Source organism: Meriones unguiculatus, chromosome 8, assembly GCF_030254825.1.
Source record: "Meriones unguiculatus strain TT.TT164.6M chromosome 8, Bangor_MerUng_6.1, whole genome shotgun sequence".
Taxonomy (NCBI): domain Eukaryota; kingdom Metazoa; phylum Chordata; class Mammalia; order Rodentia; family Muridae; genus Meriones; species Meriones unguiculatus.
The window spans coordinates 26,031,140-26,173,684 of NC_083356.1; the positions used below are offsets into that span (position 1 = coordinate 26,031,140).

At 50.4% G+C, this 142,545-nt stretch overlaps 1 protein-coding gene across 1 annotated transcript; it reads left to right on the forward strand.

Annotated features, from left to right (window-relative positions):
* Nucleotides 1-17,428: 17,428 nt before the first annotated feature.
* On the forward strand, nucleotides 17,429-105,489 carry Tsnare1 (t-SNARE domain containing 1). The gene is given in 18 exon segments (XM_060390505.1): nucleotides 17,429-17,541; nucleotides 22,444-22,565; nucleotides 22,568-22,585; nucleotides 23,647-23,728; nucleotides 23,730-23,824; nucleotides 23,827-24,146; nucleotides 29,968-30,086; nucleotides 43,340-43,411; nucleotides 44,429-44,548; nucleotides 44,550-44,568; nucleotides 45,030-45,086; nucleotides 50,777-50,899; nucleotides 85,321-85,383; nucleotides 86,968-87,214; nucleotides 87,366-87,491; nucleotides 93,859-94,010; nucleotides 102,078-102,223; nucleotides 103,476-105,489. Coding segments are annotated over 14 exon segments (1,335 nt in total). The 3' UTR covers nucleotides 86,980-87,214; nucleotides 87,366-87,491; nucleotides 93,859-94,010; nucleotides 102,078-102,223; nucleotides 103,476-105,489.
* Nucleotides 105,490-142,545: the final 37,056 nt, after the last annotated feature.

A 142,545-nucleotide genomic window follows, 5' to 3' on the forward strand; every position in this document is an offset into this window, starting at 1 on the left:
CCAGGAGCAGAACTGGGGTGGGAAGCCATCAGAAGAGAGGGGAAGGTAGGCCTGAGCGTTGCTGCATGTGTGTGTGGCTCTTTGCAGCAGCAGCAGCAGCAGCAGCAGCAGCAGCAACAGCAGTAGCAGCAGCAGCAGCAGCAGCAGCAGCAGCAGCCATCATCTCTGCCAGTATGTTTCCCTCTCCACCTGAATCAGCATGGCAGTTTAGCTGAGGCCATGTGGAAGTCTGCTGGGAGTGTGGTCAGCTGGAGTAGGGCAGGCCTTTCCGATTGGCGTCTGAGTCAGGCGCCTGCAGGGCTGGGTACCATGCCACTGGCCGCAGTGACATCTGCATCTCTACACGGTAGAGGCAGAGAGAAGCGAGCTATCTGGTACCCAAAGGGTGCCCATCCCATCTTGGCAACATTCTCCAGATCCAGTCACATCTCAGGGCTCCTCTTACCATTGCCCTGGGAGTTGATTTCAGCATGTGAATTTGGGGCCAGAGCTACCGGGCACTGTGTTGCCCTCTGAGTTCCGGTTGCCCTTGAGGGGAATAGGAAACAAGGTACCTGTGTTCCATTTGTGGAAGGTGTCCCTGCCTTCTTCCGTGCACTCGAAAGGGTGGGCTTTGTGTGTGGGGTGACCAGGAAATGTGAGGGGACTTTTTAAAGGTCACCTGCTTGTCAAGTCTACATCCAGATGATATTGCAGTGTTGGGGGTCTGGGGGCGTGGTCACTTCAGAGAGCAGAGCTAGTTTCTTTGCTATTGGCACAGTGTGTGGTCATGACCTCATATGCCAGGCCACTGCTAGGAGGGCACCCTAGCATCTGCCTGCCTCCTGCTCTCAGGGCGCCCACTAGTCCATCCTGTGCTCATGCTGTGTCTGGGCCCGTGTAGCAGCTTCAGTCAGGAGACCAGGGAGGCCTGTGGTGAGTAGTAGGTAGGAGTCCCTGGAAAAGAGCAGCCATCTCCTCCTAGTGGTCTGCCCAGTGCTTTTAGAGCCTGGGTCCTGGCTTCCTGAGCCATGGTGGAGGTCGATGGCACATTGAGAATGTCTGCCTTACCACTTCCCTCCTAGTGGATGAGGCCCAGCTGGGCTAGGTTATGGTCTCAGGAGCCTTTATGACCATCCCAGCTGTCCTTTGAAGGTGGCCAGGCCCAAGCCAGCTCCCATGGCCTCCGCCCAGGTCTGTGCCCTGTGGTGTCTTCAAAGACCAGACGGTTTGCTTCCCAAGGGATTGGGGCTCTCACTGGGCTAGAATCATGTGCTCATTGGCCAATCCTGGGAGCTGCTCCACTCTTCCCAAGTCCAAGAGAATCTTTGGGGGCAGGGCGCAGAGGCAGCCTGATAGGGGAGGGTCAAGAGGGAAGGCAAGACATAGACAGGACCAGAAAGGAGCCCAGAGGCCTCGGAGGGTGTCCCGCTGTCCTCTTGGCTTTCCTTTTCTCTCTCCTGAAACTTAACCACTGTTTTTCTTATCCACCCAACAAACAGTTGCAGGGAACCCCCAGCTCTGGCACCAGGTGCTCAGTGCCAACAGTTAAGGCTTGCAGTGAGCCACTGCCGAACTTCCTCCTGGCCACCTGCTGCCCCTTCTGCCCGGCATCTGTGCTCTGGAGGCCCTGCTGGCACCCAGCCTTCAGAGTGTCTGTCAGTGTGGACTGAGCCCTGGGTCCCAGCTCTGCATTTCCAGTGAAGTGGTTTCCTGGCCTTTGCGGTTACCCCATCCTGCATCCATCCTTCATCCCACAGCCTTTGTCCTCCCCGCCGCTCCCCTTTCAGCTCTGTGACTGAACCCTGTGCCTTGTGCAGGATGAGCACTCTACCACTGAACTACATCCACGGCCCGCCCTTGTCCTCTTAATGGTAGCATTGCCAGTGAGGAGACCGCAGCGCCTGTGTGCCGTCACAGATAAGGCGTTGACATGAAATAGGCACAGAGAAATCTCTCTTCTAAGTGTTCGGGGACTGTGAGATTTATCGTCTGGCAGGACAGGACTGTTGCCCTCCTGTTCTTGGGTAGGCCTGACCCAGTGTCTTACAACGGATTTGTTGACTTTGTCTAAGCTGCTGGTCTCACAGGCATAATCATAGCTGGAGTGTTTGTGATTACTAGTTAACACTGTCACTTCATCCTTTGGGTATCCCTAGATCCTGACAGTGATGTCCCGGAGTGCTTGCTGGGAGCAACATTCCACTGTGGCTCCATCTTGTGCTTGACACTTGCAGTGAGAACACTTTCCTGGGAGTGCTTAGTCAACACTTTCGTTCCGCCTGGCTTCTTCAGAGTGTTGTCAGTAGATGGAATAGGGTTCCGGCCTGGCATCCTTATCTCGCCTCCTTAGATAGGCCACTGCATTGGCTAACCGAGTTCCTGAGAGAGACGTCTGTTGTTCTCTCACTGTTTTCCTGGTACAAGGTCACGAGGAATTCTTCTCTGTCAACTTCTAGGCCTTTATAATTTTTGACTTTTAAAAAAAAACATTTATTAACTGTCTAATTATTATTTCTTGCTTGGTTATCTCTTTCCTTGCATCTGTTACTCTTGTAAGTGTTATTGAGGTCCCTGTGGTCTGAGAGCTCTAGCATCTGTCTGCCTGGTCACCTTCTCTTTGTCCATGTGCTTCCCTGTGGGGGAATCCAGCACCTTGTCTCCTGGCTGTGTCGACTGCTGACCAGATCCTCACAGGCACCCGTCATTTCTGCTGTTGGTGTTTATTACTTCTGGCATTCGTGATTCTCAGAGTTCTTACCTCTTTGTAGAGTTTTCCATGGTTCCAGCCTGTGGTCTGCTCCCTTGGAGCCCGTGATGTGTCACAGTCGTTTTAGGGTCTTAGTCTGAGATCGAGACCTGGCTGGCGTCATGCTCTCAAATACCTCGTGGGGGTTGTGGACTCCTGGGATGTCAGAGGTCAGCAGCATTCATGTCCAGAGATAGATGCATCCTGCTTGCTTGGTGTATTGTGTGGGACTGAGTCCTACCTGTGGTGAGGATTGCTTTGCCTTCGTGCTGCAGTGGCTATCCTCAGCCTCCCTCGCATGTGGTCGCCTGTGTTTGGGTTGGGCATGTTGGTGATAACTTTTCTGGGGACCTCAGGCTCAGAGGTGGGTAGTCTCTTTCCACCCTCGTGGCCTCTTTCTGCTCTCTGCTCTGCCTGGCTATCCCTGCTCAAGTTCCTGGTTCCCATTGCAGCTTCAGTTATGGCAGGCATGGTCCAGGAATGGGCTTTCTAGGAACCCTTGCCCCTGCGGCTGTCCAGTTTTGCTATGGCTCTTGCTGGCGTTATGAAGCGATTTTTTCCCACCACCCATGAAGAACTCCTGCTTTCTTTCCAGAGGCAGAGGGTGTTTTATTGCTCTTGTTGTCTGGTGTCTGTGGATATCCTGCTTGTCCAGGGATCAGCTAATGATGCTTTCAGACCTCTAGCTTGGCCTTGGTGCTGTAGGGAAGAGGGGACTCCCACCCCAACAGAGCTACCACAGTCCTTGTCCCTGCACCCTAGGGGTCCTGTCCCATCTGCTTATGGAGAGGAGGGTGGAGTCACTGTGGTACCCAGGCTGTTCCACTGTCTGAGAACAGGTTCTGGTGATGCTCAGAAAATGACTGTGTGGCTCATTACGCCTGGTCTGTGCTTGCTTTTTATTTTGTGGGCTGTCCCATTTTTCCTCTGGTGGCTTCTTCCCTAGCAAACTTCCCCTTTCCCACAGGAATATTTTCTTTTTGTGCTTGCACATTCGTGTTTCGCCTTTTACAGTGACAGCCATGATCTGTTGGAAGATACTCCTTTTCATTATGTGAGGCATGAATCGATTTTTATTTTTCCACATGGCTGGCCAGATGTCCCAGAACCACTTAGGGAAAACTCGTCTTTGATCCTGGGTGCTTCGTTTATCTCACACCGCATTTCCATAGTTGCTGGGGCCTATTTTTAGACCCCCCCTCCCTATTCCCTGGTCTGTTTGTGTTTTCATGCACAGCATTTTAATTATAGGGGCTTTCTAGCATTTTTAATAACAGCTCTGTTGTCATGTCATCCAGATACCAAAGGCTCACCCCTTTCAAATGTACAATTCAGTGGGTTTGGCCTGTTCATAGAGTGGTGTTCCTGTGCTACCACTGAAATCTAGAACATTCTCCACCCTGGTTAGCAGCTTCTCCCTGGCCCCCTCCAGCTCCCTGCTGTGTCTTGGGTTTGCACACCGTGGCCATTTCATGCAGGCAGAACGAGGCTGTTGGTGCCTGGCTGTGGAACGCATTCAGGATCCACCCACGCTGTGGCATGTGCCAGTACTCTGCTCTAGGATCTGCTTGAGTCTGCCAGTTCTAGGCCTTTCTGTTTGTTTGGTGTCTTCCTGTATGTTCTCATACATTTGTTTTCCCACATGAACTTCCCTGTCAATTTGTCTAGCTCCATAAAGATGCTGTTGGCGCACTCCCTCCGTGTGGTGGGAGAATGAGTGTCTTTGAGAAACAGAGCTGTTGCATCCAGAGACTGGAACACGTCTCGACAGAGCTATGTTTGGGGCTCCCTCTTAGGCCCTTTTCCAGTCTCGTGCTTCACTTCCTCTCAAGTCCACTGCTGTGTTGCTGCTGGAGCTGGGATTTCTCCATTCTCTCCTCAGCCTGGCAATTTGTGTGAGAAGGCTGTTGATGTCTTCTTCTTTAAGACGTTTTATTTTTACTTATGCATATGCCTGTGTATCTGTGAGTATAGACAGGTGCTGATGGGGGCCAGAAGAAGGTTTTTAATTCCAAGGCGCTGGATTATTGGATGGTTGTGAGATGTGCAAGGTGGGGCTGGGAGCTGAACCCCAGTCAAATGTTAACCACTGAGTCATCTCTCCTGTCCCAGCTGTTGGTTTCTGCATATTAATATTTCATCCCCATGTTTGGATGTTCACTTGAATCTCTAGGGTCTCATGCAGACCGTGGTGCTACTTGCAGAGACAGAGTTTCAGGTTGGCTATGTGACTTCTTTCTTCCTCATTTCAGTGGCTCTAGCTGGCCCGCCCAGAAGATGTTGGATCCTACAGAGAAAATCCATAAATCTTCCCAAGCTTTGCAGGCAGTTCGTGGTGTCTCCTTGTTAAGTAAGACGCTTGGTTTAAGGGTAGACAGGTATTTATCACCAAAGATGTCTTCTTCTTGAGCCATTTACTAGCAACAGGTGTTGAGTTTTGTGCGTATATTTGTAGCATCCGTGGAGAACCCCACGAGCACTCTCTTGTTGGTCCATTAATAAAGGATGCCATGTTGAACCAGCTGTGCTTCCCTAGCAGGGAAAAATTCATCCAACAAGGCCTTGAATCTTGTTTGTTAATGTTAAACTTACTGTTTTCCAGTTGACATTTACACTGATTTGTGGTTTTCTTTTGGTTTCAGACTGTGTATCGGGTTTAAGCATCACTGTTACATGCATGTCATAAAAACAGCTAGAACCAGGGCCAGTGAGATGGTTCAGTAGGCACTTGCTTCCCACCTTGCATTTGATCCCTGGGACAGAACCGGTGCTTGCAAGTTATCTTCTATATCCTACTCTCCTACCCCTTCCCTCAAACATGCAAAAGCAAACAAAGAAAAAAAAAACATTTCATAGAATTAAAAAAAATAGTTAACAAATTCCCGAATAATCAGACTTTTTTTCATGTTTCTGGTGGTCTGGATCCATTTTCAGAGCAGGGAGAAGCTGTCTTGTGTTCCTGCAGCATTGTCTCGGAGCTCCTCGGGGCAAGTTTTGATCCTTTTCCTATCCTTTCCCTAGCAAAAGCTTTGTTCTTCCGTAGGTCCCAAGGTAAACATCCTTGTCTGGGTGCATTTCCATTTCCTGTGAACCTTGTTTGCTCAAGTTTAGAGGTGGGAGGGCTGCTGAGTCCATATTCTGCGCTGGGTTCTTTTTCAGCTTCTATGTGGCCCTGCTTGTGTTTCTGTCCATTTTCTTTTCATTTAGAAACAAGGCCTCATGTAGCCCAGGCTGGCCTTGAACTTACTGCATAGCTAAAGGAGCTCTTGAACTCCTAATTCTTCTGCCTTTGTCTCCTGAGTTCTGGGACTGAAGGACTGAAGGCGTGGGCTATTGAACCCAGTTTAACATAGTGCTAGGGGTCAAACCCGGGGCCTGTGCACACTAAGCAAGCTTGCTACTGAGTGAGCCACATCCTAGCCCCTCCCAGTTTTCTTGATTAAGTTGGTTGTTGGATGTCTATCTGTTAATTTTTTTTCAGAAACAGCATTTTGATTTATTAATTAGGTTTCATGTTTTCTATTTTCTGCCTCATTGGTTTTTGCTTTTATTTGCATTATTTCTTTCCTTGTGGCTATTTTTGAATTATTTTGTTGTTGTTGTTCTTTTTTTTTTTTTTTAACCTTTTGAGCTAAAAACTAGTTCATCTGTTCTCAGTTTTTCACGAAATGTTGTTTAGACTTAGCCATTCCCTCCTATTCCTTCTTTAAAGGTGTCTGACTGATTTCTAAATGTAGTACTTTTCTTATCAGTGTGTTAGCTTCTTCCCTTCTGTTCATCTTGTGGAGGGGTATCTCCTGCCCCTCCTCCCACAAAGGCTGTTTACTGATCCCCTTTCCAGAGGCTCAGGGGTCCTTCTCTGTTCTCCCTCACATCTGTGGGTACCCTGCACGTCTCAGGCCATGCACGGGTCAGTGGTTACCCTTAACCACCTGCTTGACCTTGGTGCCTTAGGGAGAGGGGCACCTGTCTTTCTCTTTCTCTGTTTATATTTTTCCTTTTCCCCCCAAGGGTTGTTTATTAGATGATTTTTGTGTGGAAAGGGCTTCTTGGTTTGGCAAATACCCGAGTGCACATCCGTTTAATTTTGTTCCTGTCTCTGAGGTAGGTGGGATCTTCAAAGCCCTACCCTGACTGGGATGGAGTCTTGCCATGGAGGCCAGACCTAGCAAACTTCCTGCCTCAGCCTCTCAAGTCTGATTGTTAACCTAAAGTTTTAAAGAAAAGACAGCTTGTCGAATGGACTTGGAGAACTTTTAAGTATCCTGTTTATTAGCCTTTCTCTCACTGGCTGTAGTGCTCAGGGGACATTATTCTTCCCAAGTCAGGTCTCCTCATGATAGCTGTGGCTCTGCCTTCCTCTACTTGGGGGAAGTCATCTCGGTTCTCTTCTGAGTCTGGGGCAGTGAGTTACACTTCTTTTCCCCTGTCTGTGCCCAACTCACAAGTTAGAATTCTTTTTAAAAGACTTATTGATTTACTTATTGTTTGTTTGTTTATTATGTAGGCAGTGTAGTTAGCATTCTGCCTGTGTGTACACCTGTATACCAGAAGAGGACACCAGATCTCATTAGAGATGGTTGTGAGTTACCATGTGGTTGGTGGGAATTGAACTCCTGACCTTTGGAAGAGCAGCCAGTGCCCTTACACTCTGAGCCATCTCTCCAGCTCCCTCAAGTTAGAATTCTAGCTGGGTGCAGTGGGTTAATGTTGCCAGCAGAAGACTCCATAGATGGATCCGTACTTGTATGGCATTATTAGGAGGTAGGACACTCGGAAGTGGAGCTTGGTTCCTGGGTACACTGGAAGGATGTATTACAACCCCAGCTTCTTTCTCTGTCTTCTTTCTACCTCCACTGTGAGGTGAGCAGCTTTGCTCCTGTATATCCTCCTTTCCAGAAATAACAGCACCGAGCGACTGTGTCCTGACTCCTCGCAAACCATGAGTGGAAAGGAATCCTGTGTTCTTTAGTTCGTTTCTCCTAGGCATTTTGTCAGAGTTGTGGAAAGCCACTATTTCACCGTCACCTATTTTAACGCTACCTGTCCTGGCTGATTGTGTCCTCATGTCCTCCCAAGATGCCCTGATCTTGTCTGAGCCTCCTTTCCATGCTCCTGTGTGGGAAGCATGGGACTTGTCTTTCTCCTTTCCCTGGGGATAGCCGCTCCTCTCGGGAGCCTCAGTTCCTCTTATTCCTTTATGGAAGAACAGTGTTTAGAAGCTAAGATGGATGTGCTGGTTAAAGCCTCAGAAGCGGCAGTGTTGACACAGCTTAATCAGAGAGTGTGCAGACATGTGCAGGGGGCTATGCAATTCCCACAGCCTATGCCCGTGTTTCTCTGTGCATATTAAAAATGATGAATACATGCCAGTTCCTCTAGATGCTGAGCTCCTCAAAGGTAAATGGGGAAGGGATTGGCCAGAGAGATGGGGCAAGGGAGAGGGTGCTGCCCTCTTTCTCTGTAGCTTCTGGGCCAGATGGAAGGCCAGACCTTCATGTCTGGTGTCGAGAGCACTGAAATGAGCCGCATGGAGTGGAGGAGACACTGCAGCCTGTGCCACTGTGTGGTACACTTGGACCTTGTTCCAGGTCTCTTCCTTCTTTGTTTCTCTGCCCTTTTCTCTCCTAGATCCGCTCTGCTTACCCGAAATACTGGGCTTTGAACTGCTTTGGCAGATCTCTAGCATGGGTACCTCTGCTTCTGCACTAGGCCCACGGGGCATATCTGCTGTCACTCAAGACCCCCTTTGAGTTTAGAGCAGACATTTTCTCCACATTTACAGTGCAGTCTCGGGAGTAAGCATGTGTGGATTCAAGGTTTGGCCTTTGGTTGAGTTAGGGCTGACAGTGGCAGGTCACCAAGACTTGTGTGAGGTTGTGGCCTTTTTATAAAGTCTGTTTGTGTGGCTTTATGTCCCAAAGATGTATTCATGTGGCCAAGGAGGCAGTGGCCAGTGGAGGATGGCGGAGGTCCAGATGGCATTAGTCAAAGCTTGGAGGCTCTGGTATGGGCTGACTCATGACATCCTGCCTGGCTTGGGAGATCATCGTCACCTGGACCATCCTAGGAGGAGCCAGGCAGCCATGCCTCCCAACACTGCCTTCACTGGGGGAAGCGGCGCAGCCTGGGGCCTCATGCCTCTCTTCCTGCACTATAGCATGCCAGGGTGGAACACAGTGCAGGAGAGCCCCCCTCCCCCCAACAAGTAGAGAGCTGTGCCAGTGAGCCTTGGTGTGGCTGTCTGTGGAGATGCCCTGAACAGCCAGCCTCTGAGCTACAGATTTGGGGGCTCTGACAAACCTCATTAAGTTTTTCTTCTTTATCTTTTAGTTTTGTTTTGCCTAGAAAATAATTTTTCCTGCCAGGGCAGGCTTTGGGAGAAGGATTTTCCAGGGCTTGGGTCCAGTGTGTGTCTCCTCTGTGTGTAAGGCAGGACCTGGGGGTGCAGGCCATGTGCTGTAGTGGTGGCATTAATCCAGCTACTGACCATGGCTTTGATGCTAATCCTAGTCCCACTCCTTGCACTTCCCTCATCTGTCTTGGAAATGTCTTTGGAACTCCTAAGGTACAGGTGTGTCCCTGTAGGCTAGACAAGCTGAGATTCTGGGAGACTGAATTCTAACCTAGGCCACCATTAATGCCTGAAATACAAGGGGAGGACAGGTACCAGAAAGGCCATAAAGCTGGCCTGCCTACCTTGTGACAGGGATGTCATGTTGAAGGAAAGGGACATACACAGACCCTTTGGAAAGTCTAAAGTCATATCCATAGAGCAGTGGTATGGAATTAATGTGGGGTCCTCCCAGGGTTCACCTAATGATCCATGGCTTGAATTCTCAGGATTCTGTGTCCTTACCTATGTGGTGTTTTCTGTTAGCAGCAACCCATCTATTCCCCATCTGTGTGACAACTGTGGCACCATTCTCTGCTTGTCCCTGAGTAAGAGAGTCCACCAAGGGGAGGGCATGCCTGGCTGACCTTTTCTTCTGTGTGTGATTCCTTCCTCCAGTCCTAGGAGGGAGGCCGCTACTCAATGATGAGTGACAAAGCCTGGGACAGGGGATGTGGCATCCCCTGTAGGGATGTGGCAAGCCTCATTTACTAGGGAGCCCCTCAACTCACGGAAGAGGAGAGCCCCATCCTAGGGATTATGATTTCTTATCAGCTGCTGAGCAGGGTGGCCCCAGCTTGGGGGTTCTCCATGGGAATGGGTTCTGGAAGGGCTGGAAGCCAGGACATGGAAATTGAAGTCAGAGCCTGGCCTAGGGTCCAGGCCCTGGGACCCTAGCCTGGTACCGTAGATGGGAGTGCTGGCAGGTGGCAGTCAGTTGGCTGGGGTCTTCCTGTCCTGGGTCTGGGTGCTTTGTCTTGGATTAGGGCTTAGCTACTGGGGCAGCAGCAGGCCTGAGGTAGGCGTTCCCTGGCACCCCCACTTCCTCTGGCACCCTGTAAACAGGATCTGGACAGTGCAAGGACAGATGGCTCCCTTCAGGCTGGCAGGGGCTTGGGGTCCCTGGGAAGAGGTGGCGCCAGCCTGGAGAGCCCAAGGCCGGAGGGGCTGGTAGCTGGCCTTGGCAGCAGTCACGGAAGCTGCATGGTTGGAGGCCTCCTTGGGAGCAAGTGAACATTGTCTCAGTGGTTTCTCTTTAGCCTCAGTGGGTCAGCCTCAGGGTTTGGGCCATTCTTGGGCACAACAGCCTAGCAGCTTCCGCCCACCCCTCTGGCCAGGCCCTGCTGGCAGCTTCCGCCTGCCTGGGCTGTGAACCTGGCCTCTGTTTAGCTTCTCTAGCTCATCGTTGCCCACTCCAACCTTACCACACCCCCTAGGGCCTCCTGGATTCCCACATGCCTGGCCCATCCCTTCCTGCCTTAACCTGTAGCCCTTGTCCTCCACTCTTGGCTCCTGCTAGATCCTCTTGCCTACCTCCCCTGTAGTCCCCAGTTCTGGCCTGCCTCCCTCTGGAGGCCTTAGGCACATTACAAGGTCCTGGACCGCAAGCACTCTGAGCCACCAAATGGACCATGACACTTCAGGAAAAGAGACAGGCCTCAGTGAGATCCAGACCCAGCCCTGAGGCCTGGTTCCTTCCCTTCCTTAGCTGAGTAGTGCCTGTGGTTTCCCTATCACCTTCTGCCTCCTGGTGCTTATGCCTCTGTGCTTCACGTCACTCAGTGTGGCTTCGGGAGGCTCTTATGTCTCAAGTCCTGTTGGAGCTCGCAGGAGCAGGGGCTGCAAACTCATCCTGCTGGTGGCCATGGTGTCTGTGACGGGCAGTGTGCTTGCTTGGAAAAAAGCTGTGTAGTTCAGTGACACAGCCTCCTGCTGTGTCCCAAACTCTGCTGACTCGGCAGCTGACCTTGGACAAATTGAGCCTTTAGCCTCCCTTTCTTCAAGTAGAGCTTGCAAGGGAGCTGTGAGAATTAAGATCTCTGATACAGGTGAGGTGGATTTGACCTCCAGCCCCCTCTCCTGAGGTGTGGAGCCAGGTGTGTCTTATCTGCCTCTTGGCTCTCCTGGTTCCTGTGTAAATAGAACTCATTCGAGCATTGGCCTTGTGGAATTGGAGGGTGCCCTGTGACATGAGCTGTGCTCAGTCCCTGAGGTCACCTTGTTTCCATGCCCCTACTCCCCTCAGTAAAGGATCAGGGATGAGTCTGTGGTGGTCAAGTACTGGAATATCTGTGAACTGCAGCAGACGTGGTCCCCAGTTCACACAGGGTGGTTGGCTGAGGCACTTGAATGGGGCTGGCTCTGGGAAGGGTGACTCCACATGGCACCCAGTTTCCCCAAGGAGGGCCGTGTTTCCTTCAGCAGCGGGAATCAAACTTTGGAATTCAGGGATTCCTGGTAGATGAGGGCCCACGTGGGATTCTGAGGTCAGGCGTGGCAGGAGAAGTGGGATAGGAGCTGGTTGCAGGATATGGGCAGAGACAGAGAGGAAGTTGGGGACATAGTGTGGGCAAAGGCACTGGGGTGGAAGATAGCCTTGGTGCTGACGAGTGGGATCCCAGACAACAGGCTAGAGCGGAGGAAACACTGGGGCTGAAGTGGCCCTGGGAAGGCCAGGGAGGGCACTAATGCCTGCAGACCATCAGAAGTCCTGGGCCAGTCAGGACGATAGACTTGGTCCACATTGGTTAACTTTGGGAGGGGCCTTGTGGTAGAGGGCTCAAGTTTTGTCCCCAGGCTTTAACATGCCTGTGATTTCGCTTGGTGCAGCAGAGTGCCTGTGGGTCTTGCGGTCTCCCAGAGACGGGCATGCGTCTGCTGGATCCTAGCATCCACCCAGAGCCCAGAAGGGCTGGCTAGGAGGCAGGGGATGCACACTGCTATTTCCTGTTCTTAGGCCTCAGCTCTCTGTGTTTCTATAAACGGCCTGCCTTCCTCTCAGCGTCTGAGCAAACACATTCAGCATGCAGCAAAATGAGATCTCAGGTCTGAGCAGGGGATCTGTCACGGCCTGTGCCTGTGTGTATGCCTTAGCCTGCCACCACCGGAGACAGACCTTGCTTGTCCAAGGTCCTGGGCTGCTTTCCCCAGTCCTTTTCCAGACATCCCACCTGTATTCAGGCCCTAGCTTTGGCAAAGAAAGCCTGTCAGAGGCTCAAACACCTTCCCACCTCCCTGCAAAGGGTCATCTGCTTTTCAGGGACCCTTGTCAGCTCACTTTACCTTTTCAGGAACCTGTCAGACTGACCAGCCCTCTGCAGTCCTACACAGTGACTATTCCTGCTCCTCTGGGCTTTTCCTGTTTGGACCTGGCTTGGTCTATTACTCTCCCCTGTAGCATCTCCTTTAGGTGGTGACTTTGACCGTCCCCACTCTGTGTTCAGTCAGCTGTCCTCCCTGTGCGCATGGCTGTTTACTTTCTGGTGTGAGGAGGTCACAGTACTGGCTACCTGCTTTCTCAGTAAGAGTCTATGACTGGTCCTCTACTCTTCCTGCTGACAGCCAGTTCCCTGGGTTCCCTCTACTCTTCCAGCCCTTGGCCCGGCTCTCTCTGAGGCTAGGGAACATTACATTATTAGCATGGTTCCTGGATGTGTTGGGCTAGTGTAGGGGATGGGTCCACACAGGCACCCAGAGCAGGGGACATTTCTTAAGAACCTGGGGCCCTGGTCTCCCTCCTGGCTGCCTACCTGGCTTCTGTCTGCTTAGGTTCCTGTAGCTTCCGCTGTTTACAGACCTATTTGTCTGACTGATGTTTTGTTGGAGTCTTGCGCACGCAGCTTAATACTTTAAAGTTATACATGCAGAGAGTTTAGGGAGTAAACGAGCTCTACAAGATTAATTAAGAACAGCGTAATCCCCAGTGCCTTTCTACTGCCTCCCCAGAGGAGCTCCTTTCAGGAGATTCCTTTGATATTTATCTTTTCTCTAAATGATGTGCTGTATTGCTGCTTGATTTAAAAAAATCATTTAGGCATTATTTATTGACTTGCAAGATGAGAACTGCAGTTTTTATGCCTCTCACCGGCATGCCCACTCCCACACCCACTCCTTCACAGGCATGTTCTCATGCAGTGCACGTGTGCACGCACGCGTGCGCGCACACACACACGTAACATACAGCATGCAGAGACACACCTGCCTGCCATTCTCCAGCTTCTGTCTCACTTGTGGTCTTCCCCAGAGTTTGTAATGGCCTCTGTGTGTGCAGATTTTATGTTCTTCTCAGGGACTTAATGGAGTCCTTCCTCCAGTTCTTTCTGACTCATGTTCTTGCCCCTCAAGGGTCTGGTCCTCCTTTCATCTTCCTGAAATCCCTCCAGAAGCTTCTGCAGGACCTGTTCAGGAAGAGTCCACCTTGCTTAGACACTCGTTCCCCTGGTTTCCCTTCATCTGAGCCAGCCTTTTGTTAGCCACTGGATGAAACCTGCCACCAAGTCTCACGGGGTTAAAGGGCCCTGGTACATTTCTCTGGGGCTGAACACAATAGGACTACGTACAGCAGACAAAGCCCCTGGACCTGGCCATTTCTCTGGTGTGACATAATAGGTCTGGTGGCAGGGCCAGAGTGTCTGAACCCAAAACCTTTCTCTGCCGGCTTCCAGCTGTGCGACGTTATCCCTCCTCTGTGCACATCTGCCTGGTCAGAGCTGAGAGGCTGAGCCTGTGAGCGGCCAACTCAGAGGCCTGCATGTACACTGTGTACTGACTCCCTCCTGCCACCATTCCTGCTTTCTCTAGTGAGCTGGTCTCTGCTCCACTTCTGGCACACACACCTCCCCCACCACCCCATGTCAGGGGTCTCTCCCAATGCAGTCCTGCCATAGGGACCACTCTGTGCCTTACTTCTCGACTGACACTTAGAGTTGCTGGGCTGTCTGGTCCCTTGTCCCTCACACCAACAGACCTATCACCGTTTTCCATTGAGGTTGTTTTCTGTCACTTCTCCAGAAACATTTAGAAAGCAAAGTTGGGGAGAAAACAAAAGATGGAGGCAGCCACTGGCACCTGCCTCAGAGCTCTGAGGAGCCTGAGAGACCCAGGGAGGCTCCAGAGGATGATGTGGCGACCGAAGAGGAGTCCGCAGAGCCTGCAGTAGTCCCAGAACAACAACAAAAAACAAAAATACTAGGACAAGTCTTATGGGAGGATGCTCTTCAAAAGTGGACTCGCAAAAGATGTTGGATCTCTTCCTTTCACTGCTGCATCTCAGCCAGTGGCCTTCAGGGTCAGAGGTCATGCCGATGAGCCGTGGGGCAGCCAGTGCTGATGACAAGGAGATGTGCATTGGCCTGGAGCTCCTGCAGAAACAGGTTGATACCGAATAGAATAGGCCTGCTGGCTGTCCCCCAGCATGGAGCTGTTGTAGATGCAGCCTGCCTGCTGCCTACAAGCACAGAAGTTGAGCCCGGCAAGCCTGGGGTGGCAGACATCGAGGGTGGAGAGGTATGTGGCAGCTAGAAACTCATATAGAACCTGCCCCCAGATGTCCTCCCTAGCTGCGGCATCACGCTGACTCCCAGCAGCAGCAGAATGTCCGAGACCCTGCAGTAATCCAGGATGTATGTACTTCGGAAACCAGAACCCTTAAACCAGACCAACGGTTCATTACAATGACTATTTGCATGTAAAGCTGTTGGAGAATTAAAAAAAAAAAAAGCAAAAAAAAAAAAAAAAAAAAACCTGTGTGACACACTGCAGTTTCCAAAGCCTCTGCAAGGAATGGATATGCGATGGAGAGGTGAGAAAGATGGAGGAACAGAGCCGTGAGTGTGTGGTAGAGAGAGGTGGAGCTAGAGACTCGACAGCAGTGACAGGTGTGAGAGAAGATGCAAGTGGACGGGGGCGGGGTGATCATGTTGTTGCTGAGTAGGACTGACAGGGTGGTTGTGCAGCAGCCCGGAGCTTGCGCTCACTCAGCCCCCAAAAGCCTGTCAGACTGCAAGCTCGCCCTGATTCTGAGCAACGACAGGATGTTCTACATGAACAATGGTTCATTTTCTGGATTGGACCTCCTCAGAAGACCTCTGTGGTCTGTGCTGTCTCTGGAGACCATGTTGATATCCGTGGTCCCCTGTTACATTGGAGCCTAAGGTTCTTGTGAATGCCTGTGGTCTGGGCTGCCACCGGAGGCCATGTTGGTATGACTGGCCTGTGCTTCCATCTGAGGCGATGTTGATGTCCATGATCTGTGCTGCTGCAGTTGGCCAGGTCTGGGTCCATGGTCCTGCCACAGTTGGGGGTTGGGTCGATGTCATGTGCCACTGCCTAGAGCCATGCTAATGTCCATGAGGTGGGCTGCCTCCAGGGACTGTGCTATTATGTCCCGCATTGAGCCAGAAGCCATGATGGTGCCTATGGCCTGTGCTGCAGGAGAGATCTGTGTTGATGTACGTGGTCTGTACTGCCACCAGAGACCATGCTGTGGCACATGCTGATGTCAGAGACCATGTGGATGATTGTGATCCCTACTGTCACCAGAAATGATGTGGAAGTTCATGATCCATGTTCCCGCTGGAATAGACGTTTATAGTGATATAGTGATATCAATGACTGTGGACTCACAGTTGAGAAAAAGGGACATAGAAGGCCTTAACCCCCTTTACCCCTCATCTCCCCAAAAGTAACAGCCTAGACAAGGAACCATTGAAGAGAACTTTTAGAAACTGTGATAAAAATGCTGAAGTATAGCTCTCCACAGTTGATGGCTTTTTGTGAGGGTATGGGTGGGAAGGACTCAGTTTTCTTTAAGGGGCTGGCCACTGGAAGTTTGACCATGCTTTAGTGAGTATATGGGCAACAAAAATTGGACTTCTTCTTTTCCCTCTCCATTCTCCTCTACCACCTCTTCCTCCTCTTCCTTTTCTTTCTTCCAGGAGTGAGTCCTCAAGGATAGAGGGCACACCTGGGAGGACTCCGTGAGTGTGATGGGGTGCATGATGTGAAATTTCCAGATAATCAATAAAAATGTTGTGTGGGGAACAAAAAAAGAAAGTAGAGGGAGACCTTATGACAACCTCACGTAGGTCTCAGGATACAAGGCCTAAGGGGCCTATAGGGAGAGAGGAGTCCTGAGTGTTCTCGGGGGTCCTCAGCCCTTCCTCTGCCAACTGCCTCCCACCGTGGGGCTGTCTTTCTTCCTGGGCTGCAGGCAGAGCCATGCAGCCTGCCCCGGGAGCAGATGGGAGTGCCTGTATATCCCGCTACTGTTGTCACGAGGTGCTGTAGGGTGATGTTAACGGTGATAGGCTTATTGTTGTTTACTTCAAAATAAACTAACGTGCAGTTGAAAAGAAGCCTGTTTTAGTTTTGAACAGGGTAAATTCTGTTGATAGAATTCTGTAAGCCAGAGCTTTCAGGGTTTCTGATTCTCAGCACTGTCGTGGGCCCCAGAAGCTGAAACGGTTGGAGCTTCTGCTGTGTACTTGCCTTGCTAGGCTGAGCCCAGGCCCGTGTATGTGGTGGATATAATGGGGAAGCCTGTGGAGACCCGGCAATCCAAAGTCTGACTTGAGAGGGCCTGCATGGGTAAGGAACAAGGAGAGCAGGGATCCCAGTGTGGGTAATGTGTATATATGCTTGCATTTATTTATTTTGTATAGAGGAAGAGGGGCCGTGAGCCACAGAATTCACGTGGAAGTTAGAGGAGAGCTTGCAGGAGTTGGTTCTTTCCTCCTCCTAAGTCTATGCCGACGTTTTAAATTACGAGCGTACGTGTTTGTGCATGCAGTGCAGGACGGACCCGTGCAGGACAGAAGAGGGCGTTGGGTCCCACGGAGCTGTTGTTACCGACAGCCGTGAGCCGCCTGATGTGAGCGCTGGGTACTGGGGTTGAGTCCTTTGGAAGAGTAGCAAGTCAGCTTAGCTGCTGAACCATCTCTCCAGCCCCTTCTACTCTGTCATCTTTGTAGAGGTAGCCAGAGAGCTTCTTCCCAGAGTCCTTGAGAGAGAAAACGGCATACCCTCACCTTGGCCCCGTTTCACTGTTCCCATATGTTCACAGGTAGAACAAATAGCCACCTACAGTGACCATTTGGTGAACGTCAGAGCTCTGGGGTTGTTGAGAAGCCTGAGATGGCCCCGGGAATGGGTACAGAGGAGCCAGGTGGGCCTGAATGGACCCGAGTGGGCCTGTGTTCCGAACCTGAACTCTTCCTTCCTTTCCTCTTTCCTCTTCCCATCTCTCTGCTATTTTGTGTTTTCCCAGTTTAGCAAGGAGGCTTCCTGCCTGCCCTGCCCATCAGAAGATGTCCTCCAAGTCCATCGCAAGCAGAGGTGGCTTGGGGAGCCATGGCTCTTTTAAGGGACCCTCATGAAAAGGCTGCCAGGCCCTAGGTAATGGCACAGCAGACACCCAGAGGTGGGAAGGTGGTCTCAGTGTATGGTCTCCATCAGGTCACACTCCTCAGAAGAGTGACAGACACCAGTGACTACTGAGGCCAAGGTAGGTACTCTTGGACAGAAGGATAAAGGCTGCTCTGTGTGGGTGCACCGAAGAGTTGTCATTTCTATGAGGCATGGTACAGGTGTCCACTGTCACACTCCTAGAATGTTCAAGGTGTTTGGGGGTATGACTGAGTGACGGATGGTTTTGGCTGGACCTCCTGACAGCAGTGGAGCAAGCTGTGATTTGCACGGCGTAGACCTAGGGACACTGTGGCCCTTGCGTGATAGGCTGTTCTCAGGGGTTGCGTACTTGCAAAGCTAGGATCTCCTTGTAGATATCTGAGTTTGTGATTCATAGAGTCCCATGCCTTTTCTGCCATCTTCCCCCTGCTGTGGGGCTGGCCTGGAAGTTGCCCTGCTCCATTTGGGTCTATATGAGGTTGTGTTATGGCTGCCTCATCTGGCAGAGTTCCCTCATCTGGCCCAGCCTCTGATTAGGGGGAGCTTCCTGTCTTGGAGTAGGAAGGACAATGAATTTGGGGTCTGCTTGGGCTCAGCTTAGTGGCTGCTTCAAGTTAGGGGTCCTGTGTCTATGTTGGGCCTGGCTCCATTGAGCTCAGGGTCTTTCTGGATTAGCATCTCCCCTCAGCATTCCCTAGCATCTCTGCAGCTAAGTGAGGACCCCCGCCCCACTGGACTATTCTACTTCCTTCTTTGTGCCTCCCTAGCTAAGGGTACCTGGTATCTACCTTGACCGTGCGCACTGTGTCAGGGAGGACAATGGTTGCACGCACTCTCTTCATGGTGCTACTACCATTTAGGGCCCCCTCAACTGGGATGAAGTGTTGTCTGTCCACCGGCCACCCCAGGCTTTCCTTCCCACAACATTACGGGGTACTTGGTCTCCTCCCATCTGGATGCCTTCTCTTTTTCTCTGCTAGGTTTGTCTGTATTCCAGGCTGGTCTCTAGGTGTTGGGTCCTGAATAGAGGAAGCAGGTGAACCCCGGACCTAGGGGCTGTGTTGGTGGGTGGCTTTCTGAGATGTCATCACATGCATGTTGAGACCAGAGACAAAGACTGAGCTGCCTGGGTGGGAGGGGTCAGAAATGTGGAGGGAACGGCCATGGGGAGACTTGAATGGAAAGGCACAGGGCCAGCGCTGAGTCCCATGCTTTCCTCCATGTGGCCAGGCAGCAGGTGAGAGCTTAAGTGGGATGCAGGAGAGCTGGATCTCAGGGGTGTTAGGTTACTGTGGTCTTGGGATGCTGAATGTCTAAAGGGGACATGCATATACGCAGTATGTGCTCATTGGATGCTCACAGTTCACTTTCGTGGTTTTAAAGATGGGTGAGCTGCACACCCTATCACTTGCCTTTTCCAGCCCAGCTCCTGCGTCCCTAGTCCTGAATCCTGTTTCGCCCTGCTTGCTTTTTTTTCTTAGTTTGACTTCCTATGTTTGTTTCCGTAATGGTGCCTGGCTGGATTTGGCATGCTTTACCGAAATGGGCTTGGCTACCACAAGGGTCTGATTTGCTGCCTTCATTCTTGTTTTGATGCCTGTTGGTATGATGTGGAGCCTTCACGCTTTAGCTCTCTCTGTCCTCTGTTTGGCTGTGGGCATACTAGGGCCACTCTGCTCATTCCACACGCCGGGGACATTAGGTGGCTTTCTGTTCCCTGCCACTTCAGCCCCTATTGCTGAGCCCACAAAGGTGAGAAGGGGTGCCCCTTGAAGTCTCCTCAGGCCATTGGTGGTTGGCTTGGGATTGTATGTCCACTGGGTGAACACGGGGGAAATCAATGTTCTTGTCATCCTGTCTTCAGTCTTTGTATTGTCAGTCTTTTGTCAGGTCCTTCAATAAAGCCCTGTGCAGTGTTCCATAAAGATCTTATACATCATTTCTTAATTTAAAAATTCATAACAGCGTGGTTTTTTTTGTTTTTTGTTTATTTTTTTTGCTTTTTTTTTGCTGTTATTAGTGGGAGGGTTCTGCATATCAAGTTTTTTCAAGTGTTTGTTGCTGGTATGCACACATATTTAGATTTTTTGTGTGTGTGAAAAGCAAAATCTGGAGTTCTTTCTTAATTTAATGTTTTGTTTCTTAACTTTATAAATATGGTAACTCTCACATATACAAAAGATTTACAGGGATGTAGCAACCCCCGAGCGCCCTCCCCCCCCTTGTCCCTTGTTACTGCCATCTACTCCTGATTACTTGGTCAGGTCTCATTTTCTCTCCTTCATCTCATCTGCCAACATCTCCGCATGTCTTTATGAGGTCAGTGCCAGCCATCTCTGCTCAAAAGCCACTTGCTGAGGCAGGCACTGAGCTCCCAGGATTGCTGTGGGAGGCAGGCTCGTCAGACCACACATCTTGAGCTCTGGGTGTTCTTCCACATCTCCACGCTCGCCTCCATCTTTTTTTTTTTCCTTTTGCCCTTGACGTTTATTTGTTGAAGGAACCAGCTTTTCCTGTGGAGTGTAATTGAGTTCATACCCAGCCATTCTGCTGAAGTCTTTTTTATGAATTGCAGTAATTTGTCTGTGAGATCTTTTGAGTTTGCTCTGAAGATGTTTGTGAACGGTGCGGTTTTCTCTTCCCTCCCAGCAGTTTCACCTGCTAATGCTTTCCTCTCTTCCTGAGCTGGCTGGGGACTGTTTTAGGATGCTGGACTGACATGGGGACCTCACATGCCCCTGGATAAGCCAATACGACACAGTGAGTGGACAGCGGTTGGTCTTGTTGAGCCTTGCCGTGTAGCTGGCGGTGTTCCGAGTCCTCCCTGGACGGCAGGTAGTGGGTAGGCTGTCTAATGCAGTTCCAGCTATCCTCTGCACACATAGCTTGTGTAGACACAGGATATGCAAAGTTAATAGATGTTGGCCCTGCCAGTTCCCCTGGTGTGGCATCTGGGATCCACCCAGTGTGTGCTACCAGGGGGTTGTGCCGCACATTACCAGCCCAGAAAAGGTCACCATTCAAAATCCCAGGTGCATGAGGAAATGCTCTACCATGAATCCGTGTTTCAGCTGTGATGCCAGGCCGCCACGAGACACGTCACTATTGTAGCATAAACTCCTGCTGAGGACTGATTCTCCTCAGAATTCATGGAGGAAGGGTATGTGTTCCTTGAATCTTCCTGAGATTTTGCTCCATAACTGTTTGCATATAGAAGCATTTGACTTCAGTCAGTCTTCCGAGCTGTGAAAAGCCATTCACGTGTTTTTGTTCCTTCTTGGGGCAGTTTCAAAATGTGTCTGTTTCACCCAGACATTGAGATTTATTGAAGTAAAAGTGTACACTGCGCCTCTCCTTGCCAGTGACGAGAGGACAGCCCTGCGGACAGCAAGTGCAGAGCCTTGACACACCTTGCTCAGATCCCAGTTCCTCTGTTGTGCCTCTTTGCAGCTTGGTTTCACCTAAAGACCCCTTCCCTGAGGCCTTGTAGGGCTTGGATGAATTGCGCCCCTCCAAGCAACAGCAGCCAGGGCTGCAGAGAATAGGTTCATTCTCTGTTGGAACATGGTCCTCGCAGGGTTTCAGCCTCTTTCCTCCCACCATTGAGACAGTGCGCTTGCTTGCTGTGTGTTGGCTTCCAAGGTCACTGTTTCCCCCAGCTTCCTTCATGAGTCAGAGTTGAAGTTTTGTTGGTCTCTGCTTATGTTTCTTAGTTTCCCTCCTCCTGTCTGTTGCTTTTTTGACTCCCAGATTGGATGTTTACCTTATACCTATTCAATGCTTGGCTTTTATTCTTCGCTAATAAAAGCATTTAAAGTTATAAATTTTCAAAGACTCGCTACTTTAGTTGAATACCACACGTTTTAAAAACATGTACCATTTTACATCTTTGTTTGGTAATAAATACTTCCTGATTCTTATTGTGATTTTTTTTCTTTGACCCAGGAATTATTTTGAAGTGGATTTCATCAAATCTAAGAGTAATTTGTCTTCTCAGCCATCTTAAAAAAAAATGATTTTTAAGGCAACTGACATGGTTGTGATTCCTTCAGCAAGGGGCTGCCATGTGCCATGTAGAGGAATTGTCATTTCCTCGTGTGTGTGTGTGTGTGTGTGTGTGTGTGTGTAAGGGGGGTGTTGTTGGGATGTTTGGCACACCGGGATCCACATTCATGTATGGCCTTCTGTCCTGGGCGGCCTAGGTAGGACCCCTGTAAGGCTGGCCCTAGATCTGGGGGAGGCCTTCCAGGTAGGAACAAATACATGGATGGGAGAACAGCTCCAGTCACTGCTGACACTGCAGCCCCTTCAGGCCCAGGTAATTACCTCAGAGTTCTCTCTCCGTGTCCTCCCCCTCCCCCTACTTCTCGTGTGGAGCACCCTCAGACAGCAGGCTACAGACAGGTGCTTGTAGTCTCCACTAAGCAGCTTTATTCCAGAGCACATCACCCTGTCAGCTGTGGTGAGCTGAAAGGCAGGTCTCTGGTTTAGAGAAGCTAAATGTAGACATACACCAGGACCCAAGAGAGCTGGTGCCTGTGTCCAAAAATGCTGTTATCAGTAAAGTAAACTGAAGACACATCCTCTATATGGTCTGCGTCTGTGTTGGGGTGATGTTGGCTGCCATTAGATAGACTTCTCAGTTTTTGTGCTTTTGTCAGACTGGCAACACCCTGTCCCTGTCCTACCTGAGGGTCTTGATCAAAGGTTTTGTTTCGCTCGGAGCCAACTTTTAGAAGAACTGTGGTTGAGAGACTGGTTTGGAGCATATGGTATTCGGAACTCAGTGCTAGCTTTGAGCCCAGTGAGGATGGGAGGCAGGGTGCCAGGGACAGCTTCCTGTAGGAGGAGGACCTAAGTGGAGCCACTTGTACCGACAGGCCAGAAGTAACCATGGCTGTCCCTTGTCATCCAGCGTGGGCTCGATGTTGGACCGAGTAGGGAATTGGTCATTTTTTTTCTACCTGCTCCTCCCATGGAAGGCCTGTGCAGGGAAGGATGGGGAAGGCAATCTGGGGCCTCGAGCATGCCCTGAAGTGTGAGGGCCAGGGAGCCAGGTACTTCCACTCAGATTCCGGCTGTGGAATGGTCTTGGGAAGGCTTCCAGAGATGCGATCAGAGGAGGGAGGCCCCCACTGTCAGGGCCAAGTCAGCTTTGGCATCATTAGTCATGTGTAGGAGACTAGGGAAAGGACTGTGACCCATCTGCCTTCACCCAAGATCATCAGGTACTGGGACAGGATTGAGCTTAAATCTGTATGATGGCTGTCAGGGTCCAGGGTAAGGACTAAGAGAGAAGGGTGCCTCTTCCTAGATGCTTAGGCTAGTGTCCCAGCTCTTTGACTCCACAGTGAGGGCTGTTGGTGTGTGATTGGGGAGGCACAGGTGCAGTGAGCCCTGTAGAGGTAGTCTGGGCGGGCATCCCTCCTACTGGAGATCCACTCTTGGTGCCCCAGGGAGATTGGCACACAGGAAGGGCAGTCTTGAATGCTTCTTCTCAGTAGGGCTCCAAGGTGCCTCTGCTGTACTCAAGGTCTTTCAGCGTTGGGTATGGGAGGGCTCTGGCCCTGACTTTGGGAAATCTTTGCCCCTTCTGAGCCATCCCTTGGTAACAGATTCCCTGCCTCCGGGAAGACATGGTGAGGTTAGGGAGGAAGCAACTGTGGGGGTGACAGGGAGCCCAGCTGGACCCTTGTTCTGTGAGTGGGCAGGGTATGGGTTCTGGGTGGCAGTGAGCTGTGCTGTGCTTCTAAACACATTGCCTCTCAGCTGTCTGCCCTGCTCCCAAGAGCCAGAGAGGAGCCACAGCATTGCCCGCCAGACACTTGACATACAGCTGGCAGGCCTGTCAGGACAGCAGGCCTGTCTCTGCCAGTCTACTCTGATGGTAACTATAAAGGGCAGGCTGGGACAGTATAAAGCTTTATAAACTATAAAGCGCCGTGGCTGGGAAGTAAAGTGTCTTGCTGTCACCTAGCTAGAAGGTCTCTAGACAGGGGTGGGGAGGAGTGATGAGCAGGAGTGGGCAGCTGTGTACTGACCTGGAAGCTACCAAAGAGGTTTTCCAGGAATTCCCACTGCTCACGCCACAAACACCCACCGTTTGGTGCCTTTCCAGGGTCAGGGGTCTCCTCTGAAGGTAGCCAGACATCAGAGTCCACCTTGCCTTCCATGGGCCCAAGGAAAGACTCTGCCAGTGGACTCCGTGGCTGGTGGTAGCACCACTTGTGCAAAAAGGAGGAAACTCAACTTTCGCCTTCAGGAGACTGAGGTGTCGGTGTCCAAGGTCAGCAAGCACCCCAGCTGCTGTTTGACTTGGAGCTGCTGGAGGCTGAGCCCACCCACAGGCACCACGTGTGGAACCTGATCCTACGGGTGAATGCCCTGGGCCACTGCCACCAAGATGCGGTGGAACCCGAAGCACAAGCGGCTGGACCTGTGTGCCATTCTGTGTCAAAAGCGAGCTCCAGCAGGTGCCTCTTGGAGTGGGCTCTGGCCTCAGCTCCGGCTTTCACAAGCCGCAGGCCCTGGTGCTCACACCCATGGAGCAGGCGGTGCCCGAGATGTTCTGACGCCGGGCCCTGCTCCCCGACGGATCCCACCTGTCGCTGCCCACAGGTGAGTCCCCGGGCAGCGCTCCTGCTGGGCCACCACTCTGGCCTCTAGATGGGAGGTGCCACCTTAGCTGCCTAGCTTGTACCTCCCTTCTGGGTGACTTGTTCTTGCTTTTTCTCCTTATTGCCCTCACTACCACTGTGGCCATTCTCTGCTCCACTCATTTACCTCCTCACGTGTCCATCTGCTCATGATACTTTCAAGATCTATGACACTTCATGAGTATACTGCCTGGCTAGCTTTTATCTCTTCCGTACCCAGTCCTGGACAGAGCTGAGTTGAGACAGAGTTCCGTCCCTAGGGTCATCAGCCAATCTCTTGGGCTATGGTACAAGATATTGTATTGGCACAATTGTGAGACACACTTCCTTCAAACAGTGCTCGCTCATTCTAGCTCCTTCTCAGGTGCCGATGCTGTCCTGAGCTGTCCTTGCATACAGACTGCTCAACATCTTGCTGATTTGTCCTCCTGACCTGGCCTCAGAGCTATGGGGCGAAACGTGTGCCGTGACTTACTTTTTTTTTTTTTTAAGAGATGGAGCCTCACAGTGTGCCGCAGGCTAGCTCAAGTTCCTGGGCTCAGGTGACCCTCTCTCTGCAGCCATCCAGGAGTGGGAGGAACGGGTATGAGAAATGCTGTTCTGGCTCTGCTTGCTTTTTATCCCCAGCAGAGATGTTCTTCCTGGCAGGTCCAGCACTAGAGCATTGGGTAAGTGCAAGTTGGGACCTGGAAGGGAGAGTGTCCTTAGGGCCAGTCTTATATCTTTTAGGCTGGGGGCTCTCTTGGCATCTGACAGGTTGATGAGGTCAACAGAGGTGCAGACTCAAGGCCCTGGGGCCCAGGCACTGGGGAGTCAGGCTGATGTGTGGACATAGATAGTCCCAGGGCTGTGGCAGCAGCAGGTGAGCTGGACAGAAGGTCCCTGTGTGGGATTCTGGAAGCAGGGGGGAAGGCGATGATGGTAGTGTGGCAGCTGTCCAGACAGGTCGCAGCACTGGGAATTCAGGTTCCCAGAATTCAGGGCTAGCTTGGGATGCCTGCTCAGACTATCCTCCCACCCCCTGCCCAAGTGAGAGCACAGAGAGGAGGGAGATATCCCGTGCTGTTGGTTGCAGCAAAACTGGCAGTACTTGGAAGAGGGTCTGGTTAGAGCTTGAGCCTGACCCCTTTGCAGGTACTGTAGCAGTCTATTTTATTGTTTGTTTTTTTTTTCTCTCTTTCTGACTCTCCCTCTGTCTTTCCCCCTCCTCTCTCCCCCTTCCTCCCTGCCTCTCTCTATTTCTCCTGTATGTATATTTATTCAAGTGTGTGTGTGTGTGTGTGTGTGTGTGTGTGTGTGTGTTCATGTGCATGTGGAGGTCTGAGATTAACCTAGGATGTCATTCTTCAGGAGCCAACCACCTTATTGTTTTTTTTTTTTTTTTGAGACAAGGTTTCTCATTTGTTCCGGAGCTTGCTGGTTAGGCAGGTTGGCCACTGGTCAGTGAACTCAAGGACCCATCTGTCTCTACTTCCCCAGTGCTGGGATCACAAGTGCCCCACAATTACTGGCTTTTTATGCGGGTTTTGGGAATGGAGCTCAGATCCCTTGTGCTTGCACAGTAAGAGCTTTGCCCACTGAGCTGTCTCTCTTGCCTTTTGTACCATTTCTTTGTTGCGATAATATGCATGTACTGAAACTCTCCACTCTACCCCTCCCTCCTACACTTTTCTTCCCTCCCGGCCTGTGAACGCCAGGCAAGTGCTGTAGCCCTGAGCTGCACCTCCAGCCCTTCCCCACCCCCTTTCCAAATCCAAGTTCTGTGGTTTTCAGTGTTTTCTTTCTTTTGTGTCTCTGTGACCCCTTCTAGCTCCAGTGCATCACTGTCACCCCTTTGGTCGCTGGTGGTAGTCCCTTCCTCTGCTCCAGCCCCCTGACAGCCTGTGGTTTGTCTACTGTCTTGTCTTTGCTTCTGGTAGTTCCTTCCTGCTATGTGCGAGTGTGTCTTCTCTGCAACTCGGAGTTTTACTCTTCTGTCTGAGGAGACAGTGTGCTACAAGCTATGTGGTGGTGCCTTCCTCACTCTGAGTTGACTTATTCCTTTTAGTGTTTAAAGCTTGCTTGATCTTAGCATTATTCCTGTACCCCAACCTTCTTGCACACATCTTCCCTAATAGCTATCTGCTTTCCTGGGGTGCATTGTGCCCTGAGTCTGGCCACAGGCTTGGTCCTACCCTAGCCATAGCCTGGGCCCTATGCTAGTCATATGCCCTGGCATTCCTGTGGCATAAGTTGACTTGTGCCACCTCTCCATCCTCGTTGTGTGCTCCACTTGGTAAGCTATCCCCGGCCTTCTTTGCTCTTCAGTCCAGTATGTTTTGGAGGCTAGGCTCTCACCATGCCTGCCAGGGACATGAATGTTTGGTGGTAGCGTGGTTTGCTAGATCACAGGGAGGAGCAGAGCTTGTAAGGGCATGGCTACTGAGGTGCCCAGTGTCTCATGCCAGCGCATGAGCCCATGTAGCGTGAGGCCCTGCCCTATGGCTCTCTTATTTTTGGCTTTTCTTTTTAGCAGATCCCTCTGGGAGCTCACTTCCCGATCCCACAGGCATGAGAGCACCCTGGCACAGATAGCTCCTGAGCTTTGTACAAGGGCTTTTGAGCGCTCCCCTCTCTCCTCTGGGATCCGTAAGCATTCTCTCACCCTGAAGACCATCATCTGCTTTGCATGTGCTTGAGGCTTCTCAGCTTGGCTCAGGCCAAAATCTTTCCTCATCTTGATCGCACAGATAGGACCGTGCACAGAGCCCATGTCAGCAGTTGCCTGGGCAAGTAGTGTCATTTGGTGCCACTCCTTGGTGAAGCTGTTTATGCCTTTTGGAGGTGAGAGTTTGTCATGTGCCTCTGGAGAGCCAGGCATGCCTTGAAATGTGGAGAGGGGAATTGCTGCATGCGGCAGCAGGTGGGGGCCAGTCTTCAGGATGCTCAGTCACCACTTATTATTAAGCTACATCCCTTTCCTGCTGCAGGTGGAACACGATGTGTGCTGTCGCAAGACCTGTGAGGGTACTGGACAGTTTTATGTCAACTTGACAGAAACTAAAGTCATCTGAGAGGATGGAGCCTCAGTTAGAAAATGCCCCCGTAAGATCACTTTGTAGGCAAGCCTGTGGGGAATTTTCTTGTGAGTGATGGGGGAGGGCACAGCCCACTGTGGGTGGTTTCATCCCTGGGCTGGTGGTTCTGGGTTCTATAAGAATGCAGGCTAAGCAAGCCAGAAGGAGCAATCCAATGAGCAGCACCTCTCCACAGCCTCTGCATCAGTTTCTGCCTCCAGGATCTTGCCCTGTTTGATTTTTTGTCCCGACTTCCTTCAGTGATGAACAGTGATTTAAAAGCATAAGCCAAATAAACCCTTTCCTTCCCAAGTTGCTTTGGTCATGCTGTTTCATTGCAGCAATGTTAACCCTAACTAGGATGGAAGGGACACAGGCAAGGCCCCTCTCCTTCCTCCTACTTCTCAGGATGTCGATTGTCCCTGTCACAGCAAAAGCCAGAGTAAAACATGGAGGAAGACAGGAAAGCCTCAAGAGGCTTGGCTGGCATTTTATTCCATATTTTACTGAGTGTGGGAATCTGTGCCTAGGTGAAGTGAAGATGGCATCCCTAAGCCCAAGCTTCCTTTTCCTCTGGGAAGAACTGAGGCACAGGGTCTCCTCTCTGGTCTTCCCTTGAGGATGTGGCAGAGCCATGTTATGGTTCCCTTCTGTCTTTGTGAAAGCGATGCCTCCTGGACAATGGCTGCCCCAGGAGTTCTTGAGGCCTCAGGGGAGGGATTTGTCAATAGTTCACATTCTGATCTACATACAATCTGAAGCCATGCTGCATCTTGTATTTCTGTTGTACTTCATGAATCCAACAGGGGCTGGACAGGGTGAGGTGAGACAATATGGGATACCTGAGCTGGGTTTTAGCCAGGTGGCCATGCCCCAGGAGTGAGGTGGCTGGGTAGAGCCACATGGCCTGGTGTTCATGGTCACTTGGTGTCTTGGGGTGTGTCCTGAATTGTGAGTTTATACTGATCTCAGCAGTCATCTCCGGGACATCTAATTGTTCCAGATTCCAGTTGAGGATCATGGGGCTGAGTGGGCAGAATGGTCCTCTCTTACCTACAAGGAGATGTCATTTGGAAGGCAGAGCTTTGTCAAGAAGCCTTGGCCTGCTGGGCTTGCTTGGGTGGGTCTGCCTGGGCTGTGCAGCTGGACATGGGAAGTTGGGGCAGGGTGGAAGCAGGCATGGTGGCTCTGGCGGGGGAGAGAGGTGCATTGTTCTGCATATGTTGTGCCTCATCCATTTGTTCACAGATGCATAACCACGCATAGTACATGTCCCTGTGTCAACTCTGCGCTGTCTCCCAGTCGCCCATGTCATACCCATCCAATGAAGGGAGAGGACTTTCAACCGTGTAAGAGTAACTTTGGCTTCTGCCTGGTTGCTCTGAATCTCCAAGACCTGGCTACCTACTTGCTTTTGGCACTTCATCTCTAGTTCCTCACCCCTGGCTCTGGACCCACAGAGCACTTCCTGCTCAGTAGGGTCACACTTTTGGGTTGGCTCCGTCTCTGGGTCCCATCTTCTTCATGTATTTTTTTTTTCTAGCATGGTTGTGGAAACTCTGTATGGCGAAGGTTTCTCCTTCGTGTTCTATTTTTTTTTAAACTCTTTATTAATTCTTTGTGAAGTTCCATCATGTACCCTAATCCCACTCATCTCCCTGCCCCTTTGTATCTGTCCTGTGCCCTTGCAGCCTTTCCCCCCCCCAAAAAAAACCCAAAAAGCAAAATAAGATAGAATTTTTTAAAAAGTCTTGTCATGGAAGCTGTCCTGTGTGACAGTGTGTCCCGCAGCATACCCTTTTGTCCGCAGGTCCTTACTTGCAAATGTTCATTGCAGTGAGTCATTGGTCTGTTTTGAGGCCTCTGGCTTCTGCTACATAACAGCGCTCATTTTAAAACTGTTTCATTTGGGGTTCCTTAAAGCCTCTCCCTTCCAAACCCCCAACCCTAAGCAGGAGAGAGAAGGTTAGTGGGGAGAGGGGCCACAGACCCCATTACTTCTCCCAGATATTTAGGGTTGGGGGTTTCTTTTAGGGCTGTGCCAGTCTCTGTCAACAGCAAATGCAGCCAGCAGTCTCCTCTAAGCCGCTGTGTCCTGAAGCGAAGCATCTCTCTCTGTCTGTCTGTCTCCTCCAAGTTGCCACACCATCCGTCTCTGGTCTCTCCAAACTGCCAATCTCTGCCACCACTGTACCACACTCTCTTTTTCTGGGCTGTCATATTTATATCCTCAGAGCGCTAGACCACACCCCTCTCCGTGTAGCACAAGGCAGGCGCTGTTACCAGTTGTCAAAGGCCACACCCCGCAGGAGACAATTAGTAGCTGTGGACAAACTAAAGCCCAACTAGAATCCCACTTAGGATTAAAACAAACACATATTTACACAACATTAACTAAATTTACAAAGACACCAAAACTGCCCTTACAGCTACACTGTCAATACTGGATCTTCACGGGGACTCCTCTCAGTTATGCCCTGTGTCGTGGAGATCCTGCAGCTTTGGATCTGCAGGACCTGCCCTTTCATGCACTTCAGCAGATCACAGATGGGGTAGATACCAATTCAAAACCGTGGATCTGAGCCTGGGAGGTAGCTGAGTTGGTCATCCATGAGCTGTTCAGTGCTTGCTCCACCAGGGTGATCTCCTCAGCATTGCCCTGACTAGCCAGCTCTCCAGTGCTCACACCCTCAGGGCCAGCTCACTCACGCCTCTGCCTGCCTCCAGCGTGAGTTGCAGGACCTGCTCTCCCGGGTGCTGCCGCTGGTGAGGGGCGGGGACAGTTGTCCAGCTCTCATGACTTCAGGGGCAGCTTTTCCTCCTGCCCCAGGCATTGAGGGGCCAGAGTGAGGATGGCATTTCTCTTTGATACAAGCTACCCCATGGCAAACTAGGGGTAGGGTCAGTTTGCCTGCACTCATGCCCTCAAGGCTGGCTTACCTGCATCCCAGCTATACTGGGCTGATCCAGTGAGAGGCAGGGCCTGAGTGCGCTGGCCAGCAAGGGGCAGAGTCAGTTCAGCACAGTGCCTCAGTTGGCAATCTACACCAGGAGCGTCTACATGGCTGTTGGTGTTAACAAGGGCCTGGGACACAGACCCCGGCTACCATAGGACCATGAACCCAACATGGTCCTGGCAGCAGCCTGGTCCTGGATGTCCTTTTGGCCTCAGGTGGCAGCACAGGCCATTCAGATCACCATGTACCCCTCAGCAGCATGGCCCTAAGATATCTACAGGGTCTTCATTGGCAGCCCAGACTACAGACATTCGCTTGGCCTTTGGTGGTAACTTGGGCCACAAACATCGACATAGACCCAGCTGCAGCAGGACCACAGAGCCAGACATGCCTCTTGGTGACAGCCTGGGCCAGGACCTTACCGTGGCCTGCTCATAATTGCCTGTTTCTCACAACCACTTCTACCTTTCTCCACAGTATCCAAACCCCACAGCTTTGCTTTCTCTTCCCTCTCCTTACTACATCCTTCATCTTTCCCATCTCTATCACACATTTGTCCACTGGAGTGGTGCCTGCAGCACTTGGGTGTGTGGGTGTCTTTCTCCTGGCCTTCCAGGGCTAGTGGTACTGGGGTGGGGGGGCACTTAGTTATTTTTCTTCCTTTCTTCTAGCCTCCCCAGCCAGTGGTCTCTATTTTATTTTATTTTTCCAGGAGCGTTGATGCCCAGGAGAGGAGTCACTGGTTGTTTGGTTGGGGTGACTTTGAAAGAAATGTTGTTCTCTTGTGAAAGCCTCTGAGCAGCAGGTGCTCATTGCCTCTTCACCCTCCCAGGGCCACAGTGGATGTTCATGCTTAGTCATTGCACGTGGCTTTTAATGTGCACTTTCCTCCGACGGAGTGCTCACAGGCATCGGCTATCTGCACTCTCCCCGTGCATGCCTGCTCAGCTCCATTGTGTTCTATTGGGTGGTCATGTCGTGAGTTTGTCTCTTCTGGAGGCAAGGGCTTTGTCAGTTGCCTGTAATTTAATATTTTCTTGTAGACTCTGGCTAGTTTTACTTTTCTTAACTACGGCCTTTTGAAGGCTACACACTCTGCTATTTGAGCAGTTTCTTTGCCAGCTTTTCCGTTTGTATTCTGCCTGAGAAGATTGACCAGCGCAAGGTTACAAAGTGTTGCCTTCCTACTTTGCCTCAGATGTTGGAGCCTCAACATGTATGTCTGTGATGCATGTTGCTCTCTGTGTTTGGGAAGTTGAGGTCCTGTTGGTTGAGAGAGGCTTCTTTCTCCACGGATCACTTAGCTCTTCTGTCTTCTTCTATTCAGGTGGGTGTTTGTCTGGATGGCTGCTTCCATCAGAACTACACCGTCTTGATTGCAGGGTCTATAAAATGTGTCTTGAAATAAGTTGGGAAGTGATTCCTCGGGTTTGTGCAGAATCAGTGTGATCCTTCCTGTGAATATTTGGCAGACTTTGCCAGGGAGCCCTTCTGAGTCTGGGGTTTCCATTGAGAGACACTTAACTGTAGTTCATTTTCCTTCAGCCTGCAGTGGTGCCCAGGGTGTCTGCTGCTTCTCAAGTGACATGATTCTTAAAGGCCTCATGCATCTCAAGTTAGCTGTCAGAACAGCGGGATCACTGCACGTCTTCTTCTTGTCTGTAGGATCTGCAGTACTGTCTCTTCCATGGCTGCTGTTGCTGGTCTGTATTTGATCTTGCTCTCCCTGTCTCTGTCTGTGTCTCTGTCTGTCTATCTGCCCATCTCTCTGTCTCTCTCACTCTCTGTCTGTCTGTGTGTGTGTGTGTGCACGCGGGCACACACACACACACGCGCGCTCATGCATGTACAAAGAGGGTCTGCCTGTACAGTCCTGGCTGACATGTAGCTTGCTATGTAGAATATGCTGACTTGGAACTCGTGGTGCCTCTTATTCCCCTGCCTCCCAGGTGCTGGGATTCCAGGATTCCAGGTGTGCACCACCACACCCAGGCTTACTCTTTTGTTTTGATTATCTGGTAAAACTTCATTGTTTTAGATAATCTAAGACAGAACTGGAGTTAATGCAACTAACATAAAGTTATAAATTTTACTGTTTCAAAGAAGCAGGTTCGAATTGCATTGATTTTTCTCTAATGTTGGTTGATTTTTTTTTTTTTTTTCCTTCTCCTTCATTGCTTCCTTCTGCTTCCTTTGGGTCAAACTTGCTTTTGTTCTTTTTAGGTCATCAACTGAGACTCTTCTTCTTTTCTGATATGCGTTTGTTGATAAAAATTTTCTCTGTGTATTGTTTTACTTGTATAAATTAAACACACCTTTTCCATTTTGTGCGCTTAATAGTTTTGGATTCCCCTTGCAGTTTCTTATTTTACTTTTTAAAAGGGTGTGCTGCTTAATTTCAAGGAGTCGTGTATATTCACTAGCACCTTTGTGCTGTTGGTTTCTAATTCTCACTTGTTCAGAGAGTGTGTTTTTTACAGGATAACTGCTGATACAAACATTCGGCGACCTGTGACACATCCTGACAAGTATCCTCATGTTCTGCCAGTTCACGTGCTCAGCCCCTGTTGGGTGGCATTGATTGGTGCTGTGTTCAAGTCTCTGCCTCCTCCCTGATTTCTGCCCACTGTTATGTGCTATGACTTATCTCTGGTTGTGACTTTGCAGTTTCTCCTCCCAGCCGTATCAGCTTGTCTTCGCATATTTTCAAGCTGTGTTACTAAGTACATTCGTGTTTACCATTCAACCTCTTGTAAATGTCCTTCCCTTGTCCCCAGTTGTATTGGCTCTGAACTCTGCCATCTGATGTTGGTTTGTCCATGGTGTGTTTTCCATTCCTTTTTACCCAGCCGTATCTGTTCTGTAGGAGTAGAGTTATGCATATGCTGTGTGAATTCTTGCTTCTTATCATCTCATTTGGCAGCCTCTGCACTGTGACTGAGTTGGGTGCTGCTGGATGGAGCCTGTGGAAACTGCAAAGATTCATGTTCCACCTTCTCTACTATGAAGTAGTACAGGAACACTTCAGATGTGACTGTGCAGCTGAAGAAATGAATCATTTTATTTAATTTCAGTTCATTACAGTTTACATTCTGACTCTGCCCTGGCCAGAACTTGCTGGCCTGGCCACCTCCTGTCTAGCCTTTCATCCATGCTGCAAATGTCAGGTGTTTGTTGCACTCTGCCCTCTTAATGCTTGCTTTCCAGTTCTTGGTTGGAACAGCCTCTCCACTTTTATTTGTAGAAAATAAACGTCTATTCCACATCTAGTTTTGAAATATATTTCCAGTATTTCCCTCCTGTCCTTTTTCTTTTCCTGGCCCTTCCTTTCTTGGAGCAATTGATCAATTGATCAGTATCTATTTTTTTTAAAAACCTTTTTTAGGGCTTATTAATGATTTCTGTATATTATCTTAGTAGTTGCTTTTTAGTTCACAGCATCTTTAACTCTTCAGCTTGCCCTCAAACATGCATCCGTCTGCCTCCATGGTTTTTATTGCCTTTGTTCATTCATAGTTATATTGTGTGTGTCCCCCACCCCCAGTATGTTCACAGCCATCATTAATGGCACATTATTACTGATTTTGCTTTAAGTCAGTTGTCCTTTGGATACACAGAAGTGAAAAGATGTCTGTTTAAACTTATCTCCCTCTGCACCATTCTGGCTTTCTTCAGCTCTTTATTTAGACCGAGATTTCCTTTGCATGACGCTTCTGACCTGAATAACTTACTTTAACACATTCTGTGGTGCACATTTGGTTGGAACAGGCCTCTCAGCTTTTATTTGTAGAAAATAAATATCTACTCCACGTCTATTTTTGAAATATATTTCCAGTGGGTATAGAGTTCAGTTTTTTCTTTCTTTTCTTTTCTTTTTTTTTTTTTTCTGCATTTAAAGGTGTCACACTGCACTGTCTCTGCTCGTCCTCCTCCCCCACCACACGCCCGTGCTGGTGCTGGTCCTCCTTTGCCCACAGAAGCTGTCTGCTTTCTAGTGGCTTCCTGCCTAGGAGGATAGGTGTGTCTAAAACTCTGCTTAGGGCTTATTGACGCGTAGTTGCTGCAGTTTATCATTTCATAGTATTTGGATGCTTTTGGCCATTATTTTTCAAAATCTCTTTTGATTGCTTCCTTGCTTATGTACCCTCTTCCCATGTGCACCCTGGACTTTGGGATGTGGCGAGGGACCCTGAGTGAGCCTCCTTTCACTTTTCTTGGCCTTTTTCTTTTGATTTAGTTTCTCCTGTTCTTTTTCAAGCCAACTAGCCTCTTTATTCTACTCCACGATTTCTCCCTAGCCGTAGACAGGTACTTCCAGTATTTCTGCTGCCTCACCCCTTCCTCTGATGCTGAGGATTGAACTCAGGGCCTTGCCCATGTTCAACAGGCCATTTACCACTGAGCTGCATATATATATATATATATATATATATATATATATATATATATATATATAGTTAGCCTCTGTGGGCTTACAGCTCCCCGTAATCCTTGCTCCCCTGAAATTGTTCTTTCCTTGGCTCCATAGGGCTTTGGCTTCTATAGGCATAAATCTATGCCTGGCTGGAGCCTGGTGCCCTGGGTAGAGCTCCAGAGTGCCATGTATGCCCCTCTCTCACCCACTGTACTGGCCCCACCTGTAGCAGCTATGTTTCACCATGCCTATGCTTGACTTTATAAACCTCAGAAGCAGTTGGGTCTTCCCAGGGTCCCTCCTTGCTCAGCAGGCTCATCTAAGCAGCTCATTTTTTCTCTCACTCTCAGAATTACAATACTGTACTGAGTATTGTCATTGGTCAGAGTCAGAGAGTCCTTTCTGGTATTTGATGGGTTTCCAGCAATAGGAGGGAACTCAGGCCTTTGCTCCTTTATGGCAGACACAGCTCTAGGCTGTGCATCAGAATAGTGGGGTTTTACCATAGTCTCTGTGTAGCCTAGCCCAGTGTTGAACTCTCAGTCCTTCTGCTTCAGCTTCTGAGTGCTGCAGAGATGTGGCTATCACCCCTGACAGCCACAGAGGACAGGAGCCAGACCCGTCCACTCCCCAGTGTCCAGCTGCAATTCTACCTTTGTGGTTTCCAGTGATTGGCAGAGGGCACCAGATGCCCCTCTCTGTATTCTGTTGCCTCACAGGTAGGGGGCATAGTGGCCCTACAGAGGCTCTGCTGCTTCCCTTGGCCTGCCATTTGCCTGTGTTGGCACAGTGCTGGGCATGGGCTATATAGGGTTAGGAGATATCAGGAGATGCAGTGTGCCAGAGCAGAGCAGTGAGGTATATTGGGAATGTTCAGGGTTCTAGAAGAGGAAAGCCTGGCAGTTTCTGGAGGCTGGAAGTAGAGGAACTAGTTTGACCCAGGCTATTATGGTGAGAACTGCACATGCAATTTCCCTTTGCAGAAGGCAGGGCCCCCTTGAGCCCCTGAAGCCTTTTTCCCTGTCAGAGAAAGTCTTGCCTTCTCTAGGTGGGTATAGGGACAGGCCTTCACCACTAGACTAGGCAAAGAAGGACTGAGTTGGCCTTGGTTTGGCACAGAGAGAAGGTGGGCTGGAGTAGACCAGGCAGAACAGGTCAGCATGTGAACAGTCAGTACCTCAGCAGGAGGTCAAACCCTAGGACCCTTCAGCAGTTCTAGGGTGAATCCTGAAGGCTTGTAGGCCTTTCTTACCATATGAGAGGAAACCCAGCTGTGGCATTGCAGTCAGCCACGTGTAGCAGCCCGACTCTGGCTCTAGCTCTCTATCACACTTTGGCTCCTGTTCCGATTCAGCCCCTCTGTCAGAGCACTGTCCTTGAAACAAATATTTGTCACTTGATTGCAATACCTTCTTTGGGCAGGTAGGCAGCCTGGAGGACAGGACACAGCCTGAGGCCTGCAGTTGCTATGCAGGGTGATGGGTGGCAGTAGTGTGGCAGGTGGCCTCTGGTGCTCTGGAGGTGGGTGGGGGAGGGCTGAAGACTTGTGTATCGCCCTCTGGCCCCTGGGTGTTTCTCAGCAGTAAGACGGCTCTCTGCAGCATTTTGGCCTCTAGAGGATATGGTGAAGAAGGTGTCCACACTGGGTTGGGCTCTCCAGGAGACGGAGCCATGTATGTGCCACGCCTCCCCCTGCAGCTCAGGTACCTGTGAGAACATCATTCTAGTGTCTCACTCCTGCCTGGGCAGCTCTTGGGGTCAGTGTGGACTTGGAGCCCATTCGTTTGCTCTCATGGTTGTGCAGCTGTTATGATCATGGCAGGGCCAGGGCAGCCTTACACACTAGATGGTTGTGCTTTCATCACGCTGAGCCTTCTTGCCCTTTCTTCTGAGTACCCTTATATCACCTGCTGCTCACTGTTGGGCACTTGTGACTGTCCAGCATCCTTGTCCCCTTATCACTGGCATTTTCTTAGCTCTGACAAAGTTTCTGTGGCATCCTTATATAAGCTTCTCTTGAGAGTCTTATTTCTCTGAGCCACTAAGGGCATGGCAGGCCTATACCCAGCCTGCACACCTTCATTGCAGGGAGTCTTGATGCTTTTTTTTTTCTCATAGCAGAGTGATTTTTGAAATTTCCACTGTGTTCTTCAAGGTTTTGTTAAATTGATATAGAATTTATCTAGTACTGAAGTAATCAGTTCAGCTGTGTTGATGAAGTATCAGTGTTTTTAGCATATTTATCCACATCCTGGTTTCATTTTTGTTAGCGTAATAAAATACCCCAAGAAAAACCCACTTATGGGTAAAAAGGCTTATTCTCGCTCACAATGGCAGGTTATAGTCCATTACTGCAGGAAAGCCATGATGGAAGGAACCTGAAGCAGTCAGTTACATCATAGTAAAAAACAGAAGGGATGAATGTGAGCATGCTTATTGCTCAGCTGACTTTCTCTGCTCTTACTCTGAGGTGCTGTGGACGCAGCCTGGAATGTGAATTTACAGCAGGGCGGCTGGGGTCCAAGAAGCATCCAGAAAACTTCAGGGACCTCGAATGTGTCTTGTGCTGAGCTTTTATTAGGAGCAGCTGAACATACAGATACTATACTGTCACTGAACTCTGTTCACAAGGAAGGGAAGGTCATTCCTAACAGATCACCAGTGAGGACAGAGACAAGGAAGTGCGGACAAGAAATACACTGGAGCAGAGCATGCCTTTACATCCCCAAAAGTACATTCCATTCCTTGAGCTATGAGTGCTCGTGGTTCAGATAATTTCCTCCTTCCTTTAGTGGGCCAAGGGTCGAAGTGCTTTTAGAATGTGTTTCTTTCTCAGACCAGGCTCCTGGCAAGTTGATAGTCATCCCATCAAAATTTGTATGAATGCATATCATACAAATGCCATTAGGAGTTAAAATTTTAAGATAAGCACAGGACTGCCACGTCCTTATCATCTCTATGTTGACAGAGCTGCCTGCTTTAAAATTATTATTGTTGTTGTTGTTGTTATTATTTGTGTATGTGTGCACTGTATGTGTGTTCCTGCATGCCACAGGATGCTTGTGAAGGTCAGAGGACAACTTTGCATAGTTGACCCCTCAGTCATTACAGGGTTCTTGGAATCTCCCATCTACTGGGCACTTCAAGGGGGGAAGTAGTGTTTCAGTCCCCCAATGGCAGGAGTGACCTCTGAGGACCACACAGAGCATATCAGATTGACCGGGGTCACACGTGCTGAGCTTTTCAGCCTCGCCCTGTACCAGGCAGGGGGATCTGCTCCATAGGGCCCAGCCTAGGCCCCCATGTCATAGGCTCCCAAATTTGAGCATGAGAGTTGTATCAGTAACTTCACAGCTTAGTGGTGGCAGGGACAGTGTCTGTCAGGCTGTGGGTGGCCTAGTGTCATCTCAGGGTGCTGTTTGGAGTCCTAGGTACTTGGCTGGGCGAATAGCTGTGATCCTAGAACCTCATCTCACAGTGTTTGCCTGGTGCCATGGCTCAGGCACTACTGTAAGTGTTGACAGGTAACTGATATTGGCTGAGATGGATCCACAGCAGGCTCTGAGTCAGCCGGGGTCAAGGTATATGTGGAGATCTCTCTCTCAGGAAAGTAGAGAATATTTCTGTGTCAGGCTCACAGGTGGCCAGGTGGCTTAGTTAGGGTTTCTGTCGCTGTGGTGAAATACCATGACCAAAAGAAATTGGGGAGGAAAGGGTTTATTTGGCCTACACTTCCACATCATAGTCCATCACTGAAGGAAGTCAAGACAGGAATCCCAACAGGGCAGAGACCTGGAGTCAGGAGCTGATGCAGAAGCCATGGAAGGGGGCTGCTTGCTGGCTTGGTTCTCATGGCTTGCTCAGTCTGCTCTCTTATAGAAGCCAGGACGACCAGACCAGAGATGGCACCACCCACAGTAGGCTGGGCCTTCCCTCATCCATCACTCATCAGGGCCACGGAGCCTGAGAGCATGGTATCGCAGCCTGCTGCCGTTGAGCACGCCAGTACACAGACATCTGACAGCTCAGGTGCAGGAGAAAGCCACTCCTCTCACTGCTGCTGGAAAGGGTCTGAGGATGATTTAGCTGTGGCTTTTGGAGGCACTCTGGGGCCCACAAATATAGGCATGCCCCCTCCACTCCACCTGAGGAAACTGAGGTGCGGAGGAAGGGCTTTTTCTGGAGCTACAAAATGAGAACAGAGGTGGTAATGCCATCCAAGGCAGGGATGCCATCCGAGTGTTTTCTCAGGCTTGGGAGAGACTGTGCACAAAACCAGTGCTGCCCTTGCCCTCCTGTCTCAGTCCTGTGCCTTAGTCTGTGGTAATGCTTGTCTCAGCGGTGTGACATCCTAGGGTGTCAGGGCTTGTTTGGTGTGACAGTAGGGTAACCATGGGTCTTGTCAGTCCTCCTCAGGCACTTTTGGTTCCAGGACTTCACCAGAGGGCCTCTCTAGATGAGGCTACCATACCCCAGCCGGCCTCACCCATGCTGAGGTGCCAGAAGGCATACCTGGTTCTGCCTGGGATGTCGTCAGTGACAGGAAGAGCTCTCTCAGCCTGTCCATTCTGTCACTGGTACCCATGTGTGTGTGGGTGCAGGGGGAAGGAGACAGGGGGAGTGTGGGTGTAAATCAGCTCCATTGATAAACATGCCACCAGTTAGCATGCATTCAGTAAGCCTGATACTGTGTGTGCCCTGCAGTCACTCTGGGTGAATGCTGAGTATTTCATTCCTTTCAGAAACTCCCTCTGGTTCCTTCCCACCTGATACCCTCTGCCCAGTTCCCAGTCTCTTGTGACCTACAGGCAAGCACAGTCATGGGTTCTCTGAATTACTCAGTGCTACGTTTCACCCACGGTGGCCACGCTGAGTCCTTTCCTTTTTTTATTGCTAAGTAGTATTCAGCAGTGTGGCTTTATCGCTTTCTCTTTACCCAGCACCTTGTGACGGAGCCAGGGCTGATTCCGGTTAGTGCTAAGGCTGTGCTGTCTCCACAGGTTTTTTTGCGTGTTTCCCCTTCTGGGTGAGTTGCCTGAAGCAAAACTGTAGAGCAGATAACGAGAGCAGATTCTAGGTGAATCCATCCAGCTTTCCAAAGCAGCTGAGCCATTTTCAGGACTCCGTGTTGGCTTCAGAGCCTGCAGCAGGTGTTGGCAGCTGTGGCTTCACTGTGTATTTCAATGTGGTATGGTCTCCTCTGGGTGCATGTCAGTCTCCTGCCTGTTGTTGTCATTACTTGTTCTTGCCTTGTGAGTGTGGGCTTGTTGGAGCTCTTATGTTCTCAATGCAAGTGCTGTGTCAGGTGCTAAGGGGAGACTCTCCTACCCTAGGCTTGTCTTTAGTAAGTGGACCGTATTTCTGACATTGTTGAGGTTCCCAGAGGGTTCTGTCCACTGCTGCGGTGTGAACATGATTTGTGTCTTACCCCTCACTCAGCAACCATTGAGAAGGTGAGCATTCAGTCCAGCCTTGGTGCATACTGAGGCCTTCGGGAGATGGTTAAATGCAGGTCGCCAGGGCAGAGGCTCGTGATGGAATTCTGGTGGTTTGTGGAAGGAGAGTGGAGAAGTACACGTGTGCCTCAGCCATGGAGCCTGGAAGGCCCTTGCGGGGGCCTATGCCATGCTGTTGAGATTTCTTTATTAGGTAGCCTGCCTCAGGCACTTCGTTACAGTAATGCAGGGATGGAGTAATTTGTGGTTTTCGTATTTTCAGCTCTCACATTTGAGCCTGACACACTCAGAATTTATTTTTGTGTATGCAGTGAGGTAAGGCTGAGCTCATTAAACAAAAGAAAAGGAAACAAAAAAAATTTAGGTGTCCCGTTATTCTTTTTTTTTTTTTAAAAAAAAAAGTCTTTTCCTGTTGATTGTGTTGGCATCCTTTTGGAGAGCTGCCTGAGCCTATCGCTATGGCACATCCTGGGCCTGTGAGACTTGAATTCCGGTGTGGGCCCTCAGCTGCAGGTGGTTCTGAACCTCTTCCAGATACCCAGACCTTTTGTGTTTCAGTTGACCTCTTGTTAACTTCTTTAAAAAAAAAAAAAAGAAAACTTTTACATTTTGGATTGCATCGCAGCAATATTGCCTTACACTCTATAAAGCTACTTTTCCTTTCCTTTGTTTTTTCTTTAGGCAATTCCTTGTAGTTATCAGTGACATGCCTTGTTAATGTTGCAACATATGTCCAATTCTTCGGACTGTTTTCACGGTTTCTATACTGTCACAAATGGTATTGTTTAAACTTCACTTTCCAGTTTTGGCCACAGTTCAGAAACATGGCTGTTGTTTATACACTGCTGCCCTGTGCTACCTGAGGTTTCTTCATTTATTCTGGGAGGTTTCCTTTGGCTTTCTCAGGACTCTCTGCAGATGACAGACCCAAGGCACGGCCATGATGTGGACTCCCAGGGGACCCATTTCATCCTCCTGTCTTTTCTGACACCAGAGCCCCAAGTTGTGGCTTCTGGTCCATGCTGTCCCAGCTGCACTGTGAGTCTCTCTGCTCCATATCCTCATGACTCTGCTTTCTGCTTCTGATGGTAGTTGGGGCTGTAGACAGGCTGACCAGATCAGCTGCCCATAGTTTCTGGGTTGGGCCTTTCAGTACTATGAAGGTCCTGGAAGACAATCTGTAAATACTTTCCCAGGCTGCTGGGATTACTGGTGGTATGCACTCCTTTTCTCCATGCTGTTTCTTGGGTTCACTGGCTGTGTGGCTGCTGTCTGCCAAGGCTGTGGCAGAGTGACTTAATGCATGAGGCATGCCAGGCTGGGTAAGGAGGTTGGCTTGCTTTTCTGTCATGAGATGACCACAGTCTGTGAGAGATGGAGAGGATACTCATCTTGGAGAGGACACAGAAGTAGACTGCTTTCAGTCTAGTGCTGATGGTTCCAGAAAGATGAGAGTTACACCAGCAGCCTTTCTGCTATTGTTTGGGACAGAATCTGAGGAGAAGAAGAGAGGTCTGTATAGTAGGAAGCTCCTGCCACTTGTACTGGGGCTTTGCCCACTGCTCTCTGTCTGAAGCATGAACCATGGGGCAGCATCTGGGCTGCTGCTACCCTCTCTAGCTGTCCAGGGGCTGTAGAGCAGTGTCCTCGATGAAGCTGGTGCATAGTTAGGTATTCAGCTTTGTTGGGAGTGGAACATGGAATTGCTGTTATGTGCTAAGGATGGAGGGACATGAACTGGCCTCTAAGAGCCATGCCTCAAACCTCTCCACCTGTGATGGCATGAGAGGTAGTGACAGTAGATAACCAGAAGGCACTACAATAGTCTGGACACATGGGGACACATGGGGTGAGGGAAATGTTGGTATGTGCATTCCCCTAAACATACTGCAGCAGCGCTGACTGATGCGTTGTGTTGTGGGCTGGATGGAGCAGGGCTTTGCTGCCAGGACTAGAAGAACGGGGATTTTAGAGGCTGAGGTGGCAAAAGGGGGCCAATGTGATACCTGGGCAGAGCTGCCAATGGGCTGCCATAGAGGCTAGCTTGCAGTTAAGAGCCAGCTGGGAACAGAACGTAGGCTGATGACATTGAGATGATGTCAGGTCCAGAGATCATGAAGGTGGGTCTCATAGGGAGTGGCTGGTGACAGGGTCCTTGGGATATCCGTGCTCTGACAGTTTGAGGTTGGCCAGGAAAGCGGATGGGCTTGGGCCGTAGCAGGAATGTAGGTCAGTGACACCTATGTCAGTGACAGATCTGTGACAGGAGAGCCTCTGCTACCCACCCACCCTCTGATTTGTAACCTGTGGCACAGTGTCCTTATCTCATGCTTGTCTGCTTACTTTTCTGCTTGTTTTTCCTCCCCATAAAGGCTGCCATGACTGTGTTCCCTGAGTGTCAGGGCCTCTTTTCCTGGTTCTGCAGTGGTCAGTGGTATCAGGCAGGCTGCTTTGTGGTAGGTGGCCTTTGAGAACCCAGGGTTGGTATGGTACACATGCTGACCACTGCAGTGAGGGGGTTATGACCTGATGCCTGTAAAGTGAGGCTTCAGGGAAACATCTGAATTGGGGGTTTCTGGCTCCTGCCAGGTCAGACCTCCTTTTCTATTGGGCTATGTGTATGTTGGGGTCAGGCTGGGACAGGGTTGCCCTGGATTGCAGTGTGGGTAAGGTATATAGGTTTATCCCTAAGAAGCAGACTAAAGATGTTTGGAGGGGTAGGTCACATGGTGTTGTAGGTAAGTCTTTTGTGCTGGAAGGACCTGAGTCCCCGTCTAGTAGAGGCCCCAACTCTGCCTAAGTTGAGGTTATCACAAGGCAAGGAGAGTGGTGCGGTGGTCCTCTCTGTGTGACAGTCGTTGGCCTCAATAGGATCAGAAAAGTCTAGTCATTTGTCTGGGCAAGAGTTGGGGCCATGGTGGATTGGTGGCTTCCACCCCCTGCAATGCGTTTCTCACCCTCTGTTCTGCTTACCCTTATCCACCCCATCACTTCGTGCAGTCGCTGCCTGTCCCTCCAGGTCCCTGTCCTTGCCTCTGTCTCCCTTATTGTCCTTTAGGGGATGTATTTATCACCCATCCTGTGCCAGCCCTTACTTCTATATCTCTCCATTCTGCTCCTGACGGTCCTTGGCTCCTTTCTTCCTTTATCTGCACATGTCCCCACACTCATCTGCCCTATCACCCTTTCTCAACCTCCCTGCTCTTCTCTCTCACCCTGGGCTATTCCCGAGCTTCCTGCCCACCCCTCTGTTCCTATCTTCTCTACTCCAGGAATGAAGTCCAGCAGGACACCAACAAAACCAGTGCTGCCAGCTCCAGTGCTGTGAAGCAAGTGTCGGAGCTGTAAGGCCCCTACCCGGCGTGTTTCCCCCAGGGACTTGAGGCTCGGTGAGGTAGGAGCATAGAGGGAGAAGGAAAGGGTTCCCTGGTACCTGTGGTAGAATGTAGACATCACATGGGAAAGATACTGTACTGATATGTGCAGAAGGATACTCAGGACAGCTGGACCCAGCTTGTGGTCAGCACACTTACTGAGAGGCCCTGCCCTTCTGGAGCCCCATGGTACAGTGGGCATGAGGGCAGTCTAGTCTGCCTGGAGATGGACGCCCTGAACATCCTCTCATCAGTTTCATGGTCCTTGCCTCTGCTACTAATGTCTTCTCATCCTGCCCTGCCTCCAATCCCCTACCCTTCTACCTACTGCCATCTATACGGTGCCTCCGTGTGTACCCTCACAGTTATACCAACACTGCTCTGAACACATGATGGCTTTCAGAGACCCCTGCCACACGCTGTCCCGGCTACTGCTACCCCTTCCTTGCATGTCCACTGAGCTCCTGGAGACTGGAGAGTGCCCAGGACACACAGGTAACTGCTGTAAGCCTGCAGTCTGTGGAGCAATAGACCGCTGCCTGCCAGCCCCTGCCTGCCCCATGCTCAGCCTCACTGGTTGATTCCACTGTTCCTGCATATCTGGAGCAGACTGCCCGCAAAGCCCGGAACACCAAACATCTGCCCTTGACAGGAAATGTCTGCCACCCTGTTCTGACGAGCTATGAGCGATGTGGCCCACACTTGCAGGAACTGTTCGCAGCAGCGAGGGTTGAAATAAGGAGACCTCCCTGTGTGGGAGTGGCTCAGTCAGCACAAGTATGAAGTAAGGACGGAACCTGCACATGTGGGCATGCTCCTGGGAGAATGTCCAGACAGTATGGGTCGTGGAGACAGAACAAACTGCTCCTGTGGTTTTGGTGCCCACAGAGATACTGACTGAAGATATAAACTGTGATGGGCTTAGGGGGCAGGGCAGAGGGTGTGAGGACACATGGAGGAGGGGGTGTGACTTTGTGGGGGATGAAGTGGGCACAGGGATCTCTGGGAACCAAAACCCTGGTCCCTGGGCCAGGCTGGACAAGGGTGCTGTAAGAAAGGCCACCATCCGCCGGACTGGCTGAAAACCCAACTCTCAGAGGCCATACAGCTATGGCATGGTGCAGAAGGTGAGAGGCTGAGAGGGATGGTGTTATTACTCCTTTCCTTGAGCACCCCTCCCCAACTGTCTTGTTCTAGGTTTGTTCAGCGTAGCCTCATCACCAGGGTAGAAGAATAGGTATTCCCTAGGCACATTGTACAGGTACCAGGATCTCACGGGCACATCTTCAGGGTGTATCCTAGGAAGGACTTGTTCTCAGAAGTGCTTCCCAGAGGTGGCCTCCCAGCACCTCCCGGAAGTCTGGAAGAGCAGGGACTATCATGGATGAGCAGCAGGGAAACTGAGACACAGGGGAGATGATAACGGATTAATGGAGGCCATCCAGTAGATCCCTAAGAGGCAACCTGTCACTGGGAGCAAACAGCGTAAATGTATGTTGGGTACTGCCTGGTGTTAGGCCATCTTTCTCTCCTTTTGTATTCTCCCATACTTCCCATTTTGTTTTCTTTCTTTTTTTTTTTCCGACAGAGGATTGCAGAAAAATCCAGAGCACTGTTTCCCAGGATGCAGCGGGAGAGCAAGCAGGTAAGGACCAAGTTTTGACTGTATCTGGAGCCTTGGGGACAACTCTGAACCTGCTGTCGTTTGTGCCTTGGGAAAGGGCAGGAGGAGCTGAGGTAGTGCCCCTTGATGGTTAGGTTTTCAAAGCTCTGCTGGATAGTGGAACATGGGGAAGCATCTAAGAGGCAGCCATAGGTGGTTCTGTGTGTTGGGCAGGACTGAAGGGTGTTCACATGGTCTTAACCTGCTTTCTAAAGGCTGGGTACCTTGTAAAGAGAAGCAACATATCAAGCTCAGTTCCGGGGCTGAATGGCCAGAGTGGAATCAGAGTGGCCTCTGATAAAGGGTCTCTTTGCAAAGTCATTATGATAGAGGCCACAGAAGGCAAGGTGTTTGCACTCAGAGGCAGTCAGTGTAATGTGAGGAAACCCACAAAGTCCTCACCACAGGTAGAGAAGAAAACTCAAGAGAAAACTCAGCCCCATAAAGGGAATGACCTTGACCTACAAAGGTGTCTTTGGAAGCTTTCCGCAGGCACCACACATGCCGGGGAAACAGTCTCTTGAGATTGAGGGCAGAGCATGGGGTCTGGTCTCCTCCTTTGCCATCTCATGGGGCTTTGCAGCAGGTATGATGAGGAGACCACAGGTGGGGACCAGGGATAGCATGGCTGCGACACTGACACTGAGTGTCACTCAGAATATGCTTTCAAATAAGATCACCTATTCCAGGTCAGCTTCTAAGAAGACAGTGAGCTTGAAAATGGCATGTAGGAATTAGTGTCACGCTGAGTCGGTAGGGCAGCATGTGCCTGTGGTCCCAGTTACCGGATGATCATCTGAGCCCAGGAAATGAGGCCAGGCAGGGTAGCATAGAGACACCCTGTCTTGAAAAAGAAGAAAGAAGTAACTGCGTGAGCATGGCATCAAATGAAGGAAGAGAGCCAGGATGGATGCTTCTAGCCTGTATGTGGAAACTCACCTATCATTGCTAAGAAAGCAGAGAAGGTATGAGGACTGAGGGTGCCATGTTGAGAGCTGAGGCCAGCTTGTTATTTGTGCCAGCTTCTTTGTGTGTGTGTGTGTGTGTGTGTGTGTGTGTATTTGTCTGTAAATGGAAGAGACATAGGGTAGTGAAGATGAGATTTCAGCACTGAGGAATTTGATCTACATACCACAGACACCAGCCAAACTGGTGGTGTGGAGTCTGTGAGGTACACAGGTTGCTTTGGGATGGTCCAGATGTAGCCCAGGTGTGTGCTGGCTGGTGGAGGTAGCCTGAGGAGGTGGCTGTCCTGGGAGAACTTGAGCTGGATGCCAGCTTAGTTGAGTCTGACAAAGATCCTTAATGAATAGAAACATTCCCTCTGAAACCCTAGCTGTCACGAGAGAGGCAAAGCAGAGACACCCCTACAAGCAGGAAATACTTTCCAACTCCACAGCGGAAGGACACAGACCTCGGGGATGAAGACTGATGGCTTTATCAAAACCAATACACCGGCCAGAGAGTAGAAGCTGCCCAGAGTTAGAGAGCTTTTGCATAGCGTTATGACAAGTACTCTGCCAACATTCATGAAGATCTCTTACAAATCAGCGTGGAGATGTTCCCAAAGAGTATTCCCAAATGAATAATGAACAGTGAACATGTACTCAACCAGAGTGGCTACTGGAAAAAGTAAAGGGAGCTTGGTGTACCTTTAATCCTGTAATCCTAGCGCTCAAGAGGTTGAGGCAGCTAGATCATCATGAATTCAAGACCAGTGTAGGTTATATAGTTTTAGGCCAGCCTGGACTACAGAGTGATGCTCTGTCTCAATTTTTTTTTTTAAAGGTAGAGGACCGTCATAGTGTTGGTCACATACCCCAAATAATTATTTGAACAAGAACTCGAATAAAAATACCAGAACCTGGTGCTGGTAGATGTAAAGAGGGGCAGTGGGGGCAGGGTGTGAATTTGTACCCTGATGCAGAGTGCTAGGAGGGTCAGCTGAAGGTGGACATTGTTTACTGTGGCCCTGAAATCCTGCCCCAAGGAAAAGTATGTGTGCATTCGCTGAAAGTCATGCTATGATCCTGGTAACACCACATGTGTCTGGGCACTGCTCATCTCTGATGAGGCAGAGACATCATCCATGCTGGGTTCAGACAATATGAAGGTTTGGAGCAGTCCTGAGGATGAGCCATGGCTGCTAGGACCCCCATGCAGTCTCCGACAGCGTGTGGCTCCTGGTTGGTCTGGACAGTCTGGCCCCAGGCAGAGCTGATGGTTTGGTTTTGGGGACGAGCCTCGGGGATCATGCTATCTGCCTTTGTAACACCACTGGCTGACATAAAAGAATAGCTGTTTTCTTTCTTTCTTTCTTTCTTTCTTTCTTTCTTTCTTTCTTTCTTTCTTTCTTTCTTTCTTTCCTTCCTTCCTTCCTTCCTTCCTTCCTTCCTTCCTTCCTTCCTTCCTTCCTTTCCTCCTTCCTTCTTTTCTTTCTTTTTATTGTGTGTGTATGCCTGGACCACAGGAGGCATACATCTTTATTTCTACATGCTAGCTAGAAGTCACTTGTCATGCTACCATATTTGGGGCACAGGGCAAAGTTATCCTTCGTCTCATGGCCCATGCCATTTGGAGAAGCTGAACACCAGATGTTGGGTGCCTTTCCTGATCCCACTCTTAGCTGGGATTGGAGGGCGTGAGAAAATGCCTAATTTCCCAGAGCCTGAGCCCCAGACATTGTCTAGGTCTGAACTTCCCAGCTCCTTCTCCCTCAGCAGGAGGAGGGCTGGGTCAGCCAATATCATTGTCTCCAAAGATGCCCGTCCCAACTTTGTGTCTTCTCATGGGAAACCTAGCCCTTTCTTCAGTGGTCCCACAGCAGGATTTGTTTATTCCTAAGTCTCTGTGTGTTTAAGCCATGTCTAGGGGTGAGAAAGCTGCCTTTGTCAGCTTTTCCCTAGCTGGAAAGCCATCACAGGCCCACTCTGTACCCCAGCACCTGGCAAGCAAATCCTTAATCTGGGCATCAGAGCTAAAGACCCAAATTGAGCCTTTGTAGGCAGCATAAAGAAGAGCTTTGTCTTCCTTTCAGGAGGCTGGGAGATCTGCTAAACCGTTTCTTCAGCCCTGTCCTTTGTCATGTATGCTAAGGAAGGTGAACCTGTATGGAGGTGAAGGAGGCCCTTACAGGGTTTCGCCGGCATGGTTAAAGTGTTCCCCCCTCCTGCAAACTCAGCCCCACACCCCCTCTCTGTGTCCTCAGTGGAGGAGCCCATTAAAGGCACAAGTTCCTAGCAGCATACATGAGTAGTCTGGCCCCCTCTGCCTTCAGCTTGCAGAGAGATGTCCTCTGAGACTCAACCCCCAGGTTATGTCCCACTGAGTGTTCTCTGGCATTCTTTCTCCAGGAGATCTGACTCGGTGCTAACTGATCCACAGCATCTGGTCATGAGATTGGACCCAGTTTCTTCCAGCTCTCTCTTCTGGGCTTGGCCAGCTGTTAGAACATCTGCAGGTTATGCACAGGCCATGAGGAAGTGCCATAAGCCTGGCAAGATGTGTCAGAACAGTGACACAGAGGCAGGTGAAACGGGCCTGTGCATGGCTGGTTTTAGGGCCTGATAGTCTATGGGTGTCCCATGACTTACAGGGGACAAGTCTTTAGTGTCCTCTCTCAGAACTGGTAGTGATATTTCTCAGTGTCTTTGCTATGCACTGGCCCTTAATTGTGCATCTTGTTTTCAAGGGACAAAGACGGTAGCAGCTCAATGTCATAGATGCTAAAACTCTCTCTGCCTCTTCTTAGGCAGGCAGGTCCCCTGGGAACCAGGTACCCAGTGCTCTGCAGGTAGGTGGGACCACAGAGTAAAGGTGCTTGCTGAACTCAGATCACAGGTTGGGGCGTTGTAGCACAGCATTGGTCATTCTCAGTTGACAGGTGGGTACACTGAGGCCCAGATAATGTGGGGTGCCATGCTTGTATCTCACAGCAGGTGCTATGCTGGGGCAGGACCCTTGCCAGAGTCCTTTCCATGAGCCTATAAACTCCGGAGACTGCAGAGGCATGGCGGGTGGGGAGGGTAGAGTGAGGTCTGGCTCAGGGCCAGAGCCTCCCCCACCCTCAGGCCCTGCTCACTTCCTCCCACCCACAGGGAAGGGAGGCGATAATTACTGCCTTGGATGAGAGCGCTTGTCAACAGATTTTTAGATCTTTTATTTTACATTCATCTATCCACATATTTGTTTATTTAAAGGCCTCTGCTGACTTCCTTGTGTTCCCATGAGGCGTGGGAAGGACGTTGGCTTAGGAAGGAGACCTGAGTGAGGGTGGCTTCACCGTCACTCTAAGTGCAATGGCTGTGCTTACTTTGTGGGTCCTGAGAAAAAGCACCTGGCCTCTTGCCTTCTCCCTCATAAGGAAATATTCTAGCTCCATCATCACCAACTCTCCCAGGCAGAGCCATGGGACCCCAATGTCTGTCCCTAGATAGAGTTGAAGGAGCACACAGCTGTCCTAGCTTCATGTGCCTACCCAGGATAAGTTCTACCCCAAATAAGCTGGCCAAGCTGGAGTCCAGACTCTCCCCTGCCCTTCTATTCTAGCTCATACCCATTCATTGTTCCTTAGACCCTGGTCCAGAATGACACTGGAGACAAGGTCCAGCCATCTTTCAATCCAGGTCCCAGAGAATCTAGCCATGTCGCAGCTGTACTCCTGCTTTAGGACTCTGGTGCCAAGGGAGAGGTGCAAGCTGCCTTGGCCATATGTTTTAAAGAGAAGGCTTCCAGAGATGGAGGGAGGACCTTGAGCATGCCTTCTGTAGACGACTGGGGAGGCTGAGTCCAGGGTCCTTGGAGATGACTGCAGTGCTAGGGCTGAGCTGCATCTCAGTGTTGGCATGGAGTCCCTCCCTCTGAAACTCCTCCCAGCCTGACCAGTGCTTGGGGACCAGATGGATGTTCAGTGACTGTCTCTCTGAAGCCACTGCCACAGAAGGCTCTGGAAATGTGTCCAGATTGTCCCATCAGAGAGCAAATGGGGTTAATTGGAGAAATATAATTTATTGTGTTAAAACATTTGGTGAATTAAAGAAATAAAGGAAAAATTAAACTGCAAATCCCCCTCCCCCAAGCTCCCCATCCTCAGTTCATTCACCCGGAGCTCATCCTCAGGCTCCCCAGGGTGGTGTTTGGGCCTTGACTTGATGGTGTCAGGTGGCTAATTATTTCTCTTGGAGTCTGACTTCACAGACTCTGCCTATAGCTGGGCCTGTGGTGGGTCTGCAGCCTTCAGTGAGACAGTGGACTTTGGTTTCTTTCACAGGCATGACTTTAGGACTCACAAAGAGGCCTAAGACCCCAAAAAGCTAGACACACAGAGTATTGCTCCTGGGGGTCAGGGCTGTAGCCCTAGACTTGCTATGGTCCAGCACATGGCAGCTTTGTATACAAGCATGGATTGCAAGCCTGCTGTAGTCTCCTCATGCCTGAGGAGAGGATACGTACACACCACAGGACAGGTGACCAGGGACCACTAACCCTCACTCCTGCCTACCTTACATAGCAACCTACGGTCTCTTCTCCCTGGAGCATAGTCTTCTGGACCAAGGCTTTCCCAGGCTTTCAGCATCCCAGGACAAGGCCCCAGGACATAGGTGGCCCAACTGGGTCTAGGGAAGAAGACCTCCAGGGTATGGAATGGTCATAACCTGAGCCCTCATTTGCAGGCCTGGCTGATAGCCAGAAGCACCTTTAATGGAAGTGACAGCATGTGGCAGGGCCAGGAGCAGATGACTAAGGAGGACCTGGAAGCCATCCAACTGCAAGAGGAGGCCTTCCGACAGATGGTGGTGAGACGTGCATGTGGTGAATCTCAATACTACCATGGGGGCTATCAAGACCTTCAGGGCTCAAGGAGCCAGCCTGTTGTAGGCTCTCACCCTTTTTCCTGGTGACAGGAATTGCATCTGGCCTTGCAGTGCTGATTGACTCTCCTAGGAGTCTTGGGATCCTGATGGTAGGACAAGGTGTTCTACACAGCCTGGGCTCGTAAGGGGGTGGGGGGACATGCCCAGGTTGGCTCTAAGGAGGAGGCTGAGTGCCTGACATGTGGTTCCCAGTGGGTGGTCTTCAGGTAGTCAACAGGAACTGAGCCTGCAATTTGATGGTGCGGCCAGCAGGTGGCAGGTGAGCTGTCAGCACCTGCTGTGGGTGTCAGGACTGGGTCCTGCCTGTTCTAATTTCGTAAGGTTTGCTTATGTGTGGTATCTGCTGACAGGCTGTCCCTGTAGAGCCCACAGCGACTCTGTGCAGCCGCTGAGTGTGCGATCTTCTGAGAGGCACACAGTGTGTGTCTATGAGTGTTAAACTTTCCCCTCCCCATGAGGAAGCGGACAGCACAGTAGCTGGGCTGGGGGAGACCTGACCGTTGTCTATAGCTCTGAGACGTCCCTCCTCTGGGCTGTGTCTGCTGCAGGAATGTTGGAACCTGCTCAGGAGCACCCAGGGGCTGCCAGCAGTGGTCCTTCAAGAAAACAGGGACACGGATATCTCTCCTGAGTCTACTAAGGCCCCAGCTAAGGACTATCATTTCTCCACTTTCCAGGGAGGGCCAGGCTCCAGCCTCTTTATCTTGGACCCTTTCTTTGGGCTCAGCTCAGCTTTGCCTCTGCTGTGTCTCCTACTTTATCTTGGTAGAGAAATGCCTATTTCTCAGGACCTCCACCCGGTGCTTTCTGAACCCTGTTAGGAACTGCCCCCTCCCAAGAGGGTTAATGCCCACACCCTAGTCTTGCCCTCAGGTGGAAGCTGAGGCACTGTGCTGGTGATGCAGGGAACAAAAGAGCACGCATGGGTGTTTTTGTCTGTCTGTTGGCGTGGCAGAGAACATTTTCCCAGAGAAACCCATGTGGGTCCAGGATCCCAGGAGACCAGAGAGGCAAATCAGAGGCCTCTATAGCTCTCAAACTCCAATCCCTTAGGACGTTCCGAGAACAACCCTGGCCTGTCTGTTGGAGTATGGCAAGATATTCATAGCAGAGCTGTACAGTCAGGTCCAGCGAGGGAACTTGGAACAGAAGCTCATGTTGCCAGTAGGATTGCATTTATCCCCAAGATAAATGTGGTCGAGGCTGCTTGGGATGAGCAGTACCTGACCTGAACCTCATAGGATGCAGTTCCATAGCTGGAGATCTGGACAGCTTGCATTTTCAGTCTCTCCTTGACACAAGCGCTTCCTACCTCATGGGCAGCCTGGTGCTGTGGCATGTTCTCTGGTTCGGTATGGTGCATATGGCAGAATAGAAGGCTTTTCTAGAGATCGCTGCAGGAGCCTAGTGAGAGAGGCCAGACCCTGCATTGATACAGAATCTGGCTTGTAGACCTGGCTGCAGACCAGGTCTGAGCTCAGCCTACTTAGGACTCTACATTTTTGAAGCTTAGTGGGGTCCTCAAGTGGACAGTGGGCTACTCATGGAGACAGCATGGGCTTCTGATCTGAGGTGTCTCTGCATAAGACACAGAATCTCATGACAACACTCACCAGGTGCTAGGTGGAAGGTCAGTGGGACTGGAGCTGTCATTTTTTGAGACATCTGCTGTGAGTGATGTTCTCCCCACATCACTCACTGCCTCTGGTCTTTGAAAATGAAAGAAAACAAAACACAAATGTCATTAGCCTTATTGTCTCCCTCTAGTTTACAGCTGGTCCTGGTGACTTAGCAGCTCTCCAGGCTCAGCGAGGGAGGAGGCAGGGACCCATGCCTTTTAGGTTGGGAGTGACCTCTGCAGGTGTCTAGTACAGAGGGGACTGGCTATTGAGTGATTGTTAGACAGGTTAGAAGTGAATGTCACAGCGGCCAACAAGGCTGGTGTCCTTCTGTCTGCTTTCCCCGCTGTGAGGCAAGTGTATAATACAGTCCTCCAAAGGCTCTTGGGTCCTAGTTTTACCTGGGTGACTTCTGAAGACATAAAACCATGCAGATTCCAAGGCTCCTGGAGGACACAAGAGGCACTTGGAGTGGGTAGCCATGTAAGCCCAGGTTCCCAAGGTGTTGATGGTCTGGGTGCTTTTAGGGACTGTAGAGAGCTGATTCCATGGGATCTGATGGGAACCATGTTTGCCCCTAATATCCCTTCCATTCTTGGCTCTCCAGAGTCATCCTGTAAGAGAGATAAATGGCTGCTGTATCTGTGGTGCAAGCAGTGCAGCCTCTTAAGCGGGTACAGAACATGGCCATGTCATCCACATGACACTGGTTTGCAGGCAAGCAAAATGCAAGAGTTACTCGGTCGTGGAGGCTTGCACCGAGATTTCTGGAGCCACCGAAGCCAGGCAGCATGCGTGCAGATTCAGAGTCCCTGCCTGGAGCCCTTGTTGGACAATGTGTGAAACTGTCAAATTGCAGTTAGAAACAAAACAAAACAAAACAAAACAAGATAGTGGACATACCACAAATATTAGTGGAAAGCCCTTGGCACTGAGTGGAACTCACCCAGAAAGTACATATGTGCTGCAGACTCAAGGGCTGCAGGTGCAAGGCTATTGGAGCCAGTTGGAAGAAGGGGTAGGGAGGCTGTTGCTCTAAGGGGAGCCTGGAATTTGGCATCCCTGCCTCTCCTGCCCCCATCTCCAACCCTGCCCATTCAGATCTTCACTGGACCAGATTTTGGGCTGTCTTCATGAACGCATTGACAGCCGGGGCAGAGCCAACAGGTAGTATTTGGATAATAACAGGACCCTGGATCTGGCATGGCTTGTTTCCCCTGAGCCTGGAGCTGGGGAGTGTAGCCCTTGCTTCAGGCCCAACCATGTAGGATCCCCGGAAGCCTTCTATGTCCCTGGGGAGGGGACCTACCCGACAGGGCTCTTTTATTTCCTGCCTGCATAGAGGAAGTAGGTGTCTGATTCAGGTCCCAGGCCCAGTCCCACAGTGCCATCTAAACAGTTTTCCTTAGTTTATCTGTATAGTGGGTATACTGGCACAAACCTGCTTATTGAGAGGAAACGAGTATGAAGACTTTTGTCAATCAAAAGGTGGAAAAATGCGATGGCAGTCATGTGTCTGGTTAAAAAAAAAAAAAGCCACCTAAAAAGAGCCATTGCAGGAGGTGTGGGCTCTGGGGAGCCCTCTTCTATGGAGGCCTTCTTCTCTCCTGCCCCTGTTATGGATGCCTGAGAATTCCTCCTAGATGAGAGAAGCCTAGATGTGAGAGGACTGGCCTGGAATCTCTTAGCCTTGCAACTTCCTAATGTTAAGACCCATGGAGACCTGACAGGCCAGGGGCTGGTGTTGATGAAAGCAGAGGCTGCTCTTCCATGAGGGATCCTGGGTATGGAGAGCCCTCTAGCCTAAGGAAGCAGGCCAGGCCTTCTTAACATGGGGACTAGGTAAGTCTTATCTGAGCCCCCACAACTGTCTAAAGTATATTGGGGGCCTTCTACTATGAGGGTCCTGTCGTTCCTTACTGTGTGGGAGTCAGGAGATTTCTCTTTTACAGAATTCAGCATACCCCATATCCTCAACATATGTCCTTAATCTGTGCAAAGCCCCTGAGTGTGAGCTGTACCTTCTGTCTGAGATCATGGGCATATGTGTTCTGTGCTATGATGGGCCGGGTTAGGACAGGAGCCTTCCTGGTTCTTGCTGCCAAGTTGTGGAGCCCATGCTCAGGCATTAGGATTCTAAGGTAGCAGGGACCCCATATGGTAGAGGGGCTGGAGAGCCTCCCCTGTTCTCTCTTCTGTCTTTTCATCACCCAATCCTTCTTACTAGTAACCTTGCTCGTGTAATCTAGTAACGTTGCTCTGCATGGAGCCAATTCCAGGCTGGAGCACCCCTGGTTTTCAGCAGCTTCTGTCCCAGCCTGTGTTCCCTCCCAACCCCTCCAGTGCTCTTCTTCCCCCTTTCCCACTTCTGACCCTCAGGCCAGATTGCAGTCATTTTCATCCTAAAATTTCCTTTGTTAAAAGAACTTCAGCATCCTGCGCTAGCATTTCTCAGTGCCTCTTTCTGGTCTTCCATTACTTCCCCGTGAAGCCTCTTCTGGGAGCTGCCCCAAGCTGTCATGAATCCCTGGTCCTGTCCCTGTTCTACCAGGAGACCCCTGGCCCCCTGTTGTATATGAGAAGCTGCTTATCATTTTCCTGCAGAGACTCATCCGGGGTGCTCAGGCAATGCTCCTTCCTGCCTGATCCTCCTTGGCAATGTCATCAAGAGCCTTTCCCTCCTGCTCTCAGGGGCCACTGATAGCCCGAGATCTCCTGAACTTCAGTACCTGACCCAGCCCATACTTTCTTGTCTTTTCAAGTCCATGACTGAGACCCCACTGTCCTTTACAGCTCCCTTTCCCACCTTAGCTTAGGTCAAGGCCCTTGGGCACCCCAACTTCTCTCTCTGCCACATTCATCTGCTAGTAAGTACCTTTGGTATATCCCTTGCCTTCCCCCCTGCCCTCTCCTCTGTTGCTCCTCATCTCCCCTATGCAGCCCACCTGACTCCCCTTCCTCAGTTCCAGTCCCTGTGCAGAGTGCTTCTTAGAGATGGGGCCAGTCATGCTGTGCCTGGTTCCTGTACCAACCTGCATATGGCTTTGGAGGCTGTAAGCTGCCATGCTTAGTGTGCTAACCCCAAACTCAGAGGCATTAGAGAGGGCCGTAGAATTCCACATCAGGCATTAGGATAAGGCTCTGCAGGGTTAGCTGCTGTCTGCCCTGAGGCCAAGAGTGATGAAGACAGCTAGAGGCTGGAGCCATGCTGAATCCCTACTTACTCTGCCTTTTGTACCTAGGCTTGGAGGACTCGCAGGATGATGAGGCTGTTCCCCTTGGTTGTCTCCCCCTGATTTTTCCCCATGGCTCAGGCTTGCTCACACCTCGAACCAGCAGCTCAGAACTGCAAGGCCCCAAAGCCCACGGTGATGTTTTCTTCCATTTTGTTGGTACAGCAACCAAAACTTCCCTGATTGACAGGAAGGGCTTTAGGCCCAGCAGCAAGACTGTGAGGAACCCAGGGCACACTCAGAGGTGCCTGGGAACCTTGGCAGAAGTGGTATCTGTGCTGTGTATGATGGCATTATCATCATTTATAGGAACTCCAGGGTGTATTACTGTCAGGGAGTCTTGATGGGGTTTGTTTTCTCTGCTGGTTAAAGAATTAAAGGGCAGGGAAAAAAGCTCAAGTGTGACATCAAGAAATTGAGAATTGAGAAGCAGACAAATCAGCAGTTGAAGAAAGGCATTTATTAGAGTGAGGAAACACACATGCACACATACACACACACCAGAGAATAGCCTTCCACAAAGCTGTGGCGGGGAACTCAGACTTGGGAGCCCCAAAATTTAGTCTGTATTTGAGGACTTAATCCTTTGAAGGTTCTTAATCCTTTGAAGGGTCTTTCTTCCCTAATTTAGGGTTGTCTGAAGAAAGTTAGGAAGCCCATAACTATTGTGTAAAATGTCCTGGTCAGACTTGGACTCGGTGGGCCATTATCAGTGGGAGGTCCTATTGGTAGAAGGGGGGGAAAACCCTTTAGGTCTTTGTTTTCAGCTACCAGGCTGTTGTTTCAGGTCAGGAGGAAGAGGAAAAAGCTGGCCATCTTGGAAATTTTCCACCTTTATTACCTAGTCACAGGTCATTTCCCATCTATGTGCCTACTGAGTGGTCTGTCCAACTCCTAGTCCTTCAGTTGGCCAGAGATATAGCAGCCTGAGACAGCCTCTGTGCCAGGAGCCCTGGCCTCTGTGCCATAGAACCCTGGCTTCTTGCTTCTGCTGGCCTCTTGGGTTCCTTCTGGCTGTTGCCTGAGGCAGAGCTGGGGCTTTTGGCCTGAACTCCACATGTGTGGTATGACCCATATGCTGGCTGGTTCCAAGGCTGGGTTCTAACTAGGAAGCTAAGCAAGACTGTGCTCTAGCATTGCAGGTCACGCAGCAGGCCCAAGAGAGGGGCCACGTTCTCCTTGGGAGGAGGCTGTCCATGTCACTGTATGAGGAGCATCCTATGGACTGGCCTGGCCTCTGGGAGATGCAAAGTCCTTCCCTCCCTTTCTTGCTTCCTCCCTCCTTTCCTTTCTCCTTCCCTTCCTTCTTCAGCCATCACCTCCTCACAGCCTGAGGATGCCTGCCTTTCAGCCTGTGTGCCTGCCTAATCATATGACCCTCTGCCTGCGGCCTTGCTGTCCCCTCCTGGAGCAACATGCACCCTGCCTGAACACTGTCACTCCAGACAATCCCTCTGTGCCTTCTCTGTTTAATACCTTTCTGCTATTCCTCTCCCTTACACGTTCTATGTGTGAGGTGGGAAGGACCTATCTGTGTGGTGGGACTCTTGAAAGAGATGCTTTAGTAAAAGGCTTTGCAGCCAATGTTTCTAAGAACCTTAGCCCACACCAGGACCCCGAGAGGGTAAGTACTCAGGGTGTCGGTATTATCAGGACGAGACAGAAGTGTCCTGTTGCCTAGCCTAGATCCCAACTCTCAAATGATGAGGCTAGGGGCCCAGGCCAGGCTGTCTCACTTCAGGATACGACTGTCCCAACTGTGATGTTCTCAGAACTTCTTGGTTAGTCCAGTCTCAGAGGAGGGATCACTCCAGAGCCAGAATGCTAATAGCTGTCCCACGAAGCCCAGCAAGCAGTGGCTGAGTCCTGATCCAGGTATGTCCTCCCATGTCAGAATGGTGCATCCTGATCTCTGAGAGATACGATGGGCACACCCCTGAGCTGCTGCCAGCGTGCTGCTGCACAGCACACGGTGGACAGCTGGAGTTTGTCCTTCTTTGTCTGCTGCCAGCCGCTGTGTGTGCCAGGCTCCCCACACCAAGCGCTCACCTGATGGAGGTCCCCAACAGTTGTCACCTGATCTAGGTGCAGGCTCTGAGAATACTAGCTGCTCTGTTGCCATGGCTACATGATAGGCCTGGGAGGGCTGAGGACCGAGTAGGAAGATCCAAGAAGGGAAAGACCTCGGAGGGCCCAGATACGGCATTTACCACCCTTCCCTGTACTTGGCATGCACAGACAGCCCTGCACAGGCTAAGGCTGATCCTGCCTGCGCTAACTACCGACAAACAGAAAAACAAACACATAACTAAATAGAACTTGGCTATTCTGTGAACTGGAGAAGTTGCCTTTGCAGGTAGACAGTTGCCAAACTCCTAATTGGAAGAGGAGTTCTGTGGCAGAGAAAAATGTAGTGAATTTTTGCTTAAAATAAAGATAATACATTGCAGGTACATATATAAGCTTTCTCTCTCTTCTCTCTCTCTCTCTCTCTCTCTCTCTCTCTCTCTCTCTCTCACACACACACACACACACACACACACACACACACTGAGAGAGACTTTGTTATGTCTTATGTGAAGTGGTGCCAGAGAAAGAAGGCTCTGTGAGCTTATAATGAGTTCTAGCTTTAGAAGCAATCAAAGGAATAATTGCACAACTTAAACACTAAGTTAGGGTGTTTCCCAGTATCCCTTGCTACTCTCTGTTGCTCATGCTGGGGGGGGGGGCAGAAGCTGTGTTGTCTGTACCTTTCAGCACACTGGCTGTTTTATCCTAGGTAGCCGGGATCTGGGTAGAGGACTCCAGGGCTTATAGAGTCCCTTCCCCTGAGGCCTAGCCTTATCTTTCACCAAAGGGCAATAGGTGAGCTTCTGCTTGGAACTGGCTTCTTGCCTAGCACCGGCACAGAGGTGGAAAGTGAAGTCTAGATCCCTGCACATATCCCAGTGTGCCTGGGAGTCGGATCCTGCCAGAGACTGAGGTCTTACCCAGCAGCCAGGGACAGGAGAGATGCTAGTCTGTGTCAGCTGCCGGCTCCAGAGCCCTGTCAGGGTTTGCCTTCCACCGTCAGCGATAGACCCAACACAGTGCCCCAGCCCTACTGCACCTGCCCAGTCCTGCCACCCTGAGACTGCTTCCTGCTCTGCATCCTTCCACCAATGACGGTTGTCAAAGAAGGGTACAGAGATGCAGATGTTGTCACTCCTTTCACAGCAGCTCCTGCAGAGTGCGTGGGGCTTCCTGCCAGACTGGCTCATCTTTTAGTGCCCAGTATCATCAAGGCAGTCTTCAGAGCAAGGGTGCCCACCTAGTCCCCTTTTTTGGGGGCTAGGACATTGTGTAGCTTATATGGAACACTCCTCTCTGAACAGCACTGGGAGGGCCTTCTTTGATCACAAGAGGGGAAGGGGTCCTAGTATGTAGTAGGCATGAGTCTGCCCTGTCCACACTCCTGGAGGGCTTAGGGTCTACGAGAAGGGTGCTTACCTGCAGTGAACCAATATCAGGTCAGCGGTTGCTTTGGTTCCGACTGTGGCTTCTCTTTATCTAAAATGGGAGCCACACATTAGTCATTGAGACCTGCAGAAGGTACCTTGGACAGACAGGCATCAGAGCCGGGGCCAGAGGTCAAGAGGTCACAGAGCTTGAGTTGTTCTGGTACCAGCAGCCAACCCATATGCCAGGTGGTGCTGTAGTGTCACTTGTGTGAGCCAGATGTTATAAAGAGAGACGTCTAGAAAAAGAGGAGTGTCTGCACAAAATCTGGTTGCATTCCAAGAACCAGAGAGTGAGTTTGCATCTGCATGTAGCTCCAGCTTCCCTTTTTCTGTGTGGGCTCTGACCCCTGTGAGAAGGTTCCGCCTCTTTGCAATGGCCTTGCTGCACAGACGCCCTGGAAGTCTGTGTCCTCCACACTACCTGTGGTGAGAATTTACTTCCTGTGTGTTTAAGCTCATCCCATAGATAAGCCATGGTTCCTGTTGCCTCTTATGCTGAGTTCAGTATAAGCTGACTGAGCCACTGGTCTTACCTCCTGGGACAGCTATCCTTAGCTCCTCTGTTCTTGTGGTTCTAACAGACACCACTGTATAATTGGCTAGGATACTGGACATTAGATTCTGTACCTGCAGCCCATGATGGGTAGCCACAACCAGGCTAGCTACAGTTAGAGGGAGCCAGGACCCAAGCTTTCTGTGAAATGCTCTGAGGTCATGGCTAGACTGCAGTGAATTTAGAACCCCTCAGCCACCGTATGTTCACAATGGCTCACCCAATGCCCAGAATGGAAGCCGTCCACGTTGCATTGATGTATCTGATTTGGACCTGGGAATAGTGTCTTATCCTAACTCAGTTTATGGGAGTCAACACTGCCCCAGGCTGGGCATTCCCATGCAGTACCCTTTGTACAGGTACTAAACTAAGATGTGTGGATACGTAGGGTCCAAAGGGACTTGCAACCTGGACCCCTAGGCTAAGGGATTGGCAGATTCGTGGTCACGCCAGTGGTTTGCCTTCCTGCCGTCTTCCAAGGCTGTGGTAGAGCCATTCATATCCAACAAGGCAACACAGACCACATTGTCCCTCTGCTGCTAGACCACAAGGAAGTGATGCAGTGTACATGCTGGCTGTATCCATGCAGCAGCCCCCTATGTCTCCATCCTAGGGGAGACCATTATCCTTGGGTGATGGCCACCTCTCTTGTGGGTAGTGACTGGGGGTACAGTTGGCCTCAACTTGGTTTTGGGTGCTGGCTCTAAGTGTGTAGCTTTATATGTTTGCCTGATCTCTACTGTGTAATCCTGTCCATCTGTAGAGTGGAGTAATACCGAGTGAATGACACAGAGGAGGAAGATGAGCGAGTCCCTGACTATAAATGTGTTGGGACTGGGCTGACAGCAGCCAGGGCCAAGGCTGTCAGTGCCTGGTCTCTGACAGGGTTGGCACAGTAAGCTTGGAGTTGGTGGAGTTAGAACCTGCTTGCCCATGGCCAGCTGAGCTAGGAGCAATCGGCTCAAGACAGTCCTGAGCTGGGATCCCACTCCCAGAGCACGCAAATATTCAGAAGGACCTGGAAGCCGACCAGACAGCACCCAATTGTCCCAGCTGCTGTTGCCCCCATTCGCTACCATGAACAAACCGGAGCTGACCGGAGCTGAGACCCCATCCCAAGCTTCTCACTACCTTTCCATCCATGGCTGGTTTCCGAGAGCAGCCACCCGCCCTGAACCATATTTAAGCCCGGTAATTGAATTGCAATTGATAGTACATGCCGGTTTAAGATCATGCTAATTGCTTCATTTCCCAGAACACTCCTAAAAAGAAAATGAATTTCCCTGTAATATTTGCGGTGGGGTGAAATGACCCTTGTGGAAATCAATCCTCACTCCATGATGAGCTATGAGTGCTGGGGCAGGGGCCACCTGCACTTCTCCCTGCCCGCCTCAGCAGGTGTAGGGAGTGTCCCTTGCCTGGACCTGTACCCAGCCATGATTCAGATAAGGGAGCAGACATGACTCCCAGGAGACTGGCTTGTCCAGGGTCTCACAGTGCCAGTGTGGCACCAGGGCAAGGTGGGTATCCAGGCTATGGGTATGGGTGTGAAGCCTCCTGTTCCCCTCCCTGAAAGGCTAGAGTGGTCACAGGACCTCTTGAACCATCCTGTCCCTTAAGGTGTCCCGTAAGGTCCCTTAAAGGTGGCAGTGTGTGCCTGGCCACCAGCCCAGCCCCTGGTATAGTCCTTGGCAGTGTGGGCATATCCCCTCATGGATATCTTGGCTATGTCAGTGGACAAAGAGTTAAGATAAAGTTAAGATAAAGGATGGAAGAGACCAGATGGCAAGCTGGCGTGAGGAACCCAGAATCTTTCTGGCGCAGGTTTCTATTCCTTACATGGTTCTCTTAACTTCATTGAACCACTCTGTGCCTGGATAGAAGTGAGGGCCACTACCCCCAACCCACTCACCCACTACTCACTAGCTGCTTACACCACCCACTTCCTCCTCCACCCACTTCCTCCTCTACCTCCTTCCCCAGACTTACCTGCTCATACTTCCTATGTACCTTTGTACCCCTACCTGCTGGCTGCCCATCCTTCTACCCATCATACACCTTCCTGCCCCCATCTCTTGGGTTTGCTCAGCAGCACCAGTATGACCCACATTTCTCTCAGGCAGCCCCTAGCAACAAGGGATGGGCCATTACTGGAATGGTGGCCCTATATGTAACATGGACATGCTGTGCCATGGATAGCCTCCAGCCTCCCTGACAAGCTACCACCAAGGTGCAGGGAACACTCACTTTTGCTCTAAACTGCAACTAGACTGTGTAGGCTGTGGGGTCTCTACATGCATAGCAGGAGCTTGTGGTTCTGAGTGGAAACCTATGGGTCAGGGTCTGAGCAAGTAGGCCTTTCCCTCACACATCCTCCCCCCTCCCCAACCTTTCTGGGCCATAGGCACTCCTAACAGGCAGGGGACCTTTTCTTGAACTCCAGGTGTTAGATGGCTCTGGGTTTGTTCTCATCTGCAGGTCCTGCTTCTATCAGGATTTCTTCCTATTTCTTCAGTGTGAAATGCTGGATGTGAAGCAGATCATCAAGGACTTTGCCTTGGTGATTCCAGAACAAGATGCCAGTGGTGGGTACTTGCTTCACTTGAGCCACCTGCCAGCTAGACAGCTAGCTGTATGCCAGCCCTCAACATTCTTTTTTTTTTTTTTTTTTTTTCTGACAAGAGTTGAGGAAGGCCCAGGATGAGGCCTCTTCCCCATGTTTCCTTGCCCACTGTGGGCTTCCAAAGTGATGGCTTCAGCCATTGCTGCCTTGAGCTCACCATCATGGCTGGGAGATGCACAGTACAGAATGGCTTCTCTATCCTAGATGCCTCGCAGTCCCTGTGGGCTGGTGGAAGGAGCCATCTTACGGTGGAGATGATGTCCATACCAGCTGTTGAAGGAAGCAGACTGTCCTGGGGAGAGAGTTATGCAGGGTTGACCTGTTTACAGGGGCAGACAGGGAGAAATAGCCGAAGGCCAGGCAGTTGGAGGAAGAGTGCCTGGCCCCAAACCCCCAGCAGGGTGGACATCAGTCGCCAGAGCACCAGCAGACCCTGCTCAGCTTCCAGTATCAAGATCACATGGCACAGAGCTCCAGCCCAGAGCCAGCAGAGGCAGTCCTACGGCCAGGCACTCACTCCTGTACCCAGACATGCAAGCCCACATTCATCCCCCAGGGGATGGAGGTGCTGGCGCACAGTATGGCATGCCACTACCCGCTGCTGTTCCGAGCACTGCGGGGCACATGGTAAAGAAGCATTGGCTGTGGGGTGTGGAATATGATCCTGCAGGCTGTGAACTCTGTGCTACAGTGACCTCAAGCACAAGCAGAAGGAACTCCGTGGTACTGTGAGCAAGAAACTGGGTGAGAACACTGCCCCTGGCCTTGTCCTTACTCCCATTGAACTCATGGTAGCCGAGACCTCAGCTTCTATCCCTCAACACAAAGGCCAAGCAGGGAGGGGAGCCATATTGTGGGCTGTTCCATACATCCCACCAACTGAGGGCCTCCTATGTTGGCCACTTCCAGTGTTTAGATGTCAAGTCGGAGATTCTGTGAAGGAGTAGGAGGCCCTTCTCCTATGGGAAGCTCAGGAGCCACATCTTGGCCTTAAACTTAGGGCTCTGCTTTAGTCGTCATAGTGTAGCCGAGAACCTCTAGGTTTCTGGAGGCCCCTCATGAATTTACTTGCAGGCCCACAGTGCGCACAAGTCTTCCCTCCTCAGGGGAGGAACGGTCATTTTCACCACACTAGAGCAGTGGTGGTGAGGAGTGCCGAGAATGCTGGGTGCCTGTCCCCACCAAGGCTGTCCAGACAGGACCCTAGAAATGTCAGGGCTTAGCAGGCTGTCCTGCATAGCTTGGCACAGCACAGGCAAGCCTAGGGCTCCATCTCCACTTCTTCTATGTCACATCTAACATGTGGAGGCTATAGGGTAACCATCTGACTCCTGCTTAGTGCCCTCGTGAATGTACTTGACATGCAGAGCTCAGAGCATGACTGTGATTAGGCCGTCTGACTTGAAAAGCTGCAGGTCACGGCAGAGAAAAGTAACTCCCTGTGCTGGGTGCCAGGGCAAGTAGCCCTGGAGTTTGGTAGGTGGAGGAAGGCCACTCCCCTCGTTTCCTCCTTCCCTCTTCCTGGAGGCTGAACCCAGACCTGGAGGGTGGGTGTCTGGGTGAAGCTGCCTTGGAGAGGTAAGCCACCTAGTGTCCCTCACAGTGCCTTCTGGCACAGGAGGCCTATGGGCCAGTCTTCACTGCTGTTGAGTTGGATAGAGCCAGGAGGCTACTCAAACCTTACTGCCCATGCCTACCCCTTTCTCACACTCAGGCCTGTGGTGGGCTGGATGACTACCCCTCTCCTATAGGCTCTTCCTGGCCAGACTCTTAAGGCTCTCAGCTGTAATGTGCTATCCTCCACTCTCCTCCTTGAAACCTTTGCTAACAGTTCCTTGAGGTAGCCAAGCAGAGAACCTGCAGTCTTCATGTGTCTGGGGAGGGGAGGACCCATGGCCCAAATGATCAAGCATGTCTCTCAGAGCCATGATGCAAAACTGGGCAAAAAAGGGGTGTCTGTGAGGCCTTTGTAGGCTGTCTGCACCTGGGATGGGTCACAGCCCTGGCTTCAGCCATGAGACTATCACCCAGTCATGTCCCCATACAGATCCAGGACATGTACTCATTCCTCTTGCTCACCTGAGCATTGTCATGGGGCAGGGCAGGGCAGGGCATGTGCACCAGCGTCCTCCAGGGCAACATGGAGGCTACGGGCTGTAGAGCTGGGTCTCTGGCTGTCTGATATCCCCGGAGAAGTACTGAGTTTGAATGTGGGGTGTGCCATAGCCAACTGGATTTACTCATTAGCCTGTGGCCTATAGCTTATGTGCAGAGAGCCCTTGGCGCACTGGCTTCTTTCTTTTCTGAGTGTGGCAATGTCCTGGAAACAAGCAGCAGATAAGGGACTCTCAGGCTCAGAACCCATGGCATGGGGGTGCTGTGCAGTACCCCATGATTAGAAAAACCACTCCTGTTCCTTCCTGCCTCAGTCTCTGACGCACAGGTCAGCTCAGGAGCATACCTTGGTGTGGGAGGATGTCTACACAGAGAAGAACAGGCAGGATAGCAGGTAGATCAATGGACTAGATAGGTGGACAAAAGGCAGCTGGCTAGATGGTGGGAGAATCCAAGATGTAGGATCATATTGGAGGGGCTGTAGTCTGGTCCTGGTGTTAGAGGAAATGTTTCACCCAGAGGATCCTGGTTTACTCCTCTCCCTAACGGCTGCAGTGCCCAGGTTCTTTGCATGAGGCTGTCACTGGAATGTACCAGCAGGGGCGAGCATGGCCTGATATTTGTGTCTTCTTCCATTATCCAACCAGGAGGATGAAGCCCCCAGCAGCCTGTGGCTACCTGTAAAGACTGTGGATGGGCACAGCCAGCCTGAACCTGAACCCTTTAGACTTCTGTGGAGTCTACCATTCATCCGTGTCCTCGTTCCCCCCACCTGCATCTCCAACCTCAGCATCCCCTGCAGCCACAAGCATGGAGACCTTCAGCCCCTCCCTGTCCTTGAGGCCAGCACCTGTACTTCCTTTGCCCTCTCCGGAAGGACCCCCGAAACAGCAACTGAGCCCTCCGCCTTTGAGCCACAGCTGTTGCACTTGCCCAGGCAGCAGGACACTTTCCTGGCCAGCTGGTCCCAGGACGGAGCACACTGACGGCCCAGCAAAACCAGCTGCCATAGCAGCTGACTGAGTAAAGCCAGTGACTGGCTGATGGCATCAAGGCCCTCAACCGAATCCCTGAGCACCATGCTGCTTAGCCCAGGAAGCCTCATCCTCAGTCCCTTACAATGTCCGAGCTTGTAGAACAGCACAGAGACCTACTCCATGCTACCTACCCAGATTACCCACCTGTGTCTGTAGGTCTTCTCAGGGATGATCCTAAAGATGGAAGGGGAGATGTAGGTTGGGAGAGGGGCTCCAGTCCCTCCTCTCAGCACCTGGCTGGAAAAAGGTGACATGACCAGACCCATAGTGAGCCAGGACAGCTGGAATCCTAGAGGCTGGGAAACTGAGAGTTGACAAGAAACACTTCCCCATGGTGCCCTTCTGTCCTAGTCTTTCCCCCATACCCTAGGGGAAAGAGGCTTAGCACAAGCCTACAACGCCAGGGTGTACTCAGGGACCATCCTAATGGGAGGAGGCAGGACAGTGAGCTTGGCCTCCCACCTTTCCAGTCAGCCAATGCCAATGGCCTGAGTCACTGTAGGTCTCTATGCAGACCCCAGTGAATATGGAACGGCATTCTTTAAAGCCCTCACCCCAATATTCAGGTGAGCCACAAAGCCTGGGCTCTTGTTCCACCAGTTCTAGAGCCTTCCCTTCAGTGTTATCTCTGTGATTACAGATGCCTGTGTGCAGTGTCTTCAGCTCTGTGTGTTGTGGGCCACCATTATATACCCGACTTTTCCTGAAAAACAAAATATTCTTATGTGAGCACAAAACAATGGCAGAAGCTGCAGCAGTGCCGTCAGTAAACGAGCTCCTGGAAACTGGCCCTTACCCCACAGGATGATAAATGGCTCTGCTTCTAGTCTTCCAGCAGGGCAGCGAGATATTCTGGTCTCAGACCATCCTCTCTTTCCCCCAGGCTTCATGCTTCCGGTTCCAGTTGGCAGGGCACAGGCCATAACGTCACAGACGAGGAGACCTCTGGGAGCCAGGTCTGGCCACCAGTGACCTTGGTCTGCCTGCATCTCCAGCTTGATCCCTGTGGAGGAGGTTAGAAGCCATACTGGCCTAGGTGAATAGCACGGTGGGTTGGTGTCTTGACATGGATGGGAGCTTTCTCTTGATTTACATGTCACATGGGTGAGCAGTGCCCACGATTTTTGCCTAGGAAAAATCTAGACTTTATGGCCACACATCCTGCTACCCTTGACACAATGCCTGGCTCTCCCACCTCACCCCTGCTCTGGGGTACATGGTGCTGTTCCTTCTGTAATTGCCAGCCTGCTATCCTGTCCTGTGAATCCCAGAGGTCCATCTCAGTACCACCAGCTCTGAAAAGTCTCTGGGGAGGTCTCCATTTTAGGTTCTCGCTGAAAATAGCAGTGTGGCCAGCATCTGCCCCTCCTTGAAAGAACACTTACTGGTGTTAGGGATTTAATTTGGGCCCACTCTAGTTCCAGCTGAGCCCTAATCCTATTAATACTGAGTCTGGATCCTGCTCACAAAGAAAGCTTCCACCGTCATACACTGAGCCGTGGTTCCAGCTAGACAGTGAGCCCCAAACCTGTTCAAATACTGATCAAACAATCCCAGTTCCACTCATACACAACCCTGGTCCTGGTCACATACTGAGCTCTGACCACTCTGCTCACACCGAGCCCTAGTCCTGGTCATGCAAAACCCTGGCCTTGAACACATGGGGCCCGCACTTTGCTGCATTATTGTGATGATGATGATAATGATGATGTTGATGTCATCGTCTCTGGGAGCATCCCCTGTGCTGTGCCATGTATTAGGTGTTGAGGACACAGGTGACCAGAGCAGAACAACACCCCCAGAGTTCACAGTAGGTTACAGAAATTACATTCTAAGCAGGCAAGGACCTATGTGGTAAATACTCTGTTAAGCCAGCAAGACAGCCAACTGCTTTTGACAGAAAATTCAGTACGTGTCAAGGCTGGTGTGATGGCCTTTACGTGAAGGCTGACAGTCACAGCTGACAGCAAGCCTGAGGTTCAGGTGGCTTCAGCTACCCCATCCACTGCAGTTCTTACTGGGCCAAGATGTTTGTTGGACTGTCGCTATCACACTGGTGTTCTGAGTAGCTGGAGGTGGAGATGGCTTGAAGAAGGAGGCATGCCCATTCCAGAAGGATGTCTGTTTGCCTCTCGATCCAATTGGCTGGAAATTGGATGCTCACACTTAGCTGCCATAGAAGCTGGGAAATAGTTCATATTTTTAGCCCCTAGTAGGGATTTTGTTACTAAAGGGAAAGAGACATGCTGGGCTAGGTGCCCAGCAATCTGCCAAACTTGGGGAGTTGACAGAGCTGGGCCCCGTGTGGTCTAGAGGGTTGGGTATGCTTCCCTGAAGAAGAGATGGTTCAGCAAGGCCGGAACAGGAATTTTGGAGAAAATCAGTGAGTTCTGCTGATGTTGGGAAGAGGGAGGCAGAAGCAGCCTGGGACAAGAGGGGAGCTGGGAGACCAGCTCGTCATGCGTGTATTCTAGTGCTGTGGGTACAGGCTCTGAGTGAAGCAGGGTGCCTACCCTGTCTGCCTGGTCCTCTGAACTAGGGTTCCTTCCAGTAGCTGCTGAGAGCCGGGACAGCACCAGGGAAACAGGCATTGACCTGACCTCTAGCTTAGGGTAGGTGAGAAGAACACGTCAGTGCAGAGACACTGTCTTCAGACTCAGGACTGGACTGGATACTGCTCCTCCTGGGACTGGGCAGGACTGGCCCAGACTTGCTGGGAAAGAGAATAGTTGTGTGCCTGTATGTGTGTGTGTGTGTGTTTGTGTAACTAGAGTCACCAGCGTGAGTGTTTGATAGTGTTTTCAGAGGAATATGAGATGGAGGCAATACAAGGCTGCCTTAGAGAGGCCAGGTAAGCGTATGTTACATAGGTTAAGCAGGTCTGCCCAGCCTGCAGCTTTCCTGAAGACTTCTTGGGACTGGGCCCTGAGGAGAGAGAGAGTGCAGGCAGAGCTCTGAACACCTGCCAGCTAACACAGAAGTTAGGAGGGACAAAAAAAAGAAGCTAACAAAGGAGGCAGGAGGAACTGGAGGAATACTCTAAAGGCATCTGCAGTCTAGCGGGAGGGTTTCTAGAGAGTTCCCGTCAGCCTCAGATACCTTGGGAAGGCCCCAGTGGAAAAAAGACAGACAAGGTCCTGGACATCTAGAGGGGTCAGTGAGCATGTCAGATAATGACACTTGCTGGATAGTAACAAGGTCTGCAATATGTTTCAGAAGAGGGTGGCTGGGAGAGTTTCCTTCAGAGCCAGGAGGTCTCCATCACCTCACCAAGCATCACTCTTGGCAGAACAGAGGGGCCAGGTGGAATCTAAAATTGGGAGAGCTTTGATATCTGGGTCCAAAGCCCACACTTGCTCCAGGCTGCCTGGTTAAGAATGTGAGGTGTTTCCTATAGACCCCATCCTTCTGACTCCAGAGAACAGACAGCCTGCCCTTTGTCCCAGGTCATCAGGAAGGAGAAACTTGGGTGATCTGGCCTGCTACATGGCATCAGAAGGCTTGAAAGGCCACATAGCAAACTTCTGACCCCTGAGGAAGCAGCTTTCAAGCAGCTGAGCTGGTGGGCATGATAGCCCAGACCTTGCCTCCATCCTTTCCTTTTTTCCTGTCAGAAGTACTGATGGGAAGTAGATGTAGGTAGATCTGCAGGGGACTCTGTGAGCATCAAGCAACCCCCATGATAGGCCAGGCCACTGGGTAGAAATACAGAGGAGGACCTGAAAGCAAAAGCAAATGAACATTCATTCAATCCCAGATTTTAGACCCTGTGGTTAATCAGACACGGTAACATTTCTGTGAAATATTAAAAAATAAAATAAAATAAAATACAACACTTGAGCGGTAGGTGATGATAGCAGTAGTTAGGCATGTCCAGAAAGCCAAGATGGCTCGGACCCGAATGGGTGGCATGTGAAGGATGTGGGGAAGCTTGCTGTTGATATCAATGCCTATTACAACAATCCAGGGATTTCTGTCAGATCCTATCCTGTGGCTCTGAGTCCCTGTGAAGGTAGCATATCATAGCAGAACATGGGACAGCAATGGCGCTTACTCATCAGCCAGGAAGCCAAGAGGAAGAAGAGGGATAACCCTCCTTCAGGAGCACACTTTCAGATATATAACGGTCTCCCACTTGTCCTTGTAGCCTAAGGATTCCACTAAAGTACCACCCTAGGCCAAGTTTTAAACATGAATCTTTGGGGGATGCTTTCTATTCTCAAGCCATAGCAAGTGGACTAAGCTGTGTATGAATAAGCAAGAAGCCAGTGGGGAGGTACCCAAAGAACTCATAGCAGCTAGGCCTGGTGATCCAGGTCTATAAGCTCAGCTATGCTGGGGGAGGTAGGAGGCTTGCAAGTTCAAAGCCAGCCTGGGCTACGGAGTGAGACCCTATCTCAGAAAGCAAACCAGGCTGTGCATATGACCCCGTATTAGAGCACTTGTCTAGTACACACAGTTATACACAGTTACAACCCAGGAATGGGTGAGGGGATAGAAACTGACAGAGATGGAGGATGTGGGAGCAAGTTAGGAACCTGCCTAACCTGCATCTGCCTGATGGGAGTCCTCAGAGAAGAGAGTTAGTCTGATGGAAGAAAAACAGTGAGTGGGGATGGGGTGTCAGATGTGATCCAGAACTACAGACACCAGGTTGCTGCACCAGATAGCCTCAGTGATCCTGAACCCCCAAAGGATGAAGAATGGCATGATCCAAGAAGAAGCCGCCTTGCAGGAGCACTAACAAGAGTCCCGACAACTTTAAAGTTGCAACCCAAACTTGTCTCCAGGGATAACGACAAAATAGAAATTCCAAAGAGAAAGCTGAGACGTTTTGAAAGGGCCTTCCCAAATATGGGCTTTGGCATGAACAGTGGTTCCCCAAGGGAAAGAGCTGGGGTGAAAAAGAGAGTGTCCAGGGGTCTGTGTGAAGTGGCTCATGTACCAAACTGTGAAAAGCTGGTGATGACAAGTGTGCCTATGTGTGTGGGATTATAGTTCAAGAACAGAACAACCACGGAACCATGGTAGAATATTAATTGGGAAGAATTTTAAATACTCCAAGCTCCATGGATTTGAAGAAAAATTAAATATTGATTAATATTAGCCTTCATTAATAAACTTGCATGATCAAAAGAAAGTTCCTTCTTCAGAATTCAGAACTACAAGAGCCAGTTAAAAGGATGAAAAGAGAGGCCACTGACTTTTTTTTTTAAGTACAAATTGCCTATCTGGCAAAAACTTGAGCCCAAATATGTAAAGAGTTCACTAGATTCAATGATAAGCTAAACAAACAAGAAAATAAAACCGACAGAATATAGGCAAAAGCCTCAGTGGACTGCACCAAAGACAGACAGAGCACATGCAGAGCTGGTCAGCACTGCCAGCCACCATGAGACACAAACAAAAGCTACAGTGACCCATGCTGCTCTGGCTAGAATAACCACGTGATGCACATGGCTATGGAGAGGTGGGGGAACGGGGCGCTCCCAGGGGGACTAGATGGCAAGCAAAGCCCTTTGCAAAGCTTGATGTTAGTGCCACGGAAAGTAAATGTAACATCACAGACACCAACAGTTGCACTCCTGGGCATTTGCCCGAGAGGAGTAAATTCGAATGGTCACATAAAACCTTAGACACAGCATCCTTGCTTCTAATTTTCTCAGATCAGAAACAAAGCAAATGTCCTTTAGGGGATGCGTACACGGACTGTGTGCTTTCCCTAGGATGGAGTCTCACTCGGGAGAAAGGAGAAGCTGCAGGTCTCAAAAGCCTGCTATGTCGGACTCAAACGGCAATTAAGTTGTAGGAGCGAGGAGTGGGCCAGCTGCATATGGGGGGTGGGGAGTTGAATGATGAGGGGCTGCACGAAGGTGCCTCTGGGCTTATGGGCACATCTGTATCTTGGTTGTCATTACAGAAATCTGTGCAAGTGACAAAATGTCCTGGAAGCACACGAAAGAAAGAGTATGGGAGTAGCAGGATAAAATAAAGCTTAAGGCAAAGTCAGATGCTAAAATAATGTCGGAACCTGGAACTCCCAAGACAGTAGAGATAGAATCAGCACAATGAAGGAAGCAAGAATCTTCAGTGAATTGAAAGAAAGAATGAAAGAAAGAAAGAATAAAAAGAGTTGAGGTTTTAAAAAGGGGAGGGGATGACAAATAGAAAATAAGCCTTTGTAGTAAGTAGGATGTCAGAGCTGTCCAGGCAACAAAATAGAGGCAGGTAGATTTTTTTTTTTTTTAATCCCAACCGACAGCTAAGAATTGCAAAACCTGAAAGCACGACTTTGCTGTTTGTAATCGGTAGGTACAGCACAACGAAAGATAGGGAAAAGTTGAGAGTGGAAAAGTGAGAGCAGATGTGCAGGCCCAATGCCAGGCAAAAGGAAGCCTGGGTGCAATGTTGGCTTCAAGCAAGCAGACCTGAGGAGCCTGCAAACTGAACATCTTGCCAGCACTCCAAAGGTTACAGTGTTTGGAGCGGTTTCTTTTCTTTTTTTCATTTGAGATTTTCAAATTAGGGAGGCTCAACCTGTTCGCACAGCAAAATGTACAGGGTACCTCAAATTAAGTCCATACCCGTAAGTACCTGTGCCACAAAAGACCTGAGAATGAGTGTGCTAGGGGAAGACAGTTTGGATGGCCAGCAATCGACAGAACCCAAAGGAACAGGGAGCTTCTAAAGGGAGGCCAACTCCAATTTTACTTTTATTCAAGCTGACGTAGGCCATGTCCAACAAAACCTTTTCTTTGCAAAGACGGTTAAAAGGCAAATGGATCCAGGAGACCGGACAGCGTATTCTTCTAAGAAAGTAAGTGAATCCTAAGAATATCATGTCAACAAACTGAGAATCTGAGGGGAAAACAGACAAGTTCCTTTAAGAATGCAGCTTACCAACACTGCCTCAAGGCTAAGTACCCCCAATAGTTGTGAACCCACTAAGAAAGTTGAACAAGTAGGAAACATGTTACCTACTGCGAAAGCCTTGAATCTGGATGATCTTAAAAGTGCATGCCTGAGTTTCAAGTGAGATCTGCCAACTTTGAGAATATGCTTTAAGAACTCAGGAAAAGAGGGGCCATTCTTTAATGCATGGTAGGAAGCTGAAGTCGCTGACACTCAAATGAGAAACTCGTAAAGCCAGCTTGTTGCGTGAACCCAAGTGAAATATCTGCGAACTGAAACACAGTGGTGTCAGACAGCATCCTGTGTGGACTGGGTACCAGACAGATTCACACCATGGCAACTTGACACTGGTTAAGCGTTCATTTCATCGACGTAAAACTCATGAGCTTAATCTCCCACGTTAACAAGGTAAACTTGGGGAGTCCATGAGAGTCATTCTAATAACAGATTGCAAAAAGAAAACTGAGAGAACAAGTCTGGATTTCGTTTACTGGTAAGAATGTCTACCAGACCCAAGCAGTTCGTGTTAGCAATGCCACCAAACTGAGGGTCCCGGCTAGGTCTGTGGAGGGGTGGGGAGACAAAGACTGGAAAGAGTCATTATCCACAGAATTCCTGGGTGGGGCAGGAACCATACACATGGTTGGTAGGGTGGCTCATGATCTGTAGAATAGATTATTATTACAGAATATTATTACAGAATATTATTACAGAATAATAGAATATTATTACAGGTGTTTAGAAGGTGGGTAGGTATGTAACATATTCACGAATGGCGAAGTCAGTACTGTTAGCTGTCAGCTCTCATCAGATCCCCATATAGGCTCAACATGATCCCAAACAAGAGTCTTACAGTGTTCTTGAAGTAGTTTGGCAAACGTAACATTTATGAGTGAACAAAGGCTTAACACAGCATGGTGGCCGTGTTGGAAAAGAAGCGAGGGGTGGAGAACATTGCCTCCTTAAACTTAAGACCTTCCATCTGTCAGTAGAGTGAGAACTGTCACAGTTGCTGTCACCTTTGCGTAGCTGTGGGGAGCGGTGTAGACTGCCCAGCCTGCAGAGTTCATCCAGTTTGGGCCCGAGACAGCATGGATCTGAACATGATGCCTGGCCTCGGGGCTGAGACCCTATCCTGCAGGCTGTGGAGGACCCCTGCAATCCTAAGCATGCTGCTAAGGTGACTGGCCTTGCGTCCTGGAAGATGGGCTGACTGGTGAGGGTTTCGGGGGGCCCGGGCACAGTGGGAGTGAAGAAATGGCCACCAGACATGTCCTGTTTGTCTGATGGCAGTCTTGAGTGGCTTTGTCTAGTAGAAGTGGTAGCAAGTAGGACCCTTCAGATCTACCCTTCGAGGTTGTGTGCTTGTAAGGGCAGTTCTGAAGAATGAGAGAATGCTAAGCTAGGTACAGGAGGGCTAGGTACTGGACATGGGACTTTTTGAGGAGAATGTTGGGTTCTGTGCTGAGCACTTTTTGAGGAGACCACTGGGTTCTGAACTGAGTGCTGTTGGAGGAGGCTGTGGTGAGTGCTGAGCTGGGTACTGTTTGAAGAGGCTCTACAGGCTTCTGAGTCATGATCCCCAGACCTTTGGCCTGCCAGTAGGGCAAGAACTGTCATTGTCACCTTTGTGTAGCCATGGAGAGCACTAGGTGACACATGACCTTGCAGATTTTAGCCAGTCCTGACCTAACTCTCTGTCCACCCTGAGCACATCATTCTACAGTTATTTACCTCACTCTACCCATTTTCCTCTATCTAGAGTCAGGTAAAACAAGCCCAACGTACCTTATACCTACGCCATTCAGTGAAGGGGTGAGTTCGTGGTAGCCGAGGCCCAAGGAGAGAGTTCTCCATTGGCTCTGGAAACCAGGGATGTTTCCTGGAGGAAGGAACAGCTCTGATCTGTACTTAAGTGGCAGGGCTTGGGCAGAAGGAGCCTGCATGCTTGTGGAAACCAGGTACTATGAAGGTTCTGTGGAGCCTGAGCCTGCTGTAGTGAGGGTGCCTGGGCTACTGGTTGGGAAAGGCCCTTGGGTCTTGGAATCCATGGATGGGGCCTCTCCCCAGGAACACTTTGGTTGGAGGATGTGGGAGGGGACTTCCAGTTTCTGACTCCTTTCATGGCATTCTCGGGCACTTCCTCTTGAGAACTCTGGGATCCAGGAATGCTGGCTGGTGGCACCCGAGGCGGATTGCAGGCAGACAGTGCCTTTGAAGGGTTGGGAGCTGACTAGAATCCTAGATGGGGTAGGGTAGGAGGGTATGTGTTGGGGTCTGACGAGGCTGCCTTTTAATTTGGAGGCTGAGCAGGTTAAATAAACAGCAATTGGATTTTGCTGAGGCTGGGCGGTGTGTGGTGTCCCTGGGTAGAAAGAACACTGGAGAATCTCATTTTGGTGATCAGATTATTATAGATTCTCTCCCAGACTGCTGAGAAATGTAAATGTGAATTGTGTTTCCAGGCGCTTCAGAAGACAGCTTGTGGGGGTGGGCACGGGCTTCAGGAAGGTGACCTGTCTGAATTCAGCGCTCTTAGGCTGGGGCCCTTTCCTGTCTTGAAAAGGTCCCCAGAGATGCCTACCTGATCTGCCCTCCTTGGGAGAATGCTGAACAGAAAAATAACCCGAGGCAAAGTCTTGAACCAATCATCCTGTATTTAATAATATTAAGGTTCCGGTGCAGGAGAAGAGAGCATCACCCCATCTCAGTGGGCTCTGCTTCCTGGATCCCTCACTTCAGAGTGTCTGTGACAAGGCTCATGCCTGTCTTCTGTCTTGCCCACCTCACCCCAGAATTCTCTTGACCTATTCAGAGGTCCTCCTGAGTGTGCAGATCTGGGTATGAGGCTCGCTGTTGTGCTCAGTATTCCCATGGCTGGATGATGAGGCCAAACCTGAGTGGGTCCACACCACAGACAAGGAAGGCCTGGCAAAGTTGCTCCCAAAGCTGGGGTGTCAGCAGATTCAGTGTCCACCGTGCTGAGCTTGCAGCCATTGCCCAGGACAGCCAGCCATTGCCTAAGCTTGTTGTCTGGCTTGTAGACTCCTGACTGGTTGGTGAGTTGGGGGAGTGAAACTGAGATGGAAGTCTGCCCATGTTTCAACTGTGGGTTACTTCTGCTCAGTGAGGTTGGCTGGGAAGGCTGCTTTGTTCCTACCTCCTGTGTTCTGTGCTGTAGGGGCAGGATCGGAAGTGTCCTTGATACCTACAAGAAGGCACTACAGAGTGGCTAAACAGATACTTGTCTTGTGAGCAGAAGGATGGAGGCTAAATCAGTAAGGTTTAATCAATTTGCAAAGGCCTCCAGGGTGGTAAGGTGAAGGTAGGCACCTATCTCCTCCCCAAAGCCTGAGAACAGCCACCCCTATCAGAGCCAGCATTGGTGAACATGTCACCCTGTTCTGCCCCCACAAGTAGCTGAGTCACAGGGGAGGACCCTGGGGCCAGAGAGGCAGAGGCTGGTTCTGAGACAATGAAGCTCGTAGGCATCCTTCCCCTCCTGGGGAACAGGTGCAGGCTGCGCTCGGGATGACAGCTTATGTACGATCAGTGTGGGGACCTGTGTGTGCACCCAGGTTGTGTATCATGCGCACCTATGTGTGTTTCCATGTCCCTTCACATGTACTTGTGGGCATGCTGCAGCCAAATGCATTTGTGTGTACACTGTGTATGAGAACGTGGGTGCGCGTGTGTGTGCGTGTATGTATGAGCTTTCATACACATGAGCAGGGCATGATTTGGGCACAGATAAGCAGGGCCAGCCAGGAAGGCAGAAGGTTTCTCTGAGCGATGGCTGGGCCCTCAGGAAATGATTGAGTCACTAAAGCAGAAAGGGCTTCTTGGTTAGGAAAGTGGAGCATCTGCAGCTCCTGAGCCATCCCTGGAACTCATCAGATCAGCCTTCTCTGGAGTCCCACCTTACAGATAACCTCTGAGATAACCTACCTGGAGGGCTAACCTCCTCTTGTGTGATGGTCCAACAACACCCTGCAACTATGCAGAGGCTGCCTGGAGCCTGAGCAGAGAAATGAGATGGGTGGATGGGAGGGGTGCGCTGGGAGACTGCTTGGGAGGAAGGTACCCAAAGGAGGAGAGAGGGCTCCCAGAAGCTCCCTGGGCTGGCAAGATGCACTTCAGGAATAGCTGTCCTGGTAGGTCCAGACGGCTGGCGAGCTTTGCCAAGCCCTCATCACACGACCATAGCCAGAGACTGCCCCAGGTGGGAAGGCTGTGGTCCAGACAGAGCAGGATGCCTGTTCAAGGTGAACCCTGGGGTTGGGACTGAGCCAGGAGTGGGAACTGCTTTCTACAAAGAGGTGATGCAGGGAATTGGGGACATGGCCTCAGTCAGGGTCTCTACATGAGAGAAATTGGGGGATGGGTATGTGTAGGAAGGCCCTTTTCAAGGCTCAAACAATGCACTTTTGAAGTGGTGGGGAGTCTGGCTCATTTCAGCAGCTGTATGCAAATTGAATGCAAATGACTCTCTTCTTGCTAGTACCTGTATCTAAGAGCAACAGGGAGGGTCAGAGAGGCAGGCCCAGCACCTTGCTCTCTGACCCTATAGGAGGACTCCAGAAGGGACCTAGGTTATGATTACTCAGGATGGCTCAGGGGTGGGGTCATGGAACTCTCATTCAGAAATCTTGGGGAGTCCTGGCAGCTGTAAGGTAAACAATCGTCTTGACTCACAGGACTGTGATGTAACTCCGGCCAAGCCAGTGACCCTTCGCACACTGCTTATCCCCTCTTCATCTCATGACCCTCTGCTATTTAATAGGATACCACAGAAGCCTTGGGCTGTAACTGAAGCACTGCAGACTCCTGCTGGTGCTGGTAGTGAAAGCTGACAGTGCAGTCTAGTATGGCTGGCAATGCAGAAAATGGGGTGGTGGGGATGGAGGTGATTGTCAGAATGGTAGTGGCCAGTGACGGTGGTCGTGATGATGATAGAGGTGGGTGGTGATGATGGTGTTGGTGCTCGGTGATGGTGTATATTGATGGTGATGGTAGTGATGATGGTTAATTGATGATAGTGATCTTGCTATCGTAGAAAGTTCCCCATACTAAGCACTGTGTAATGCCCTGGGTGAAGAGAAAAGCTAAACTCTTTGAGTTGCTCATGTCTTATTCAAAGGCTTTCCTAGGTAGAAACAAGATTCCCATAGTGTCTCATTACCCAGCAGCCACTGGGGGGCCTCTCTGCAGGATCCCTCTGGCGCCTCACACAAACTGTTCTCAGCTTTGCTTGCGGCTGCCCCACCCCCACGCTCAAGCTCCTAAGAGTGGGCACGGGCTAGTCTCTCTGTCATCTCAGCACGGGGCTGAGCTTGGAGGGTGTGCCCAGGGCCCCTCGCAGGGGTCGGGGCAGGGGGCTGGTTTGGCCTCAGAGCTTCTCTTGAGGACAACAGAGAGCACAAGGCACAGTTTCAGCACTGTAAGTGCAGGACTCCACTTCCTTAACCCCCGCACCTCGTGTTTGAATGGCATAGGTCTGTGAGTGTGACGCTGAAGCTTGGGAGAGTCTGGGACTTGGCTGCTTGTACAGCCGTCTAGAGGCAGAGGCCAGTGTTTGAATCCAGGTCTTGCTGATGCCCACACTTGCCCCATAGACCTTTGTGCTTTTTATAAAGTTAACAAGTTCAAGAAGGCTAGCTAGAGGGGAGGAGCCAGAAAAGGGACAGCCCTAGCAAACTCTAGAGTGAACCACCCCCAACCCCAAGCTGGCCTTGCACAGAGGGCTTAGAGCCCTCTGGAAGTGTTTTCTACCTGTAGGGGCAGCTGGGTTGTTGACCAAGTGGCTGCTCCAGGCTGCATAGTGAGGCAACAGCAGGAGGCTGGGGTGAGGCTCCTGCCTGGAAATCCAGCCCACAAGGCTCTGGGGAAGCCAACTGCTGCTTCCAGTGCCTGGAAAACCCAGCAGAGTTCAGCCACAAAAGCCCTGCCTGTCATGTCCAGATATGGATCGGTCTCATTAAAAAGCCTTAGCATCAGCCAGCTTTCTGCCTTGCTGGAGCCTGTAGCCCCAGCAATGTCTGCCAAGAGAGCCTAACCACAACACCAGGAATCTGTATGCAAGTGGCCATGTCTTCTGGAAAGGCATGGTACTGCCCCTCAGTTAATCCTTTATTCTCAGCTTGGGTCTGGAGGGGTCTGAAACAATGTGGGGCACAACTTGAGACCAATGTCTGCTTCTCCCCCCTTGCCAGCCCTCCTATGCCCTGAAATCTGTGACCACAGTGACACAGCCATCACGTACAACCCTGTTCCAGGTCTTGGCGGCAGACAGACAGCGCTCCCCAATACACGGGAAAGCCCTGGCTATGAGTCAGGGTAGCCGTCATTGCTGTAGCTTGGTTAGGAAGGGAGAAGGATTCTGGGAAGTCACTTACACCCACGGCGTTGAGGGTGGTCACAATGATGCCACAGCGATTCTGGATGAGGCATGGAATATAGACCACCATGCCCAGATTGTCACAGAGACAAGAGAGGCAAGACAAGATAGTGGCAACCTCCAGCCAGGAGAGCCATGGCCACGTGGTCCCACGTTATTCCCATCCTCAGCAGATGGGTGAGCTAGAAACCTCTGTTCTCTAATGCCTGGGCTTAAGGCATGGTCTTTACTGTCCCCACTTTTGTAATCACTGCTACAGTTTCTCTTGCTACCAATATCCCTGTAGCCACTGTATGGGAGTTGTCACACTCTGGTGCTGGTGGGCTAATGTCTGGCTTCAGGACCCTTTTATGCTCAACACTGAGCCTGGTTTCTGCTGGGTCCAATTGCCTGTTCCTGTTCGTAGTCTACCCTGTCCTAGTTGGTTTTCTGTTGCTGTGACAAAACACTGACCACAGACAACTTGGGGATGAAAGGGCTTATTGTGGAACTCTGCTGGAGGAGGTTGAAGTCTGACATTTGTGGATAGCCTTGTGCCAGGTCTAAGATGGTGGACTCGCTTTTCTCAGTGGGGTTTTCTTTCCACCTGATCTGATGACCCCAGATTTTGTAAGGAGTGTCACATAGCCCACAGAGAAAGATCACAGGTCCCCGCCTTTCCTGATAACAAAACCAGTTTAGCAGCCACCTGGAGATTCCTGGAAATACACACCTTATGCTAATAAGGTGCTTTGGTGTCTTGGAGTATAGGATAATTAAGTATTGTGTTCTTCTTAGCACACCAAGCTACTGCATGGAAACAAGGCACTGTACCACTACATGTAAATCAAGCATCGCTGGCATCCCTGATCCTGTGGAATCAAACACATTCACCCTCCTCCCTGGAGATTCACTGTCTGACCGCCCTTGAGCTTCTGCACTTCCCTTGGCTTGACTGCCAGTTGGTGGGCCATGTGCTGCGGGGCCACCATGAGCTTCCACTGTTCACCAGCTCAGCAGCCATTGACCTGCATCTCTCAGGGCATATGTCACCAGAGATCTTGTGTCCCAGCAGCAAGCCAACCAGGAATGGGCTTTCACCTGCACCCCTGCGTTTAATACAGCGGCTTAGCCAAAGGGCTGTAATACTTTGGTACCATCACAGGCTTCTGGAACTCCCAAATTTTCACTGCCTATGATACTGGCAATTTCATTTTAAAAGAGCTAAGTTGTAACACTCAGTGGAAAACTCTTTCCAAACCCTGGTCTAGTGCATGGGCCTCTCCCTAAAGTGCTTTAGCCATTCCTGAGATCTGGGACCTTTGATCTCTGGGCTTCCAGAGTGGCATTCAGCCCCGAGGAATATGACAGCCCCAGTGCCACACCCCACAGTACCTTCTCAGGGTCAGACAACAGTCAAATCCCGAGTACCATCCCAGGTTCCCACCAGAAGGAGAGCCACAGTTTATTTCATCTTAAAATTTATAGTTCATCATGAAGGAAGTCAGGGCAGGAGCTCAAGCCCGGAACCTGGAGACAGGACGTGAAGCAGAAACCATGGAGGAGGTTGCTCACTGACTTGATCCCCATGGCTTGTTCACCCTTCTTTCTTTCACCATCCAGGACCACCTGCCCAGGGGTGGCACTTCCAATGTCAATCATTACTCAAGAAAATGAATCATTCTTGATCACAGTTCAGTCTAGTGAGTACACTTTCTCAGTTGAGGTTTTCTTTTCCCAGATAACCCTACTCTGTGTCAAGCTGACAGAAAATTCAGCATATGCCCAAGTGTAAACTGTGTCTTCCTAAACCCTCTTTTGTACCAAAGGATGGATGTTCTCCCAGGCTGAGGCGTGGGGTCAGGGGCAAGAAGAGGCACACATTGTTCTAGGTGTCACCTTCCCTAGACAGGACCTGATAGAGAGCAGCTGTGTCCACTCTGGGACTCATCCACACTCATCATCCTGGCCTCCCACATACCTTTTTGAGGTCAGATGAAGGCACAGTGAAAGAGTAAGATAAGCTGGCTGAGGAGCCAGTTCAGAAGAACTGTGGGGCAGGGAGGGGGCTAGTGCTTAAGTGCCCACTGTGATCAGCTCACCATGCACAGAAGAATAATGGTTGTAGGTGGTTCTCACTGTATTCCCTGGGGACTTACCTGGCACTGCTAAGAGTCCTGCTGTGCTGGCTAGGTTTATGTCAGCTGGACACAAGCTCTAGAGGAGGAAATCTCGATTGAGAAAACACCTCGGAAGATGGGATGTTAGTCAAGCCTATAGAGCATATTGTAATCAGTGATTGGTGTGGGAGGGTCCAGCACATTGTAGGTGAGGCCAACTATGGTCTGCTCATCCTGGGATATATATATATATATATATATATATATATATATATATATATGACAGCTGAGTAAACCATGAAGAGCAAGCCAGTAAGCAGCACTCTATGACCTCTGCATCGGCTCCTGCCTCCAAGTTCCTGCCTTTTTTTGAGTTCCTGTCCTGATTTCCTTCAGTGGTGGACTATGATATAGAAGTATAAACTAAATAACCCTTTCCTCTCCAAGTTGCTTCAGTCATGGTGTTTCCTCACAGCAATAGAAATCCTAAGACTCCAGCCCAGCCATGTCATTTACTTGGGCATTTGATTTTCTGTGAACTGTCCTTTCCTCACCTGGAAGATATTTCCTTCACTGGATTTGGAAGACGATGGCATCTATCCTCCACCCTTTCTGTCACCTTCATCCCTACCTCAAACCTCAGCCAGGGCAGGGATACAAACTTAACTTAAAGGTAGCCTCAAGTTTATTCGTCATCTTGGTCTGACCACACAGCCAGGTAGTGCCCTGATGCCCCAGTGGGTCCTTCTTTCTCTCATCTGTTGACAATGCACTATAGGTCCAGGTCTGCTAAAGAAGTCATGCCATGTGTCTGTTTACGTTATGACAGTGAAAGTAAGAACAATTAAGCCGAACAAACCTTCTGTCCCCACCTCCCACCCGTGATAGCAAATGAACTTCTCTCACACACATGATCTACAGTTAAAGAAGCATATGAGGTTCCAGCCCTGATAAGACCCTGGGGAATGCAGGTCCCTTGAAGGAACCATGGCTAGTTCCAGGAGCAGTATCTAGAGCCTGGCTAGTTCTCCTAGAAGGTAGAATTTCTTGACAGTGCTCAGCAATGGGTAGGTAAGTACCACTCCCTGTTGGAGGCAGGATTGTCAAATTGTATGTCCCAGGGTGACTGTTCCCAGCATACACATGCAAGTTGGTATAAGCAAGGCCATACTCCCAACCTTTTCTATCTACCTGCTCATCCACAGCTTCAACAAGAGCAAACTCTTCTTCCATGATCACCACTCTTTGCAGCCCTAGCTGAGGCCAGCACAATCTCAGAGAGAGGTCATGGTCATACGGTTCAGGAGGCAGCATCTGGTCCTGCTCAAGGAAGACCAAGAGGATGTAGAAAGACCTCTCTTAAACCCCAGCATCACTTGCTTTCTATGAGACTCTAAGCGACGACATACTTCTCTGTGAAGTGTCCCATGACCCCCGCCAGGGCACTGGGCTTAAGCACTGTGGACAGCTCCTGACTTGGGCTGTTAGCCTGGGAACCTGAAGATCTGCATTTTTCTGGTTTAGACCTCAGGCTTAAAAACTTCATCATCAAATACTTCTTCCCCTAAAGAAGGAGGACATCCACTTTGGATGGAGTGTGTGTGTGTGTGCGTGTGTGTTGGAGGGAAGAGTATGGTGTTCTTCCCCAGATTGGTGTTAGCCTCTAGGCATTGCTATGCAAGTACCGTAGCTTTGTGTGGATAAGCTGAGTTGGCTTAGCTGTCACTTCCCACTCCATGTTTGTCTAGCCTGCAAGTTGTTATGGCGTCCTTCCTAGATATGTAAGTTTCCAGGACCGTGCCTTTGTATCCTCTGATCCCTGGCACTTGTGTTGTTGTAAATACATTTTTAAAAAAAAAAGAGTGTTGGGATATAATGTTTATTATTAGCCCTAAGATTATCTCGGCAGTATTATCTAACCCGCTATCACAAATAATAAGACACAGACACCTGTTAGATTTTTAATTGCCTTATTTACCTCGGGAAGATATTTTCCTTACACTGTCTCAGTATACTCACCATCCATCTCCCAGCCCCCATCCAATGCCATCCACCTTCATCTTCCTCATCTGATCTACCTTCCATCCATAATCCCATGGTACTTGCTTTTATTCTGGGCTGTTTATTTTAGCCTGGGCTTTTCCACTCCGTTATTGGAGTCCTTTCTTTTGGCCCATGTGGTTTCTTCTCCACACTAACCCATCGTGGCATCCTCCTTCCTCTTCTCTTTTCATCTGGCTCTTTCCTGTGATTTCCTGTCCTCAAAGCCCTGGAACCTTAGCCACACCTATCCCATTTTGCCTGCCCAGGTATAGGCCCTTTAATTAGCCTATCAGGTAGGTTTATACAACATGGATAGGGATACCCAGATCTTGAGGGCTGGTAACATGCATCAGACCAACCTCCTTGTTGCTGGCCTGGTGTTCAATGCCTGTTGTCAGGAGTTCGGATAGAGGTATTGAAGGAAAAGCAGATACAGAGAATGTCTGACCAGGGATGGTCAGGCTTCCATGAAGCTTCACCTTGGAGCCCTGTCAGTCCAAGCCGTTTGGTGCTTCTGAGGTCCTTCACAGAACAGAATCATAGCACTCTGGGCTTGGGCACTCCCAAGGAACCCAGGCTAGTGACCATTCCTGAGAAATCCTTTCCTGGACAGCACATCTGGTGGCAAGGAGTCCTATATCCTCTCATCTGCATTTTCCTTCATATACTCTTGCAGCTACAGGAATATTGATGCGGAGACGGGCGTGACCAAGCATGTCTGGCTGTCTGTGGGTTTTGTTCGTTCAGGTCTCCTTGCACGATAACATTAGCACACTCCATGAGCTACCAGGCTCTGCACCACAGATCTTGTGTGTTTGTGGACATCTACTTTACCAGACCCATTGGGGTTTGCCTGGGATCAGCATCCAGCACCATTTCCTTTCAGTGGTGTTTATTTCATTCTCCATGCCAGCCCAGATCATCTTGCTGCAGTGGCTAGTAACCCCGAGTCCTGAGTGCTGAGTAAGCCACTTAGTACCTCTTTACTCTGAGACCCAGACTGCAGGAGCCATGTTCCCTGGCACTACAGGAATTTTTATAAAGGGTTTCTCTGTGTATCCTTGGCTGTCCTAGATGCGCTTTGTAGACCCATCTGGCCTCAAACTCACAGAGATCCACCTACCTCTGGGATTACATGCATGTGTCACTGTGCCTGTTCACCACAGGGATCTTGACAGGAGGAGCCTAATATAGCCTTGAAGTGGCAATGCCACCTCTGTTCCCTGGTATTGGCCAAAGAAAGCTATTACTAGCCATTCCTGATGCCCGTGGAGGACACCATCCTGTAGGGAGGAAGGTGAAGGACGGCCCTTGAGAAGGACCAGCCTTCTGCACTAGACCACCCTTCCTTGGGAGTCTGAGAAATCCCCCAGATAGCTTTAACTCTCCCAAGTACATTCCTGTTGAGGGGCCCTGTCCCTCTTCCTTGTCACAGGCTCTTGCCCTCTCTGGCCACAGCAGGAGACATCTGGATCTGGCCTGCACCTCTCCTTTTGTTCAGCTGAACCCGCTCTGCCTCCGCCGCCTCTCCGTTGTATACTTCTCTCTTCCATGGCGCAGCCTGGCATGGGCAGGGATAGGGGGTGAAGGTGTGGGCACTGCAGGGCTTGCATAACTAGTCTGAAGCCTCCCCCTCTCAAGAGAGTTACCCATCTCGCAGTAGCCTGCGTTGCTGGTAGGTGCTGGGCGTCAGCCTGCCATGTCCCCAGGGGGGTGGGGGCTGGTGCCACGATGATGGATGAACGAACGAGGAAGCCAGAGCTGTGCCCAGGATGGAAGTAGAGTGCACACTGTGGGGAGTATCAGAAGTTTGGCAGCTGACTGATTCCTCAGTTGGGGAGAGGTGAGATGGGATGACAGGGGAATCCAGCAGCTGAGCTTATCAGCAACCGTGGTTAAGAGGAGGAACCTCACGTGTGGTGGCAGAGGGCTGGACCCATCAGCAGAGCTCAGAGATAGTGCTGGGCCCCTCAGGAGGGAGCCAGGCTTTTGTACAAGTGGTGATGAGCAGACACACCCTTTGGGCCCTCCTGGGTAGGATTTTGGGACCCTGGGGATAGGAAGGTTTCTGTTGTAATGTGGGAATCCTCATCTTTTCACGTGGGCTGTATATCATGGGCTGACTGGAATGGTGATATTTGCACGTAAGAATCTTCCACATCACAGTTAGTTTTTTTTCTTTGTTGATGGGCTTCGTTTGTTTTTGATACAGGCTAGCGACATCTGGGAAGAGGAGCCTCATTTGACAAACTGCCTCCATCATATTGGCCTGAAGGCAAGTCTATGGGGACGTTCATTATTAATGATCGGTATGGGAAGGCCCAGTGCACTGTGGGTGGTGCTGCCCCTGGGCTGGTGGTCCTGAGTGCTATAATAAAGCAGGCTGAGCAGGCCATGTGGATCAAGCCAGAAAACAGCACCCCTCGTGGTCTCTGCATCAGTGCCTGCCTCCACATTCCAGCCCTGGCTTCCCTTCACACTTCCCTTCACACCGGACTACACGCTGTAAGATTAAATAAATCCTCCTCGGGTTGGCTTTGGTTATGGTGTTATCACAGCAACAGGATGCAAACTGGGACCCTTGGATTTTGGAATCACAACTTGCACACAGAGACTGAAGGTCCCTGTGTGGCTAGGGGTCGCACACGTAAGCCCCGCCACGAGGCACTGGCAGCTCATGCTTGTTTCTATGCTCTGTTTGACAGCTTTGCCAGGCTGTGCTTGACAGGTATTTAAGGTATGGCATGTAAGGATGCCCTGGGACCTTCTGTTGACCATATCCTGACCCAAGACCTGGAATGTATGACACCCACAGCCGTGAACTGCCAGCCCCACCCTGCTTTCTGTCTCCTCAGTTCATGTCTATCATCCCCTTGTTTTCGTGTGGTTTAAATAGTTTTGCATCACTTTGCACAGACAATGTTGGTAAAATGTGTTTACTGCAAAACAATATATTGTTTAGTGTTGCTTCATGCCACAATATTTGCGTCTTCTGAGACTGGCTTTTTCAGATCCAGCTTTGTTTCCTGGCTGCAGCCATGTGCTGCAGGAGCTAGCTTCAGATTCTCACCAGGCTTGGCATTACATAGTGAGAGCGTTTCCTAATTTGGACACGAGTTTTGCTGCTGTGAACAGCACTGCCATAGGCTGCTTGTCAGGCTGCTGGTGGGGTCAGGGGTCAGGGCCTCTGTAGATATGCCCTCTCCTGTGGCAAGGGTCTTGAGTGTGTGGGTGGCTGGACTTCTTCAAGGGAGGCTGGACATTTCCAGGGTGGTCAGAGTCGTGCCTCCCCTAACGTGTATGAGCTCATCATTCTGACCGGCTCCCACTCCTCCAATATTCCATATTGTCAGACGCCTTAATTTTTGCCAATCTGCTGGGTGTAAAATAGTATCTAATTGTAGTCTTAATTTGCATTTCCCTGATTACTAACGAGGCTAGAATTTTCATGTGTTTATATTTGTGTTTCCTTTGCTGTGGAAAGTCTGTTCATGCCTTTTGCCCATCTTTACAATCGGGTTGTTGGGTTTTTATGCCTTAATGGCTGAGAAATGTGTGCACACACATGGCAGGCCCCATCTAGGTACACATCTCCATGGGTTGACACAGCCTGGGAGGACCACATTCCTCTTGAGCTGCCTTACAGTCTGCAGATGATCTGGGATCCTGCCTTATTTGCAAGCTCCCTACATTGAGGGCCTGAGAGCCTCCCACCTTTGTTTCTTTGGAAGACTTAATATTCTGCTCCTGACATCTGCCTCTCCTCCTCAGGTTCCCCTGTGAGGGGGCGTCTCCCAGCTGCTTCCCCCCCCCCGCTGAGAACAACACCCCAAGCCCCTTACTCTTTTGTGTCCCACAGGCTACTGTATGACAAACGCTGTGCTCCGTGTTTGTAGTTCATCGACAATGATGGGCATGCACTAATTGAGAGGTTGAATTAAGCAGCCCCCAACCCCAGCTGACTGTGGCCTTTATGAGGAGAACTTCACAGTGCACTCTTTACCAGTGGTTCTCTTGCTGTGACGGAATACCTGACAGAGGCAACTTCGGGAAGGAAGGGTTTATCTGGCTCATGATTCCAGGGCTCAGACCGTCACTGTGAGAAGGTAGGGCGGCTGGTCATTTTGTGTTCACAGTCAGGAAGCGGGGGTAGGGTAGTGCTGGTGTGCCACTTGCTCTCTCCTTTTTACCCCAGCCTATGGGATGTGTCCCCCCACCATATCAAGGTTTACTTTTGTTTGTGTCTTCCCTTCTCAGGTAAGCCTTTCTGGAAACACCCTCGCGGACACATCAGAGATGTTTCCATGGTGATCATCATCTAGTCAGCTTGACAATGAGGATGAACAATCAATCACACAGGCATCAACTCTCCACTGAATGCTGGTATCTATCTCTCCCGTCCAGTCAAAACATCCCTTCTCTTGGCCAACCCACACCTTCCTCCTCAGTTCCTGGCAGCCACTGGTCTGCTCTGCTCCTGCCAGGTCAGGGGCTCCAGAGTCCACACACAAGGGAGTCAGAGCACTTGTGCACTTCCCTTTTTGTACTTGTCTTATCTCACTGAACATGATGGCTACTGCGCATCCCCACAGCCAAGGATGGGGTCTCCTTCCCTCTGGAAGCTGAAGGTACTACACTGTGTCTGCATAGCAGGGTTTCTTCACAACGGGGTCGACGGACATGCCGTTTGATTCTGGTTGGGAGCAGTGGGAATAAGAATAGGACAGACATGGGGAGTGGGTGCTATTTCATTTGCTCTACGCCCAGGAGCAGCTTTACTGAACGTATGGTAGTTTTCATTTAGAGTATTTTGAGTGAATCTGCATCTTCTATTATTTCTGCACTGATTTAATTTCTACCCAACACACGAGAATCCCCTTTCCTTGCATGCTCGCCAGCATTTGCTTTTGTCTTTTCTGCAGCAGCCATTCTAACCTGGGTGACATGTCACACCACTGTCATTTTGATACATATTTTGTCTAGTGCTGGGATGAGGCCTAAGGGCTGACACATGCTCCTTGGTAGCTCGGTCGCTGAGTGACGCCACCAGCCTGGGCTTACCTTTGCTGATTGCCACTGAACACCTCTCCAGATGTCACTGGCTGTTTGTGTTTTTCATATTTTGAGAAAGGTTTGTTGGGATCATTTCCCCTATGTATTCACTCCTTACTGAAATGGCTAGATTGTGGGTGCTTTCTTCTAACCCCACTCTCTTTTCCTTTGCTGTGTAGAAGCTTCTCTCCTTTGTCTGCTGTGGTGGTTTGGACAAGAATGGCCCCCATTGGCTCATATATTTGTATTCCTAGTCTCAGAGAGTAGTACTACTTAAAAGTATTCCTTGTTGGAGTAGGTATAGCCTTGTTGGAAGAAGTATGTCACTGGAGGTTGGATTTTGAGTTTCAGAAGCTCAAGCCAGGCCCAGTGGCTCTCTCTTCCTACCGCCTGTAGATCCTGATGTAGAACTCACAGCTTCTTCAGTGTTATGTCCACCTGTGTGCCGCCATGAAGAGTTGCCTTGGTCATGGTGTCTCTTAACAGCAATTAGAACACTGATAACGACATTTGCTTTTGCTGCCTATGCTTTTGAAGTCCTAACTCTGCTTGTATCAGTGTCCTGGATCATTATCCAGCCACTCTGTGTTTTTGAGACAGGGACCCACGTAGCCTATGCTGTTCTAGAACTTGAATATAGTCGAGGTTAGCCTTAAAGTCCAAATCTTCCTGCCTCCAGTTCCCAAGTGCTCAGATCGGAGATGTAAGACACTCCTTCCCTCTCTCTCATATTTTCTTTCTGATTCATAATTTTAAGTTGTACTATTAAATCTATAAGGCGATTTTGAATTGATTTTTATTTTTGTAAAAATTTCATACATGTATTTAATGTCTTCTGTTCATTCACCCTCATTGATTTCTCTTGTCCTCTCATCCTCTATCACTCCTGATAAAACCCTCTTCTTCCCAGCTAATCCCCTCTTCACCCTGTCATGTCTTTATATATATAGACATACAAACACAGACACACAGAGATAGAGATGTAAAGGGACAGAGAGACAGAGAGAGAGACAGATAAAGTCAGAGAGACAGAGAGGTGAGGAGACAGAGATATACAGAGAAGAGAAACAGATGGAGAGACACAGAGAGAGACAGTGAGACACACAGACACACACATACAAACACATGATGGGGGAGGGATTTGGGGGGAGGAATTTGGAATCTCGTTCCATTCTTTAGCATGTGGATAGTGGTATTTCCCAGCAGAGACTACACATCTCCACTAAATGTCCATGGCATCTTTGTCAAATGCCAGTTAGTGATACAAGTGTAGGTTTAGTCTTAAGGTTTCTGTTCTTTGCTATAGGTCTATATATTTGTTTTTATGTTAGTACCATAATGATGATTTGATCATTATAGCTTTGTCTGTGGTATGTCTATAAGCCATGTGTGGGCAGTGTCAGATGAGACCAGAAGAGGGTGTTACCGATGGAGTTATGGATGGTTGTGAGCCACCATGTAGGTGCTGGGAATTGAGCCAGGTCCTCTGCAAGAGCAGTCAGTACTCTTAACCTGAGCCATCTCTCCAGCACCTTTTTTAAGGCAGTATCTCACTGAACATTGAGCGCATCAATCTGCCTAGGTAGTCCAGCTGGCCAGGGGACTCCAAGGATCCTCCTTTCTCTCTGCTCTTGCCAGTACTGTTACAGATGCACACAACTGTGCCTGGCGATTTTGTTCACCTGTTTGTGTTTTAATGTAGGGCTGTGGATCTGAACTCAGACCCTCCGTGTATACAGCAGTCACTTAACTGACAGAACTATCCCTCTAGCCCCTATCCTAGTTTTCCTGTTGAACTGGTTTTGACAAGACGTACTTCCTGGGCAAGCCCATTGTGTCTGGGTTTCTATCTCAGCACATATGGGTCTGTTCTTTCTGGAACTTCGCCTCCCCCAACCCCCAAACTTGGAATCCTGTTTATATCCAGTTACTTTTTTCTTGTCTGCTTCCCCACACTTTGTCATTTCTGTGTTTCTAAGGACTCAGCTTGGGCTTTGCTTCCTTTCATGCTTGTGGTGATTGTTTTGTTGGCTCTGACAAGTCTGTCTCTTCTCTTCCTGTCTTTGGGTGTGCTCTGTAGTTTTAGCGTCTGATTTCTAAAGTTGGCTGCTTAGCATATGAACTTTTATTTCTTTTGGGTGGGAAAAGGATTTGAGACAGAGTCTCTTGTATCTTAGGCCATCATCAAATTTGGTATGTAGCTGAAGATGAGCTTGAACTCTTGATCCTCCTGCCTACCCCCTTCCAAGTGTTGGGATGACAGGCGTGTACTACCACACCTGACTCAAACCTTGCTGGTTTTTTTTTTTTTTTTTAGAAAATAATTGTGTTTATAATTTCTTCTCCAAAATCTGTTTTTGTTGCATCTTTCAAGTTGTGAAAATATACAGTATTTTCATTATTGCTCAGTATGTTATTATCTGTCATGATTTTCTCTGATCTATTTTAATTAAGAAGTAAATTATGAAATTTCTAAATGCATGGGGATTTTTAATTTATTCTTTTTGTCATGTTCTAACAGATTCATTTTGTTCAGAGAATTTCTTTGCTATGATAAGGATTCTTTGAAACTGTAAGACTTGCCTTATGGCCTAGAACTTTCCATTTCTGTAAATGTACTTGAGAGAAACATACATTCCTTAATTGATTCATGGAAAGTATTGGTGCGCATTAAATCCTACTGCTTTGCATTTTTGTTCCAATCTCTGCAACTCTGCCCTTGTTTGGTCTGCTTGGCCTGACAAAAAATGGAGAGTGGATTTGAAAATCTCTCCCTGCAGTCCTGTGAATGTTTGCTCTATATATTTTATAGTGCTTTTATAGGTTGTATACAAGTTGAGCATTGGTGAGTTGCAACCTCCCATTGAGATGGAGAGGTCTTTCCTGTCCCACATGGTGCCATTGTTTTAAAGTCCATCTTGCCTTCTGTTAATGGGACTCTATCAGGCTTTTCTGATTAGTGTTATCTTTCATTTTCTGTCTTCAGCTGTCTCTCTGCCTTCGATATGTCCATTGGAAACTGCCAAATTATAAAAATTTGATGTTTGGCAAGTTCCATCCATTATTGATTTATGGAGTTGGTTTCTCTCAATTTGTTAATCTGCTCTGAAATGTGCTTTACACACACACACACACACACACACACACAGACACACACACACAATTAGGGCTTGAATTAGAGGTTTGTACTTTGAAAAGCTCTCAGATACTAGCAGGCTGGCCCCTCTGGCCAGGCTCCCATGCAAAGACTTCCTCCTCTGTAGGACTGCTGATGGTAAACAACAGAACACTCCACAGAGGCTCCCAACAGGAGTCTGACTCTAGTCAGGCCCTCATAGGCCCAGCTCAAGTCTCCTGATTGTTCCAGTAATTCTTTGTCAGGTCAAGATGGAATCCAGTTTCACTGAGATATTTATTTTTTAGGTCTTTTGAGCTGAACAAGTCTTTAAGATTTCGGTTACTTCTTGCTGTGTTTTAAGACCTACTTGCACACATTAATCTCTTCTCTTGCTGTTTCACCAAGGCCATGAATGCATGAACCTAAGCATGCCAGCTCACATCAACATTATTGCTGTTGATTGGAGGATCCTGGGGATCAAACCTATGGTCTCAGGCATCCTACACAAGTGTTCTGTTATTGAACCACACCCCCAGCACTTTCACCAAGTTGCTCAGACATGCTTCAAACATGTGATCTCCTTGCCTTAGCTTCCGTAGGGCTGGGAGCTTCCCAGCTCTTGTGCATTACACTGTGACATCCCAGCTGCCTCTGTCTCAACTTTACCCCAAGTGGCTCCTCTAGAAAAGTCTCAGCACTACTGCCTTTGCCATGCTGCTCTGGAGAAGATGCAAGGTGGGCTGCCAAACAGAGTCAGTGGGCTGCTGCAGAGGCATAAGGGGACCTTAAAATCCAGGCTCTGTTCTGCCTTATGTCCACTTTTCCTGAGCCCATAGCACCCACAGGCCTTTACCTCTTTCCCACTCCTTCCTTCCTCTTTCCCTTTTGTGTAGCATTCCTGGAGGAGCCTCTTCCTGCCCCACTGGTGAGCATAGGGTTTTGTTGTTGTTTTTTGGGTGTTGTGGCACCTGTGAAGGGTGATTTGCAGAGGTCTGATCCTGGTTCTTTTATGGCCGATGAGCAGGGGGCCTAGCAGGGCCCAGAGGAGATACCAGGGGGATTCAAGTATGGGTGAGCAGGTGAAGGGCAGAGAAGGCATGGCGCTGGGCACAGGTAGAGAAGTGGAGAAGGTCAACAGAGAATGCTGGCTGAGGCAGATGTGCCCACTACACCTATGATGAGTTCTGCAAGCAGCTCAGGAGGCAGGTGCACTGGGCAGGTGATGCTAACTAACCACAGTTGGTCGGTGCCAACTCCTGTCCTCAGGATGTCTCATTTGTCATTGTATTTTCTAGCTCGACTATGAGACAGGCTGGGCACAGACATGCAGAAGGGGGCAGCTTTGTCGGGAGAGGAGAAGGTGGTGATGGTCTGGGGAGATAGAACCCAGGTCACATGTGTGAGGACCTTATGACAGAGAAGACTGGTATCTCAGGGCGACTTCATTCATTTGTTCATTCATTCATTCATTCATTCATTCATTCATTCATATATGTATTCTTGGGCCTCCAGCATGAGGAGGTCTGGAGAAACGCTCAGCAGCTTAGGACATTAGTCACAGGCACAAAGAAAGCTGCTTTCTCAGGTCTGAGTGGTTCAAGGTGTAGAGGGCAGGCAGAAAAAACAGCACAGGGATGATGTTAGGTGTCCAGGGCAGGCTGGCAGGCCCCCTGGGGGCGGGGGAGAGTACCATCTTAGACCAGGTTCCCTGAAGTTTCTCCAGCCCCTACCTGTGCCCACTGCGTTCAGACAGGCTTATCTGCCCCACCAGCCTCTCTGCTCTCAGCGTCCTCTTTGAGCTTGCCTTGGGGCTATGCCCTGAGGCACCTCTTGGCTGAAGTGCACTGGATGAGCCCTTTAGAAGGCTCCTATTAGGATTTCTGCCTTCATTACAGAGCTTATTGTGCAAAACAGAAGCTAAGTGAAAAGGAAATTCCATAGCCTCTCTCACCTGCAGAGAGAGAGAGAGAGAGAGAGAGAGAGAGAGAGAGAGAGAGAGAGAGAGCACTTCTGGAGTAACAACAGCCGTGCCAGCAAATGGTTCTCTCTCCTACTGTCTGGAGGTTTACACCTTGGAGCTCCAGCTCTTACCTGTCAACCTAACTTCTGGTTGGACAGCAACACACTCAGCTGTGGCCTCTTTTTGCCAGGCAGGGAGCTTGGTTGTGTATGATTGCCATAACTAATTCACCCTGTGCCAAGCCTTGGCCAGTTCCATACTGTGTGGAGTGTGTCCTGGGTACGCCTCATTCTGCCTACTGGAAGTCATGGCCTTGGGGAGGAGACTGGCTCAGATCAAAGAGGGAGGGGAGTGGGTCCTCAGGGAGAGATGGAAAGTTCTGTGTAGGGATGCATCACTCCATTGGGGGATGCCAAGGGCTTCCATGGGGTGAAAAATGGGGCTAGGATAGATTATGCCGCACATGCAAAGGCCCTGGGACAGGGCTGGAGGTGCATGTTGGGAAAAGGAGACAGTCTGCCTGGCAAAGGTGGGTGTCAGTGAACTCTGAGAATTGCAGTGGGATGAGAAACAAGGTCCACCCCAACCCTGACTCTGAGGATCTGAGTTTTGCCTGGCAGGGTCAGCAACAGCACCACGTCCCGGAGATCTATGAGGTACCAGCCACCTTCCAGACTTTACTCACCTGCACCTTCTCCCTACTCTGGAGCCACAGCCATGCTGGGTAGAGTTCCTCGTCCTAGCTCACCTCTGCCAAGGTCCCTGGGAAAAAGTAAGTTGCCACTTGTGGCTGTCAATCAGGCAGTTCTGTTCTGCTCTTACCTCCAGTGTCCCTGTCCCCAGCACCCGAACTCCTGATTCCAAGAAAAGCCACCCAACCTGTCCTCAATGTTGCTGAGAGCCCTGATCCTTGGGATACTGATTCCAAGGCCCATGTTCCTGTTCTACAATGTTCCCTCAGGACATGCCCATCTTGGTAATTACAGTGTTGGAAATCCACTTAGAAATAGGGGCATTTGGGGCATTTTTTTGACGTGACTACTTAAGAAACAATTCGTTCCACATCCATTCATCCAAATGGCTCTGATTTTGAATAATTCTTTTGAAATGGAGTCTACATTTATATAAATAGATGTTCCTGTCGTGTCATGTGATCCAAAGGCATTGGCGCGTCATGTGATCTGAATACATTTGCACAGGGAAACAGCTTCTGGGGGCATGGGAAGCTGGATGGGGACAGTGGGCAAAGGGGCCACTTGGCTCTCAGGAGGGCATTGGCCAGCATCTAGAGTCCAGCACCCATGTTACCATCTGGCCCCAGCTTGGGGTGCTTTGCAGAGTCTTCTTTAAGGTGTGTCCCATCCTGGACCATGGAGACCAGCTGTTGAGACTCTGGATGGAGCAGGTGTACCTGCAGGTGGGAGGCCTTGGTTCTAGTCAACTCTTGGTTCAGGCCCACTCCCAAAATGCCTTCCCCAGGCTGTGCATGTTATAACCTCCCTCCATCCCTGTGTTACTGCATCTTTAAGTCCTTTGCTTCTTGAGTTTCTTTTTTTTCGCTGTTTCCTCTCTTGTGTTGTGGATGTGCTTCCACTACGCAGGGCTCAGCTGCCCGCTGTGCTAGAGCTGGCACCAGGCTCTTTGAGGTGGTGGTGGGGAGGGGTTCGCTTGTGAGGGTTAACTGCCTACACAATATGGCTGCTTGTTGGTTCTTGCCAGGCTTGGCTGTTTCCTGTACAGCCTAGACCTATACATTGCTGGACAGGGACTAAGAAGGTGGGCCTTGATAACAGCCCTGCATCTGTCCTTCCTCAACTGACAGGAGTCTGCTGAGGTCTGGGGGCCTGTCCCAACAGTAGGCAGGGCTGGGCCAACCTCTGGTGGGGCTGGTGAGGGAGTCCCTCTCCACCCATGCCCTGAAGCTGGGCTCATCCTCCCTACAAGAGCTCCCTGGGAAAACCACATTTCCTTCTTCCACAGTCTCATAAGGGAGGAAGTGAGCTGGAGGGGAGCTGCAGAAATCTGTGTAGAAAGCAGTCTAGCTGTGGAAGCCAATCATTCCACAACTCAGAGCAGGGCTGTAGAGAGAGAGGGCTTTGAAATCTGAGCAGGAACCTTCCAGTAAGGAGTAAGGCAGGAGGATGCAGGCGCTGGCCCTAACAGTCTCCCCCAAAGCCCTGACCATGCCCCCCCGAAGCCCTAACCATGCCCTCGAAGGCTCCCTCATGTCCCCTCCAAGTCCTTGACCATGCTTTCCCAAGGTCCTGACAATCTCCCCGGTAATGATAGGGGTTAAGGAGCAGACAAGGTGGGGGATCTCCTCTTCTTGGAGGTGGTCAGAAGCAATCCGGTGTCTCTAGGATGGTCTCTATCCCAGATAGAGCACTATCCAGCTAGGGAACTCCTGACTCCATAGTTGATACTAATTGTTCCCAATCAAGAGCGTAATTGAGGCTAATTGGATCCCTGCTGCTGGCACCCTTAGCCCCTCCCACAACCTGTCATCTAGGAGTAATTAACCATAGGCTCCAGGGGTTCATACCTGGAGAGAGACTGGACACTCAAGGTGCTAGGAGCCCCTTTCTTCCAGGGGTGGTGATGGCTGAAGACAGTTTCTGATGCCTTCTAGTATGGAATACCTACTTCTGTCCCCCTAAGAACTCTAGATGCTCCCTCCTGTGCTTTCAAAAATTGCCTCACTCAGAAACATGACTGGCCTCTGGCTCAGTTTGGGATGCAGTGAAAATCCTTAATCCATACTTGGGCTTCTCTAGTCCACAGACCAGAGGTGACTCCATGCTCAGCTTCGCTTCTGCCTTGTCCCCTCCTAGGACTGATTCTTTGGAGTCCCTGCTGGTCAACAGGCAGTTTATAGTGTGCTGGGCCATCTGATGCCACTGAGGCATGTACTGGGCCTTGATATTGGTTTATCAGGGATGGATATGATGTGGGCTATGTCATGAAGGTGGTCAGCTAGGTGAAGCATCCACTCACGGCTCCCAACACAGTGTGGCCAAAGCTGGGGCCTGTGTGTCTGAACAGAACTTGCATGGTTTCCCTGAGGACTTGTGCTGGGCGGGCAGCAGTGTGACCACAGGGAAGTCTCTAGGACATGAGGTGAGTGGACAAAGCAACATCTCCAGCAAATGAGTCTCATGCTGTGGGCTTTCCTTGGCTCTGAGGGCTTAGCTTTCCCCCAGCAACTCCCGTGCCAGGCTCAGGGGCTTCTTCCATTCCTTCATAGACTTAATCCCATGAAAGCCATACCTGGTCCTCAGTCCCTTGCATTGTCTCCCCAGGTGTGGCTAGACCTTGTGTATCACCCCTCTGAAGCAAGCCTTTTTCAGCTCCATTGAAGTTAAGGACATGGTTTGTACCTTTCCAGCAGGGAGCTGAAAATAGCGGCCTGTCACACAGCTGTGTGGCAGAGCTGTGGTCTCTGGTCTGCAGGGTGTGGGTGGGTGGAGTGAGGAACAGGACGTGGTGCCCCAGTCAATCTGGTCTAGCAGTGGGAGGCGTTGGTATGGGCATAGGTCAGCTGTGGGAGTTCAGATCCTCCTGGTGGGTAACTGCCATCCTGCTGTGATGGCTGTAGGGGCCAGAGTGGCGGGTGCAGTGAGGTGGGGCCTGCAGAGCTCACATCAAAGGCCTGCCTCTGCTCCTCTGCCATATGTTCCAGCCTGTGCATCTGGCACCCCTGGGTGCTGCTGTCACCACGGAGCCCGCCCCTTCCCTTGAAGTTGGTGAAAAAGGCTCCAGTGTCTGTGGATAGGCTGGAGAAGAGGCTGTGGGGCGGGCTGGGCATGGCACAGGATGCTACAGGAGTGTAGCTGTGCTCTTCTACTCTGCAGCACATTTTCAGCTCCAGCCTGGGGCCCTGTGGTTTAGGATCTCTCCCCTGGCCTCCTATGGAACACCTTCCCCTACCCTTGTGAAGCCCACTGAGGTGGGAAGTCAGTGCAGACACAGAACAGAAGGGTATAGGTGACAGACTGAAGCCCTTGCTGGCTAACTTTCCAGGAAGGTGGAACGTGCCAAACTAGGCAAGATGTGGCATACACATACACACTGGCCAGCGGACAAAGAGCTTGAATCTAGAGCAAGGCAGCTACTTGCCTGAACTTTGGAGCTGGCCATAGAGACGACAAGTTGCAATGGATATATTCCTTCCAGTTTCTGAGCACTGGTTCTTCAGAGCCCAGAAGTGCACACACTCAAGGTCACAGAGAGGAGCGGTGATGACAGGCAGGATGCTAAGGGGTAACCCCGAGCAGCTAGGAGAGCTGTGCAGTGCCTCCCTCCAATATTGGCATGGTCCGTGTAACCCTCTGGGTATATCCAGCTTAACTGTACCATCTCTCTGTAAGGGGCAAGAAGCCAGGTTCTGGCCCTGTTGCCTGGTACTATGGCTTTGGTTGTCAACTTGCCACAAGCTGGAAACACATAGGATTGTCTAGATTGGGTTGGCATGTGGGCATTCCTATGGAGCATTGTCTTAAGTTACCTGATATAGGAAGACTCAGCCCGCTCTTGGCTCCTCATTCCCTAGGCAGGGGGTCCTGAACTGTGAGGGGAGTATGGAGCTGAGCACAGGCAAACAGGCATGCATCTATTTCTCTCTGCTCTTGACTATGAATGTGACAAGCTAGCTCATGTTCCACCACTGTTACCTCCATTGTGCTGGATTTCAACCTGGAATTTTAAACTATATAAAGCCTTTCTCCCCTAAGTGGCTTTTGGTTAAGGTGTTTTTATCACAGCAACAGAAATAAAACGAGGTTGCCAGGCTCCTGGTACAGTCTGGCTCTATAATTCCCCAGGTGGTGATTTGGACCACTTCACCTCTAAGTCATCAATTCATCTGCCAATGTGATGTGACAGGACCCTCCTCCCACAGATGCTTAGCCAATGTCTGAGAAAAGGTGCTGCACTGCTTATTGTATCAAGGCCAGTGAGCCAGCAGCATGGAGCCAAGATACCCCTCTGGGTGTGGGCACCATCCTGGGTACTGTTATGGAGTCTGCTCCTAAGAGACTTCAAGAGGGCTGGGACTCAGGGTTCGTCCATCAGCCCAGTTGGGATCTCACCCAAGACTGTCTGATGTGCTTCCTGTCCCGTATCGCCACTTGAAGGTGCCCTGTCTGAACCAGCACGCCTTCACATCATCCAGGGATAGAGAGTCCTTGACAGCTCTGCCTCACACTTGCTGTGACATCTGCACATAGATCCTGCCACTCTGAGCTCCAGTGTCTGGCCGTGGAGCACAGGTAGACATGGTTGCAGTTAGAATATAAGCAGGACTGACGTGGGGGCAGGAGATCAGGTGCAATGACACTGACACAGTGTGAAGATGGTCATTGCTTTTTCTCCCAGGTTCATTGTGGATGCCACTTCCAACTCCAGTTCAGACCCATCCTCCCTAAGAGGACTTCCCAACTCCCCTGTCTCCATAGCTAAATGTCTGCCCATCTCCTCCAGGCTGTTTTAGTAGTTGCCACATATGGAGTCCTGTAGACAGAAGACAGGCAGTGGGTAGATGAGAGGATAGAGAGGAGCATGGGCAGAGTGAATGGATAGAGAAGTAGATGGATGAATGAATGGAGAGATGGCGATGGATGGTTAAATTCAGGATTAATGGATGACTAAATTAATTGAAGAGTAAGTGGGCATGTGTGTAGGTAGATTTTAGGTGGATGAATGCATAGGTAAGTGAATGGATATATGAACTGGAGTATGCGTGTGTACATGTGAAAGGTAGGTAGGTGAGCGGCTAGACGGATGGATTCCTGCATGAATGGGGGTAAGTGTGAGTCCGTGGGTGATATCTGGTGAGTAGATGAATGAACTGGTGCATAGATGGATGGGTGCTGAGTAGATGGATGGTTACATGAATGGGCGGGTAAGTATGTGGATGAGTGGGTGGGTGAGCAAATGGATATAGTTGGATTGGTACATGATGCATGGGTGAATGGGTACATGAATGGATAGATGATGTGTAGAGGGATGAGTGGGCTGCTTCAGTATCTGCCATGGCCTGTGTGGCTTTAGGGATTAACCTGACTGGATCAATGTGGAGATTAAGAAGGAAGGACACACTGGCCAGAAAAGCTGGGATTGGGTGGGCCATGCACTCTGATGGAGACCAGTAACAACAGCTCAGAACTGAGTGTGTTTATTTTACACATCTAAATCGAGGAGGCAGGTTTATTGTATAGAGTTGAATGAAGAAGTAAGGTTATAATGCATAGAAGTAAGGTTATAATGAACAAAGAGGCAGGTTTAGTTCATCTCAGCAGTGGGGATTCTGTAGGGAAGCAGTCTCGTGCTATCAACATCTGTGGGGAGGAAACAGTGGTCAACATTTCTGCACACACTGTCCACATCTGGACATGAAAGACAAGAAAGCTTTCCCAGCTTCACGAGACTGAGGCATTGGGGTCCTTGAAAGGACTTCATCTACTCTCCATAACTATCCATCTCCTGACCCCAATGGGCAGCCTGGAAAACCTGTCCTTGACTTCTCGATTCCACTTCCTTCACACATCAGCTCTCCAATGCTCTGGAAGTCCAACCTTGTGTGACTCCATCCCCGTTGATCCTCCCTTCCATGACCTGCTCGATCCAGTTCATTGCTCTTCGGCACTCAGAGGTCTTCCTGCCCTACATCCCATGTTCATCCACCCTCCAGCTTCCACTGATGCCCTCTGACCATGACCTTCTCCCGTGCTAAACTCCTCACCTCTACCTCAGGTGCTGTGTACACCTGCGTGCTAGAGGGTCTCTCCTCTTCTGTCTGGTTCCCATCCCTTGTGACCTGGCTACAAAGTACCAGATTCTCTCAGAACCTTATCTGGGTATTCCTGTGGCCCCTGGACACTACCCTGGTCTGTCTGGGAGTTGCATGCCCCGTTCTGGATATAAATGAAGCATGTGTTCCTCGGGCAGCTTCCGGTCCCCTAGGTCAGCCTATCTGAATCCACCCTGGTAGTACAGCCTAATGGCTTTGGCCAGAGAACTGTTAGGCCCATAACGACCTAAGGCTCAGTGACACAAACAAGAACGTAGGTGAGGGCTGTGTTTGGTGTTTTCCAGACTTCTGACTGCAAACTCTGCCTATCTTGGCTTGATTTAAGAATCAACTATGCCTGTGGAGTCCAAGGCACCATCTTCTGCTTTAACAAAGACCCAAGGTGCTAATAAGGGTTATGACCAAGAGCCTCAGCTTGAGGGAGGAAGCTGGGTGTCGTGCAGCCACTGTTAACTTCAGCTCAGACATCTTCATCAGTCTCCTGATTCTTACCCTTTGGACTTGGCTCCAGGTCCAGTCCAGAATGGTTTCTAAATACACATGCGCGCGCGCGCGCACACACACACACACACACACACACACACACACACACACACGAACGCCTGCCCGCACATAATTCTGGGTACAACCCTTAAGATGCTCTTTTGTTAAGCTATCCTGATCATGTTGCAATTTAAACTGCATATGAGTAGTGGGATGTGAGCCTCGTGTGAGGGTTCCTCGCCCTCAGGACTTCTGTTCACATAGCCCTTTTGATAGCCTGCAATACCTATGCGGTACAGGACCCAGAGACAGGAGCCTGACAATGAAGCACTGGCCTGGCTCAACCCATGGAAGGCCTCTGAGCGTGTGGTGGGAGTGATGGGTGTGGGGTGAGCCACTCCATCTACAGGCCCCTGTCTCCCTGTGGGAGTTGCAAGGCTGGGCTACAATAAATAGAAAATTACAGTATCCGGGCAGTGATCAATGAAGTATTTTTCACAAGCACAAAAAAAGAAAAAAAAATGTAAAGGGCTAAATTGAGGTGCATAGCAAATCATGTTTTTAATGTTTTCTGAAAGCCGTGAAGTATCGACCCCACGGCCATCGATTTCTAGTTGAGAAGCCTGCAATAGGAGTCTTGGTCTCCATAGGCCTCACATGCTACTGTGTGTACACATACCTGCACACACATGGTTATGCACCTGAAGCTGGGAGATCCATGCTCATCTACCTGCCTGATCCCCCTGGTGTACGGGTCTTGATGTCTACTTTCAATTAGGGACCTGAGCTTGTCACTGCTTAGGTCATGGGTCAGCCACTGCAGCCGGAATTCTGTGCCATGGTGTGTTCAGAAGGTCTTCCTCATCAGCCAGAGAAGCTGCTCTGAATGGAGCTGAAGGGCTTGCTCAGGAGTTGGGTGGTTTACAGAGACAGGACAGCACCCAGGCTGGTCTCTGTGTGGAATGCCGGAACCTCCATCTCAGCCTTGTGGGGCCCTCTGCCACGGGGCTGTCAGGGACACTGTGGCTTGAATGTTAAGTGTCTAGCTTAAAGACCATGGCTTGCAGGCGCCAGACCACTCCAGGGTTTCAGTGTGCAGCCAAGCAACTGCGTTGGGCCACACTGCTATGTAAGTAATAGCCTGTTCTCCTTGGCCAGGTAATCCCCATCTTTGAAGCCAGCTTCTGTGGGCCAGCGCTGGGCCCAGGGTGATACCTGGGTCCCATGCTCACTTCTCAGAGCTCTTGCCCCGACCAGAAAGTTTGTACATGAGGGCAGAAGCATGTGGGAGACTGGGCATTGCTGAGCCTGGAAGATCTGTAACCTTGTGGCTTCCTCTAGGCGAACCTCGAGTTCTTCATTGGTAAAGAGGAAACATGGGCCCCTTTGCAGTAACTCTGACCCTTGGGAGGGAGCCCTCACACCAGTGGTACCTGCTGACAGGAGGCTGCCCTCAGCAAAGGCAGCTAGCTCTGCAATTCTGTCCACTGTGTCTGTAGCTGCCCTGCTATTCACTGACATAGCCCACCTGTCTGTTTCTGGCACCAGCTCCATGATGGAGAAGAGAACCATGTTTGTCTGTCCCTTGTTCCCACATGACACAAGAGAGGCTGCAGGCTTCTTCGGTGCTGAGAGGTGAATGTGGGCTCTCTGTGGAGGAACCGGCCCAAGCAAAGGCACGGAGATGCCATGGAGTAAGCACTGGGTGGATATTGAGGGGCATTATATGGGCTGTGTTCAGGAGAAGAGGCTATTGTGCATGTGGGCTGGGATGAGCTAGCAACAGGCTGGGGAACTTGTCAACTGAGAGCACCCTTGCTGGGTGAGTGGGTACCCAGAAGGGATGAGGGTAAAGGATGGGTGAACCAGGCTTGGAGGTGCTCTAAGCAGTGGAACTGGCAGCATCCTCCCAAGCCTGTCCTGCTCAGAGCTGTAGGGTATTGGTGAAGCCCTGGTGGGTGAGGCATAGAACCTGGGGGCTGTAGTTGGATATAAGTGCACCTTTCCTCCCAGACTGGTCTTGACCTTTACTTTGCTTCTTACACCTCTGGGAACTGTCCAAGCCTGGCCAGTGACCTGCATCCCTATCCAGAAGTAGACCCCAATCCCTCTGCCGATTACCAAGTCCTGGGCCTGAAAGCTGAACCACCCCTATCCTAAACTCTGTCCTCCTCATTATTCTATTTTCTACTCTGAATCCTCAGACCAGGTAGCAGCTATACCTGCCCCTAGGTCCAATTCTCAGTCAGCATACAGTTGGGACAGCACCCAACCACATAGCAGCCATGGACTGTCTGTTTTGGACACCATACATTTGGGGTGACCTGGAGGATGTCTTACAGTTAAACTGCTTGATGCCCTTGAAGCCAAATGGGGAAGATGGGAAGGAAAGTAGCACTGCTTTCCTCTTCTTGGCATGGTCTCAGTTCCCAAGGCCACCCAACCTGTTTGTGCCTACTCCATGACCTCAGCGCTCCTCCAGGAAATGATCAAGCAGGAAATAAGTGAGAGGATCTGGGATAGGGCCCTAGCACCAAGACCAGGGCAGATCTCCTCTGTGCTGGGTGGTGGCTCTGGGCTCAGCCGCAGCCACCTAGGTGACAGGGCCACTTTGTTGATCTCTGCAGAGCACTGGTGTCACAATCTGTAAATTGAGACTGCTCCTTCCTCAGAGCAAGGAGATGAAGACACAGCTCAGAGGTCCTGCCTTGTACCCCAAGTCCCGGCCCCTCCTTCCTCTACCATCTTCTTCCTCACTCTCCCTGTTTTGTTTCTCTGGGTAATTTAAGACTGGTGCAAAAGGGAGAGATAGGGCCCTGTCTTCAGGACTCCCCCCCCCCCCATAGATGCAAGGAAGAAACACTCAGGAAGCAAGATTATCATTAGTGTTTTCTGACAGAGGGAAAAGTTTTTTGTTTTTTTTTTAATTTTTTTTTTAAACTGCAGCAACAGAGACTTCAGAGGGACACAAGGAGGAATCCCTGAGGTGAAGGCTGCAAAATGAATGTTCTGAAAATTGGGATGTACTCCACAAGATCACTCCCTCCCCAGCTCTCTCCTCTGTTCAAAGCAAGCAATTTTGCTTCCGGGTGCTTCTCAGTAATTGCAATAATAAATTGAATAATTAAGCTAAATCCACAGAAGAGAATTAAATATTAATTTCTAATAAGCTCTTCGGAGGGTGTTGATAGTGGAATGAGAATGTGCTCACTCTCCTCTTGTGCAGGCTTGGTGTCTTCCCTCACCAGTGGGGAGGAGCAAGACTGAGCCACACCAGGAGGGTGGTGGTCAGGTACACCAGCCTGGAGTCTGGAAGACCTCCAGTCACACCGGAAATGATCAAAGTTGACCAGGGCCCCATCAACATAAATGGGTACCTGCCCATCAGAATACATCTCTCTGGTGACTGAGGCTCCCAGGAAGCTGGGTGCCCTGTGCCATCTGGCAGCATGTTGGGTGATGTATCTGGAGACACTGCGTCAGCCTGTGGAACACTGGGCCCCAGAGATACTGACAAGCAAGGCCCAAGTACCGTGTGGCATCTGTGATCCAAGGAGATCATGAGCCCTGATGGGGCAGCACAGGTAGCTCACAGATGGTCTGGACTCATCCCTACACATGGAGAACTCACAGGCAGACACTTGAGTGTGACCTGAGCACGTGTGATCCCTGACCCTGGCTATACACTGAGCCTGATCCTGGTTACTCAGTCCTGAGCAGCCTCTTGGGCTACGCTAAGATCTCCTGTCCAGCTGGTGTATGGCGCAAAAACTGAGAAGAGGCATTCTGATGTGGAAGGGATGAGTGACTGGGCCCTGGTCAGCTAGGAATGGAGGTGCCAGGTCTTTACTGCCTGCTTGTTTTTGCCACTTGTGCTGGCTTCAGCCTCTCTCAGGCAGGTGGGCAAGAATGGAGTGAGCACAGTCATGAAGGAGACAGGGAGAACAGCCCTGTATGTAACACCAACCCCCCAACACACACATCCACACACACCTCCCTGAGAACTTATCTCCTGGGCCCTCAGGCCCAGGAGCTGGGACCATGCAGCAACTTAGCCCAGTCACCCAAACCTCACCTTTCTGCCTACCCCAGCCGTGCCCTGACCTTTCCTCTGTGCATCCTGCAAGCGTAGGCCCATCTGTTCCAGTGCAGAGGTCCTGTCAGCAGCCCTCTAAGTGCCATATGGCCAAGGCTAAGCTTGCAGAGGAAGAAGCAGGTCATGGAGCTTCGGGGGCTGGGGGATTCGGTGATGAGGCTAGAAGTTGCTCTTGCCCCAGGACGGTGAGGAGTTCTAGCCAGAAGACAGCCCCGGGACTAGTGAAACTGCAAGCATTTCCCCACTGGGAGTGGGGAAAGGGCATGGCTGGGTCTGAAGGGTGTGGAGGAGCTTTCTTTCTCCCCTCAAGCTATTTGCCATGGCAGGCAGAGGCTGTGTGGCTCTGCACATGACCGGGCAGGGGGCATTTTACCTCATGTTCCTTGTCAAGACCTGGCACAGCCCCCAGGGAAGGGCTGCTGAGTCATATAGAATTTTCTGGGAGTACAAATCTACCTTGGAGGTGTGAGCAGAGCACTGGTAACGTACCATGGAGGCTATTGAGGCTTATGAGGAGAAGCTAGTCTGCCTGGGGTAAGAGAGTTGGGGACAGATGAGGAGCTAGCTCTCACACCAGGCATCCCTGGTGTGGTAGTTTGAATAAGAATGGCCCCAACAGGCTCATAGATTTAAATGCTTAGGGAGTGGCACTATTAGAAAGGATTAGGAGGCGTGGCCTTGTTGGAGGAAGTATGTCACAGTGGGGCTGGGCTTTGAGATTTGAAAAGCCCAAGCCGGCCTCATTTGGCTCTCTCTTCCTGTTCTTCGGATCCAGATGCATAACTCTCAGCTCCTTCTCCAGCATCATGTCTGCCTGTGTGCCACCATGCTGATAGTGAACTAAACCCCTAAAAGTGGAAGCAAACCCCAATTAAACGCTTTCCTTTATAAGAGTTGCTGTGGTCTTGGTGTTTCTTCATTTCAATAGAACACTCCTAAGACATCTGGGCTCCTCTCTGATTAGAAGCCCCTCCAGTCTGTGCCCTGGAGGGGCGAGCAGGTGACAGGTAGATAACTGAGTACCAGGTAGTCTCAATTGGATGTAGGAGCAGAAGAGGAGGGAAAGCGGTAGAATGTCTGAGAATAACCTGGAAGGGTCTCAGGGTCTATGTTCAGGACTAAGTGTGAAGGGAGTGATGAGGAATGAGGCGAGAGGGCAATGTAAATGCCTGACCTTGGGAGGGATGAGTCAAGAATGGCCCAGAGTTGACCCATATCAGAGGCTCGAGGCGCTGCAGGACTGCCAACAGGGCACCCTGTCACCTGACCCTGTCTGATTCCTATCTGTTGTCAGTACAACACATGTTCATGAGCCTCACTCGCTAGCATGGTCCTTAGGCATCCTGCTCCATGGATTATCCTCTTTAAAAAGTGAGGTAAGGTCTCTGAGTGCAGCTGAAATCCTGATCACCTCTTAACAGGTTGCCCATTCAGCCACCCAACAGTCACTTCTGTGATAGTCATTTAGAGTTACTCTGTGCCAGGCCTGGCCAGGGCCCAGGAATACACAAGCTGACCACATAATCTCCACTTTGTAACTGTCTGGCCTGGTGAGCCAACACCCATCATGAGCCGTAGTGAGTGAGTCAGGCCTTATCTCAGGACTGAAGTGAGTCTCCATCAGTTCCGATTGTGCGAACAAAGTACCACAAACTTGGGAGCTTAGAAAGCCAGATACTTACTAAGCATTGCTCTGGAGGCCAAAGTGGTGGTGCAGGGCGTGTTCTGCTGAGGGCTGCTTCCCCTTGTTCGCACACAGCAGGAGGAGGTGGGGAGCTCTCTGGACATAACCCACCTCCTGACCTGTCAGCGTTACAGGCCCTTTCACTGACAACCTCTCCTTGGGCCTTAGTGTTCATCTTGGAATTTTAAAGGCCAGCAGGGGTGAGAGTGAGGTGGGCTGGACTTGAACAGAGGCCTCGAGTGCCCTATTAAGAAGGAAGGAGGTACTAGAGAACATTCTAGAGTCTGTGAGGATCAGAGAAACAAACATACCAGGCAGAAGAAATCCAGCCAAGGCTTAGAAGAGAGAGCTGATGTGACAGGGCCCCACAGAGGAGCCCGGGGTTGGAGCTGGGGTCAGATGATGGGAGAGTCTCCCGCAGAGAGGCTGATTTTTGGAGGACAATTAGAGAACAGTCCAGGATCCCTCCATGGGGCTCTGTCTCTTCTGGGTTTCCCCTGCCTGGAATGTTTGTCAAACTGATCCACACAGACCTTGCTCTCCTGCTTCCTGTGGTGTCTGGGGTTCCAGGAACCAGCCACTGGATAAGTTGCCAACTCCTTTGGACTCTTCTCCAAAAACCCAAGGAGGTTTCATGGCCTTAGGGAATTGTTGCTCACTGGGCTATCTCCAGCCACCTCTGGCTACAGCTAGTCAGTGGCATCTTATCTCCATTGGGATTTTATTGAGGATTTTGAGGGGATGTTAGGGGCAAACATGGTGCATTCACCGGAGAGGGAGAAAGCAAACATGGCAAAGAGCAGAGAGGGACTACTCACACTCTGGCAAAGTTTGCAGGGTTGATGGACATGGACAGGGCCATGTAGGTGACCCCTGCAGCCCAAGACCATGTGGTGAGAGCCTCAAGAGCCAGCAGCCAGCTGAACAGGACAGGAGCTGCAAGAAAAAGTGTGTGGGAGACAGACCCCACAGTCTGAATAGGTGTTTACTGACCGAAGACCTGGAAAAATCCAGGTGAGAGGGATATGATAGGCCTCTCCTCATAGAGCCTGATTCTTCATCTGAAGAAATGGATCCTGGCTCTCATGATGCCCTTTCTTAGTAGAGAGGGCAACTGGCCTTACAGTTGGATTTCTACCTTTGGGGCAACCTTTAGCACTAGGAAATCAAGAAGGCTGGGCTGTTCCCTAGGAACTGGGTTTTGGGGACTGGGGAGTGACACTATCAATGTAGGGGTTGAGGAGTGCATATGGGTGACAGTGCTGAGGTGTGGCATGTAAATGTCAGTGTGTGTGTGTGTGTGTAATGGTGTGACTTCAAGTATGTGTCTTCTGGAGCAGTGTGGCATTTAGCCTTGACAGCTTATCCAGGAGAAGCCCTGGATCCTCACAGATTCTCACTAGGGTAATCTGTAGGGGTTGGGCCTGGCTCTCAGACCTTACTGCCCTGAGATCTTGGGGATCTGCAGAACTGGGTCAAAGGACAAGGGAAAAGGGACATTAGAGCCTGTTGGACCTGTTGTGCTCCCACAGCTGCTTGAGGCTCTACGGTACAGCCTGGGGCCCACTGCTCCTCCTCGGCTGCAGCTGGGCCCCTCAAAGCACTTCCTAGACAAGCCTGCATGGTTCCGCTCACACTCAGGAAGGGAAGGTGTCTCATCCTTTATCTCTCCCCTCTGCTGAGAGAATCTAAAACCCCAACCCAGGCTGCTTTCCTGTCTAGGCTGCTCCTATCCCAAAGGTCCCAAAGAATCTTGACACTATAAGGCAGGGGACGGGTGGGTGAACAGAAGACACCCCCAAGCCCAAGCTGTTGGCCACCTTCCCAGCTCTGTAGCAGCGGTGAACACAGGCCCCAGGGTGTCCCATGGAGGTGTCAGGAGCAAATTGGATTTTACACCTCCTGGTTGCAGGTGTGAGGAGCTGGCTACTGCAGTGAGGGCGGCTGGAGGACATGCTGGCCTCTGATGCTGAGAGGAGCAGCTGTGGACAGGCTTGTGATGCCCCTTGGAGAGAAGGGCAGGGCCAGCTCAGACTGGAACTGCAGGGCAAAGTGACCATTGTCAGCTTTCTTTTCTGTGGCTGTCTATGTCCTAGGTCCTCCTCAAGGCGGGGTTGCTGGGCTGGAGTCTTGTCCACAGGGATGTATAGGAAGGGCATGATACTCTGAAGGCAGGCATGCCTGCAGGGAATGGCTGTGGGTCTGGCTGATGGGAGCAGGCTGATGGGAGCAGGATGATGGGATATGGCTCTGCCTCTGCCCAATTAAGTTTCGGCACCTTGAAGAGTCTGGGGTCTCGCCTCATGGTGGGATGATTGGGGTCCCCCAGCCTGCATGCCCCCGCTGAGGATGGCTGCCCTGAGCCCCTGCCCTGTCAGCACTTTTGAAGGGACCTGGAGGAACAGGTTTGCAAGGTGAGAAGTTCAGGAGAGGGGCAGCAGGAGGGCAGGGCTGGACAGTGCTGACAAGCACAGCTGCTACTGCCAGGCTAAACCCAGCACCCCCCCCCTCAGGCCTGGAGTGTCAGGAGTGTCAGGATGACCTTCAGGCCCCACTATCTGGAGCAGCAGGAGGCCCAGAGCCATGTGGCTGTCTAGGCATATAGGAGAGCATCTTACCTGGGGTACCCATCTGGTGTGGGGACAGTTCAGGCCTGGGCTGACGTGAGCAGTGGCCACAGAGGCTCCCCAAGGAATCTTCAAGTCAGACAGGAGTCTGGCCACAACCCCACTCTTTTTGAAGAATGAGAACAGGTGTGAGGTGGGCTTCCCTATGTTGCACATGCTGGGTCCAGAACTGACAGGCCAGGCAAATCTAGTGGAAACCAAGAGTGAATTGTGAGTTTCTCTTGGAAGTGTGGGGTTAGTGGTGTGCGTGTGTGCATGTGCGTTGTGGGGAGAGAGGTGGGGTGCTGTGATGGAGGACAGCTCTAAGAGGAGAATGAAGATGGGCATAGCATGAGGTGGTACCCAGCAGGTTCATAAGAGGTGCTCCCCTAATGGGAGGCCCTCTCCAGGGCCTGCAGGTATCTGCAGCCTCCTCTCTGCTTTCCATCCCCTCCAGAGACTCTTCTGCCTGCCTCTCTGGCTGGCTATGGATGGTGTATGTTTGGACAGTCCTACTCCAACTTGCCCACCCCTTCTTACCAAGCCTTGGTTCCTTGCCTGTGAGGTGAGTGGTACCAGCGAGAGTGTTATGACATAGGCACGCAGAACAGACAGCTTAGATTCTTTCACCTTTATGGGAGAGCAGTCACAAGGATTCTGCCTCAGGACTCGTCATCTAGAAGGTTCATGACTGGCAGCTTGCGCTTCTGGAGCAAAAGCCTCATCTGCAAGGGGCCCCCAGCTGAGCCACCTGGGGTAAGGACCAAACCTGAAAGTCCCTTCAGGTCAGTGACAGCTTGTAGAACCTATAGAGCCCCCATGGGCTAAGGTGACCCCTAGAGAACCAGACATCTGGGTTTTCCTATCCAGGCTTACCCACCACATACTCTTTGTTCATCTTAACAATCCATCCAGGTTCTGGAAGGATTACTGCAGCATGTATCTGTCCTCTTCTGTCCCCAAGCAGTGGGTAGGGTGAGGGCCAGGCAGCTGATGTTGGATATTGAAGTGAATCCTCTATGCTCAGGGAGATAGAAGATGGTTATGTGGGAGTCTGGGCCTCATGGAAGCAGATGGGTGTTTCAAGCCTGGCTTCCTCCCCTGGAGAGGTCTCCATGTGGTCAGGATTCTCCCTAGAGATGCTGTCTCTGAAGCCCCATCCTGCTGAGGCAGGCTGAATGCTGGGGTGCTGTGCCTGGGCAGAGCTGTAGCTGGTGGCCCCGGGGCACAGGGCGAGCCTGCACAGCCTGGATCCTCTTCTAATCCCCAAGCAGTTTCTCTGCCCATTCTTTGTTCTCATCTCAAGAACTCCCTACCCTGACTCAGTTACTGTCTCTACAACTGCCACTGGAACTCTTGAGTCTCTCTCTCTGGAACTCTCTGGAAGGGCCCAGTAGGCCCATGGATACTCCTCTCTTCCATATCCTATGTGATAAAATCATCCTGGAATCTACTGTCAGGGCCTGGAGGTGTCCTGGGCCAGTCCTCCACGCCATTCATTTCAAGACCATGAGGAAGCCTGGAGAAGTCCTTTCATGGGTACTGCCTCACTCATTCCATCTCTTCCATCTCTCTGCTCACTGCCCCATTCAGGCCTTCACCCTCTTACCTACCCAACAGACCACAAGACTCATCATCTATGAATTTCATGACTGTCAGCTTGAGACACTTCTGTACTTCTGAAGTAAAAGCCTCATCTGCAGTGGCTTTTGCCACTGTCAGGCTTCTGTTCTGACAGCCCAGTGGAACTCTCCATCCCCTTTAACTCATCCAGCTGACTGCACCAGCCGCTCCTACTCTAACCTGCTTAGTTGACCATTTTGGCCTCCACCCTCTGACTTTTCCAGCTGACTGACATGTGGTCCTTCCAGGGCCAGACTCTCCAGCCCTTGCCTGGGCTCAGTCTTTCAAACAGCCAGTTTCAACCAGAATTCACTGGTGTCCAGCTCCTGACAACTCCATTGAGGAAAAATACTGGGGCTATAGAAGAGCTCATAGAAGCCATGCTGAGTCCCAGAGACTCACAAGCAGGGGGAAATCTGCTGGTCCTGACTAGGCAAGCCTCACCCTCAGGTGCCTACCACAATCTACCTCTTGACTGCTAATACCTGTGTGTGTGTGTGTCCCGTATATATGTGTTCTCGTCACTGATGATTCTCATGCCCTCACTTAACATGGCACAACTCAGGCTAATGACCAAACACAAGCACTGCACCGTACATACCCTCTCTTCAAAGGCATGAGGTCCCATGCCCTCCTCTCACTCTTGCTCTTTGTCGCCAGCCATCAGACATGGTGCTGATGTCTCAATGAAGTGGGTCCATTTTGCTCACTCATCTATGCACTTCGGCAGTGCTCTGTGGGACAGCTGACTCCTACGCCTCCTAGCATTGGGTAGGGTACCCCAGAGGCTGGGCTCATCTGAGGGTCACTTGGTCACACACCTCCTGGCTGAGGCGGGCTACCAGCTGAGGCAGGTGGGTAGTTGCTTAGTTGCTCTGCAAGTGGCTTCCCCAGGTGTGCTAGGCTTTTTCACATCCTGTTGGCAGCCAAACTGAAGGATGCATTTCAGGAAGGGAGCCCTGCTAACTCTGCCTGCTTTGTGTGGCCATGGTGCAGAAGTCACCTGGTATAGGCCCCTCACACATTTCTTGGTTGGAGCAGTTGTAAGACTTCCAGGTCCCAGGGAGAGGACATACACTCCACCTCTGTGTGGGAGAGAGAAAAGAGTACAGTGGGAGAGTCTGATCTCCACAGTTGTCCCTGAATTCCCAGTGTGCAAGCCCCACCTTCAGTCTGAGGCCCTTAGAGTTCCAGCACAGGACACTGGAGCTGGGCCCAGGAGGCCCTCTGGGTTCCATTTATTCAGGTCTCATGGTTGGACTTTTCACTCTGGTAGTCAGAGCTGTATACTTGACCACTGCCTCTCTCTTGAGTGGCGGAGCTGTGACTATGAACTTGAACGGAAACACTCTTCCACTGTACTGTCTCTGCCAACCACTGAGGTGGAGACCATGTGGGTTGGGTGATGGGGGAGGCGTCTGGTGTGGAGAGGGGTCTCCCCCTAGCCTGCGGGATAGCCTGTTCTTCAGAGCTGTCCTCAGCTGATGGTCCTTATCTCATCCCTTTCTTTACTTCTCTACCCATCCATCCACGATCCCTCCCTCTATCTCTCATCCATCCTCCTCCATATATTTCTTCATTGTCCCTCCACACCTTCCTCTTTGCCTTCCTCCACCATCTCTTCATCCATTTCTCCATCTCTCCCTTTACTTTGTCCACCTATTTCTTCCTCTCTTTACCTCTCCATTCCTTCATTGTCTCTCCAAATATCTTTCCTCTGTCTCTCCATGTCTTCTTCCTCCCTTCTATCTTCCTCCCTTCTTTTCTGCACCTTTCCATTTATCTCTCTTCTCTAGCCTTCATCCATTTCCCCACTCTTTTCTCTAGCCCTTCCTTCCACCTTTGGAGCCTCCTCACACATGTGAAAGTAAAACCGGACCGCTGCTATTGATGCTTCAGTGCTGAGACATACACATGGGAACAGAGAAGACATGCCTGATGTGGGAGATGCAGTAGAGAAGACAAATCGAGTGGTCAGAAGGCCATGCTTGGGACTGGGGTCTATGAAGACTTGTAGATGGAGCACCCAGCTGGTGGGCAGGAGGCAGGAGCTTCCTGAAGCTGATAGGAGCAACCAAGGCCTGTGCCAACCTTGAGTATGATGCTTCCAATTCTCCAGCCAGCTCCGCCTCCTTCCCCCTCAAATTGCCAATTTAAATACCTAAATTGTTTACTCCCTGAAATCAATCGACAAGGGACCAGCTTGTATTTGCGATTCAATTGACTATGATACACTGTATTACAGTTACAGCTCCAATGGATTTCTTTTTACTTTATTTTTCTCTTACCATTTTCCTTCACCAGCAATTCTGAGACTAATTGTCTTCATGCTAGCCCTCATCAGCTTTGAAAAGGATAACGGATTGCCACAGCTTGGGGATGCCGTGCTTGGGAGCTGCCAGGCACTCGCCAACCCCAAAGTTTTCGCTTCCCTCTGTCCCTCTCCCAAAATGGCCAGTTCTGTGCACCTGAGGCCCCAGGAAGCTCCCACTATCCGTGTGGGATCTGATGGGCTGAGGGTGAACAGAGTAAACGGGGAGACAGGAGATCTTGTCTGTGGCTGCAAGGACCCCCACTAAGAAGACCAGTTGTAGCCTCTGTCAGCTCTGAGTGTCTAAGTGAGACATCCGTGGTGCCGCTGAACAAACTCTTCTCTCTGGGCCTCAGTTTTCCTGCCCGTGAGTTGGGTCCCGTCAGCTGTGACATGCTGATCTACTTAGAGTATGGGAAGGGAAGGGATACGGCCATGGCTAGACTGTCACTTCTCTTTTCTACAAATACAAAACAAAACAAAACAAGAACCCAAGACATTTAAAAATGTAATTTTGTGTCTGTGTATGTGCACGTGTACATCCCATGGCTTGAGAAAGGAGGTCAAAGGGCAACTGTGGTAGTCAGGTCTCTTCTTCCTCCACGTGGGCCTGGGGGATGGAACTCAGGTTGACAGATTCGCTTGGCAGTTGCAACCATCTCGCCAGCCTTTAACAGGCATCCCCACAGATTCAATGATTGTTATAATAATAATTTTAAAAGATGACAGCCCGGCAGTCTTTTATTGATGGCCAGATGTCTGTCCTCACATAAAGGAAGGCTAGGAGGGGTCAAGAACTCCCTTTGACAGATAAGGACACTGAGGCACGGGGGCAGCCTCACTTGCCCAGGGTCCACTGCTGCTCAGTTGACCCCAGCCTCCTGACCTCTGAGTCCCAAAGGCCCTATCTCTTTCAATCCTGTCCTGATAAAAAGGACATACTGCTTCCCAGGCCCTAAACATATTTATGTGGCAGCCTTAGGAATAGAAACATCCATGTGTGAAATACACGGGGTCTTGATACCTTCATCTCAGCCTGAAAAAAAAATCCTCTTGCACAATGAGCATTTTTTTTTCCTATTTTGGGACATAGATCCTCAGGAGGCTGAGGTGCCACCTCCATTACTGGGTGTCACATTTGTGGTCGGAATCAATAGCAGGGTGAAAAGGGATGGGGGTGGGTGACGGAGCTCCAGGAGGTGCCTAGAACCAACGCTTTGCCCCAGGCTTCCAGAGCAGAGGAGTCGGGGGGTGGGGAAGCACCCAGACTGCAGCTGTGCCTCCCATAGCCACCCTAAGTCAGAAGGTAAGGACACTGAGTCACAGAAACCTGGACGGGACAAGAGAGTCCCCATCCACAGCCACAGTGAGATTGGAACAGGCTCTTTCCTGTTTGAGTTTCTGTCCCTCAAATATGACAGCTATCAGAGACAGCACCCATGCCTGCTGAACAGGAGGCCAGCTGTACATCTTTGCCCAGATATGTACCTCTACCCTCCTTCCCCTGCTTGGCTGGCATCCTAGTAGACCAGTTCATACCAGACAGGGCCAAGCCTGCCATTCCATCGAGAGTCAACCTGGGGAAGGGACTTCAGGCTCCTGTCTTGTCCAACAGGATAAGGAATTCCTTCTGGGCTTTGAGTAGGTGACAGGGTAATTCCTGCAAATGCCTGAGACCCATGGCTCTCTGTGTGTCTTTCTACCAGTGTTCACTGTCACAAGCTGGCTGGGTCACCCTCGGGCTCGAAGCAGTGCACTGGAGGAATTGTGCAATGGTAGGATTCCATGCTGACCAGCCTGGGACACTAGGCAGAGGCAGAAAGGCAGAGACCAAGTGACCCGACCACTTAGACTTGCTATGGCCCCTCCCCTACTGTACCTCTGGGGTTCTTCTACCCACGGGTGAGGAGGGTGAGTGGCTCCCCAGGGTCCCACAGCATAGTGAGATGCCAGGGAGCCGGAACCCAATTACACATAGGTGTTATGTATGTGGCGTCCTCCGGATGCATTGATCCCTCAGGGTGACAGATCTGTTATGAATTGGGTAATAGACCAGCTTGTAAATGAAATATATTGGATTTTCAGGCTCCTGGCTTGTATTGGCTTGAGGGGAATGGGGCAGATTTATGAACCTAGGTGGGTGGCTGAGGTTCTAGCCCTTTACCATATGGGTCACAGTGTGGGCTTATTCCTAGACCCTAAGGGCTGAGAGTGGGAGGGTGACCTGGGATGAAGGAGAGGGACATTAAGTGGGCTTGAAAAGAAGAGTACAGGAGGAGACGTGGGGAAACGTGGGGCCAGGAGCCAGATGTGGCATGCTGATGGACCATGCAGAGGCCCAGGGTTCCTTGTAAGGGCTGGGGCTTGCCATTGTTGACCTGGGCACTCTCCAGTGACCTTCCTTAATTATGAGTCACTACTTCCACCATCTTATTGCAGCAAGGATAAGCCCAGCTTGGGAGTTAAGCAACATTCCTTGTTATGTCTGTTAACCGTCTATTTGCTGAGACAAAATACCTGATCACGAGGGGAGCGTTTATTTTGTTTCAAGGTTTGATTGTACAGTCTATCAAGATGAGGAAGGCTGGCAGCAGGTGAGGAGGTCGCTGGTTACATTGTTTCCACAGTCAAAGAGGCAGAGAGAGATGAATGCTGGCCCTCAATTTGCTCAGCCTGGGACCTTTGACTATGGAGTTGTGCTAGCATGTCTCCCACCTTGAGCGTGGGTCCTCTCTTCTCAGTTTACCCACTCTAGAAATCCCCTCATAGATATCTGGAGCGGTTGTCTCTTAAATATCTTTAACGTTCAGCGCGAAACATGTCATCGCCGCCAGTAACTGTGCCAGGATGCTGCCAGGGAGCTACATACTGTTTCTGAGGTCATCCACGGGTGTAGCCCAGGCCAGTGTGTCTTCTCTACAGATGATGCAAGTACCAGGGACATAGGCTGTGTTTTCTCTCCTCAGTGAGGCCTTGAGAAAAGGGCTGAACCAACTGCACTATTTTTTTCCTCATTTTTTGCTTGATGAATGGCCGAAAATGTCCACCAATATCCTGGCCTCACATAACATGTATTCATTTCTCATGGTTCTTGGGGTCAAAGAGGTAAAAAATGATTATTAAGGGCTAAAGAAGGCCTGGGTAGGGCTGGAGGCATTCCAAGGCCCAGGGAAAGTGCTTCCTACCTCTTCAGTTTGTGGGGCTGTCTTCAGGCTTTGGCTTGTGGCCGTGACCTTATCATCCTGCCTCTCATTCTAGACCCATCCAAGGTCCCCCATCCCACCTCAGAGGTTTTCAGTAAGGATATCAAAGGGTGCCAAGGGCAACGTGACGACCATGGCCGTCTCAAGATCCCTTCAGCTGGGAGGATACATGTTCGCAGCACTCACCAAAGAACAAGGATAGCAGCAGCAGCCTGTGGAAGTATCCTACTTTCATTGCCTGCCACAGGTGTCACTGTTGTCCCTTCCTCAGCAATGTGCAGTTCCACCCCTCCTTTGAACACTAAGAAGTGCTTTGTAAACACTCTCGAGGGGGCTACTAGAGATGAGGCACATTCTAACGGGAGCACTGTACTGCCTATACCCCTCGTGTGATGGTGAATGCTGACTGGATCTTTACAGGATCTACAATCACATTGCGTGTTTATGAGGGAGGGTCTAGCCAGATTAACAAAGTGGGAAGACTCACCCACTGGGCTGGGTACCACCCACTGTCTGGGATCCCAGACTGAGTAAAAGGGCTAAAGCAAACACTAACTATCCTTCTCTCTCTGCTGTCTTGAGGGAGGATGCAATGTGTCCAGCTGGCTTACACTTTCATCATCCATCATGTCTTCTGGGCCAGAATAGACTGTACCCTCCTCAAACTGTGAGCCCAAATAAATCCTTCTTTCTTGAGTTATTGTCAAGAACTTGATTATAGCAAATAGAAAACTAGTATACTTCTTAAGGTTCTTCAGTCACTCAGCAAACACCTGCTCAGATGTGGGGAACACAGAGGAGGGTCTGACCCCAGGACGTTCCACTGGCAGTGAAGAAGTTCTGCTTAGGTTTGTGAATTGCCTCCCAGCATCTGGAAGCATAAGGTGAGGGTCAGCCCTTGCCTCCTCCAGCCACCCTTCTGTCTCCCACACTGGGCTTCTGATCAGAAGCAGGAAAGGACAGACTGCCAGGGCAGAGGGCTAAGGCATCAGGGAAGGGCATGGGTTTGGCATGGGATATGGAGCGCCTACAGGGATATGAGTCACTGAGACCTGTGGTGACCTGGGAACCTGGCTCGTGGACCCCACAAGCCACTTCTAGTTGCCTCAGGTAGGGAGTGGTTAAGAGTCCTGGAGGAGGAGGTGGACCTAAGGCACTGGGTCTCTTGTAGACATCTAGATGTGACAAGTCCCAGCCATGCCCCACTATGCCCATCTGCTACTTTGGCCCTTGCTGAATGATCATGAAATTCCTCTTTCCTGGGATCGACTGGAGTCTTGAGTCCCTACCATGCAGTTGTCAGGTCATTGCTGGACACCCGTACCCTGCCCAGATGACTCCTCTGCAGGGATTGAGTATCTGGTGTTCTCTGCCCTAGAAGTCCACTGGTGCTGAAGTAAGTCTACTCTCAGCCCAGCATCTAAGGTACTTCTTACAAAGTCCAATTACTGCTGGGGCCATTGTGACTCCATTGGGCTGCTTAGCCAAGTACAGGGACAAGACAGGTAGCTGAGAAGCCCAATGTTTTCAGTCTCCAAGGCCTTGTCTGTATTACTGACTTCTGCTTAAGAGATGGAGCCAGAGGCCACCCAGGGAAACAGATGGTGCCAGCTATCCCATCTGAGGGTACATGCCTGCCCTCCTGGTCCACCGTCCTGCTGAGTGTCTGAGGCATCTGTCTGTCAGAGTTCATTTCCAACTCCCTACCCATGTGGTTTCTTCCACGTGCACTTCCTACCCAAAAGGGCCGTTCCATGGGCCTGTGTCTCTTCCTTGCCCCTCAAATCCTGTCTCCCTAACCCTTCCGTGTGTGCTATGCAGGGAGACTCTATCCCTGCCTCCTGGTCAAAGACTTTTGCCCTTAGTATCCGGTCTTGGCATCCAGTGGCTCTATAGCCATGGCCATCCAGGACCCCAGGGGCACCTGTAGGATCAGGTATGAGGGTGAGATGGGGTAGGGGAGTATGACTCTGGTTGTTGGGGTGGTGCCTGGGATGCTGATGAACATCCCTCCAGCCCTACAGCAAGACACAAATATCAATAATGGTAGGTTGATGGTTCGTGATTGTCGTGGAAGGACAATGGCCACACACTGGAGAGGGTGCACTGGGGTTGAAAGAGACTCAAGAGTCCCAGGTGAGTGTCTGTGGTGGTTTGAATCTGAATGACTTCCCCTGTGGGCTTATGTATTTGAATTCTTAGGGAGTGGCACTCTTTAAAAGGATTAGGAGGTGTGGCCTTGTTGGAGGAAGTAACCACTGGCTTCGAGGTTTCAAGAGCCCAAGTGAGACCCAGTGGCTCTCTCTTCCTGCGGATCCGAATGTAGAACTCTCAGCTCCTTCTTCAGCACCTCATCTGCCTGTGTGACATCGTGCTGATAACAGACCAAACCTCTGAAACTGTAAGCAAACCCCGATTCAATGCTTTTCTTTAGAAGAGTTGCAGTGGTTACAGTGTTTCTTCATAGCAGTAGATCATTGACTAAGGAAGTGTCTTTAGGTTAGTGCATGAGGTTGTACCTATTGGACCCCTGTGATCCAACAACCAGGACCTTCATAGGGGCTGACCCTAAAGGCCTCACGGGTAGGCCAAGAGCTTAGCTTTGGCTTGGGGAATCCTGCACTGTGAGTTAAGCCTGCAGTGGTGAGAAGCCAGGCACTTCAGCACGAGCTCTCTGTCTGCAGGGTGACAGTGCTCATAGGCTCCCTTATGGTGAGAAGTGAGAAAGACCCGGGCAAGGGTGGGGCTGGGATACTAGAGTTGAAACTCATGGACAGTCTGCCTGTACACAGAGACCAACCTTTCACCCTCTGCTACAGGTCTGAGAACTCCGAGGACAGGGTAAGTTGGAGGGGTTCCTGCTTATTACTATTCTCTGACCCCTGAACTCTGACATCTCATATGGCCTCATTCCCCTGCCAGAAAGTTTAAAAACCCTTAGAGAGAAGTTCCCATCCCTATCAGGCCTTCTTTCTCTAAATAGACCGAAACATGATGATTTCATGAACAAATCCAGCCATGCATTATACATTTTGAATTCTTAAGCTAACAAAGTGACTTTGGATCTATAAAAGGTGCCAGAAATAAGTATCCCATTTATTTTTGCCTTTGGAACAGTTCTTCTGTCCCTGTCTGCCCCCCAAGGCCCTGGCTCATTTTGACAGGCCTCGCCCAGCATGCAGCAGAGCTAAGGCATCCTCAGAAGTGCAGCCCTGACTCTGCCACTATCTGTTTCCACAGAACTTCCCAAGGTCCCTCTGATGGGTACATGAGGGTGAACCCTGTTCCTGGTACATCCCTGTCTGCTTCTCCTGCTGTCCATTTACAGGTGACTCGCTGGTTTCTGAAAGGGGCACAGGGTAGTGTGAGGACATGACAGGTGTTACCTCCAGGAGTTCTGGAGGACCCATCCAGGCTCACACCCAGGGTCCACCAGGGTTGGAGCAGAACTGGCTTAGTTTGAAGTCCAGGGTCTAGGGGCTGAGAGCCAGTGCTTTGTCCCCTCTTTCCATTCCGCTGTCCTACTATGGCTCCTACTAAGTCGCAGATGACCTCACTACAATGGAAGATCGTGAGCTTTCAAGGGGCCTCGGATGTTTTGTTCCCACCATAGCAGGGAAGGCCCATTATGCAGCAGAGGGGGAAAGGCAGGGTCTGTGTTCCCCAGTGGACGATGGGAATGTTGCTCATCTCCACATACGACCTCTCCTTAGGAAGCGGTTTTGTTAGGCCCCACATTTGGGGTTGGAGGTAAGAAAGAGATCCTTATATACTCCAGAGATTTTGTCTCACATCTGGCTGGAGTCGGGAGTGAAGACATGAGCCCAAGGGACAAGTGCTGACCTGTGGCTTCCAGGGATGTGTTTCTGCCTCAGAGCCTGCCTGGAATGGAGGAGGTTGGATTGAGGAGGGTCTTAGGGGCTCCTGGGCACTCCCGGTGTGTAGTTTCCTGACAAACAGCAGCAAGTGCAGTAAATGACTGAAGAACGGACTGAGTGCCGTGGATTTAGTAATGTGGGACACCTTGGCTGGGGAGCCGGACATGGATTCATGGCACATATGGAGGTGCTCATGGGAAATGTTTCCTGTCAGCTTGGGGTCAAAGTGGCCAGCCCAGCTCTTCCCATCCTCTTACTGGCAGTCCCTGAGAGGATCTGGAATAGCTGCTCAATGTCAGCTGCTTTCTGGGTACCCAGCCTCTCCACTCCATTTTTTCAGCTCAGTTTTTCCTGCACACATGATGTCTCTTGATTATATAGAGCGCTCCTCTCATCTACCTTCAGAGTTCTGGCTACAGAGGCATGACCAAGGCCCTGGGAGACAGAGAAGCAGATGGTAGCTGGCAGGCAGGATGTGGATAGAAGGACCTGAGGGGAAAAAAGCCTCATGGGCCTTAGGCTAGCCCACGTGGCAGAACAGGGAGCAAGCACAACAAATGTCCAGCAGCTCAGCTTCCTATCCTGTTTGAATCTCTCTCGCTGTGGCCTGCAAAGCATGGGAACTGTCCTGATGAGGGCCTCCACTGTGTAGACATCACTGTTAGCTCCGCTGTATTAGCCCTGTTCCTTGAGACACCGCTGTCCCTGAAATAATGGGCATTGGGAGCTTTGAGTCTCCTTCCAGAAGTTTCTCTATGGTCCTAGGCCCTAGAGGCCCCATAAGGGCCAGGCCATCTGGACTGTTCCCACGTTCCTGGGCCTCTGGAGCCAATGCTGTCCCCAGGGGAACTCTAGAGTCTCTCTGCTCTTTGTACTGATCCCACACAGTTTGTTATTGCTAGATTATCTCCGGCATGTGCTTCAGAGGGAAAGCTGCACTCTTGACAGTTGAAGGAAATGTGGGGCCAGTGTGGGTGAGAACCATTGTAATAGGCAGAGATAGAGGGTTGGCTTCCATGGAACTTTAGCCCTTGGATGCAGCAGCCTCCCTATGTAAAGCAGACAAATATTGACAATGGCTCCCCGATACAGCCTTGAGCAGATCAGTCTCCATCCGGATATGGATGCCCAGACCTGGAGTCTGGAGGTGACTATGGAAGTTCTTGTTCATTTATTCATTTGTTCATTTGAAAGTTTTTACTGAGAATCATCATCTCTCTGCGACGTCATTCTAGACCTCAGGGACTCTCCCCTCCTGAGGAGGAGAAAAGGAAAGAGGGGATAGAGACAGTGAAGCATAGACAGTGACACTGAGAACACAGCAGTGACCAGTGGCGATCACTGCTGGTGGGGTGCTTCTCTGAGGAGGAAGAGTCCTGAAACCAGGCATGTGAAGGCCTAGCTGCAGGCTCAATGGACATCGGTGGTGGGAATAATGACCGTGATGTGGCGATGGGGAACATGGTGGTCATATGATGGTGGTAGAAATCACGGTTATAGGGACAGTGATAGCTACTAATGTAAGGGTGAGAATAATGGATGATGGTAAAGATAGTGGTGGTGATGATGATGGGGGAACAGTGAAAGTTGTGATAATGAAGACTGATAATAGCTGTGGTCATGGCTATGGTAATATCAATAATGGTAGTAGTGATGGCAGTGATGGTGGTAGCGACAATGATGGTAGTGATGGTGCCAGAGGTCATGCTGGCAGCAATGGTGATGATGTAATACTGGTGACAATGAGGGCATGGTGGTGCATGGCAATGGTGATAGTGGTTGTTGGCCTTCATCGTCATTGGGATGATGGTGATTGTGATAATGGAGGGCGTGATGGTGAGAGGTCTGATGATGGCTGTTGCTGCTGGTGGTGGTGGTGATGGCGATGGTGTCAATGGTGAGATCCTGGTGGTGATGGGGTAATGGTGATAGTAGTGGCAATTCTGGTGATGCTGGTGGTAGCAATGACAGTGATAATAATGATGGTGGTGATTGTGATGGTTGTGATGATGGCGGCAGTGATGATAGTGGTGACAGCCCATTTGTGAGGTTGTGGCCACAGTGATGATAATAGGCCTCCTGCTAGATGGAATTCAATGCCTTACCACCTTGCCTAGGAGTCAGTGGAGAACTGAAAATGGGCCATCTCCTGTTATTTACCGATTCATGCTGGAATCAGTTTGCATACAGGGAGCCTTACCTCCAAGCGCCTGCCCCTGCCCAAAGCTTCTGGTGAAAACAAGATCCCCTTTCCTGTCTGGGCTGTGTCCCACGATGCCCACCGGCAGCAGCCAGCCCGGACTTCCTTCACACACCTGCAGAGGCATGGGCACCTTGATCAGGTTTGCACATCATCTGACCTGGGAATTAACCTCGACATTAATTTTCTAATGTAGTGTGTGCAGTGGGTCGTGGAGCCTGAGCACTTGGGATGAGCTGAAACATCTCCAAGGGGATTACTGGAACGTGCGAAACGGACGGCTTAAAAGGTTACTTGTTCCTGTGCCATCCATGAAAAATCATAACAGATATAATTGAAGTGTTAGGAAGCACCAGAAGAGAAATGATAAGAAATCCAATCAGCAATTATTTTATCATTTACTATCATCCTGGTTTTATCTGATACTCTGAAAAGATGCCCGTATTGAAGTATTGTTCTGGAAAGACAGGGGAGGAAAGGGGAAGGAATCACAGAAGCATAGATGTCACAGCTGGGGCCTCTGTGAAACAAGCTCATCCCACTTTTGTGGATTCTGTGCAAGAGATGACCTGTCCACTACCAGGGCTATTCCAGCATCTCCCAGGACGTCCTACACCAGTACACCTGGGGTGACTGAGGCCCAGGGAACCTCCAGAATTCATCTTTGGGTCTTCAGAACTTAGCTATGATTCAGAGGAGCAAAGTCACTTCCCCGCAGCCACACAGCAAAGGTAAGCTGGAGTCAACCTTGGAACGTCTGGTGTGGGCTCTTTGGGGGCTGGTTTTCAGGGAGAGAACCTGGGAAAGACTAAGGCTGGTAGGCTGGGGCCAGATGTGGTACACAGAAGACACGTGTCAGCCTCGTGTCTCCAGGAGGGCAGCCAGATGTGTGTCTCTGTCTAGGGGCTTGGTGGAAGGAGAGAGGGAAACCGTGGGGCCGAATGGCACATTGAAGGGTCACCAAATGGCATCAGTGCAGGTACAACCTGCACTGCAGCTCAGAGTATGTAGCTGATATGGCCCGGTCCTGGGTTTGGGTTTGGGCAGAGGTTAAGTAGCCAGTAGTGGGTATCAAGGACTGCTGATTTTGACAGCCCTTCAGTTCCCACATCCCTTCCACGAAGGGTCTCACCGGTAGCCTCTGGGATGTGGATGGCCATGACTCAGCCTCATCCTCGGGAACTTTCTGAGGGACACTTTTCTGACTCTAGAAGCCAAAACTGCTGAGAGAGGACCATTCTAGCTTGCTATTGTGCCCTTAGCTGTGACAACAGCTGGCCATTCTGGTTTTCAGAGAACTGAGTGGTGAAATAGATAGTTGGGGGACCAGCAAGTTATGTGAGTTCCTCATTGTTTTCCTGGGAGGGATCAAAGGTCCTGGGTGCTGAGATGCTGTGCCCATATTGGGAGGTTCCTAGGGACTAGATTTATCTGGGTAGGGGTGGTCACAGGAGGAGGAGGAGGAGGAGGAGAAGGAGGAGGAGGAGGAAGAGGAGGAGGAGGAGGAAGAGGAGGAGGAGGAGGAAGAGGAGGAGGAGGAGGAGGAGGAGGACTGGGTTCAAGCTGCCTGTTTCTCTTGTGGTCTGTGTCTGACGCTCCGCCTTGCTTCCACTGGCAAGCGTATGTGAGGTTCGTGCTTAAACAGCACTAACCTAACACAGGCCTGGAAGCAGGACTATGAGTTCCAGGCCTGCCTTAGGAACTTTGGAGAGTGTGCAAGGGGTTTACCTTCTCACTGATGCTTCAGGCCACTGCTTTCTCACTTACCCTCCTCCCCATTACCCATGTTCAAATGCTTGCACTGTCTCTGTACACTTTTGTTTCACCTGGAATGCTATGTCTACCCTAGGAAGTCCCTGACTTTGTCTTTCCATAAATAATAGGAAACTGTGAAAGCGAACCCAGCACTTTAGCTATGGCGCTTCTGTCTGGCCTGGCTTGGCTTCCACAACCTCCAGTCAAGGCTGGTAAGATCCTCTAGCAGACTAGGGTAAATGAGATCAGAGCCCTCCTCGGGGTGATCTGGAACCATTGGAAATGCCCAGTTACCCGAAGCACAAGGTTGGGGACTCGGCCCTGATGCTTCCACATGAACAAAGCCTCTTGAGCCACCAAATATCCAAGGTAAGGTAGTGACTTATTTTGAACTTAGGACAATAAGACTAAGTAAGGACTGGCAGAAAGGAAGGGAAGGGGTCATGTGGCCAGCAGAAGCAGGGTAGCTGGTTTCTCATTTGCATTGGCATGGCAAGGCTAGAGCCTACCTGGCATGGGCTGGCTCTGTCCCTTTCTTTTAACTCCAGATCTGTGTGCTATGCCGAGCCAGCGGGTCTTTGCTTACATAGGCTGTTGGCCTGAGCTGAGTTGTAATTTCCCTGCCTCTGCAGTGAGGCAGCAAGCTCGGGCAGCTGAGTGACAACGTGCCCTAAGTGCTGTGGGTTAACTCAGCAAGCACAGATTTTGTCCACATTCTTGCAGGGACCCACACACTGATGTGGCTTTTGCAGCTGAGGGTTCAGCATGGTCAGGTCAGGGATGTGACCCCCCAGAATCACTCATGGGTCTTGGCAGGCTTAGTCTTTGTCTCCTAGGCTTCTCCACAAAGCTGCTTTGGACAACCCGGCTGTTTTTGTTTTTGTTGTTTTGTTTTGTGGGATGAAGGAAAGAATGGGAAAGACAAGCAGGTCCCAGGCTGAAAGCACAGACAGGGATTCTGTCTGCCTCACCTCCACCATGCCCATCTCAGGGAAAGGGAAAGGCCCCGGGGTTGTATGTATCATCTCAGAGGTATCCACCGCTCTGGCAGCACCTGTCTGGCAGAGCAGCCTTAAGGATAAGAAAGACTGTCTCCAAGCCTAGTGCTGCTATGCTCAGCAGGTGTGAGCCGTCCCCCACTGCCTGCAGCTTCTTGCTACACTACAGCTCAATCCATTAGCACCACTGCCTGTGCCGTTCTAGGCTCTCTCTCTCTCTCTCTCTCTGGGTGCCAGGGCCACGTTGATGAATGAGATGGAGCTCCTGCTGACCCCGAGGATCCCACAATTAAAATGAGGGTGTGGCTCGGCTCGGATGGCCAGGAGGCAGCAGAGACAGTGTGCAGAAGCAGCAATGGGAAGAGCTCTTCCCATTGACCCTGTATCCATCTGCATCGCCAGGAGACCCCGCCTCCGGGCCAAGCCCCTCCAGCTTGGCCAGACTCAATCTGCCGATTAACCTCGTGTTCAGAGCCACTGAGCCATGAATCGCGTGGGCAGGCGGGTGTGCGCTGCCTTTAAAACGAGCCTTATGTAACGAGGCTGTTGGGAACAGCGGACTCCAGCACAAGCCCTTCTTTTAAAATAGATCGCTTGTCTTTATATAGCCGAATGAGTCTTTGAGTCTTTCTTCTGGTTCTGCCGTCTTACAGAAGCGCTGATGTAGGTCAGATATTGCTTGGTGAGAATTAATTAATCTATAATTGTATCGAAGGAAAGCGAGAAACAACAAGCAAGCACTCCACCTACCCATGGAGCCTAGGAATAAGCATTCCAGGCTGACAAAGTGCTGGCTTTGGAATTGGGGGTCAGTTCCTATCCTGCTACTGGAGTTCTCAGAGTCCCTCTGGTCCCCAATCCTGCAACCCAACCATAGCATGTGGTAAACACCCAAGTGGATGTTTTAGGTCGACTGTGACTTGGGGTCTGGCTCCTCTGCTCCCACTAAGATTGCTTTGTGCCCTCCCTCTTGCTCCTGAGCCACCTGCCCTGGTGTGCTGTCTGTGGAGCGCCGCTCCTCAAAGTTCCCACACATCTTCACACTGTTCATACTCTAGGTCATTCTCCGCTTATCTCTCAGGTTTTCTGGTTGCAGTGTCATTTTGATCCCCAGCATAGCTGGAGGAAATTCCCAGCTTCTACCCTCCCAGCTCCTGTAGAGATGGGCCCCGTGAGACTAGTCATGGCCCCTGTGGCTTCTCCTGTGGTCTTGATCACAGCCTAGTGTCTCTCAGGAGGCTGAGGTCCTTCAAGTCAGTGCCACCCACGTATTTGGGGAAGCTGGCCCTGTCAGTTTTCCCTGCGGGGGTCTCATGGTTGTTGCTCTACCTGTTAATGATGTCATACCCAAAGTGTCCATAGTCAAAGACATCATCAAAGACTCCCTTTCCCACCTTTCACCCAAGGGTCACTTTGCCTGAAACGTGTCAGTGGACATGAGCTTCAAGTGTCTGTTGGCTTTAGAGAGGATCTAGAACCTAAGCTCACTCAAAATGTAGGTGGATCTGGGCGGGGCATGAGAATCTCTGCAGTAGGAAGAGGAAATAGATACTGTAAGCATCCTAGGTCCGGTCAACATTTCTGGCCTGCCCTCAACCTGTGCTCTATCTACCCAGGCCCTTGATACCACTACCTGCTCTACCAAGGCCCTCTCTGCTGTGAGAAGCCGGGGCTAGCGTACCGAGCCCTGCTGCAGTTATGGGGCTCCTGGGAATGAAGGCCTGGTTTTTCATTTGTGGGAACGAAATCCATTTCTTTCTTATACCTTGACCTTGCCAGCGCCTGCCTTCTCCTGACCAGGCAAGTGACCATCTACCTCAGTATCCCTGAGGGGTCTGCACATAATACTTCAAAGATCTGTGGATCCCCACCACAGCTGGGAGGAGGATTTGCTTGTCAGTAGACAATCCTGGGCCTGAATGAGTGGACTGTAGACACACAGAAAGGCCTTCCTTCTTTCCCTCTTTGCTTCCCTCCCACCCTTGATCACAGCTGGGCAAGAACAAAGGATCAAATTCCCTGCAGGTCCATCCCTAAGAAGTTTAGGACAGGGGGGATTGCCCCTCCACATCTTTTCAGTTCGAGTTTGGCTGTGGAGGTGAAGCTGTACCTACAGGACTGGACTCTTGTGAACAACATAAGCCCTCCCTTTAGGTGGTAATAGAGTGTGGCTGCACACGGGCCATGGGCTGCTGACTGAGGGCTTCATGGGGCCCGCTTCAGCCCAAAGCATCACCCTATACTCACATCTGTGGAGGAGTGGTTCTCACAACCCAGGGAGTACCACTCTGTAACCTTGCTCTGTCATCTTGGGCATGGCAAAACCAGAGGTCAGGCCTTCCTGTCTGGGGCCCTGGGAGTCCTGGACAGGACTTTATCACCTCTGCCTACCTTAAGGTCTCACAAAAACGTAAACCCTAAGACTGGCTTCCTCAAAAGTGAGGAAACTTAAGCTGGGGAGTCTGTGTGGCACTGTGGTCACACAGCTGCAACCTGAAGTTCTGGGTCTCCACGTAGTGTAAAGGACCAAAGATTTTCTTGGGGGAGTTTTAGAGAGGGACCTCTGGCCTTACAGGCTTAGGTGGGACTCAGGTGAGCTGAGGGGCCAGTTCCATGAGAAAATCTGGGGAACAGGTTTTCCCCCTTTGTGTTTTATGGGCAGGTCAATTAGGCACATATCCCACAAGGGCTGCAAAGCTGCTAGCTGTGTGCCCTATCACCTCACCCCTCCAAAGCCCTTAGTTTCTCATTTCATAAAATGGGGTCATTGAGAGGTCTAGACAAGGTCAGGGTGAGAGTTGTGGGGATGGTTGCCACCAGGATACAACACACTCCATGTCTCATGTCCCTCCCACGGCAATGGCAACGGGTCTGGTCAGTTCCTGCTTTTTTCCTCAACAGCCTCCCCCACCAGGAGCCTGTATGGCTCTGGGCTTGCTCCCTCCTGGCTGTTTTGTTCCTGTTCTCCATCATACAAATGTCAAGAAAGAATTTAAATGAGGGGAAACTGCCTCAAAGGTTGTGTTTCTGGCAAGGTTTCAGATACCGGCGATGAGGGGCTGCGGAGGGACTTCCTCAGCAACAGCATGGCAAGGTGGGGATGATTGCCAGTGTGGGTGCAGTGTGGGGACATGGGAACACCCACCTCTTGCTTCCTGGTTCTCACGGTAGCCTGAGATGTGTCACGGCAGCCACTGCACACCCAAGACAAAGAAATGGAATCTGACCCAGAGTCCCCTGATCATTTCCCATCCCTTTTCTGTCTCTGTCTCCCCCCCCCCCCAAATCCTTCTTGGGGCCTCTTTAGTTAATGCTCTGTGTTTCCCATCAATCCACTGGTCCCTACTAGTGATGAATTGTCCGCTGGGTCCATGCTGTCTTGATCCAGCAAGAGTCACCCATTGTCTGTCATCTCCAGTCTACACTGAATACTCCAGTTTGCTCACGGTCAGTGGTCCAGGTGTTTTACTAGCAACTCTTTCCTGGTGATCTGAGGGGTTCAAAGCCAGGAACTGAAAGAGACTGAGTTACATCCTGAGGACTCAGGCAGGCAGTGAGGCACTTGTTCTGGCTTTTGGATAGTTCTTTCAAGGACTGAAGTGAAGTTTGTAGGTTCAGGAGCACCAGGCAGTAAACAGAGGGTAGCCAACATTGATGGCAGAGGTATCCCAGAACCAGTGGAGTGGGGTCCTGACACGAGGGGACCCTAGAGTGGAATCATAGGAAATGGGCAGTTCTTAGGTAGGGAGAACACTGGGAGGAGCCAAGAAGACAAGATGGAGGTGGGGAGTCTGTGCAGGGACCCTCCCCCCAATTCTGTGTCTGCAGTCATAGTGATAAAAATCTGAAGTTCCCCAAGATGGAGTGGAAGTCCTGAGCTTGGGAGGGACTTGCCTAGATTAAGACAGATTTGACCCATGTGATCTCTGGGCTTCTGCCCCAGGGCTCACCCTCAGGAAGAGTAATGGGACTGAAAACAGCTTGGCTCGAACAAAAAAACACATAGCACACACCTTTTCGGCTGGCTCCAGCTCCGATGGGGAGAATGGGAGAGCAAGGGGTGGCTGTCACATGAGTGGAGCGTGTGGAGGTAATTAATCACTTTTCAATTAGCATTCAGGAGCTGCTGTCTGAGGACTCGGAGTAGGCTGGCTCTGCATCGCTGTGCCAGGCTCCGGATGCAATTTTATAAACGCTGTGAGCTGAAATAGCAGCGTGAAGCTGAGCAGGCATCCTAACCAGAGAGGCACAGAGCACAACAGCAAGGGAGGTAATGAGGCCTATGCATGGAACAGAAACCTGGAATGCTCTGCTCCTGGGAGGACTAGTCCAAAGGCGTGAGAGGGCTCTGGCATACAGCTGGTACTCCATAAGTGCTCCTGGTGTTGTGGGTGTTACCAGGTAGGGATGCGGATATTCTCAGGGCAGGTGAGGGTTTCGGTAAGTGTTCTGAGGGGTCGTCTCTGCTCCCCTCTTATCCTTGCCTGTTGGCTAAACACCACGTGGATATTCACTGACCTCCATTTTCACCTCAGCCCGGGGAAGGGGCTGTGCTGACCACTTTAAAGATGATGGCTCATGGCAGAAACCCTGCAGGGATTATCCAGGGCAGTAGTCTGATTGTGGAGTGCTACTTGAAATTGATTGCCATTCACATTTCACTGCATCCTTACCTTGTCCCTTGGCCTCTTGACCTGTCCAGAAATGAAGCAGGACCTCTCTAGGGAGAGGGAGATGAAGATCAAGCTGGCATCCCCCTGAAGGCACAAGTTAGAGAGACTGATCCTTGCATGGCACCATACCCCTCCTTGTCTCAGGAGGGGGTCCCACAGTTGGCAGGTACCCACTGTTGAGAACCATGTCATTTGGGGTCAGGCCATGGCCCAAGAATCTCCTTTTCAGACAGTGGACAAAAGATAGACCAGTGGATAAATACCAAGGGGCCTGGGTCAGGCATCTGATCCTCTAACAACTTGACTTCTGGCTCCTGCCTCCAGACAAGAGCTCATTTCTGTTGTAAGAGTCTCCCGCTTCTGTTGGACTGACTCAGGAGGCCAAGGCAACATGGAAGTAGACACTACTGCCCTGTCGGAAAGTAGCAGCTGGTGTGGGGCTTCTAGGCTCTGGCCCCAGTGATGAAAACTTAGTCACCACTGGAAATCTAAGCTAGCCAGCCAGGAGGATGGGGGAGGAGACCTTGGGAGAGGTTAGGGTTAGGTCAGATACCAGGGTAGATTTGGTCAGATCTGAGGAGACCCATGCTTAGGAGCTCTGTGTTTCTCTGTGGGGCACTCCCGCTACCTCAGGACCATAAAGCTGTCACCAGAAATGACTCTTCAACTTTGGACAGAACTATAGAGGCCCTGATGACTGTTTTCTCTCTGCCGTCCACCCGAGCCACAGCACCACTCTGTCAGTGGTGGAGGAAGGGCTGGTGCGAAGCTTCCAGAAGTCAGGACTTATGTAGTACAGAAATCCTGGATATAGGCTCAGGCTGAGCTTGGTGGCAGGGTAAGGGGGAGAACAGCTGGTATGCCACTGGGTCCCCAGAACCCAGCTTCTGCTCTCAGGAGGTGAGGCCCCTGCAGCGAGCACTTGCTGACTGCCCATCTCTAAGATACCTGTTATTTGTATATTCCTATGGTAAGGGCTTGGCCTTTGAGTCTAATAACTTGTCTCACAGGGCTGCCGTCCCCACCATACCAAGCAGTGACCAGTTCTCCATGGTTTTCACTAGGATGGGACACCAAGCCAGATACCTCTTCCCCCAGCTCCTGTCTCCAGCACCAGTCTGAATTTCCACCCTAATTTCCTCATTACCAGGAATTAGTTTGCAAATGGCAGAGGAAACTTCAAGGTCTGTCTTCCTAAGGAGGCTCATCAGGCCCCATAGAAATTCAGATCAGAAGGCACAGTGTCCCTGCCGCTCAACAGGCACCCGCACTCACGCGCCACTATTAATTCTTTTATAAATAACTTGATCTTCATCAGGCGCGTATTATTTATAATAACCGTTGTATTATTGAGGTGTCAGCAGCGTCGTGTTAATTACAGCTGCTGGGGTTGTCAGTGGCACCAAGGTTCAAGGTGATACGGGGGACCATGGCTCTTCATCCTCCTGTCCTCCCTTGCCTGTTCTGAGTGGGCAGGTGATGGACAGCCAGCCGACGTACACAGCAGGCAGTGGATGTTAAAAGAGCCCTTCTCTGTAGCCAGGGCCTGGCCTGAGGGCTTGGCGACATTCTGAGTGCTAGGATGGTGGAACCTGAAATCAGTCTGTGCAGGTTAGGAGAGGCCTCTTGCTAGAAGGCAAGTAGCCAGTTGTGGATGGGTGCTTAGCTTCCAAGGTGGTGTGTGTGTGTGTGTGTGTGTGTGTGTGTGTGTGTGTGTGTGCATGTCTGCAGGGTGTTTATGACAGACCAGCATGGTGTCATTTCATCTGCCATCGTCACAGTGAGGTAGACCCTTGTACCACCAGCCTTCAAACAGTTACCGGGGCCTAGCTATCCTAAAGCTATACTGTTCCTAAAGCTGTATGTTCTCTTTAACTCATTTTCTACTTAGGAATCAGCTGAGGGGAGGACCAATGTTTGCATGTGGGCTCTGTGCTTCTCACCCGATGTCTGCCCCAACTTCTGCTTTTCCTGTAGACACGTGGTCCGTGATGCTCATAACACATAAGCTTCTCTGTCCAGGCTGGAGCTTGAGATCACAGCCTGGGCAGGTCAGTCCCTCAGAAGCCTTGCTCTGTGCTGTAGAGACGGTGTGATTCCCCTGCATCCTCACATGGATGTCTTATTTATGTGTGTTTATGTCCTGATCTCCTTTCTTTCTTGTTTTGATTTTCTTGTTTGTTTATTTTTGAGACAGATTTCTCTGTGTAGCTATGGCTGTGTTGGACTCCCATTGTAGACGAGGTCAGCCTCAAACTCATGGAGATCTGCCTGCCTCTGCCTCCCAGAGTGCTAGGATTACAGGCATGTGCCACCGAACCTAGCTGTGATCTCCTTTCTTATAAGGTCATTGGTCATGTCTCCCCTTAAACACCCCTACTGCAAACACTGTTCCACTCTGAGGTCCCCCAGTTGGGACTTTAATATAAGATGGGGAGCCCAGTCCTGCCAACTCCCCAACAAGTCAGGTTGCCTAATTGATAGCCGAAGAGTAGCTGTAGGGAAACCCAGGATCAGTTTTGATAAGTTACTAGGGAGGACTCACACCCACCAAGACCTGGATAGTTATTGTTGGCTTTGAGCCCCAGTTTCTCTGCTGTGTTGTTGAGCATGGGGTTGCTTCTTTCACTAGCTTGTTCTGGAGATGAAGAAGTGACGCTGTTATCACATAATGGACGTCACTGAGTGGTGTGTGTGGGTGTCTCCACTCAGCTGTCACCCCATAAAGCTGCTGCTCAGTTATTCAGACCACTGGGTGAAAATTCAGGCGAGGGGAGATGACATCCCAGGTGTGGACAGGACAGTGCCCTTGTTCTGGAAGACACGGGGCAGGAAGCAGTGATGGACTTCTTGGAGGAGGCACCTTTATGGCAGTGTTGGAAATACATCCAAAAAAAAAAAAAAAAGGCTTCCCTCTGAAGAGGGCTGCACAGTGCTGGCGGCCGTTCCATGGGTTCAGTCAGCCCCACCAGGCATGAGGGCGGCATGAGAGGAGGTGGATGGACCTGCCTCGCCCTGCTCCGTGCCTCTACTGAAGGCTTTCTCCTAAAAGGGTCTGCAGTAACAGCTAGAGGTCTGTTCCACACCAAGCCTCTTCCTCCCTCCTCTCTCCTCTGGAGAAGAAGCCTCACTTCACTGTCTCTAAGTAATTTGCATAGATTTGCATACATTGTTTCCTGGAGCCTTATTTGTTTCCGAGGAGGCATCTTTAATCATAAAAGTAGTTACTTCCTCAGTCTTTTCACTGCTGCCTTTATCCTGACCCAGCCTACCCCTTGTTGGGTTTCTCCTAGTTTCTCATAACCATGCTGCTGTGGAAGATGGAGCTTCTATTTTTACTTTTCATTTCTCGCTTAGCAGCTTTCTTCTGTGGGAAGCTTGGGGCTCGCCGCCCTTTGATGGTCCCAGAAAGCAGACTAGGGATGGTGACACTTGGATGTCCCTGTTGCTGGCAGGCATCTGTCACCTAGTAGATGACCGCCCTGGACTTTCTTGGCTTTCAGTAGAAAAGAGTTTATGAGAGCCATGGGGATGAAGGCCAGTGTGTGGCTTTTTGCCCTTGGGTTTAAGGGACTGGTGAAGAAATGCAGGCTTAGACACTCCAAGTGACCAGGTAGCATGCCGTCCACATCCAGGTCTGGGCTTGCATGTATCATGGAGCCACTGTCAGAAGATGGAAGGGGATTTGTCTGCTCCCACTGAGGTTCCTGATGTCAGTGCCTCATGGATCTGGGGCTACTTTATCATGATATAGCAGCTGCTAGACACCAGCACCAGCTAGACCTCCGCCTCCAGTCAGTCTTCTGGCATGGCCTGGCCTCCCTAGATCTGTCACACTCAGGCCTGACCTGCAGTGTGGACCATAGAACACTTAGTGAAAATTGGACATCCATGCTCTGTGTTTCTGTGTCAACCAGACTCGGCCAGGGCTCCAGGGTATGGTTAAGACACCAAGCTCTTCTAGGGAGGCAGAAAAAGAAGGAAAGGAGGCCTTGGCCAACTTCAAGGGAGGTCAAGAAAACATCTGGAAAGGAGGGAAGCCTCTCAGAGTCCAGGGATAGTGATGGAGTGGGGGGGAATGTGGTAAGCCCCTCCCCCAGAGGAGGGTAGGTGCCTGAGAGACAGCTTGGACCCTGCTGCTCCTGGCACAAGGCAGGCAGGACTCTTGTCTGGTGGTCATGCAAAACAAATGCCCATGAGCTGAGCATGAAAAGGACAATTCATCTCTGGGAGTCTTGTGGCCACTAGGGTGTGATCACTCAGTGAACACACCCATAGGCAATGTTATTCTGGGCTCCTGTTCTGTTCCTGACTTGACACAGACTTTTGAAGAGAGCTTGCAAGTTCCTGTGCGCGGACATGAGGCCGGAAACCACTAGTCGGCAGCCACCTTGGCAGGGCTTGCATTATATTTTTTCTCCATGTGGCACTCCCTGCAGCTCCCCCCACCCCCCCGACCTGCTTGCCTGTACCTTGGACTTTCTAAGAAGGCCTGATGGGGTGGGAATCTCCCTTTACAAGTTGACATCTGGTTACTGAGACAGACTGTTGGGTGATAGCAAGGCCCCACTCTCACTTCCTGCTGCACGGCTCACCTGTTCCTACCTAGTTTGTTTTCTTGCATGCCCATTTGGTTAGCACGAGAACATTTCAGGCTAATGTTAATGGACAAATCTTCTCTCTAAATGAGGAATGTCTAACCACTTAGTACTGCAAAATAACCCTGCATCTACACATTGATAGCCAAGAACCATGAGATCAAATTCCTAAATAAAATTTGCAAAAAAAAAAAATATCATGTTTTATGTTTGTGTTTACATATCTATGTGCATGTGGCACGTGTATCCATGTATTTGCATGTGTTTGGGAATATGTATGTGTGTGGGTCCAAATGCACATGTCAGCACGTGCATATAGAGACCAGAGGTTGGCACCCAGTGTCTTCTTTGATTGCTCTCCACTTTATATATTGAGGCAGGGTTTCTCCCTGAACAGGAGCTTGCCAATCCTGCCATCTTGTTAGCCAGCTTGCTCCAGGGATCCCCTGTCTCTGCTTTCCAAGTGCTGGGATTACAAATAGCCCATCCCATTCACCCAGCATTTATGTGGATGCAAGGGACCCAAACTTTTGTCCTCACATTTGTGTGACAAGTACCTTTACCCACTGAGTTTTCACCCTAGTCCCCCAAATCATAAAGTAAGTAAGTTCACAGTTTTGTGTTGGGCTGCATAGCTATCCTCATGTGGGGGTCCAACATGTGCCGAAATGCGTATCCTGAGCAGGGCATGAGTGGTACACATCAATGCCAGCACTTGGAGAGCCAGGGCAGGAGGATTAGTTAAGGGTCAGCTGGGGCTACCTAATGAGAGGGACCTTTTCTCAAGAGAACAAAGCAAAACAAAAGTGAAACACAGAACAAAGCAAAACCTGCTCGGTTCACCATCCTGATGCTTCTAAACACACAGTTTGGGGTGCTCACGCCTTTGCTCACCATTGCCACCACCACACACATGCCAAGACCGAAGCTCTTTCCGCACTCTGCCCCTCCCTCTTCCCAACCCTCCACGCCCCTTTCTGCCACTGTGGATTTACCTCACTGGGGCCACAGTGAAAGGAATTGCCATGAGTGAGGACTTGCCATGAGACAGGAATCACCCCACACTTGATTTTTCTTAGCTGTTGATTCACCAAGCATAACGTCCTCAGGGCTTGTCCTGTGGGTGTCCTCTTCCAGGCTAACAGCACTCCATTCAATGCGCTTTACCCATGTTCCTCCTCCACACGCCATCCACAAACACTGACAGCTTATGTGTTGGCTGCCGTGAGCAGTGTTGTATATATAGTAGACACATATCTGTTTGAAACCCCGATTTCAATTATTTCTGGTGAACACATAGGCAGAAGTTGAGATGCTGGGATGATGGTGTTTCTGTGTTTAATTTTTCAAAGAGACGCCAGGTCATTTTCCACACCCGCTGCGCCACTTTACATCCTGCTGCCAGAGCATCAGGTTCCGTTTCTCCACGTCCTCGCTGACTCTGGCCACTTTCTAGCTGTGATAGTAGCTGTCCCCGTGGGTGTGTGGGCGTCTCAACATGATCTGATTTGTCTTTCCTTATCGATCGCTGACTATCTTTTCACAGGCTGGTGGTTGTTTGTACTTTCTTTGTAGAACAGCTACTCGAGTCATTTCCCCCATCTTTAGATTAGTTATTTATCCTATGGTTAAGTGCTAAGGGCTGCTCCTTGGTTCCACTTTCAAAGTTAGCCAAGGTTGCCCAGGCATGGAGACCCCAGGACATCTGGGGACAGTGAGCATGGTGAACACTGGAAGCAGTGGGAGCTGGTGCCTGCGGCAGGGATGTGATGCTGTGAGCTTGGACATAGAGGTGGTGACTTGGGTGGCATTGTTGCTGTTACTGGTGGTGATGATGGTGGTGACACCATAAACCAAATTGTTCCCAGATTCATTGGCCAGAGTCCTCTGAACTCCTGGTTCCGTGGGGGGCTTGGTTTGTAAGTGGAGGGAGGATTAAGGGTTCTGCAGCTGTCACCAAGGCTGGGGACAGGATGACAGGTGGGGAGGAAGTGTTTATTGAGGACAGGCTTTAGGAGCTGATCCTTCTGGTTTGGAGGAAATTACAAGCTAGCCTATCAAGCACAGTACAAAACAAGTCTGCAGCCACATCTGACATTCATCCGCCTGCATTTTGACATTAAGAAACAGTCCTGCAGTCGAGATTTGCATAAATCTTCGGGGAGAGGAGGGGTCAGGGAGAGGGATTGAGCACTAGGAGGGAGCTCTAGGGGAGGGGACAGCTGTTTTAAACTGCTGCTGGTGCTAGAGGGAGGAGAAGCCTCTTGCCGGCTGGGGCCACTGTCATTTGAATCAGCACAGCTGGCTGGGGCAGAGGTCTCCATAAGGCAGTGGGGGTAGGCAGGAGTCCCCAGATGGTAGGAACCAGGACTGAGATCTTGCCTGTCTTATTCTCTTTGTGAAGGTGACAGGGGGGCCACCCACTATCCTAGGCAGGGAGGCAAAAAGACCCTGATACACATGGAGCTTGTGGTCTGTGGGAAAGTCCCTGTGAGCACACTTACCTACCAAGGTTTGGTCCTGAGCAGAGCTCCTGACATGATAGCAGAGCAGGAAAATCTGAGGTGGGCTCAGAGGCTGTGTTCTATCCATGGCTTTTCACCTACCCGCTGCCCTAATTCCCAGGCTGTACCCCCTACCCTGGCTCCAGTATGCCTCCTTTCTTGATAGATGTGTTCCCTTGGCCTCTGTATCTCAGAGGTCTTTCCAGGCCCCTGCTTCTTAAGGGACCTAGCTCTGTTCTCTAGGCCTCAAGGGAGGTCCCAGTCTGGTCCTTGCTCTGCCTAGGTCTTGGTATGTGTCCCCTGTGATAGCATATCTGGGGGCCATCTGAGGTCTTCAGTATAGAAATTTGCCTAATAGAGCCCAGAAGACCCAGTAGTCTGCTGAGAGAGTTCATAATCCACCAGCCCTAGACTGTTGAGGTAGTCATGCAAAGGCCATGGTTAGTGAGAAGAAGGAATGATGCTACTTCCAAGGTAGGAAATGAAGCAGGACAGATCAGAGAGACACTGGGCAGTCAGAGCAAGATAGGGCCAGGCATTCAGGCCTCTCTGGTTTGCACAGTATTGAAGAGGCAGGCAGAGCTCTCCTGGATGCTGGTTTTTAGACTGCTGGCTCACCCACATCTGTAGCCAACTATTTCTTTGATTTCAGAAACTAGCCAGGCTGGCACTCTCTGAGTATGAGTGTTGGATCAGGAGTGATTCCTGGAGGGGCAGGGTTGGGCAGAAGTGTGCCTTGGTCACGTGGCAATTCTGTTCTAATACAAAGCATGGGCAGAGCTCTATTCCCCTCACCATGGAGGGACTCAGGTGAGTGAACCAGAGCACTGGTGTCTCTGCTCCATCAGTTGGGGAGTCCTGTCTGCTTGCATCGTGTCAGCCAGGTGCCATTTATAGGCTTCATGCCCTCTCTACTTCTCCTGCCATTCTGAACAGCATAGTGCTGCCACTTAATAAACCAGAGGTAGAGGCCATTATCGATCTGAAAGTCCTGGCTGCTCAGAGCACAAAAAGTCAATTTTCCCCTTGAGCTCCAAGGATAGCTACTGAATGTCTACTAAGGGCTTGTGTTAGAAGACCTCACCCAGTGGGTGGTGGACTGTACTGAAGGAGCCTAGGTCATCTGTCCATGTTCTTCATTCGCTGACCATTTTACAAGGATCCCCCAAGCTGGTGGCCTGTAGACTTCATCTCATCCAGGCTTCACACTTGTCTCATGGGTCTTAGGGAGCTCGCAGAGTTTGCTTAAGGACTCACCCACATTTCCCAGCCCATGAGCCCAGCCATGCTTGTGGAATGTCTGCATCCTGTTGAGTCAACAGAAGTCCAGGTTCAAAGGCACTTATGGGGTCAAGGGTCCTTGCTTTCTCCATGACAACAGCAACCCTGACATAGGCTTGGATGGACATAGGCTTGCATTGACTTTGTCCGTGTGGTTACATGCTTGCCTCACTCTTGGTGGCACACCATTTTTTTGTGTGTGTGTGTGTGAGGAGCAGGGCACCTTCATGGTCATGGCCAGGAAAAGGTGGAACTGGGAGAACTGGGTAAACCAGCTCATATCAGGCAGTTGACTTCTCTGGGCCTCAGAATGGGGTTCGTGTCTGTATTGACAGAATGTGGTATCCCTGGGCTGCTGGGCAATGCAAGGGAAGAACAAGAGTGAATCTGCTTTCTCTTCTTTGCTGTCCTATAAACCAAGGCCCATGTTCCCTGCACACTGTCTGTACTGTGGTGCTCAAGGCTTCCCCTGCTAAGGATATTCCAGGGGAAAGGCAGGTCACAGCCACAAGCAACAATTCTAAGGTCTTTTTTGCTAGCTTGTCACTAGTGGCACCTGCTTGTGAAAAGGTCTGGTAGGACACTGGATAGTGGTAGGTCTCTTAGGTCACTTCCAGATGGAAAGAATGGAGATCTTTTAAGAGCAGGAATTCAGAGGTGACCTGTGTGCACAGTTCTGCCTTTTGGGTGCACTTGCTTTCCAAGACCTCAGAGGCCCTGGAACACAAAGGCCTCTTCAGGAAGAGTGTCTGATGGATCACACAGGGCTGGCTTGGGGGAGTTCTGTGGTGGGGAAATGCCTGCTCCACTGCCAGTTCTCCTCACAGTCTTCCTCAGATGACACAGAACTTCCATCCACCATCCATGCCCCATGCCTCCAGCTACTCCATCTCTCTTCACCCCTTCATTCCTCCCTCCTCCCACCCACTCAGCCAGCCTTCAGCTATCTCCTTCCCATAAGTCCCTCCATTCTTTCTTCTGTTTATCCATCCATACCACCATCCATCCATTCCTCATCCCTCCACCCCACCCCAACTGGATCTCTCTTTCTCCATCCTTCAGTTCCTTCTTCTATCCAATCACCCATCCACCCATCCCTCCAGATAACCCTTCTCCTTTAATCCCTCTATTCCTCCATCCATCTATTAGTCTGTTCACCTGTCCATCCATCCATCCATCCATCCATCCCTCCAGCTATCTCTCTCATATCTCTCTCTATTTCCATCCCTTTCTCCTTTAATGCTTCCATTTCTCCCACTGTCCATTCCTCTATCCCTCCATCCTCTGCTATCACTCTCTCCTCCCATCCCTCCATTCCCTTCTTTATTTATCTATTCATACTATCATTCATCATCACTCATCCATCTATCCATCCATCCTTTAATCCATCAATCTATTCTATCATCCGTTCTGCCAGCCATCTAGCCACCAAGCCATTCTTCCTTCCTCTGAGCCATCTACCATTAATTCATTTTCACTCTTTGTGCACAATCCTCACATTGTCCTTCATGCATGACTAAGTGCTCATGCGTAGAACAGCAGAGCATCCATGTAGTCAGTATCTTGTGACTGTCAGGTAGGAGGCAGACAGAGAAGGGGAAGGATATACTCACTGATCAAAGTGACTGAAGTTATCAACTTCTCTGTATTGTACTTGGACCTGGGAGGAGAGGGCAGTGGGCTTAGGGTAGAGGCTGGTTGATGGACATGTGCTATGGGTTACAAGGTGTGGACAGAGTACTAAAACCCTAGACCTATAACTGTGGAGTGACCGGGAAACCTGATTCTGGGTCTGTGTCAGGAAACTAGGTCTTGCCTGGGTTGCTCTGGTCTGAAGGCTGCCTTAAGGTCAGAAGTGCATGGTTGAGTTTCGTACAGAGGATTAGCCTTCAAGAAACAAATTCCCACTGTCCTTGAGGCCTCTGCTTCCCTTTAGTTTCATCTCCTGACACACTTCCTGTCTCCCAGTCTTCCAAGGTCTGCTGGACAGTGGTATTATCAGCTTCAAACTCACTACCTTACTCCAAACTCACAGAAACCTGACTATAACCATCAATTCTTTCAAAGACATCACACTCACCACTTTGCTATCACTTTCCCAGAGCCTATGAGGTAGTGGGCTCACAGAAGCACACTGCTGGCTGAGGACTGGCACCAGAGAACCACCACAAGACACCACCAGGCTGGGATCACAGGGAGGGGTCCTAAGAAGGTTTTCAGAAGTGGGCCACTCTGGTGGACAAGGGTGGCCTAGAGCAGCATTGGCACATCATACAAGGAGACCCAGTTACATCTGCATTTCAGACAAGCAGCAGGTAACTTTTTAGTGTCACTACCTAATAAATACTACACAGATCACACCCAGACTCAACAATAGCCCCCATGTGTCTGCACATCATGTTTAGCAGGCACTCTGTGTCAATATGAGAGCTCTGGCTTCAGGGAGATGGACTAGAAATTCCTGAGTCACTGGCAGGAAATACTACAGCCTGGACCAGAGAGGTGGGGCTGGGATAGGCTTCCTGACCTCAGGGAAGCTCCCATGCCTGTCCCATTACTGGCCTTGTCTTGATGCTGGCCATAATGAGATAGTGACCTATAGGAGATTGTGACCTATGTGCCAGCTGGCTCAGATGTTGGAAGGTCCGGCCTGTTGCTGGGTCCCAGAGCTGAACACTTTGAAGCCTTGAACCCAACCAGAGATTGTTAATGAACATCTGGGGTCCCAGTCCACATGTTTCATTTGAAAAATTGTGTAAGTTAATTTAAACTGAATAAAAGATAACCGGAAAAGACAGAGAAGACTTAGGATACTGAAGACCCACTACCAGCAGTAATCTCTTAGGTGAGAGTCACAGACCTAAGGTGATGTCTGCCATTGTGATACCTACTGTTAGAAATAGGTGTAGAGTCTCAAGAAGACAACCACACAATCCTAAGTATTTCAGCCTGGTAAAAGTTTTGCTTCTGCAGAAGGGTGAGTTAAATCAAGGAGGCAAGCAAAAGCAACAGAGGTCCCACTGGGTTTTCAGTCTTAGCACAGAGGGTCCCATGGTCAGAACTTGCCTAGCATTCTTACATTGTTAACCAACTCAGGATGGCCCAGGTGATAAGCAAACACAGCTAATGATAAAAGGATGCAGCCCTGAACACACATTTGTATTCAACTAGCTGACCCTGGGAGACTTTGAATTGCAGTCAAGTGGCTTCTTTACAAATATTTTTAAAATGGAGTTTGTCTTAACTTTCTTGTTTTTGAGTCAGGGTGTCTCTGTGTAGCCCCACTGTCCTGAAACTAACTCTGTAGACCAGGCAGGCCTTGAACTCAGAGATCTGCCTGCCTCTGCCTCCCACGTGCTGGCATTAAAGGCATTTGTCACCACCACCCAGCTTAACTTTTTGATAGAAAAGGTAAGTATTTTGCTTACATTTCCCACATCCACTGTTTTTTGGGGGGTGGGGATGGTCATATGGAGTTGTCACACACTGGGGTGCACCGCCATTTAACTGGGTGTCGCCTTGCACAGTACTTCACAGAGGTCTCTGAAGACTGCCGCACTGAATGTCTTTCGTGAGGATCTATCTAGCAAGGATGGCCCTGGTGTGACCTCTCGCTGTGTGAAGGGCAGAGACCCAGAGGTCTTACTGCTGCATGTAATCTCTTATTTATTCTATTGTCTATTCTTCTTCCTGTGTATACGTATGTGTAGGAATGTACACGGTGCGTGCCTGTGAGTGTGTGCCAGATATGTGGCTTCATGTACACAGGCCAGGGGAGGATGCCGTGTGTCCTGCTCTATGACTCTATTCTTTTGACATGAAGTCTCCTGGAATCTGGAGGTAGGCTAGTGGCTAGCAAGCCCCAATGATCTGATCATCTAATATCACATAAGCCTACAGTGCTAGGCTTATGAATGTGGGAGTATATAGCTCCATTCAGCTTTTTTTTTTTTTTACATGGATTATCTGAACTGAGGTCCTTATGTCTGTGCAGCAAGAGCTCTCTTACTCACTGAGTCATCTTTTCAGGCCCATTATTTTTTGTTTGTTTTTTTCTTAAAGAAAGCAGGAAGCCCGGCATGGTGGCACACACATGTAATCCTAGTACTTGAGAGAGCCTTATTTTATAGAATAAAGGCAAGAGGGTCAGGAGTTCAAGGCCAACCTGGACTGTACGAGCCCCTATCTGAAGGAAGGAAGATAAGAAAGAAACAAAGCCAGGCAACCTGGGAGGCAGAAGCAGAAGGATCAGAAGTTCAAGGTCATCCTCAACCTCATTTGAGCCCAGACTATGCTAACATGAGAATACGCACACAGAAACACACACGCATGGACAAAGAAAGAGAGAGAGAAGGAGAAAGAGAGAGTTAAAGAAAATAGAGGAGACCAGACCAGTATGGCAGAATATCGCCACCTGATAATAAATGACAGTAGCATTTCATAATGCCACAATGTGCCTTTGTGGGTGTCACGTGACTTTCCGGTCTTATTTAGACATTTTATAGGACATTTAAACTGCACTGTTCTCCTTCTCCCGCACTATCTGACCATGCCCCCATGCATCTTGGCTTGGGCGTTCTGCTCCGCAGAATGAGGTCAAGCTGTC